The sequence below is a fragment of the Erythrolamprus reginae genome, chromosome 3, assembly GCF_031021105.1.
Source record: "Erythrolamprus reginae isolate rEryReg1 chromosome 3, rEryReg1.hap1, whole genome shotgun sequence".
NCBI classification, from domain to species: domain Eukaryota; kingdom Metazoa; phylum Chordata; class Lepidosauria; order Squamata; family Dipsadidae; genus Erythrolamprus; species Erythrolamprus reginae.
In genome coordinates this window covers 71,288,618-71,432,796 of record NC_091952.1, presented here as the reverse complement: position 1 = coordinate 71,432,796, position 144,179 = coordinate 71,288,618, and the positions used below count along the sequence as shown (strand labels likewise).

At 36.9% G+C, this 144,179-nt stretch overlaps 1 protein-coding gene and 1 long non-coding RNA gene across 5 annotated transcripts; one reads left to right on the top strand and one right to left on the bottom strand.

The window, feature by feature from the left end:
* Window positions 1-47,215: 47,215 nt before the first annotated feature.
* LOC139164113 (uncharacterized) lies at window positions 47,216-139,166 on the bottom strand. 4 transcript variants are annotated; one of them, XR_011558579.1, is made up of 5 exons: window positions 138,489-139,166; window positions 137,597-137,713; window positions 62,188-62,331; window positions 58,330-58,394; window positions 47,216-48,729 (listed from the first exon to the last, which is right to left on the bottom strand). It is a non-coding gene; the product is annotated as an uncharacterized lncRNA (long non-coding RNA). The 4 variants fall into 4 exon arrangements; XR_011558580.1 differs by having other exon boundaries at window positions 138,504-139,166; XR_011558581.1 differs by lacking the exons at window positions 137,597-137,713; window positions 138,489-139,166 and adding an exon at window positions 62,451-62,517.
* On the top strand, window positions 66,845-108,400 carry PIK3R3 (phosphoinositide-3-kinase regulatory subunit 3). Its single transcript, XM_070745799.1, has 10 exons — window positions 66,845-67,775; window positions 98,928-99,039; window positions 100,004-100,102; window positions 100,711-100,891; window positions 101,652-101,777; window positions 103,190-103,332; window positions 104,703-104,879; window positions 105,646-105,720; window positions 106,227-106,397; window positions 106,962-108,400. Exons 1-10 carry the CDS (start codon window positions 67,670-67,672, stop codon window positions 107,158-107,160), a joined length of 1,389 nt encoding a protein of 462 aa, XP_070601900.1. The 5' UTR covers window positions 66,845-67,669; the 3' UTR covers window positions 107,161-108,400.
* Window positions 139,167-144,179: the final 5,013 nt, after the last annotated feature.

Below are 144,179 nucleotides of genomic sequence, written 5' to 3'. Positions count from 1 at the left end.
AAATAATTGTTCAAACAATTTATGAACTTGGTGTTCTCTCAGTCAATCCCTTGCAACAGATTATAGTTACTGAAATTGAACCACAATTATTGTTTGCTTCACATAATTTAGAACTGTATTTTTGAAATCCTTCACAATCCTGATTGGTTTTCTCCATCTTAAACAGGTTAGTATCCTCCACAAAACTGAGGTTACTCCACTGCTTGCTTCAAATTCAGTTCATTGAACAATAACTTTAAACATAGATCCCTGAGTGACAACTTCTAATTTCTCTTTATTGAGAAAATTGCCTATTAACTCCTGTTTTCTGCTTTATTTAGCCAGTTAGTAGTCCATAAGAGAATTATTCTTCTTCCATAAAGGGGTGGGTTCGACTTATCTTCCCTACCGGTTTGCATCGTGTCGGAAGTGCGCATTTACAATGAAGAAACGAACCTCTGCGCATGGGCAAAGGGTTTTTTGCCAGCTGCTTTCAAGGAACAGTAACCGGAGGATTGGTTCAGGGGCCTGGCCAGATCAGCCATCCCTACCGGTTCGGCAAGCTGGTCTAGCAAATTTCCATCACCGGTACAGGTGAAGTAGTTCAAACCAGCATCAACCCTCCACTGCTTCCATAACCGCAAAGCTTATTTGAGAGTCTGTGATAAGAAGTATATTCAAGTACAAGTGGTCCTCAACTTATGACCATAATTAAGCCCATCATTTCAATTCAAGGCACTTTTAAGTGATGTTTTGCCCCATTTTATGACCTTTCCCCCACAATTGTTCAGCAAAATTCATTGTTAAATGAATTGTGTAGCCGTTAAGCGAATCTGGCTTCCCCCACTGATTTTGCTTGTTGGAGGCTGGCTGGGAAGGTCACAGATGGTGATCACGTGACCCCAGGATAGTGCAACTGTCATAATGGCAGTTGAAAAGTGCCTGGATTTTGATCACGAGAATATTGGGATACTGTAACATCCGATGTTAGTATGAAAACTGGTCATAAGTCCCTTTTTTCAGTACTATTGTAACTTTTAACAGCCACTAAAACTGTGCTGCTCAATTATTTTCTGTTACGCCCCCCCCTCCAGAAGAAGTAAATATTTTGTCCCCCCCCCCAACTCTCCGGTCTGGGCCCCAGTGGAATTTTAGTGATAATATTTATTTATTATTTTACTTATTATAAGCTGCAAGCAAACTATTGGCTGGATATGGTTGCACTATCCACTACCTGGGAGTAAGTCCCACAGAATTCAGTAGAGCCTGACTTCGGTTAAGGGAATCAATTGAGAGAGGCCGCACATATTCCCTGGGTCACACGCGCACCCCCCAGCATTGATCCACCACACACACCCAGGGGGGGGGTGCCCCACTGTTTCAGAAACACTGCACTAAAACGAAACTTGTAAATCAGAGGCGACTTGTGTACAATGTGAGGAGATTCAATCCTTTACACAGTGCTGCTGACATTCTCAAAAAAATCTAGCAATTTTGTGAGAGAAGACTTGTGTGTATTGTATCAATGCTAATTTTCCTTCAAAGCACTTGTACTTTTATATGTTTAGTTATTTTTTAATTTTATTACTTGTTTGACCAGTTTGTCCAAAGCAGATATTAATCTACTCTCCCTATACTTTTCCAAATCTATCCTGGGCTATTTTTTAAAACTCCACATTGCATTGTTAGTTCTCACTCTTCTGATATTAAGTCTGCCCTCAGGGAAAAGTTGCATATTTTTATGAGGATTTCAGTAATTTAATCCATTGAGTTCTAAAAGAAACCCAGATAGATTTGGTTTGTTCATTGTGTTGCCTCTCAAATTATTCTAGAATATCTTCTTTCCTCAGCTCAATTTACTTTAGTTGTTCCAATTCCTTTCTTAAAAAGGGACTTTTTAAGTACAAACTTAGGTATCTGTCCCTACAATTTCCACATCCTCTGTGTGTTCCCTTCATATCTTTATCATCTGGTGCCCCTGCTTCAATTATAATTCTGTTTGAAACATATTTGAAACATTCTTCCTCCTCCTCTTCATCTTCCTTTGTCGTACACTCCTCAAATTTCCCCTCTCATGCATGCATTATTGCATTCCTTATTATTTTCTTACACTTTTCCTATCAGCAGTTTTTCTGCCAGTAACTACTGGTATTGTTCAAAAATATTTAGACTTTAGACTTAGACTTATATTCTGCTTCACAGTGCTTTACAGCCCTCTCTAAGTGGTTTACAGAGAGTAAGCATATTGCCCCCACCAATCTGTTTACCGACCTTGGAAGGATGGAAGGCTGAGTCAACCCTGAGCCTACTGAGATTTGATCTGCCAAACTGCTGGCAGCCAGGGATCAGCAGAAGTAGCTTGCAGTCCTGCACTCTAACCATTGCACCACCAATGTTCCATATGTGCATGTAAGATCCAGATCACCTGAACTACCCCCCCCCCCCAAATGCTTTGCTTCCATGTTTGTTGTTCCTTATTTTAATCTTACCAAGTAATTCTCTAATGCCAATATAGCAGATCAATTTGCTATCTTGATTTATTTGAAAGTCTCAAGATTTCGCAGAGGCTCATTATATGTTTTTCAAATAAGTCAAATAAGCTTTAATCAAAGAAAGCTTTTTTTCAAATCAGCTTTAATAATCAGTGGTTATTGTCCCCCAACTGCTCTGATGACCTAGCCACTAATGCTACAGAGTCATGGACTACATCGCTGCTTTCAAATTAAAGACAATTCCTTTTATTATACCTTCTAAGATCCAGATGTAACCTTTGACTGGATTAAATGGTTGCTGAATGAAAGCCAAAGGCTTCCAATCAACCACAGAAATTCTGCTGCAATTTTATTCATTTGCTTTAGGCTTATCATGAAGATACCACATGTCTAGTTCATTGTTGTGGACATGCAGGCTGCCATTCTCTCACGCCCAGCCCATGTCTTCATAAGGGAGAGATGCTTGCATAGATTTCCTTCTATCTTCTTAAGATAGAAGGAAAAAGAAAAAGGACCTTACTAAAACAAGGGGAAAAGTATCTGGAAGAAGGCAAGAAGATTTGGACTTACTATCTCCTCGAACAGCCCTTGATAAAACTATGGACTCTCAAGGAATTCAGAATAATTTGAACCATAAAAAAAATCTCACAGACAAAATTGTTATGCTCATAGTAACAGTCTAGCCAGGAAATTGTGCTAGGTTTAATTTCTGTGCTACTGTGATTGTTTCTCCTGTCTTTTATTTCTTTGTACCCTTTAGGGATTTACATGTATTTATCTTCTCAGTCTTGATTTTTGTCAAGTTTGGTGTGTTTTAGAGTTCTTTTTACAGAGAAGCTAAGAAATTTAGGTGCCAAAAGGTACACCCCAAAAAATTGGGCTTAACATATCTGCAAATATTTACAGTATAACGTTTTTAAAATACATGTGTATTCCATATATAATAATGTATCTACCACCTGAAGATAAATCAATTGTGAAAATAAAAACATATAAAAATTTTGAGGATCAACTTGTCCACATATGGGCATAAGTATATATGTATGGTACATAAGTAAGTAAGTAAGTAAGTAAGTATGTATATATGTATGTACAGTAGTCCCTTGCTATACCGCGCTTCACCTACTGCGGCTTCACTTCATCGCGGGTTTTCAAGAAATATTAATGAGAAAAATCATTCGCGGATCTTCGCTGGTTCGCGGGTTTCTGAGGAAGTCGATCGGCAGGTTTTTCAAAAAAAAAATCTAAAATTGTAAATACTGTATTTAAATACTGTATCTAGAATAAATATTGTGTGGGAAGGGTTTATAAACACTTAAAACAATGAAAACTTACCAAACAATTACAATATAAATACTTAAATAAGTACTATCAGTCGATAAATTCCCCATCGCGGATTTCACCTATCGCGGCCAGGTCTGGAACGTAACACCAGCGATAGGTGAGGGACTTATGTATGTATGTATGTATGTATGTATGTATGTATGTATGTATGTATGTATGTATGTTAACCTATTTTCTGATCCATAATAACAAATTGGAAATCTTTCCTAAAATCTCTCTTTAGGTTCTGGTAAAATACTCACTTTATAGCAAACGAGCATCAACACATCGTTTACCAAGAGCATCACATTTTCTTTTGTAAATTTTCTTTTTTTAAAATCAAACTCCTGCTTTCCCATAACCAAAACAATTCCATAAAGAATCTTCTTTGCAACATTAAATGTTTGCAGTTTGGATATAAAAAGGTTTGCATGTTATTTTCATCATTTACTTTGTTCTTAAAAGTTTGATTTCCTTTATTTCTTGTCTGAGAAACAAGAACACATACTTTAATGCTGTATGTCCCAGGGCAAGTAACTATAGGAATTATTTCACTTTTTGGTTTTTATCTCTCCAGAATAAGTTGTGACAATCCTATCCTTTTCAGAAACCCTTCATCTGAAGCCAAATGGTAGCAACAAGAAATAACAAGCAGGAGGTGGGTCCAGATTTGAAGGCTCTGAAGACTTCTGAAAGAGGTATGGAAATTTATCCTTCCATGCTATAAGCTCACCAGAGCCTATGGCACCCTTACAACTGGATAGTAATATAAAAATGTTTAGCTGACAAGGATTTCAAATTGTATAAGATGCTTCCATAGCTATGACTGAAAACTACTGTCCTGTTCTTACTCTTTGCTACAACAAAAGTAGATAGACGATTCAAGGGCTTGTGATATCATGATCTTCTATTTAGAAATTTTACATTTCTCCCTTGGTGGTTTTTAAAAAAAAATGTGTTGAAAAAGTAAATATCCTTATCAGTTACTATTTTTCTTCTTTTCATCTAATCTGACATTGTTTGCCTTCTTTCTAAGTTATTAAGCAGATCAGAGGTTGCAGCAAGAGTGCCTTTGTCAGGCTGGATTTTGCTGGCCCAGAATTTGTTTTAATTTAACTTACCACAGTAAAAAAAAAAAAGAAAGGGGGCATTTCCCATTAAGGCAAACAGAATTCAGAATAACACAGCAAAAATTTATTTCCTGCCTTCCATCTCTATGACCTATCTCTAAAAATTTGCAAATCATTTTACAAATTGCAAATTATTTTACTGAAAGAGTAGTAGATCCTTGGAACAAACTTCCAGCAGACGTGGTTGGGAAATCCACAGTAACCGAATTTAAACATGCCTGGGATAAACATATATCCATTGTAAGATAAAATACAGGAAATAGTAAAAGGGCAGACTAGATGGACCATGGGGTCTTTTTCTGCCGTCAGTCTTCTATGTTTCTATGTTTCTATGTGCAACATTCCCATTCCCTAAACAGAACTCTGTTCTATTGCAAGATCCTATAAATCTTATTTAATTCCATCAAAAGAAAGGTCCTCCCCATTCCCAAGAGCCACCTTATTTTAAAAAAAATTAAAGTGTTCAGGGGCATGTTTCTGAAACTTCTGATGTGGCTTTAACATAAATAGTCCTTTGGCATATTTTTAATTAAAATGACAGTTACAGGATACTGGATAAACTATGTCAACTTGTTTAAAAAACGCTGTTCTTGTAGAGGTAAATCCAATACATTCATTTATTGAAACAGACATTAATTTCTTTAGACAAAATGAACATCAAACACACCAGTCATTTGGGGAGGGTGGTAGGGTTGGTGGGAAGAGAATTCATAGATATTTTGCAGTGTAAGAATTGAAGGATAAAGCTACACAGATATTTTAAGTAATAAATAGTCAGCTCTTAGCCATTAGTAATATCCTAATGAGTAGTGGGTTATAAATCCCATTGCCACTGGTTTGGGCACAGGCTCACACATGCGTGCGATGCTTCTGCACATGCTCAGAAGCATCCTGGGTGGATGGAGCCCCCTGCCACCGCCGTTCCTGGTTCTCTGAACCAAGCCAAACCAGGAGCAACCCACCGGTGATCCTAATGCATGCATATACTGACAACCATTGCAATTTATAAAAATTGTGGTCCCCCTTGTTTCTCTTGTAAAATGTGAATGCTAATCAACAAAGCAGTGTTGGTGATATGTGAGTATATATACAGCAGCAGGACTGGAAACTGATATTATTAATAATAACCTTTAGGATATTAAGTATAAACAACTTGGTACACTACACATGTTTTTGTTACAGTTCAGTATATTTGGAAAATACCAAGTGGGGCTCCAATAAATCATCTATGGAAAATTGGTAATTTGTCATGTAATGTTATGTTATGTAATCTAATACTGGATGTACTCCATATTTTATGTGATCTATCTCTGTTAGTCACAGTTAATGGTTGTTCCGAGTAACATAAAGACACATTGTTTAATGCTAACTGGACCAGCATGAGGACCCTGCGCTAGTTGTAAGCATGAGGACCATTCATAACTTCCACTCACAGAGTGTTGCTATAAATTCAGATGGTCTCTAAATGAGTAATGAGGACCACCTGTATCTCAGCCCAAAAGAATGGGAGATGGTTTCTTATTTGGACTACTTCAAAAGTTTGACACCATCACAATGAAAAAACAGGGACATTGTCAACTCTGAGCCCTGAGAGAGAGAGATGAGTCCCTTAAAACAGAGGTCCCCAACCGCCGGTCCGCGGACCGGGACCGGGCCGTTGGAGCTTTTCAGCCGGTCCGCGGCGCCAGGGCCCCCTCGGCCTTTCCGCATCACCAGCGGCGCTCCCCCCGCCAGCCAGCCAAGCCCCGCGCCCGCCGGAACCGGCTCCTCGCTCTCCCCCCCGCCGCCCGCCGCGTTTGCAGGAGGTGGGGAGGGTTGGGCGGCCCGCCAAGGCCAGGAGGGACGCCGCTGCCCCCCCCCCCCCTCCTTCCCTCTCTCCGCCCGCCGCTGCGCCTCCTTGACAACGAGAGGAAATGCCGGCAAAGGCTTTCCTCAGCGGAGGCCGGCGAAGGTGATATTGAATGTCGGGGGAGAACGGGTATTTGCACGCGCTCCCTATCTCCCTGCTAGCCCACTCGGAATATTCAAAATAAGAAAAACCTTTGCCGGCGAAGGCTTTTCTTATTTTGAATATTCCGAGTGGGCTAGCAGGGGGATAGGGAGCGCTTGCAGCCGCCCGTTCTCCCCCGACATTCAATATCACCTTCGCCGGCCCCGCCTCTCCTCCAAACCCCCTTGCTGAGAGCCCGGGGCGAAAGTGCTCTCGCAAAGGTGAGGCGGGCAGGGCGTGCGCGCGTCATCGCTGAGAAGAATGGAGAGAGAACGAGAGTGAGTGAGAGCAACAGACAGCAAGATAGAGAGAAAGTGAGAAAGAGAGAGTGAGAAAGGGGGGGGAGAGAAAGAGATAGCAAGAGAGAGAACAAGAGAGAGAAAGAGCGTGAGAAAGAAAACAAGAAAGAGTGAGAGAGAGAGAAAGCAAAAGAGACAGAAAGAAAACAAGAGAGAGAAAGTGAGAAGAAGAGAGAGAAAGAGGGGGAGAGAGAGAGAAAGAGAGAGGGGGGAGAGAGAGAAAGAGAGGGAGAGGGAGAAAGAGAGAGGGAGAGGGGGGAGAGATAGCAAGAGAGGGAGAGAGGGAAAAGGGGAGAGAGGGGGAGAGAAAGAGAGAGGGAGAGAGAGAGGAGATAAAGGAAGAGGAGAGAGAGAAAGGAAGAGAAAGAAAGAAAGAGGGATAGAAAGAGAGAGAGAGTGAGAGATGCTCAGTGAGCCTTTCTTTGAAGTTGCCTTTCTTTCTTTCTCTTTCTTTCTTTCTTTCTTGCTCTTTTTCTTTCTGTCTTTTACCTTCCCTTCCTCTATTTCTTCTTTTCTTTCTCCTTCCTACCTTCTTCCCTTACTCTCCCCTTTCATAAGTTTCCTTGCTTCCTTCCTCTGTTCCTGTCCCTTCCCTCTTTCTTTCTTTCTTTCTTTCTTTCCTTCCTTTCCTCCCTCCATTTCTTGCTTTCCTTTTCCTTCCTCCCTTCCTTCCTCCCTCATTCCCTTCTTTCACTCCTTCCTCTCTTACTCTCCCCTTTCACACCTTTCCTTGCTTCCTTTGCACCCTTCTTTTGTTCCTGTCCCTTCCCTCTTTCCTTCCTTCCTTCCCACCCTCCGTCCATTCATTCACCCATTCCTCTCTTGATCGCCCCTTTTACGGCGCCGCTGACAGCTAGCTCTCTCCCCCCCCCCCCCCCCCCCCCCCCCCCCCCCCCCCTCACCGGGCCATGGAAAACTGGTCTAGCTTAAAGCCGGTCCCTGGTGCAAAAAAGGTTGGGGACCTCTGCCTTAAAACATTTAAAGCTATAGCACCAGGAATTATATTTAGACAACAGAGGCTCCTCAAATTTTGTATCCTTGTTCACAAAGATCTGAACTTATTTCAAAATGGGATGCATATCTAACTCATATAACTTATTCATATCACTCCTTTCTTGGTTGTGTGATTTACTTTTTGATTGATTGGCTTACACAGATGTTAATGTGTTAAGATGAATGACTTCTAACTCAGACCATGTTCAAAGGGCCAATTAATTGTGCTTCCACTTTTACTGAAGCAGGAACAATGGAAGTATGGGGTTCTTGCTTAAACTGCATTTACACAGTGTGGGGCAGATATGAATTGCCCATCAGCATTTGTTTGCATTCCTGCCAATCCTGAATCAAAAATTATCTGTGGATCAGATTATCATAAGCTTTGTGTTAAGTTACAGAGTAAGGCATATCAATCAGAGCATACCAGTTGTTTACTTCTGTGAGTACCGTACAAGGTGGCAATTAATATGCTCCAGGGCAGAGGCGTCAAACTCAAGGCCTGGGGGCTGAATCCGATCCATGGGGTGCTTAGATATGGCCCGTGGGGCCACTCTGGAAATAGCAATGGACTGGCCCGCAGTTCCTCTGCCAGCAAAAACGGAGCTTGTGAGGGCCATGTGTGCCCCACCAAAGCTCCATTTTCCCTGGCAGAAGATTGCAAGAAGTTGTCCCAGCTGAAAATGGAGCTCGGGAGCCTGTTCTTCCTGGCAGAGCGCTCAGGCCGCCACTAGCACCCCTTGACACAAGTGATATCATGCTGGCCACACCCACCCTGGCCATGCCCACTCCACTGCCTCAATGAAATCAAGTTTGATACCCCTGCTCTAGGTAGTAGGGGACATTGTAGCCTTACAACTTACTTCTGTTGTAACAGCTTCTGTTACTGTTATTCTGTAGGCTGAATACTAATCCATTTTGGGATGAAGAAAATAATGGAATCGTATCAGAAAATGCTATGAAGAATAGTAAGTTGCTCCCATATGAAGAGTTATTGAAAAGCAAATTGCACTACTAACTTTTTGGCCTGGTTGGAATCCTTCTGGATTCCATGCTGGCCGCTAGGAGGAGTATAAGAAGGCCTTGGTTCAGGTTGAGCCGGTTTTGGCAATGAGGTCATCATGTATTGGGTTTTCAACACTCTTTAGTCTGGACTAGAGTATTTGTTTATTCCAGGTTCATCACTTCTCCTCCGCTGTTGTCCATGCCCCAGCTCTAGCACATGGAAATTTGGGGTGAATTGTAAATCAATGGAGTTGAGGTTAGAAATTTGAGCAATACAAGGAAGTATTTACTTTCTGAAAGTTATTATTAAAGGCACTACTGACACCTATGCTGAATTGGAATTTATTATATGTCATAATAAATGTTCATTTAGCTCATGTCCACACTGGATTGCAAACTAAAAAGGTCACATCTGTTTTGTTTACTGCTTAATAGCTTATGCAAATAGTGGTGCATTTCTAAAGACAGGGTGAAAGGGTTTGGTGGATTTTCTGTATGGATTTATTTATTGTTCTAGAAGGCTTGGTGCAGACATCAACTTTTTAAAAAGTAGAACACAGGAAGGTAAATGAAATGGCACAGGAGATAGCTTATGTCAGCTGCTGTAGAGCAGCACAGAAATGGGAGGAATGCCTTGTCCGCCTATAGGTAAAAGATATATGCCAGTGTTGGAAGTTAGATCAACACATCATAGCTGCATGATTGTTGAGAGACAATTGCTCCCCATCCTCTCGTGAGTTTTTGCTTCTGTGCAAATGCCCAAAGGACTGGCACTGGAGCGGTCACACGCAAATTGTGCAATCTGGCGGGCGCTACTGGTGTGCAGTCGCCTACCACACTGGTAGCAACCTCTCCCTGATCAGCCCCATCCCTGAAGTATTCCCAGAATAAACACAGAATGTTAAATAGTGCAAAACAAGAATGTGCTTGAGAGGACCTAAAGCAGTTAACTACTTAATCATGTGTAAGTTTATTCTCAAATGTGGGAGGTGATTGTAGGGACAGTAACTTCAGCCTGAATGCAAAGAGCAGATCTAATGGAGGTTTGGGAGACTCAATTCTGGGTCTGCATATTGGCTGTGTTAAACGCACAGCTTTAAGGTTTATTCTGAAATCAGTAATTGGTTGTTGGATATGATGAGAAAGAAAGTCCTAGGATTTGGTGCACTATGCAGAATCTGAAATTTTATATACAGGTAATCCTTGACTTATGACCACAATTGAGTCCAAAATTTCTGTAACTAGGTGTGAACCAGTAGTAAAAAATTGAATACCACAACTGGTAAGCATGAAGTGTTGGTAACAAGTCAGCACAGCAAATCAACACAGTACTGACTTCTCATCCTCTGCTTCCAGAACCCTTTGTAAAACTTAGTTGGTTATTTATATCAATTTGCTGCAGTATATCATTAGCCACCGCTGTGGGAAAAGGACTGGCACTAATATTATTAATGGTGGTGTATTATTTATTTATGACCAGGCTGGCTACTAGTGGTTCATTGATTTTACCGATCCTAGCCACGCACATCTGCAAAAAAATTACTATATGTGATGTATCGATATAATAGATATAAAAGAATTTGTTCCAAATCTTATTCTTGGTTTATCCACAAGAAGTGGTTAGTAAAATCTGCAGCTGAGTTCATACATTTTTGCTCCTTTAAAAATGAAATATAGAAACGTATATGGCTCTTGTTGACCAAATGGACTGTTCATATTCTTTAAAGTTCTATTATGCAGGAGTTGCAATGCAAAAACCTCTTTAATGTTTCTAAATATTCCCAAATGAAAAAAAGAATTTTGAGCAATCACGTGTGTTAATATTTATCAGTGTATGTACAACATGGCTCTCGGAGATCATTTTCTGAATTAGTTTATGGCTAACCAAATACATTGCTCCAGAGAAAATAATATAAAATGTGGTGAGAGATTTTTGATAAAATATCTACATGTTAATTATATCTATCTATAACAGATAATTTACAGTTAATTACCAGGGCTATGCAGTATTGCAGCTTTGATCTCCAAAAAGAACTTCAAAGGCTGCAGAAGTGCAAACATCGTATTTGTGTTTCTCAAACTTCGGAGCTTTAAGGATTTCGACTTCCAGGATTCCTCAGCCAGTCTCACATCCTGAGTATGGAATTCAAAGTACTTCACAGCCATAATAACTGCCACAATCGTAATAGGAATTGGGCAACTCCATCATGGTAGAGACTATGGATATTTTGTGCACAATTTTAGCCGGCTGTCTAATGGTTACTATCAAGGCCGTTCCTGTCTTTTCATATAGTTCTTTTCTTTAAACTTGGCTTGGACTGGACATTCTTTTCAAACAGAGCACTATCCTAGGCAGAAAACATGCTACTAGATATTTATCTCTTATTTGGAACATTATTTAGACTAGAAAATAACCCTTAATTCATCACACTTCTTTCATAGCATCCAAACATTGTTACAGCTGCCATTCAATCTCCATTCAGCCCCTCCATTGTTATTTAAATCCTATTATTCAAAAACTTAATCTTTGGTTTTTGTTCATTCTAGCCTTACCTAGAGGATTTCTTATCAAGAAGTATATGGCAACATCTGTAGGTGCATCAAGGTGGAGGTAGGATGATGTCTATGATTGACATCATGACTTCTTTTATTCTCTCCCCCCCATCCCATACGTGTGCTGGACTATGACTGATAAAACATGGATATTGTTCTGTCCCAGTGGTGAGCCCCCGAAGAAATAGGTCCACACACATGGATTTGACAAGATTTAAGTATGTAGTAATTCTCATAGTTTAGTAGCAAGGAGGTTTAAATGTTTTAAAAGGCATCAGCAAAGCAAGAAGTAAATCCGTTCATCTCAGCTGTTCATTAGCAATAAATCAAATAAATCAGCTGTCTCAAGCAGTAAATCAAACTCCCCAAATATTTATCTTTGATCACAAATCTCTCAATTAACATGACTCACTCAGACTTGGCAGGAAGCCCAGAAACAAAGATTCCACTTCTGAATTTGTAATTAAACATAAATAGTCCAAGAGCACAATCTGATCAACCATCATAATTGAAAGTTGACTTCTGCATAGACTTGTTCACCCTTAAATAGCTAAAAGATGTGGCCAAGTGTTCTAGAGATCTATTCACACAGAGACCTCCTCCTGCTCAGCTCCTCATGCCTTCTGGCACTTCTGCGTACTCTGGCGTCAAGAAGCTCCTTCTCTTCTCCTGAATCACTCGTGGGCAACTCTGGAGGTGCAATAGGCCCTGGTTGTCTTTCAGCCTCTGACCCCACATCCTCTCCAGGCTCCTCGCTATCAGATTTGGGTACCAGGTACACTGGCCTAGGATACCAACCCACATCCGTCTCTTGATCTTTGGAATCCATGATCAGCTGCACAGAATGCAGACAGGCCACAACAAATATAAGACACTTAGCAGAAGCTAAAGCCTAGCAGATTTTTATTGGTATTGTTTTGCAATTTGGTAAGCTAAGCAGAAGGATTCACTATTTTGAGGATTCTATGGCATTGTGGAATTAGCACATTCTTACAGATAACTTCTGATCATTTTATTTGGAAGTCATGCAAGTTTCTTTCAATCGAAAATTCCGCAAATACATTGTGAAGAAACATGCCAGTGTATCGTTAGAAGAGTACTGTCTTACCCTGGTTGCATATTCCTCATAGCTTCTTTCAATCCATTCAAGTCCTGTTTTAGAAACTTTTAACTGTTTCAGGGATGGAGATGAGTACATTAATACTCTGTGGTCAAGTGTGGTAAGCCACAAAAGAATTTGTTGAAAGAAAATGGTTTCTTTCTCCTAGGTAGTATGTTCAACTGAGATTTATCCTTTGCATGAAACTATCCATGTTCCATCAGCCATTTCTAGTAATAAACATTTTTCATTGCTGAAAACATTTTCCAGTTCCTGCTGTACTGAACCACTTCAGACAAAATAACTACTTGAACCTTAAGAAGAGCCATACGTGAGTTTTGATTGAATTTTGGAAAATGGTGCCATTTGTAAAGGCCTCATTCCAAGGAAGATATATATGCAGAAGGTAACTCCATTACAATTAGTGAAACTTAGATTTCTACATTATGTACAGTATTTTTATTTCATTTTGTCCAGAAGTGTCCTATCACAGATTTGACAGTAAGAGTCTCAGACCAGTGATTTATAGCAACTTACGGAACCACTCAAGCATTATTGTAGCAATAGAAAGCCTGTCTTTATTACGGTTATGTCAGAGGATGCAATAAGATGCTATAATTTACTACTGAGAAAATGGTTTCAGATCCAAATTCCTGCTTTTACACATAACTCTTACACTCACACCAATTCTGTGAGGCTAAAGTGAGAAGAGATGCTGCAATGAATCGGCCCCAAGACCTTTCTAGATGACAAATACTTGCATGCAATAGATGGTTCAAGTCCCAGGCAGCTACCATTTAAAAGCCACTGCTTCCTTTAATTGAGTTTAAATAACCATGTTAACAGTGAGTAATCATTGTTTTAATTTTTTTTTTACGGCAGGCTCCTCCAACAGGAGCTTAGTAGTCCACTCACAACCTTTTCTTACATGGATTTGTCTTCTTCTCTCTAAAGGTCAAAGTTGGTGACCTTGCCATATTTATGTGCTTGGTTTTATTTAGATGCTAGATTTATATCCTACCTTCAATTCAGGAGTTACCATCAATGGACATGACAGATTCTCCCCCAATTTCCTCCCATAATATTAACCGTGGGAGATTGATTGGAATAAAAGAGGGCAACCAATTGAGCTTCTGGACTGAGGATGGACCTGAATCCTGCTTCTAGCTCAGTACTTCTCAAATAGTGGGGCGCGCCCTGCGGAGCGATGCCAGGGGGGGTCACGTGACCCTGGGGAACATGCTTTTTTTGTGTGTGCTGTAGGGAGTAGGACACGCATCCTACCTGACACTTGTATCTGTTGCATTCCTTGGTGTTATGTCCAGGGCAACCCATTCTAAAATGTAGAATGTAGAAATAATGTAGAAATCTAAGTTTCACTAATTGTAATGGAATTACCTTCTGCATATACAGTATATTTTCCTTGGAATGAGGCCTTTACAAATGGCACAATTTTCCAAAATATAATTTACATTGTATTGTTATTGCTGTGAGCCGCCCCGAGTCTGCGGAGAGGGGCGGCATTCAAATCTGATTAAACTAAACTAAAAGAAAAGGAAATGTCTCACAAGTTCAATCAAACCAGTACAAGTGTTAGGTAGGACGCATGTCTCTCAGTGGGGCGCAATTTGGGGGTGGTAGGTTGGGCGCGGCAGGCCGCAATACTATTTACAGTCACGGCAGAGAGTTGTGGGGTGTGTGAAATGTTTACTTCTTCCTCGGGATGGGGGCGTAAGAGAAAATAATGGAGAAGCACTATTCTAGTCCAAACAACCCAACCGTAACACCACACTGGCTCTCTTGTGGTAGTGGATTGGTTTGGTAGCATTTTTTCATTCCACTTGTCCCGAATCCCCCATTATTTAGCTTAAGTGGGTGGTCTCAAGTTCTGCTATTAGAAGGGAGGGCTACTTCTCCCTATCCTCTTTCTCTGTGTCGAGTGTAATTTTATGTATTGCTTTCATTTCCCCTCCCTCTTGTATTTCATCTGTACCCAAACCCTATAATCTCTTCCCATTTAAGGATTAACACGAAAGAAGCAAACACGTTACAAACGTACACAAAAAAAACCACGGAATTTTTTAAAGTGGATTGAGCAATTCCGGATTCAATTTAGTCCTTTCATGTGTATCTTCCTTTAGCACCATCATCTGAACTGCTTTCTGTTCTAAAGGATCCATTGCAATCATTACTAATGGGGGGGGGATGTATTTTCATTTGTGTACTCTCCCCCCCCCCAAAAAAGAAAATGCACCTGAATTTGAACAGCTAAGACTTTATTCTCTGCTGTTTGGCAATGCTTTGTTGCAGTTAATTGTAAAGGCTGCATGGCGGAAAGGTGCTCGGCGTTGGGGAGGGAATTTTATCCACAAGGCTGAGCTAATGTTCAGAAATTCAGCCTCTCGAAATCTTTTCTCCTTGCCAGAAGGAGAATCTTGGAAGCAAACTTAAGAGCAGCTCCTGCACAGATTGGGGGAGGTGGGGGGAGAGAGGATGGCAGAAAGCAAGGAGGGGGAAAAAAAGAAACTGTGTTTAGTTAAGGACAAATTGTTCTCCTGGCATTCCCCCCCTCCTCTCCCATTGAATTTCAATCAGTTGTTGGGGGGGGAGAGAAGAAGAGGTTCTTTGGGTCAGTATGCAACCATCAAGATGAATGCCTGCAAAGATGGGTTTGTGCAGCACGTCCTTTTGTTTCCCTGAGTGCTAACAAGGAAGCAGCTAGGAGCACAGACGCCTCATTAAGGGAGTTTTGCACAAGGCCAGGAGGGGAGGTCGCATTGCAGTCGAAGATGACATCACCGAGTTGGCAAGCAGGCTAGGAGAGTGCTCTAATGCCAGCAATCGCAGCGAAGGAGGTGGGCAGGTTTTATTCCCCACGGTACGCCGGAGCTAATGGAGCGAGCGCAGAGCTGAAACCTATTCCTCCGATAAGAATGAACAGCGCAATCCCCATCAATAAAGATAAAACAGCCTTTTTGGAATGAAGTCAAGAGAAATCGTCATCCTCCACTCAGGCAATGGGGGTGGGGGACAGGGGGGGGGAGAGAGAGACAGAGAGAGAGAAGGATCGGTGCATTCTCAAGGTTGAAAATAAAGTGAAGAAGGAAAATAGCAATAACCTGCCTTGTCCCGGAACAAAAGGATTCCCAGCAAAATTGCATCCCTCCAGCAGCCACACGTTGGCAAAAGGAGATGCCACATTTGGCTAAGGAGTGAACAGAATTTGGATTACTATCTAGTGAGGGTCTATCCCAAACTGGTTGACACTGGTTTCTGCAAGATTCCTCCAAGCAGAAATAGGGTGAAATAACTAGTTTTCCACTGGAAAACCCTAGCAAGCTTTTGGGGTACATACCTATTTCTAAATATACATCCTGCAACTTGCTCTATGAAAAAAAAATACACAATATTTGTTTATTTATTTATTTATTTATTTATTTACTTATTTACTTACTTACTTACTTACTTACTTACTTACTTACTTACTTACTTACTTACTTACTTTACTTACTTACTTACTTACTTACTTACTTACTTACTTTGTCAAGTACGTATTGGTAGTATACAAGGGTATAACAATGTTTATATACATGGTAATAGTAAGAGAGAAACATTAGGACAGGGGACGGAAGGCACACTGGTGCACTTATGCACGCGCCTTACTGACCTCTTAGGAATCGGGTGAGTGGATACTCTAAAGGTAAAGTTTTGGGGATGATGTTAGGTGATGATGCTACAGCCAGGTAGTGAGTTCCATGCATTAACTACTTGGTTACTAAAGTCGCATTTCCTGCCGTCGAGTTTGGAGCGGTTTACTTTAAGTTTGTATCTGTTGTGTGTGCTTGTGTATTGTTGTGGTTGAAGATGAAGTTAACAGGAAAGATGTAGCAGATGATTTTATGCAGTTTGGTAACTGAATTACCAAACTGCAAGCACAAAGGTTTTTTTAGGCTTTTAAAACTGGAGAAATAGAGCAACGGTTTCCACACAGCTATTTGATGGACCACATGCTTTGCATGCAGAGGAAATCAGATTCATCTCCCTGTCTCCAATTTTGGGGGTGGGTGGGAATGCTCAGGATATGTTGTAGAATAGACCCAGATTATGACATATTATGACTTCCTTGTGCAATATGAATTTCACTGATTGGACGCCAGACAGACCATCCCCACTTGAACCCTTTTAGAACAATTAAAATTAAGCCAAGAAGCCCTGCCCTCATCATCCCACTTCCCATTCTGATTTATTTGAAAAAAAAAGAAAGAAGAAACTGCTCTATATAACCATTTCAGCTAACTGCAAACGTCATTCTATATGCAGTCTTACAGTGGCTGCTCATTCAGCAGGCTTAAACTGGTTACTGAATTACTAGATGCCTCAATAGATGTTCAGTAAAGACTGGTTGTAATCACACTGCTGCCAGAAATGTAATTCAGAAGTTGGAACATTAATTCATACGGTTTGATTTTGTCCAATTATTATGCCGTTTGAGTTGACCATGAAATGGATCGTTAATATAGCCTGCAGCAGTGGCTCACTGTTAAAAACACATATGCCCTTTGGAAGTTAACAAAAAATAAAATTAAAAAACTGATTTTTTGGTTATGGTTGCTGTTTAAAGGGAGTAATTCTGTAGCACCGGAAAGATAAATTTTCACTTGATTTGTAGTGATGGATTGTTGATGGGTCTTTAGCAATGGGGGTTTTTTTTGATAAAATGCGAGGAAGAAGACAAAATTTTATACAGGATTTTTGAGTTGTACCATTTATGGCATAGAGCGGTTCCAGGTTTCCTCCCTTCCCTTCTTATCAACTTTCTTGATTTTTGAATGTTTTTATACCGTATTTTTCAGAGTATAAGACACACCTTAGTTTTGGGGGAGGAAAATAGGGGAAATAATCTGTTTACCAGGTATTCATCTTGCTAGTGTCTTTAGTCTGGTCTGCTTCAGCACATTATTTTATTCCATGGTTGGGGCTTTTAAAAAACTTTATTCTGAGACAGTAATAATGAAAGAGCTTGCAAACCAGTAAGAGCTGGGAACATCATTAGCACCTGGAAAGAAACATTCGGAGCAAGTAGAGCAATGGAAAAACCCCTGCAAAGACTTAGGACTTGGAAAACATTCTTTGCAGAGAGTGACAATGAAAGAACTTGCAAGCCAGTAAGAGCTGGGAACATTGTTAGCACCTGGTTAGATCTGGAAGGAAACATTCGGAGCAAGTAAAGCAATGAGGAAAAAAGTTAGGTCCCACAGAGTTGGCCTTCTCCGGGTCCTGTCGACTAAACAATGCTGTCTGGCGGGACCTAATGGGAAGAGCCTTCTCTGTGGCGGCCCCAGCGCTCTGGAATCAACTCCCCCCAGAGATTCAAATTGTCCCCACCCTCCTTGCCTTTTGCAAGATGTTAAAGACCCATTTTTGCTGCCAGGCATGGGGGGACTAACTCTCCCCCCTCCATCTTTCTGACTCTAGCATTTGAGAATGGTGTAATTGTGTAGAATTGAATGCTTTTTTAGTAATTATGGGGTTTTAAATTAGTTTTAATCTTGGATTTGTATCATATTGTATTTTGTTGCTGTTGTGAGCCGCTCCGAGTCCTCGGAGAGGGGTGGCATACAAATCTAATTAATAATAATAATAATAATAATAATAATAATAATAATAATAATAGGAATCCAGATTCACTTAACAACTGTGTTATTGATTTAACAACTTCAGTTGTTCACTTAACAAACGTAGCAAGAAAAAAAAATTGTAAATGGGACAAAACTCTCTTAACAAATTTCTCACTTAACAATAAATTTTGAGCTAAATTGTGGTAGTAAGATGACAGTAGACTTCGACTTACAACAACCCCAAATGAGGCTAGAAACTGGGAGGCCATAAATAGTAGTCCCATCTTAGACACTAAGCCAAGATCCAAGATCTTGACAAGAAAACTGCAAGGGCCTGTCCTCTGATAATCGGACACAATTGGACAACAGCATTTTAAAAACCACATAGAGTGAAACAAATCACTTTGTTTCAAAATTTAAGATGGGACCAACAATCACAAAACAGTCCATGTGGGTTGATATTGGCAGAACTGCAACTGGGTAACTGGAAATGAAACAATAGCCATAGGAATACAGGCAAATATTTATTTCATGTGAAAAAAATCATGTGAACCAAATTGTATATTTAGTCTAAGGACAATGTAGCTTATAGTTTATGCTTATCTGGTAGCTGATTTTATTTCCTATTTAGAGCATGGTTTAAATCATAATCCCCCCCCCCCAAAAAAAACAAGGGTATTTCAAAACCACATATTTAAATTTGGTGCTAGGATTTATTTAAAAAAATAATTTAACCCAAGCATTAAGAACTGTAGTAAAGGTTTCGATATACAGTTATAATAAAACTTATAAAGATATAAATACACTTTTTAAAAAAAAAATTAATGTAAATGATTGTAATGAAGGGGGAGACAGCACTTAAAAACTTCCTAGTTCTCATACTACTTCACCAAATCATCCTTAAAATTAGAGCAGTGAGCAAAGGCTCTGAAGCAGATCTTAATGCCGGGTTCACATGAATGTGGATGGACCTCATAACAACTTTTCATTAGCGTTCAGATCTAGCGTACTGTGCAAGTAAATGTTTCCACTTTGAATCCCTAGCTAACAACTCCGGTCAAAGGAACTGGAGACCTTCGGAAGTTACTTTTGTCAAACAATTTGATTTGGTGTGAGGCAGTTTTATATCCTTTGCTACTGGGATAGGATATCTGTGTCGGTTACCTCCTCTTTTGCAAGTCTGTAATATGTTCCTGCTTTACAGCCTGTAATAATGTGAAAAACGAGGAGAAAAATATAAATACTAATTTAATACCAATAACAAAAAAAATAAAAAAATCCAGACAATTATAAATGATAACCAAGAGATAACGAAACTGGATTCCTTTACTGATGTTTCATGGCCATTGGATATTTGCAGCCCACATCTGGTGATTTCTTGCTTTCTTATGCGCCATCAAGTCAGCCGCAAATTTCCTCCATTGTGACCTGTCTAACTTGTTCCTGCAATGGTGCACCAATCACCATTGTAATAGTCACTTTGTTGCTGTCCTCCTTATCTTTTCTTCCATCTTTCCTATCATTAGAACCTTTTCCACAGACTTGGGTCTTTGGGTAATATGTGCAAAGTATAATAATTTGAGCCTAGTCATTTGTGCCTTGAGTGAGAACTCTGGGTTGATTTTGTTCAATGGTCTATTTGTTTGTTTTCCTAGCTGCCTCCTCTTTGGAGTCTTCTCCAACACAGACATTCAAAAGCATCAATATTCTTTCTTCAAAGTCCAACTTTTACTTCTATTCAGATCTAATGGATCTAATTAACTGATCACTCAGCAGGAGCAAGCATGGTACTGTTCTTTAATCAGTTAAGCAGCTTAGAAGTTGTAGCACTGGAAATATGTTTGTTTGTTTGTTTGTTTGTTTGTTTGTTTGTTTGTTTTGTTTGTACATTTAGAAATCTAAAAACCAGTGACCATAATCATAGCTTTCAATGATCATAAATTCATTGAATGTCTCTTTGTGGTAACGTTTGCCATGACATGCAAACTGTAGCTTATTCTTCTTACAAACCAGAGTCAGATGCAAGCTTTTGGCTTCTAATTTATTATTTATTAATTTTGCTTTGTTTGTGTGTCACAATAAACACATGTGGGAATCAGACACATGGTCTGTTTTTCCCGACAGGAAGAGTTAAGCAACTTATTAATGGGGAGCCAAACTTGTCTCTACTTACTATAAGATGAAAAAAAAAGACTTTGTGGCTTCTTTCAGGTAAAATAACACAGCTGCAGAATGCAGTACAAGCAATTGATGTGCTACACAACAAATTATTTTTATTAATCTACTCAATCTCTCTCTTCTTTTTTTAAAGCCATAATGTGGATAAAATAAATCTATCATTTGGATCAGAGTCTTTTCCTTTGTGAGATATTCATGAGTAATAGAAGACAATTATCCAGTCTGGTGTTCCAAGAATTCATTTCATTAGCCAGCACATCAGGGGGAAAAACTCACATGGTCTTTAAGCTAAACATCAACCAAGCATGCTGAATGCAGCTAATATGTAACTCAGCTGATTCCCTGCTGTCACACACCTCATTGTATCCCCTCCTGAAACAATGGACGGAAACTCAGTTCAGTGCAAATGATCTCGGCTGAACAATGTGTCTCTGGATTAGCTGCCAGCACCAGTGGGTTTGACCGGTTGCTGCTGCCAGTCAGTCTGAGATCTCCATCTCCGGGTTGCTCTGAGTTCAGCTTTGGAAACAGAGGAAGATTAACAGATTAAAAGATCTTTGCATTGTGTAGACAGCCAACTCAATAGGCAAAGTGTTACAGATTTTCTATCATCCTGCAAAGTCCAGGGTTCCTTCTCTGAGCATGTTTAAACATCAAATCCTTGACATGTTCCCTGAATTGCAAAAGGTCTACATAGGCAGTATTTTGCAGTCAGTGATTGTTGAATGTGTGTGTGTGTGTGTGTGTGTGTGTGGTGCGCAGCTATATGTACTATATGATGATATATTTGTTATGATTATATTCTCTGTAATAAGCTTAGAATAATCTAGATACTTCCCCATCCAAGTACTGATCATAAGAAGACCTTACTGAATTTCATTGCTTGCTTTTAGACAATTTTTAGCATACAAATACTATATGTGCTGTTTATGGGGCCAAAGAGTCACTGTTGTAACTTTATAGTACAACACTGACACAGGCAAGACGTAGTAACTTTCAAACACCATATCGAAAAATGTAGTATTGATTTTAATGGTAAATGGTTTTAGGAATGCAGCATGCTAGTCATTTAATAGTACTATTTTCTCCAACATCAGCAAAATGCTGACGCTGATCTTGAAATTCAAGAATAGGAAGACATTTTTCAAAGGAGAAAAATAAGTGACTCAAGTTAGTCCCACATACATCGGAAAATGCATTTTGATGTTATTACCAATGGCAACATTTCTAAAAAAATTCAGTAGCTCCATTATTTTATCTTCTGGTTGAAATCAGACTGCCTCCCTGCTTGATTTCATTTAGAAAAAAAATTACAAACTGAGTTCTCCTGCAGAATGTTTGCAGTTGAAAATGACACTACAAATGTGTGTTCGATGAGTTAATATGATTGAATATAATTAAGGTAACTACACTTTAATTCATTATTTCATGATTTTTTTTTCTTTTGTGGAAGTGATTACTCATCATGATTTTATTATTCTGAGGAAATTATGGATTTTTTTTCTATATAAGTTATTGGGGTAAAATTTTGCCTACATTTTATAAATTACCAAGAATCTTATGGATTGTGGCAGGGGGAAAATTGAATGAAATGAATGTATGAGCAAAAAAAAATGAATAAAGTGGTTAAGATAACATGTATGTGTTTTATTGGAGTAGTGGCAATAACATCTTATAAGTCATAACTGACTTTGAAAGAAAATGGTTTTAAGAGTAGTACGAGATTCATTTAAAAAAACAAATGGATAAATGAGGGTAATATTTAATATTACAATAAAAACTCAAATATTTATAATACACATTGGATTAGGAGAGAAAATGCCACCATGGAAAACAATCAACTTCAAGGAAGCCTTAAAAGTCTAAAAAATTTCCCTCAGAAATTTTCCAAATGAGAAAAAGAAAGTTGAACACACACTTTGCTAAATAAATATAAATTGATAATAAGGCAGGTGAAAAAATATATTGAGACATATTGCAAAAATGCAGTAACAGTAGCAGTAATATATTATAAAATATATTATAAGCAGGAAATTGGCTATGGAGGAAGTTGCACTAAGCTGAACCAACTCTGAAATAGATATAGCAAATAATGACTAATCCATAAAAACAAAATTTTAAAAAATAACTATTCATGAAATCTGGATGACATCCACCTAAACCTTCTTAAATTAATTTGAAACTGCTGAACTTCTAGCAGAAATATGCAGCTTAGCCATGAAATTGGCACCTTTGTGTGAGAATTGGAAAGTAGCCATTACAATACTGATTTAATTTTTTTTAAGAAAAGAAGCCAAGGGAGATATATATTTTAAAAAACCGTTCTGTATATTGTATATTCTGATATATTGATGAAAAGCATTATTGATAAAGTTCTAAAATAGGTTTGATGAAAAAAATGTTTTGTTATGAAAACTGAAAATTTATTTGTCTCACAGAACTTTTTTTTAAAGAAAGTATAAAAAATAATGTCTAGTTTGATAAACCTTGTCTGGGACCCAAAGTTTTGCTAATATGGCATGTTTTATATGGCTTTTAAAGTTAGATAACTTTAAAAGATAACACTGTGGTGTATAAACCACAGCATATCAGGCCAAGATGGGAATTCAGCTAATTATATTTTTCAGGAAATCATGTTCAAAGAATCATGTCCTGGTATGTACAAACTCATGACCTTTGAATTTTCAAAAAGCCTCTTAATGATGTTTTGTTCTAGTTCCTTTTATCTAGTTGTCTCTAGGTTTACACAGGAGTATTTGGTGAAAGAACATTATAAAAATGTTTTCAGAAAACCAAGCAGGTAGTGCCTGCCATATCATTGCTAGGCCATGGTTTGTTTATGTGTGGTTCACCAAATAAATAACTAATAATGGGAGTACACTGACACGTAAGAAAGAAATGGAATTCCCAAGGATATCTTCAATTTTGTAAATTAAATTCTAGAATTAAGAGTGAACAGTGAGGGAGCCAAGATTTCTGATGAGAACAAAGGCAGACTGCCAATGGCCTTGAAGATATCTCTTCAAACTGGATGACTGGCATTGCAATTCTTTGCAAATGTACGAAAAATTAAGCCTCACTGAATCCTCCCATGTAAAAGATTGTAGTTTGTTAAAATAACAAACCAGGTTTAATGTAATTAAATATAAGGGTATATCAACATAGTCCTTGATTTTTGTCCTGCTTAACTATTAGAATTGTTTATTACAATCACTTGGATTGAACTGGGTCAGTTGGAATCCACATTTGGAGAGATTCAGACAGCCATCTGCTTACTTGAACTTTGTCTATCTTAATTTGTTATACTGTGGAGGAATTGTCTGGTTCTGCTTCAACCTTTATAAATTCTTCCTTGAAGAGAAAGTCATTCTTGTACCTCAAAGAATGTTATTCTTTAAGGGGGGAATAAAACCTTCCAACCTAGAAGATAGGACCGTCTTTTGACTGCAAATACAAGTACTGGATCCCTATTTTATTTTATTTATTTATTTATTATTTATTTATTTTGTCCAATACACAATGAGGGTTTTAGTGGGTACTATATACACATAGTAAAATACATGATGAAGGTTATAGAGGAGATACTCATAGTAAAATATATCTAAGAAATGATAGAAAAGAAGGGATAGTAATAGAACATATCAATGAAAGAATAGAAGAAGAGATATAGGAATAGAAGAAAGATATAGGAGATATAGGAGAGCAATAGGACAGGGGACAGAAGGCATTCTAGTGCACTTGTACTCGCCCCTTACTGACCTCTTAGGAATCTGGATAGGTCAACCGTAGATAATCTAAGGGTAAAGTGTTGGGGGTTTGGGGACACTATGGAGTCCGGTAATGAGTTCCATGCTTCGACAACTCGGTTACTGAAGTCATATTTTTTACAGTCAAGTTTGGAGCGGTTAATATTAAGTTTAAATCTGTTGTGTGCTCTTGTGTTGTTGTGGTTGAAGCTGAAGTAGTCGCCGATACGCAGGACGTTGCAGCATATGATCTTGTGGGCAATACTTAGATCTTGTTTAAGGCGTCTTAGTTCTAAGCTTTCAAGACCCAGGATTGAAAGTCCAGTCTCGTAGGATATTCTATTTCGAGTGGAGGAGTGAAGGGCTCTTCTGGTGAAGTATCTCTGGACATTTTCAAGGGTGTTAATGTCTGAGACGTGATATGAGTTCCAAACAGATGAGCTGTATTCGAGGATGGGTCTGGCAAAAGTTTTGTAAGCTCTGGTAAGTAGTGTGAGATTGCCAGAGCAGAAGCTACGTAGGATTAGGTTTACAACTCTTGAAGCCTTCTTGGCTATGTTGTTGCAGTGGGCTTTGGCACTTAAATCTTTTGCTATTAGTATTCCGAGGTCCTTAACCGAGTGGGGATTATCTGTGATAATTTGATTATTCAGTTGCCAGAGAACAGCAATATGGATACTGTCCATCAATTAAGGTGATGAGTCTTTGCTGACACGTCATCTTCTCTGCTCTACCACAGCACAAGAGAAGATATTGGTCACTGCCATGCTCTTCACCAATCCTTTGCCATCTTCCCTGGTCCAAAAAACAGGGCAGAATAGGGCATTCCTTCCAGAAACATACATTTAAACAGATTGCTACTTACCAATTCAATAATTCTTGGATGAAAATTATTTTCTGGATCCATTTCACTTGAATTTTAAATTTAAGTTTGGAACAGAATCTGCCCTTTTCATCCTGAACTTTTGCTGTAAGAGTTATTTTGTGTGGGTTTTGCAATGCTGGGCTTTCTTCTTACTATTCACTCTTCCACAACCATTGCTCGTCTGTTTTTGAAAATCATGGTGCCTAAGTTAAAAAGGAAAAGAAAAATCTTAAATTCATATTCCTTGTGAGATATTGCATAATCTACACAAAGAAAATATTACCCAATTTTTTTACATTACATTTTCGCTCAGATAACTTTCAGAAATGGTGTTCTAAATGGTATACATGTTGTAAAGAACAAAATAACTGCTATGTTACTGTCTAGAATTATAATACTGTTATTGTTATATGGAATCTATTTCTTTACAAAGATGTTTTGGACCTACACTGGAAATATTTGAATAATTATAAAAACAATTATTAAAATAAAAATTAAAGAATAATAATCAGTAATAATTTGTAGAATTATTTCTTAATAGTGCCATGTTACAAACATCTAATTTTTATTGAAAAGCATTTTCATTATTTGAATACCAGATTGCTTTTTGGATTCCATGTAGTTTGTACACCTGAATTTGCAAAAAACTACGTTTCAGTTGGAAAGACAGCGGATTACCACTTTTCTTGAGCATATGATTCCCATCAACATTAGCTACTCTACAGTTGCTATGGTATCCAAAAATGAATTGAATTACAAAGACATCTCTGTGAAAAATAAAAAGGAACTGTTCTTTGTCAGAAAATGTTTTTGTCCCTTAGCACAGCATAAGAGTATCAGCTGTTTTAACTATTGCTCTTCGATAAGTTCTAGGTAGTAAAATTTTTAAAAATTAATTTCTTCTCAGTAATTTTCTGTTGCATGTACTATTATTAGACCCTTCCAAAAATCCCAGTTCATGTAAAATGTGAAGTTAGCTATTACATTTGTAATGCATTCATATTATAACTGATTATTTATCTAATCCAGAATTACTTCAAGAAAATCAAATTTTCTCCTTGCCTGAAACTAGAGGGAAACTATCTTATATGTGACAGTGACATTACCTTGCAAAAAATGGCAGAATGAAATGATACTGGTATAAGAGATAAAGTAGGTTTTAATCCCAGGAAAAAATCTTCCCTACAGCTATATACTGTATATTCATGTTGCATTTTTAACTTTTGGTTTAATACCAAATCCATGTTGTTGATATCCTAGGCTATATGCAATGAGTCCAAATATTATTGAAGTCCATCTCTACTTAAGATCCGAGGTGAAGGATCTCAAGAAGGCAGATGTTGCTGTCTGATGGTGTTAAAGATAAGATTGCATTGTACATTTGCAACAGATAAACATCTTTTTTTCTCAGAAGTACTACAGCTATTGGCCTGGTTGCTCAGTCAACAGTCTCAAGTCCTGTAGCTCATTTGTTGCCAGATGTCAAGGAACTCCAACACAAAGTATTGGCCTGGTTGACTAATGCAATGACTGATCCAGTATACATTTCTGTAAATTATGTCCTACCATATTTTTTATGGGAGAGATACTCTTCATCTGGCTCCTATGATGAGACCTATCAAGTATGGTTGAACCTCTGGCATAGCTCTCATCTTCTGGAGAATACTTAACCCCCACAACCATATTAAGTAATGTCTAACTAGTGGTTTATTAATATTTTGGTTCATCACACAGTCAGCCAGATGTTCTGAATGGATTTGGCATTTTTGTCCATCTATCGAGTCCTTCCCAATGACTTAAGAAAGACAGGTGTTGTTGCCTGATGCTGCTAAAGGTATTGTTGCAGGATGTAAGCTGTTTCAAATAAAGATACCTTTTGCAATTGATTAATGGTGAATTTATCAGTGCCAATGGAGTTCAAGTGATGTTTAGATGGTTGAGGATTACGCCTCCAAAGGTGTCCATTAATACTATATTTGCTTTCTTTTTGTAGTTTTTTTCCAATTCTTTCTCTTCTCTTCTGCTCTTTCCAGGTACTACATTCATTATCTAGACTTTTTGTGTCTTTTTTTATCAATACTGTAATTATTAAATTTGGGATGTTGCATGGCAAATGCTTGAATTTTAAAGTCCCAGAAAACTTTAGCTTCTTTACTTTCTAATACTTTATCTATTTTGTTTGTTTTGTTGGAGGGCTTTTATAGCTGCTTTTTGCAAAGCAGTTGGGCTGCCTGGGGAGGAGATCTTAAAGGGGTGGACACCATCAGCCCAAGGGCTAGCTACTCTCAAATAAACAAACCTTCCCTAAAACTAGCTTACTTCTCTGCCATCTGTTTTTTGTTCCTTCCAGGCCACAAATGTCTATTGTAGGTTGTAAAACTTTGTAGCACAGAGTTTACTGATTGTGTTAAGGAGGCTGTTAGGTCTATAGTTGGTAGGATCTTCCTTTTTCTTTTTTTAATGCATGCAGACAATGATTGCAAACCATTAATTCCAGGGGGGTTACCTATAGGTCTATGCAGGTATAGACTGCATTACTGCCAAAGTGGGGGCAGTAATATGAATGTATGCAAAATTAAATTCAGGAACCATTTATCATCTCATCAAGGGAATCAAAGGGAGATAGAGCTATTTAATCATATTTTGCTCATAAAAAGTGTGAATGATCGAAAATAAATAGGGGGGGGGGCAAAGAAAATATCATGGTCTAGATCAGGGGTGGGTTCCAACTTGCCTTGGTGTCAATTGGCTTCCTCCCATGCTGTGTAGGCCCACCAGGTGGGTGCACCATTTGGGGGCATGTGCTGCATCATATGCATAATGCAACCCCCCCCCCCCAAATTATTTAAAAACCCAGATGAAAACAAAATTGTAATGTATAAGCAGTGCTGGAAATTAGGCTTCTGCACATGCACAGAAGGAAAAAATAAATAATTAATTGTTCTGTCTGGGTTCCCCCAGACCTCAACACCAACTGGAAAAAACAGCCAGACACTCTGGTAAAAGCCAAAAGTATTTTATAACTGGAAAAAATAAGCACAGAGGAAAACCTGTTCTTCCCAACAGACAGGATATAATACGGTACAGCAGGGTCGTGATGTCCAGACAATACAGCAAGCTTCTTGCTGGCACCCCCCCCCCCCCAAGGTTTCAATAGTCAAAGGCACAAACCAGGATTCCAAGACCCCAAAGGTCCCACGACTCTCAAAGATAAAACTCCACAAGCCAGGAAGGGTGGGTCTGCCTTTTAGCCTTTCCCAAGAGCACCACACCCAAACCCAGCTGTTGCCACTTTAATGCTGAAAGTATTTAGCCAATTGATTCCGTCTCTGAGTAGCTCTTCGTTGTCGCAGATCAATTATGGCTTGTGCACTTTCCTCTAAGGAATCCAGGCTGCTTGCTGGGGAGAGCTCCCCCTGGTGGGACTCTGGCTGTCCTCCCTCTTCTTCAGCCTGGGATTCCTCCTCCTCGTCTGTCTGTACCTCCTGTTTCTCAGCCTCTCCCTCTGAGCTGGAAACCGACAGAAGGTCAGCCGTTCCCGGAGGGGCCTCAGACGGAACCACAACAATGAATAAAAATATTTTTTTTGAAAAAAAGATGGCAGCACCCATGAACCGGCACCAACTGATTCGGTTCAGTAACATCATTGTGACATCACCAGCAGATCACTACCTGTTCGAGTGAATCAGTCTGTTCCGGGAGGAACCCGCTTCTGGACTCTAAATTGATTTAGAAGTTATTTATACAAAGTTTTGGTCCCATATAACAGCAATTTGACTTGTGTGCAAGTAATGTTTCCCTTTTCTGTTTTATTACACTTAGATAACAGTAAAAACTGGCTAAGAACACATTATGGTCTGATATCTTTGTTAAATGTAGATACTGAAATTGTCATAGCAATTCTATCACAGTGTTTGTAGAATATAGTTCCTTCTATAGTATACACAATATTAAAAGGGAAGCACAAGGCAGGATTCTGATAATATCAGAGAATTATTAGATATTTTGGAAATTTAATCTGAACATCTTAGTTGTAGTGGCTTCTGTAAATGCAGAAAAAAATCTTTATTAAAGTGCACATCAAATGTTTGAACATAATTTTTAAAAAATGATGGTTCTCTGTTTATACTCAATTGGATCAGAAAGTAATATTGTTAAGGAATGTGCAGAACCCCTGAGTAATCAAGAATATGCACAGAGGAAAATGTGGGATTCCAGCAGATATCCAGGAGATATGAGTAATTATTCAGTTATATAAGACAGATACATTAATGTGTATAAAATAGTGTTTACTTTTAGAAATAGCACAGTCATGTTAAACAGTCCGGTCATGCATTTTCAAGTCAGTCAATATGTGTTAATACTACAAGCTAATCTTTGTCTTACATATCAGATATTTATTTATTTATTTGTTTGTTTGTTTGTTTGTTTATTAAATTTGTATGCCACCCCTCTCCGCAGACTCGGGGCGGCTCACAGCAACAGTAAAAAACAATGTAAAATAGAAATCTAATATTTAATAAACTAAAAACCCATAATTTAAAAAACATACACACAACATACCATACATAAACTATATAGGCCTGGGGAAGATGTCTCAATTCCCCCATGCCTGACAGAGATGGGTCTTAACAAGTTTACGAAAGGCAAGGAGGGTGGGGGCAATCCTAATCTCTGAGAGAGCTGGTCCCAGAGGTTTGGGGCCACCACAGAGAAGGCTCTTCCCCTAGGTCCCGCCAGATGACATTGTTTAGTCGATGGGACCCCGAGAAGGCCAACTCTGTGGGACCTAACTGGTTGCTGGGATTCGTGCATTACAGCTTACAAATATATCAAACTATCATCAAATTTTTAATCAAATTTTCATCTGGGCCCAATAAAATTTCATCCAGTTTTGTTTTTTCAAAATTAAGATCTTTCTCTTTAATTTCTTCTTTTTATCTTGCCTACAATTGCATGTACATATACCAATCAATCTTTATACCGTGATTTTCTAGTTCTATTATTGTTTTTAACTTTTTTGTTGCATTATTATATCTCTATACCTTGGAATATTATTTCAATCTAGTCTACTGGGTTGTGTCAAAGCTTATCTTGGTACGGTACTTTAATATGTTTGTTTTTAATTTCCCCCCAAATTTCAAATAGTGAATTTCTTATTCTATGTCTATGAAAGTATCTAGGTATTTTTTGTTTTCCATACCACATATATGAGAATGTTTTTTTAATGGAACAGGCATATATCCATGCCCCCCCCCCAATTTGCATTTCCTTAAGAAAATGGGAGATTACTTTCACACATTTCCATTCATAATACTGTACTGAGTTTTTTAACGTGGAATTTTAATAACACTGAATGTAAACCATTATGGGAACATCAGGAAGTTATTATTTGACTCCTTTGAAATCCTGGAAAGGGCTTCCTATTTTATTCAACACTCAATTATTTTTCCTCCTTTAAATGCAGCGTAAATATTTGGAAAGTTTGGGGACAAAGTCTTATGTTTTACCTGGCTTCTGTGAGAAAATTATTCTTTAGGTTAATTTTAATTAAAATTTTGTACGTTTTTTAAAATTCTATTTTGCTTTTTATGGAATTTGAGCAAAAAAAAGAAGAATCCGAGAGTATTAAAGTTTCTTAAAACTTTTGAGCTATCTAATACATGCTTAAATAAATAAATAAATAAATAAATAAATAAATAAATAAATAAATAAAAATACCTAAATACCTAAATAATTTGGTTTATCAAAAAAGCTAGTGCAGTAAATGAAAGCATAGTTTTGATCTAGCGTGGTAGCAACCAAAAAAATATTTAAAAATAGAAAGATTTTGGCAGAATCTACCTATATAACAAGAGAAGACTATTACTATACCCAAATCTAGTAAGAATTTACAAAATTTTTGAAATAATCTGTTATAGTGATTATAGTGATTGTAAGACACTTGTCTTACAACGTTAAAATGTCATTAGTTAATTAAAAATGCTATTTCATGTTTACTGGACATCCCAGAAGAAGTTTAAGAAAGGCAGGTGATCAAACTTTTTATGCTGGAGATACAATATATTGAGGGGTATTTAACACATTACCGGTATTTGAAACTACCCTTTGGTTTCCCATTCTGACTTAACATTTGTAGTCTTATAAATAAGATATGGAGAAGAAAATTAATATTTAAGAATATAAATATAAAGTTAAGTTGTGTGCCAAAATTTGGAATTTCTCAGTTTAAGAGGACTGGGGTAGAGTAAAAATATTAATGTTTGGCTAGATGGAAGCTACATCCCGGATACAGCTTTTTGAATTGAAGAAATGTATTTCCTTTCATATTTTGAAGCCTTTATAGACTCAGTTAAAAGACTGAGCTATATGATTCAGTACAATCAAATTTTAATCTGTTGTTTGCATAATGATTTGTTTTAAAATGTTATAGCATAGTATTTTAGGTATACATGGTGATATATTTTGTGTTACTTTGATTATTTTCCCCCAATATTTCTAGTAATAAATCAATACAAGTTAAATAAAAACAGAATTGACTAGATTGTCATTCTGATCCTTTCTTATGCCTCAATTCACTGAGTATACGGTTAGTTACGTTAAAAAAGCAAATAAAAAAACAGATCCTTCTTGTCACAATTTATTCCCGTTTATGCCCCTGGCTGTGGGGCAAGCGATATAGCAGAAAGTCAACCTTCTCAGTTGAAAAACAAAATTTGTGAGATATGCATGAGAATCTTCTTCTTGAAGCAACTTTTAGCAGCACTGCTAAATAAAACCTTATTTCTTGCATTTGCTGACTATCCAGATTGTTTTCCTCCTTCAAGTGCTCCACCATATTGCATTGCAGTGTAGAAGCAGTTTTCAGTGGGACTCAAGATCAAGATACATTTGTTCTTTTTAACAGTGAGTATCATAGTTTGGGATGTCAGGATAATTGCTAGTTGGGAACTGAATTGATTAAATTATTAGACTTATCAATCTTTCTCATTTCTGTGTTTAGCCATTGTAAACAGCAGTCAGGGTTTTTATTTGCTATATTTGTGTCATGGTGAATCAGTAGTGATAGCGATGAAGGTAGAGGAATAGCTTTTCTATGATGCAATGGCCATGGTTATAATTCCAGGATTCAGTTTGCTTGGAATGAGTTAATGGAATCTTAATAGGAAAGTGAACACAAGAACAAGGGGACACAATCTGAAGTTAGTTGGGGGAAAGATCAAAAGCAACATGAGAAAATATTATTTTACTGAAAGAGTAGTAGATCCTTGGAACAAACTTCCAACAGACATGGTAGATAAATCCACAGTAACTGAATTTAAACATGCCTGGGATAAACATATATCCATCCTAAGATAAAATACAGAAAATAGTATAAGGGCACACTAGATGGACCATGAGGTCTTTTTCTGCCATCAGTCTTCTATGTTTCTATGTTTAATGCAGGGATCTTAAATGGAGGTTTTTTGTGATATTTTTTTAAAATTTACACCAGGTGTCTTTTGCAAAGTAAAGATATTGTGTTATTTATTTGCATTGGGCTTTCTGAGGATCACAGAGGACATGGAGCAATTTGATGGTTTCTTTCAAGGAAAATGAGAAAAATCAAAACCCAGTGATTTTTTTCTGGTGTGCTCTAAGGAATCATATATTTATTATTTATTATTTATTTATTTTATTTATTGGATTTTTATACTGCCCCTGATGGGAAGCATATACATACTCATAATAGCAATATCTCTGTAACACGTTATCAGTTCCCCAATTTGTTTTCAGATGGGTCTTTGCTCCTAAAGATCATTTCAAAACGCAAACACACTTCTTTGTAATATGCTGCAGATGCATATAGCATATAGTTTATAGCAAGAAAAAACCCCAGCATATGTAGCAGATAGCAATGTATAAACTCATCAGTAATTCCATTACAGTAATATCCTAAGGTCCCTAAGCTGACTGCTAATTGCAATAGAAGGGAGGGAGAGACCTTTTATAGATACAAACCATTGTGCTTATAATACTCATAAAAGGTTGTATCTACTTTCAAAATAGAAGCATGATCAAGAGAGTCTGCATGTATTGTCTTCAATGGAGAACATTTGAAGTCCACAGAAGGTCTGAAACTCATACATGGCCATTACCTTAATGAAATGCTTCCTGGTTCATCTCTCTAACTGGTCCAATATGTGTCTTATCAGAACCTGTTTGGTCTAGTAGGGTCCAGGCTAGAAACTAGGAGACTGTGAGTTTTAATCCCATTTTAGGCATAAAAACTGGCTGGTGACTTCAGACCACTATCCCTCAGCTCAACTCACTGCAGGGGCTTTGTGGGGAAAATAGGAGAGGGAAGGAATATTAGATGTACTGAGTTATTTATAAAAATAATAAAGGTAGAATTTTTAAAATGCTACAGTAAATAATCCAAACTCCAGCATGGTAAAAGCTGTGTTTGGTTTCTCTCTAGGAGAATCCCCCCCCCCAATATTACAAGAGTATTTTGATATTTTATCAAATATATTTTTATCAATATGTTTCCTAGAACTGCTTAGAAACAAAATGCAATTGCTTAAAATTTCTTACAGAAAAATATTAAAAATACTGTGAATGCCTCATTTTGAATACCGGTAAGTAGGTTGTGTGCGCGAATTTCTCCAATCAATTTATCTCAAGATAGAAACAAATTTGATTTTTGCTTTACTATTTATAATAATAATATGATTTATATATATATTATACATAGTTTACATAAATAGCAAATATTTTATATTGAATTAATTCAACCTCTTCAACTTCATATGTAAACTGACATCATTATTCAAATCTATGTTCTGCAAAAGGAAATGTACATAAAGATACATATAAATGTCCATGCAGATTTAGATGGATGGATGGATGGAGAGGGAGAGAGAGAGGCAGGCAGAGGATACAGATATCTCACAATGTGAAAGCAAGAAAATGAGAATTGGATCGGACTGGATCGATCTATTCGTTCTTTTTTATAATTAGTTCCATAAATTTCTATATAAAGACAAAGCTTATATAGAGTAGACCCTCTATGTAGCTCAATTTTCTTCAAGAATGGTTGTTGCAAGAAGTATTCAGCTTCTTCGTCATTTCTAAAAATAGCGTGTTCAGTAACTCTTGCACATCTTTGACCTCTCCCTTGGAAACCGGCCTCTCAATACTGATTAAAAGAGGACATGAACAGAATAATGTTTCCTATAGCATTTAGTTGACCAATCTGTGTACAGAACATGAATGAGGTAACTCTTTGACAACATGTCTTTTCCTAGATCCAGTACAACATTCGGGATTATTATTATTATTATTATTATTATTATTATTATTATTATTATTATTATTATTTAGATTTGTATGCCCCCCCTCTCCGTAGACTCGGGGCGGCTCACAACAGAATAAAACAGTTCATAACAAATCTAATAATTTACAATTTAAAATATTTTAAAAACCCCATTATTAAGCAGACATACGTACAAACATACCATACATAAATTGTATAGGCCTGGGGGAGATATCTCAGTTCCCCCATGCCTGACGGCAAAGGTGGGTTTTGAGGAGTTTATGAAAGGCAAGGAGGGTGGGGGCAGTTCTAATCTCTGGGGGGAGTTGGTTCCAGAGAGTCGGGGCTGCCACAGAGAAGGCTCTTCCCCTGGGGCCCGCCAACCGACATTGTTTAGTTGACGGGACCTGGAGAAGGCCCACTCTGTGGGACCTAATCAGTCGCTGGGATTCGTGCAGCAGAAGGCGGTCTCGGAGATTAATTCTTGGTTTGTCTTCTTTCCTGTCAGTTCCATGGCTAACAGTAATTTATCTAAAGCGGTTGGCTTTGACAAGCTGCAGTATCATATATTCAATCTGAAGATGGCAAAAGTCACCAGTTGTTAGATTTTTCTCCTTTGGATGGTGACCTTGATCCCCCACCACATCCCATTTCAGGTTCATGCTTAGATTTCATTTTTGAGATGAAGGAGGCTAACAATACAGTGGAAATTTTTAAAACTCCAAAACTTGAGATTTTTCTACAATTTTCTCAGAGCCAGTTCACATTGTCTACTTTTTAAACTTGGATACAAAATATACTACTTTTAAAGGGCACACACAGGTACAACTTTTTGGTTGTGCATGGTGGTTTATGCATGTAATTATAATAAACATTCCACGAAAGATAAATTCAACCATCCAAGTACACATTATTCAGAAATGTGGTGTAGCAAATATGTTTTGATTGCTATTTCACCTTTTGTACAAATAGTTCTAAAAGAAATACAACATCTATACAGTGGTCTTGGTCGGCTTTTATCTTGAGTTCTATTTGCCATTCAGCTGCAGATATTTTCTTTTTATTTTCTTTTTCACAAACAAATGTAGAGTTGTGCAGTGTTTGGTTCTCTCTGATTGTCAGGATTCCAAATAGCATCCAAAATTAAATCAGAGTCTGAGCCAAAGTATTCCTCAAAGTCCCAATTGATCATGAGAGCCGTGTTGGTACATCTGGGTGAAACCCGAACCTGAAGCTCCCTGAGTTTTACCACCCAGTTGAAAGTTCAAGTCCTTGTCCCTACACCCCCAAATCCATCACATTCCCCAATCTCCAAGTGCCAATCTGGCAGACTCCACCTATCTCCTTCGGTGCAGGTGCAGTGACAAAAATGACCTTGGCTTTCCAGGAAAGAATTTGTTATGGCTACATTACTAACCAACTCGTACCATCCCCCCTCTCATTTTCCCATAATAGAAAAAGCATAACAAAATAGTATAAAGTGTAGCAGGCCCAGGTCTTCAAATAAAATGACTTCGGCCTGACATTGATTTTGATTGTTTTCTTCAGATGTTTAATTACCCAAACTAGTGTATCTATCTAGTTTGGATAAAGAAATGTCCGCACAAAAACAACAAAGCTCAGAGAACACCAAAGGATCCCTCATTTTACCCTGAGCTACAGATATGTTCCTTTAAAAATGCAAAGTTACTGTGTGGATGGCATAGGAAAGCCATGGGTTTTTTTTTCTTTTCTCATTTTCTTTCTTGGCAAAATAAGGTTTCATTCTCCCATTTTAATTAGTGATGTTAAAATATTATAAAAACATTTTTCCCTTATTGCCAATGCACAGATATCCCCGTGTATTCAAAAAAGCTGAAAAGAGGTAAGGAATGTTAGTGGTAGGTAATGCAGCATTTAAAAAACCCCTCTTCTATTAAGCATTTAAAATGAAAGAAAAGAAAGGGGAGAACGATAGATAGTCAAAGGAAAAAAGAAGGGGAGAATAAAGTAAAATAAAGCAAAGAATGAATAAATGGGGAATTTACATGCATCATGAATTAGATTATTTTTTTTACTATTTCATTGTTTTTAATGACTGAATTTATTTATTATTCATTTATTTATCAGTGATATTTACTCCAACAGGACTCTGGGCGGCTATGATATATGATATTATTTTTAAAACTGCAGGACTTCCTTAAATGCAAGCAATTTATTAATATCAACAACAGTAGTCAGAGCAATATAAATTGAAAAAGATTGACATTATAGTAAAGTATATTCAGGCTACTGAAGATGTATTCAAAATTATCAGTTCCAGGAGAGCTGGAATATTTAGGAGATTCAACCCAACTTTTGGATGTGGTACAAACCTATACAATTTTTTATTTGTATAATAAGCAGTTTACTTTAATTTAAGCTTGTAGCAAATTGGCAGCGAGTGTATCTTTCAGAACAGATGTGGTATCTTTGTAATATATTACTTCTTTAGCAACCTAATTCAGCATTATGTATCAGCTAAAGCTTCCAGGTTGCCATATTTGATATGAAACCATTTATGTTGCCTTTATATAAAGAGAACAACAGCTTATGTGTATATCACAAACAATATTTTTAAAGGTATTCTTTTGGAGATATGTCTCTACATAAAACATTCTTTCCAATTGGAGCTCCCCACATGTATGGAGGCAACATATGAATATGACCAAAAAGCCTTTTCTAACTAAGGGATTTGGAGAATTGGAATCCCAACATACTTACAGGACATGAGATTAGACAAGATCAGTGATAATACTAGATCCATTATACAAAACCAAACTGCAATCAGAAATGCCACAAGACTGGGAGGAAATACATAGATGTTCACAATCTCCTCCATACAAATGATTAATTTTGAAATGAATAAAGCTTCTTGAGAATATGTTCCAAGTTAAATTGTCAGGTTTCTCAGACATAGTCTAATTATGTTCTAATCTAATTCAATGCCTGATTATCTGAAATTATGCTCATATATTAAAATAAGAGTTGGAGGATGTTCTAGAGAACCAAGAAGTCCCAATTCACAGAGTTTTTAAAAATTCATGCACACATAAAGTTTAATTCTTACACTCTTGCTGAATATTTAGTTAATGATTTTGCAGCAATTCAGTAAACAGCATTACCATTAAGTAGGGAGACAATAAGCAAAGGTAGATAACATTAGATATCAATTATTTCAGAAAAGAGAGAGATGCTTGATTTGTCACTGACATCCCTTTTCTTGTATTTATTTATTTATTTATTTATTCATGGGCGCTGGCTGGGCACTAAAGACTACAGAATGCAAACCCAGAAAAGAGAGAGCGAGGAAGGAAGGAAGGAAGGAAGGAAGGAAGGAAGGAAGGAAGGAAGGAAGGAAGGAAGGAAGGAAGACACCTCTGTCTGACCAATCAGGAAACAATTTCTTTATGAAAGCAGACAATGATGTCACCTAATGGTATTCTGCTCTGGCTTCTGTTTTACAGACTCATACTTTGTTCAGAAAGTCCCACCGGGAATTGCTGATCATGACCAATACATTTTTGCTATGTGCCTATTTCTGCTGCTTCAATGGAAGCCAAGTCAAGAATTAGTTCTGAGGATTCAGCAATATTCAAAGCTCTTCTCTGACACAGCAAAACAAGTTCACTTTTCTCAACAGCCAGCAAGCCTATCTAATACATTTATAACCAGAACAGTATCTATGTAAATAACTGAACAGATGCAATTATTTTAACTATTTTTTCTGTAGCTGTCTGCATTGATGTATTAGATCTGACAAAATGTCCAATCTATTTGTACATAGATTAGATAAAGGGAAACCGGTGGGAGAGAAAATTTCTAATGATGCTAGTTACGCCAAAGAAAGTTTTCTATTCTGCTGAAAGCCACAGCCATTAATACAAAGATTACAAAAGTTCTATGATTAATTTGCATTTCAATACATTACAAGTGGAAGACTTGATTTCACTTATTATGAATGTTCTTAGATACCTGATCTTTCAATATAAGATGGAATGGTATCAGGGCACATTTGATTGAGACTGCTATTCATTTATAGGCAACACAGAGGCAGAGACATTTTCAGGCAAAGGGAAAAGGCTGGAAGAGGTCACAACTAAGCAAGAAAAAAACTGGAAATGTCACTGTAACATTGAAGGAAAGAGTCATACATTATTGCTCAGTGGTTACCACTGGTTTAGAGAGATGCCCCACACAGCAATAAAACACATTGAGTGATTGCCATTCCCTTTCGATGTAAGTTGTCCCAGGTTAACAGCTTGTGTTGTTGCAATGTTCATAAAATATTTGGGTTTAAAATTCAGTGGGTGAACCAAGGATAGCATTAACATGACTGGATAGGCAGTATGTGCAGTCTTTTTTGTTGCGGTTGAATAGACAAGAAAACAATTCCTCAGGCAGTACTGCATCTAAGTATTGATTTCTGTTTAAGGACACTTGGCATCCCTTAGACACCAGAGTTTATCCTCCATGAATGGCCCGATTCCTTTCTTTCATGTCACTAATGTCCAAACTACACATCCTTTAGAATAAATGATAGGGGTAAATGTGTTTTTAATTAGTTTGCCAATGAAAATTACAATTTGGTGAGAAGGGTGCCAATGATTAATTATGAGCCTAAAGCATCCTTTCCCAATCTACTGGCTATGAATTCTGGAAGTGGCTGACCTGTTATATTTGAATTAGCCTTGTATTTGGGGAAGACAGCTCCAGACTGCTGCACTGTCAGAGCCCATCCCCAGCTCAACATCATCACAATTCAGAAATTTATTGGAACACATCAAAAGTCATATCTTAAGTAAAGGTGTTAAATGGAATGGTTGACAATGTTGCTATAGGAGCTGATTTTTTTCCCCAAAATTATGCAGGCTTGCAACTTATGTTTACAAGTTTGTCATTGGCTGGTAGTTAAGAGCCTAATAGAAAAATAGTGTATGTTTAAAGTAGCAAAAAGAAATGCCACACAAGTCTGAAATAAATTGAAGATCATGCTGTTTTATAGAGCTACAAAAATAGCCAACAAAATAGCAGAGTTTCACTGGCAGCATTATATAAAATTGTTTCTAATTAACTCTCTCCCACATAATATTGGACTTTTAAATGCTGACTAAAATGTGACAAATGCTTCTATTTACATATATCTTTCTCTTGCACATTAGCTAAATTTCAAAAATTAAATTTAAGAATACTAAATTCTTTAAGCAGTTGAAATATTAAACATGGCACTTAGGTGAGTAAAATTTAAAATACATATATTCTTTAAAATGGTGCAAAATATAAAAATGCTTTAAAGGCTAAAAAAAAGCTATTTAAAACATTAAAAAAGATTGCAAATGCCGGTACTTAGAATGTTTTGAAAAAATATAAAATTTTGACATAACTGTGTGTTCACTTTTTCTATGCCTCTAAAACATTGAAATAAATTATAGAAAACATTAGACACTGTCCTCATTCAAGGGTTTCAGTTTTCCCACTCACATTGTAAGGGAAATCATAATTCACAGAAATAAAAAGTACCAGTATCTAGTCAGATGTATTAAGAAGAATTATTCAAGGGTTTGAGTTTTCCCATTCACAGACTATTTGAAGAATCAGTCCAGATATCAAGCTAGATCACAGACCAGCTTTTCCAAATTCAGTTTGTAAATATGGATATCATTTGGAAAAGCACAGTTGTAGAAACCCCATTGCCACTCTAAAGCATGAAAAATACAATCTCACTATTTCTAAAGCCATTTTCCTATAGGATACCCCTGTCTATAACTATATGGGTTCCCTTCTGCCATTTCCCCATAATTACTACTGATGTTTGGGAAAGAGTTTAGGAGGGAGGACTAATCATGAAGAAGCTTTCCTAAATCTGGTATAATTAAACTAGGTAGATTGTGTCTTAGACAAATCAATCAAAAATTAGTTTGTGATCTTTTTAATCAAATCGAAATCAATTTATTTAAAGGGATATTTTGCCTTTTCCAGAAAAAGAGCCATTCAAGGTCTTGATTTACAACAGATTTCCAAGCCTGTTATCCTCTGCATGTATTGGACTAACAGGTTGTCTTTTACATTGTCCACTCATCCTTTCTAACACATCCTTTCATTTGATTATTGAACCACTTCCAGTTTTGCCCTTCCTCCCAGCTATCCTCAATTGACTGGTTATTAATATTCTCTGGCAGTAATTTCCAGAGAGGTCTTTCCTCTCAAAGTGCAAGACATAGAAATCGGTACTCAGAAGGGAAAAAACCATTAGCTTGAACCCCTCAAGCTAACTTCATCTCCATCTCACTCTCACCCCGAGACTACTTGAGAACAGCTCCTTCTATGTTACAGAAAAATTATTCAACTACCTGGAAATAATTGGAAACAGAATCAGAGTGTATTATGGCCTCCCCAAAACTGGTATCCTCCAGATACGTTGGAGTTTAACATTCGTCACCTACTCTGCTTGGCCAATAGGTTGACAAGAATTACACTCTAACACATCTGGAAGGTATCAGGTTGCAGAAAGCAGAGATTGTGAAATCTCAGTGAAGCATTCACACAGGAGACTTTCCCAGCTGACTGACTGTAAATTGTAATAGTAATTTAGAATGTCTCTAATTACTTGTGACTCTTAGTGCAACCCTGATCCTGAAAGATAAAAATGTTAAGAGATACTCTTATTATTTGAGAAACTGTTAGAATCCACCTATGTTTAAAAGACTAAAAAGGGAGATGGAGAATGCAGGGTGTCACTCTTGCTACTTTCTCCCATATTTTATTATTTCTCATCGCAGTCTTAAATATTTTAATATAATTTTAAACCGGAATTCATCAATTCTCTGCCATTTCCAGGTAAAAGAGATAGAGGTTTCTTCCACCAGTATGGTAATAATTCTTCTAAAAGTGAGCAGAGAAGAAAAAACTCTAGCAGACAAGAAAATAAAATAAATTATACTGAACACGTGAACTAGAGAACATTTGCAAATAGTCTCAGCCTTATGCAGGCATTATCAGTGTGAAACATTAAATGAACATTAAATTCTATTCCCTTCCAACACTGTTCAGATGATAACTTCCTACACTTGTGCATTCACTCCAAACCTCTGGGAAAAGAATTTCAGTCTTCCACATGAGCAAAGACCCTGATAATTGAAGTTCCTAACTTATGCACAAGCCAAAAGGCATGTACAGCTGTATACATGAAGGTTTCTTTACTGCAGGCAGTTGTACTTAGACATGTGACAACATTCAAGCAATGTCAGCAGGGGTCAGGCTTATCTGGAACAAGTACATAAATGGACCTATTTAGATTTTGCTGTGGGAGAACAGCAGTGATGGAATGTCTCCAATTATTCTTTCTGTCAGCATCCCTGCAATGACTCCAGAATCCCGCCCGCCAGCTCTCCAAAAGGTTCCCAAGACTCAAAGAGCTCCAAGGATCACATTCTAAATCTCATCAGATCTCACAACAAGGCTTCATCTTTTTCAGTCCAAACCTCAGCAATGAAGTTATTTTTTTAAGCGTTGTTTTAACATTTCACACTGCTGAATTCTACTGATATCTAGTGAAATTATACTCAGCTTTCAGGATCCTATCATCGTTCGTCCCTGATTCCAACATCTGTCTTACCAGGAGGAATACTCCTAGGGCTAAGTGAAATTTGAACACCAGCCATCCATACTTTCCAATAATCAAATGATTAGGAAATGTCATTCCATAGATGGGGAAAAAATATTCCAGCAGCTAAGCAAATTTCAAAACTTCTTCAAGTTGAAGTAAGGACTTTGTCTTTTGGCAAAATGGAAGGTGATTATCTGTTTGCATTCTGAGGCAGATACTGTAAAAAAAAAGTTTAAGAAACAGTTTCTCATAGATTGATCTTATTGCAGATTCATCCCTTCCAAGGCTATATTTGGAATTGTTAAACAGATGAAGAGCCACATTAACTTATTTTCTAAAAAAATTCCAAAAATTCCCTTCTGTGGATGGTATGTGTTTTCCTCAATTTCAGGTCCCTTACCAGAGATCTGAGACCAGGACCTGCACATCACAATATCTCAACAGTTTCTAACACTGCACTCTTGCAGAGAGAGACCTCTGATTTCATTCCTAAAACCTGTTGTAGCTATTCTCCCAGTTTAGGAGTTACGGGATTACAGTGGCATAGTGTATACCAATTCATTGGTTTGAATTATGGTGGTAGTAGGGATTATCATGGGGACTTTATTAGCATCTTCTAGCATACTATCCGATGGTGTTTCTCCGTTGAGCCTTGGTACTGGTCTCCAGGGTTGATTATAACTAGTTTATCCATGATCTCATGCCTCATATGAGCAGCTGTGATTTTTAACAGAGAGGATAGCAGTGACATTTCTACTTCAGGTGTTGGCTGCACATCCAGTTGTTCTTCCTGGACATCCTGAATCTGAGCTGTAAGGTATAGTTGATCCATCTCAGGGGTGTCAAAGTTGCAGCCCACAAGCTGGATGTGTCACGTGCTGGCCATGCCCACCCCAGTTTAGTGAAGGGGAAGTCGCTATACATCATGTGGCAATCTAATGCTGCATGTTTGACACCCCTGATCTGTCTCCAAGTTGTGGATACAGTTTCGTCTTCACTAAGTTGAAGCTTTGGATAGCTAGCTGTTTCTGACTTAATATGGATGCAGGTCTTCTGTCCATCCATAGTTCCCTCATACACTTTATATATTTTCTCTCACCAGGTCTGTTATCAATTACAAGTTCTATTGTCTCGTTGCTATATGGTTTGTCCCAGTAGCCCAATTGTGAATCAGATTTTACTGTTCCTCAACATGTGATGCACACCTTGTTAATCAAAGTAGTCTCAGCCAGTATGACTCTCCTTGTTCATATCATTCTCATATTTGAAGTAGGCAAGTAAAGTGTTAGAAGGTCTTTGCCCAAGAGCATTGCCTGATAAATTAGGTACCAGCATGGTATCTCATGTCAAAGTTGGTGCTGTAATCACTATGCTATCCAGCCACCAATGTAGTGTATTTGTGTGTGAGAGAGAGACCTCTATGCAGGTGAAACTTTGGGAATATTAGATTACATAAACAAAACAATAATCATTTAGTTCAAATTTCAGGCTGTTTCTCCATGTAACTCAGTATTCTTTAGTCCCTAAAATGGTAGCAGACAAAGCAACTCTCTATACAGAAAATCATGAAGCAAAGGAGCAACTTCCAAGGATGAATATAGAAACAGGAAATATAGAAGACAATTTTTGGCTCATGCAAAAGAAATAAGACTAACTAAACTTTCTGGGGAAGGAAACGACACTGTCAGAGAAAAGATAGGATTTTGAATCTGTAGAAATCAAAGGGAATACAGCTGCAGCCGATGGGGAAGATAAGGAATCATGGCAATTGGTTATTCAGCTCATGAGCTATGCTGTTGGCCAAAAACAAGTTTTAGGGATGTACCAGAATCACTTACAAGAATTACCAAAAACGTAAAGTTATCCTTTTCTGTATGAACAAATAATACCATAAAAAGTAACTTTTTATTAATTGATGGCATTTCTACATTGCACATCTCACCTAAGTGACTATATAATTGTGTAACATAAACCTTAAAAGTCTGGGAATAAGTTCAAGAACCTAAGGGATAAAATAGTGTTCTCATCCATACTTCATAAAAGAAGACTGAAAAAGAAAAAAGAATACTGAAAATGAATGACTGGCTATTCAAATTACATTGACAGCAATTATTTGGTTTCTGAATTCATGGTCTGAGTTATGAATGATGGACTGCTAGCATGAGATGAGTTGTAGCTCACACAGACTAATAAAAATATGCTTGGACAAAGCTTGTTACGTTTGCTCAGGAGACTCTTAAATTGAAACCTGTGGGGTTTGAAAGACAAACATTCTGAACAAGAACTTTGGACAAAGACTTGTGTAGAAGAAATGGGAGTGTTGCTGTTACTATGGCTCACTAAATCTCCCAGTGAAAAATCAGAAAGAACATTGGCTCATAAAGTTCATGGCCTTCATTTTTTTATACAATAATGCTCATAGTATGGGAAATAAGATTTAATAGTTGTAATAGAGTCCTTGTGGGATGACTCCTGTGATTGGAATATGACAATTGAAGTATGAAGTTTGTTCAAGAGGAACAAAAGCAATAGAAAAGAAAATGCATTCTTTTTTCAAGGAAATATACTATTCTTTAACCTGACTATGGTAGAGATAGATCTTGGATTTCAAAAAAGTTGATAAACTCAGGTAAATAGGTAAATCTCTCATCAGAAGAGATTGGAGGAACTGAGTATGTACAATGTCATAAGATTCCATCCTGCAGTTGCATTTTTTAACATTTGTATTCATTAAATAGGTAAAGAGGCATTCACCAAATCTGCTGTTATTACAAAATTGATATTTGATAATTGATAACTTAGAAGCTTGAAATAAAATTCAAATTCTTATTCAAGAGACTTCCCAAAAGGACTTGCTCTAGCATGTTCATAAAAATATGCCAGTATTTTTCTACGCCTCCATGAATTCTCTTTCCAAGCAATCCCATAACTGTAGTTTGGGATGACAGTGATTTCCCCTGCCTTTGACATTTTTATCAATTTCTTCAAATATCTGCATTTCCTCATCAACACCTTACCTCAAGTTAAAGCTTAGTGTTGCCCAGCTAAGACTATTTTACTTTATAATGCTGCAGAAGAATGCAATTGCAATTTATGAAAATAATGAAGCAAATTCTATGCCCAAGGTAAGAGTGAAGTATTTTAATTGTCATCCAATTTTCAGATTAAATTCTTTTCCCATAACGTCCTAAGAATTGCCTAATATAAATAGAGATAGTGGAAAATACAGATGCTTTCATACTGGTCAAGCAATGCACACTTTAATGCATGAAATCAGTTTTTTCACAAATGATAATAAGTAATCACACATATATCCACACACAAAACACATTCAGCAAATTTTGACCAATTTTAGTTGGATAGAAGAACGATTCATATATTGTGGAAATACAACATTTTTATAAGAATTCAAAGGTTTAGGGAATACCTTATTGATCCTTATTTATTTCTTATTCATTCATTCAATTTGTACAACTGCCCATCTCACATTTGTGACTCCAGGTGGTTTTAAATACTTGTTCATGCACACCCCCAGTCTCACATCTCTACCATTGAAGGACTTTGAGTCCCCAAACCCAATTTCCCAAGATCCTTTGCCTTTATACTCCTGGAAGTGATATCACACCAAGTCAATACACTAATACCTTTTACTATGCAAGTACCCACACCTTCTGAGCAACTACCTCCCCTTCAAAAATACTTTTATAAAATGTTTTATGAATTTATAAACTATTTAAAAACCACATTAAAACCATAAAACATAATAGGGCAAAATACAAAGGACAATGTCTTCAGAGTATTTCAAAAAATAAGAGAGTTGTGGATGATTTAACTAATGATATTTCAGAATGGACACTGGCAATAAGGGCTCTCTTCCTTGATCCAATGGCACTGGACACCTAATGCATCTCTTCTTCTAACCTGGTGGAATAGGTAAAAATATAACTGTGAAAATAACCTGGCCCCACATCATGAAGGGTTTTATGGGTCATTACCAACACTTTGTATTGAACCCAGAAGCAAACTGACAATTGATGCAGCTCATAGAGTAGAGATGTAACTAATTAAGGAGTGCACATAATTGCCCGTCAGTACATGTGGCATCGGCTGAAACTTCTGGATACTTTTTAAGGCCAGCCCCATGTAGAAACATTACAATAATCCATTCAGGATGTGACCAGGGCATGAGTCTCTGAGTACAACCTCCTGGTGCAGGAGAAGGAATCGGTCTTCTCCTTAAGGATTATCTATGGCCTGGATGGGCTATTGATGAAGCAATGCAATCCAAATTAGGGTAGATCTATGTGGAACTATTCTTCATTAGTATTTGTGGTTTTCTCACTAATTAATTTCTAATTAGTGTTGTGAGTGCTCCTTGTCCACCTCAGGCCATGTCAAATTCTGAGGAGGATGAGCCAGGTCCTTCTGGATACCCTGGGCCAGGGGGTTTGCCAGCTGAGGCAGAGGGCAAGAGTGAGGGAGAAAGTGACCTGAGGAACCACTAGAGGGGCTGATATGACAGTGGAGTGGTCTCAGTCGGAGAATGAGGAAGACATTAGAGTAGAAAGTCAGTGGATAGACCCTCACTATAGAAGATTGCTCAGAAGGCGAGGGTACTTGCATAGTAAAAGGTATTAGTGTATTGACTTGGTGTGATATCACTTCCGGGAGTATAAAGGCAAAGGATCTTGGGAAATTGGGTGTGGGGACTCAAAGTCCTTCAATGGTAGAGATGTGAGACTGGGGGTGTGCATGAACAAGTCTTTAAAACCATGATTACTGCCACAATAAAACCCATTTCTCTGTTGGATGCTTGTTACCAGGACTCCGGTGAGCAAAATTCATATGCTTAAATGGTAAATGGACTGTGTTATCTAGGAATGCTGAATTAGGCCAAGTTTGGCACCTTTCCTGGACATTGTTGACATTTAGCTCTAAAGAGAAAATACTCCCTTCTTCTTGGCCATTTAAAACCTTATTTTCGTTATGTATGCTTATATCAATAAAGAGTTTGACTTATTCATAAAATAAAGGATTTTTGAATTGGGGGTTTTGATCCGAGGGTCATGCACAGAACAATTAGTAAGCTAATAATTTCTCCTGTTTTGGCTGTTTGCACATGCAATTCAATCTGATGCCATTTTCCTAGCTCTCTCTTAGAAATTTCACATGTAGACATAGCTAAGTGTACTTCAGTGTTCTCTTTCTGATAATGAACAATGTGATAGTCTGACACAATTCCCCAGAAATGGGGTGAGAGATGAAGAAGTATATCTCTTAAATATCAATATTACCTAATAGACTAAAGTAACCTGCTGTTTTCCATTTGTCCCATTCAGCAATATATAAAAGTTAATTCTACTGAAATCAATGTGATACACTTACTTTGAGTTCAGAGTTTGGATTTTAACAAGTTATTGTGCAGTTTCAGACTGTTGTTTTTCATCCGCATTAACCACATGGCACTGATGATTTAGTAGGCATATGGTGTTTATCACACATACTTTTCTTTAAATGCAATACTGTATCTAACACACTTTGGTAATACAATTTAATAAGAAGCATCACACTTACCAAAGCCTGCTACAGAATACTAAACCTGTGCAAAATTGTCCTAATTTTATCTACATGGTTAAAGTTCTACCATAATGTTTCTGACTTCTGTTTCAGGTACCCATTACTTCATTTTATTTCTCCCTTTATTGTTTTCTGATGTGTGATCAGAACCATTAACCATAGAATGCAGTACATTAACCATAGAATGCAGTACTATGGTACCTACATATAAACTCTTCCCAGTCCAAAACCTATATTGTTTAAATTTTGATTGACTAGAAAATGTGTTTCAGAGACCTAGATAATAATTATGAGGTTCTTTAAGAGCTATTAGGCTTTTCAAAAGTTTTTATATTCCAACTAGAAAAGGGTAAATATGTGTTAACCTACTTATTTTGATTAGCATAGGGCTAATTCAGAATAGCATAATTGATAATGTGCAATTCTTGGAATAGGAGCAGGGGTGAAATGCTATGTTGGTATATTAATCAGCACTGCATGGTTTACATTGTCTTTTCTCATAGAAAAACAAAACTCGCATGATTACTTGGTCCAATCTAAACTCAAGACTTGTTTGTGGTTTCATAATCTTTTGAACTAATTTTAAAAACATCAGTTCCCTAGGGGTTTGACAGTTTCTTAGTTGAACAAATGCATCTATTCTATAGTAATGACCTTTCTCTGCCCTTGGCCATGGTGAGAACCTGTAAATAAAATTGATGAACCTTCAGATGAACATCTATGATTGGAAAGAAGATTGGGGCTTGTCTCTATTGACGGGGACTGATTTGTATAGCTCAGTCTTCTCCAATCCAATGCTTTTCAGATTTTGTGGCATTTTAATTTTCGGAATTTGTAACCAGTGGGCTTTCGGCTGTCCTTGTAGAAATTCAAGGAAATTAATTCCAATGTCCAGGATTCTTAGCTGGTATAGCACTATAAACTATGATAGGAAGATGCAGCATTGCAAAATTCCAGAATCTGGAGAATGACATAAAAAAGAAAGTCATTATATAACACCATACTATACTTATAAGCACAGGGGCCTCAAATAGATTTTGAACTTGAGCTTACATCGAATAACAATTCTGGACAGTAACCAGCTTTTAAAATAAATTGTAGAAGAGCAAGTTTACACAGAATCAGCAATGTAGAATAATTCAAAATGTGTAGGGACAGGCTGTGATTTCTCATTGATAGACTATCAAAGCATTTGAAAGAGATGTTTTGCAACATGCACAAATAGAATACTGTAATTCTTTTGACATATTAACAGAGCCACGTGTTGGCAATCAGATGCTGCCCTGGTCAGTCTGATGTATATCTACAACTATTTTTGAAACAGCCAGATAGGCTTTCCGTGTGTGTGTGTGTGTGTGTACTCTTACAAAGGACATGAAAATTTATTTATTTATTCATTCATTCAATCAATCATTCAATATTTTTATGCCACCTTCCTCCTTAGACTCAGGATGGCTTACAACATGTTAGCAATATCACTTTTTAACAGAGCCAGCATATTGCTCCCACAATCCGGGTCCTCATTTTATCCACCTCGGAAGGATGGAAGGCTGAGTCAACCTTGAGCCGATTATGAGATTTGAACCGCTGACCTGCAAATCTAGCAGTCAGCTTTAGTGGCCTGCAGTACTGCACTCTACCCACTGCGCCACTTCACCTCAAACCAAAACAAGCTAATGACATAAAGTAGCAAAGAAACAGTGCAGACAGAAAGGGGGGAAAAGGAACAGTAAGAAGCTTGTGCTCCTTTGCAGCAAATATACATACAATTACAAAATTAACCCTTACTCTCTGATTACAAAAAAAACGTCTATTATCCAGACTTTTTTTTTCTAATCATCAAAACCAAAAATAATGTGCATTTTTTCATTTCATGAAAAAAGTTTATAAAAGATTTCCAGTCAAACATAAATGTAAATACTGGGGGTTTTCCCCCCACTAATCAAAGGGGTCCACAAGTTCCTTCATTTTTGCTAAGCTGCTTTAACAATTCAGAGAGCAGAAGCACTCCTTTTGTGAATGCGTTGTGATGTCACATGACATGAATGCATGCATAAGGGCATAATACTTATTTGTAACTTTATTAATTTACATCTCAGAATTTCTCTGTTGCCTAATCTTCAGGCTTTAGGCTCTAGGCAGTTTACATCATAGAAAATAAAATGTCAATACAATTACAAACTATCAGGTTCTGCAGGTCCTGAAACTGAGATTCTTCATTAGCAGTCCAGCATGTTGCAAATATTTGTTTCCTATGATTTGCACAGCCCTGTTAAATAAACCGTTCATGAAATCAGAGACAAAAATTCTAGGACCAAGATACTCGGCTTACACCTAATTCTGGGTTTCCTATCAAAATATAATTTATTGTACCTCATGATTCTTGACAAATATATATTTTCTTTTGTGTATACTGAGAGCATATACACCGAAGACAAATTCCTTGTGTGTCCAATCACACTTGGCCAACAAAGAATTCTATTCTATTCTTTATTCAGAAAAATATCTTTCAGCACATTCTTCAGACTTTGGATGTGCTTTACTCTTCTGAAGAGAAAAGAAAATGCATACTTTCATGAAATTTACAAAAGTGAATGGAAGCACTAAGTTTATTTAAAATTTTCCAACTGTTTGTTAAAATTTGATACATCCAACTGAATGTATCAAATATAGGTATCATATTTTTATATGATGACTAGATTTCAAAATGATAGTCCTATTTCTAATAAAAAAAGAAAAAAATAAGAAATAATATAGCCACTGAAATAGATTTAATTTTGCAAAAGGCTATATTTCTTTGCAGAATTTTAATCTGGATGATAACTGTTCTGTCTGGGTTTTCCCAGACCTCCACACCCACTGAAAAAACAGCCAGACACTCTGGTAAAATCCAAAAGTAGTTTATAGCAGGAAAAAAAATAAGCACAAAGGAAAACCTGTCTTCACAGCAGACAGGTTACAGATACGTACAACAGGGTCCTGATGTCCAGTCAATTTCACAAGCTGCTTGCTGGCACACCCCCCCAAGGTTTCAATAGTCCAAGGCACAAACCAGGATTGTAGCCACCAAAGTTCACAGACAGGTCTCACGAATCTCCAAGATAAAACTCCACAAGCCAGGAAGGGTGGGGCCACCTTTTATCCTTTCCCAAGAGCACCACACCCAAACCCAGCTGCAACCACTAATGCTGGAAATACCTAGCCAATTGCGTTCTTCTCTCGTTAGCTCTCCTCTGTCGCATATCTATGAAGTCACTAGCATCTTCCCCCAGGGAATCCAGGCTGCTTGCTGGGGAGAGCTCCCCCTGGTGGAACTCTGGCTGTCCTTCATCTTCAGCCTGGGATTCAGCTTCTTCGTCAGTCTGCCCCTCCTGGTCCTCAGCCTCTGAGCTGGACACCGACAGCAAATCAGCCATTCCCGGAGGGGTCCCAGGCTGAACCACAACAATAACCAAGCACAGATCTGCAAAAAGTATTATTTCAAATGCAATTTTCACGTTCATGTTAAGAGATCCTCTGCCTCATTTCCTGACTATGTTCCTTAGGAAAAGAGGGCCAAGAAAAATTCATTTTCCACAGATAGGAGAATTTTTTTAACATTTTAAAAATGTATTAAAAGAATGACAGAAACCAGACAACTGTGCATGGTGGAATAATGGGCCATTTTGAAAGATCAAACTGAAAGAATGCTACTGAAAGCAATATGCTACCTTCAATGTAAGGATTTTTGGGGTGTACATCTCTGAATATTTAGTTCAACATATTATGAAGTAATGTGACTTTGTTTAACTTTTTTACCTCCTGAAGGCCTTTTTTCTTAGATTTATTTACTACCCACCTAGGTCAGATATCTATCTTACTTGTTGGAAAAGATGTCAAAATAACGTATCTGTCAGTGGGGTCTGAATGGCACTCTTCTCTTCCAAGGTCTTCTGGGTAATACTTAAAATCAAACTCTGGTTTTCCCTATTACTATCATCTCAGTATTTTCAAATTATGGTACTCAAAATATAACTGAATCCTTATCACAGCATTTCAAAAGTAGGGGACTTACTTTCCATAAATTTGGGTCACACCAGAGGTGGGTTTCAGCAAGTTCTGACCAGTTCTGGAGAAGTGATAGCAGAAATTTTGAGTAGTTTGGAGAACCGGTAAATACCACCCCTTAATGGCCGGGCCCACATCTAATCTCTGCCTCCCAAGTCCCAGCTAATTGAGAGGAAATGGGGATTTTACAGTAACCTTCCCAAGCCATGCTCCCCAAGCCATGCCCACAGAACCAGTAGTAAAAAAAATTTGAATCTCACCACTAGGTCACACCTCTTAAAAGACTTAAATGAAGCATTATAAATGGCATATTCTACAAAGTGAGAAAAACATGATATAGTGGTGAAATGTTAGAAGGAAAATATTACATAAGTGGTATTATACTCCCGTTCAACTCGCACACTTTCAGCAGAAGGTTAGGGGTAATTGTTGGCATGGCTGTCAAGATAAAGGAGTGTTTATGCATATGATTTGGAAATGCCCCATAGTGCAGGAATTTTGGCAAAAAGTGCAAGAGGACATAAATAAAATGTTAAATATACAATGGACAATCATAAGGTAATGGCAGTATTAGTTAAAAGCAATGCGATGGGAGAATTTAGAGAAATAAAACAAGCAGCAATAGAAAGCGCTCAGGCGGTAATAATTTTGGGTTGGAAGGATGCGACAAAATGGACAATGCAAAATTGGTACAGGTATATGGTGGACCATATTCAATTTGAAATGATGGAAAAAAGGATAAATTTGGATAATGAAGCTGAATTGAAACAATTGATGGGACGGTGGGACAAAGTAAGAAGATATATGACGAGTAGAATCCGAGACCAAGCTACAAGAAATAAATTGGAATCACTCTATAATATGTAAATAGATAATTTGCTCTTGGCTTACAGTGGGTTATATAAGAAACACCCCCGATATGGTGGTGGGGGTATGTGTGTGTGTCGGGGTGGTGGGCATTTTCACCATGCACTGTTTTATGTTGTGTGTATATTAAACTTGTTAAAAATCAATAAAAATATATTTTTTAAAAAAGATGCTTTTTTTTCAAGAGGCAACTGGGCTTTCTTGGGATTGTTTAGTTTTTTCTGAAGATGTTTTGCTTCTCATCTAAGAAGCTTCTTCAACTCTGACTGGAGGGTGGGAAATGGAAGGATTTATATTCCTTGCAAACAGTTGGTCATTTGTATACTTTTCTCAAACTGAAGTGCAAATGGTTCCTGTAGTTTGCAATTTTTCCGTAAATTTGTTCATATTCCCATTCAAAGGGTGTTCATCCCAAAGAGCATAGCTAAATCGTGTCTATTGAGATTCTCAGTCATCCAGATCACCTTCGAGACAACTATGACCTGGATGACTGAGAATCTCCATAGACATCTTTTAGGCCAAAATGTGTCACAGAATTGATATACTTACACACTTTATACACACATACATATCCATATATAAGGGTTCTACTCATCCAAACCTTTTTGTTGGATTAAAATTGGTGGGGGGGAGCAGTTAAGATTCTATTGCTATTATATTTGTTTACCAAAAATTCATGCAAAACATCAGGGATTTTTCAAGTATAGTTAAGAATGAAAACGCAAAATAATGCAACCTGGTACATAAAAGAAAGGCATAAATAAAACCACAGAGTGAAATAAAATCTATTTAACACTTTCTGGAGGACTATGGGATCAAAGACTACAAATAAAACAATAATATTTCATGTACGTGAAAACATTATCCAAAACAGCAGGAATTTAGATTTACAAAGTTCCTAAAACAAGTGGTTTCTTTTTAAAATACATCTTGTCTTAGCATGCTATATTACTGAGAATGTGGAAAACTTTTCAAATAATTTATCTACCACTGATTATGCTCAATCATGGGACTAAAGGAAATTCCATATCAAAATGAAGAATTTATATAAGCAGATTATTCTCTCTATAATCTATAAAATCCAATATTTAAAAACACAATTAAAAAACCCTTATTAATAAAATAATTACACAACCCAGTTAAGCCATACATAAAGCAGTATTTAGGGGAGGTGTCAATTTCCCCATGCCTGGCAGCAAAGTTTCTGGGTGTTATCAAAAAAGAGGACCTGACCTGGGTCACTCACATTGCAGCACTGGTCAAAAGGGCCCAGCAGAGATTATATCACCTGAGAGTTCTCAGGAAACAACAATGAAAAACTGCTGATGGTCTTCTACAGCTGCACCATATTTTAACTTACTGCATCTGTGTATGGTTTGCCAATTGCACAGTGGCAGATAGGACAGCACTCCAGAGGGTTAACATCATTGCTCAGAGGATCATTACCTGCCCTCTCCCCTCTTTGGAAGAGCTTTATAGCTCATGCTACCTTAAGAAAGTTTAAAATATTCTTAAATATTCATCTCATCCTGGGCACTCTTTTTTTGAACTATTACCATCTGGCAGCTGGTACAGGATAATAAAATAAGGACAAATAGGTTGAAAAACAGCTTCTATCCAGGACAATAACTATACTATACTGAATTCTATGGTTTAGTGCAACATCAGGTTTTCAATTTCAATTATACAGAATGTAAAGGGTGTATGTTTGTGTTTTTTATTTTTCTAGTTATAATGGACACTGAAAACAGCATTTAATTTCATTGCACCATATGCAATGACAATAAACTAAACTAACTAAACTAAACCTAGAAAATTCAGCGAGTCCAGAATGCAGCAGCTCAAGCAGTTATGACCCAAATTGCTTTGTTTGTGTGACTTTGTATTATGAACATCAAAATGAGATATCACCTTCAAAAGCCTTTATACCTTAAGACCTGGTTCTTTTCAAGAGTTCTTACTCCCAATGGCTTCTGCCCATCTAGTGAGAGAAAAAGATCATTGCTGATTCCTATATCTGTAACGGATATCTCCAAGAATCACAGAATTTGGCCTTCTCAATCACAGCCATTTCTGGAATACTATTTTCCAGTGATTACAATAACTCCAATTCTTGGATTTTCCTGAACCAGTAATATATGATGTTTCAGCAAATCACTGGAGTCTGGTGTCTTTCATTTTTCTTCTTCTTGTAGGGGAATATTGTGTGTATTTCAACAATTTCTTATACATTTATTATGGGTTTTTAAAAATTAGTTTCATGTTTTTAATCCAATTACTGTATTCAGATCTATATATCTGTCAGAGTTGGCTTTATGACCAGAATGGCACACAAGTCAAGGAAGGAAGGAAAGAAGGAAGGAAGGAAATAAATAAGCCATTCATCCATTTCCCTTCCTTGCTACTGCATTAATGAAATAACCTGATTTTTGCTAATATAAGAGTAAGTCTGGGTGAATTTGGCAATACTTATGAATAGACCCATATTGTTAATATCTATTTTGAGCAACACTATTTATCATTTTAGGTTTTTATGAACTACATGGAACTTCACTTCATTGTACAATCTGTAGCCATGAGTACTTTACCAATTTGGAAGAGGATATAGAGTAGCAATACTGTATAATCTGTATTGGAATGAAGTCTGGTATAATGATACACTTGTTGGATTAGGTTGAGAATATTATTTTTAGCCTCAAAAACTCAAAGGATTACTTTGGGCTATTTCTCAGCTCAGCCTACCTCATAAGCATTCTATTGTGGGGATAAAATGAAGGACGATCCCCATAGAAAAACTCTCGATTTCTTGGAAAAGAGAATAGGATAGAAATCAAATTTGGAAAATTTGAAAATAGACCCTTTCAAAGTTCCAATGAAAACCTTTGATCAAAGTAGACTGTTAAAAAAATTAATTGACCATGTTACTCACAACTTCCAGTATAATTGATGGCAATGCTAGCGATCGCAATTAAATTGTAGTTGTTAATGAATATCCACACGAAGAGTGGGTTCTAACTTACCTCACTGTTGGTTCGCTTCCTCCCATAGCTCAGGGGGATGCCTTGTGCAATGCCAAAAAACCCCAAAAAACAATATGGCAACCACATACACAGTGCTGAAAACTCAGCTTCTGCGCATGCTCAGAAGAATTTTTAAATATGATAGTGTTCACGGAACGCACTGACTGAACTGATTTGGTGATGTCATTGTGATGTCACCAAAGGGTCACTACTGGTTTGAACGAACCAGTCCAAACTGGGAAGAACCCACCCCTGATCCATACCCACACCCTACTAGGCATGCAATAAAGAACTTGTTCTTACAAAGCTCACTTTTTCTTTCCTTCTTTCCCCCAACTCCCATCTCTTTTTGGTTACAGGTGGAGAAGAAAGAGAGATCCTGCCATGACATACTGTAAAAAATATTGAAGTAGGTTACGCTGCTTCAAATATTTTCATTTTGAATTAATCAATGGGTTTATTTTCACAATTAGAGTAACTGTATCTATAGATAGAAAAGAATTTATCATAGATTACATCAATTAATCTAATCCTGAGGACGTTTTGCTTCCCTCTCTATACTGTACTTACAATGGTTTCCCTGTTTAGGTCAAAGTAAAAAGATTTGAGTTTTTGTTATACACATTTTTTCTACTAAATATGTGAGGCAACCTGCATCAGAACCTTTCCAAGAACAAGGGAATTTTTGGCTATCTTTTTGAAAAACTGGCATATTAATAATTTAATAATAATTTATTGGATTTGTATGCCGCCCCTCTCCGTAGATATTAGAAAATTCCAAGCATTATGTATATAATGTGTGTAATCTACAATATTATTACACCTAAGCACACCTCAGCAAAGGTTATACAGTGTTCCCTCGATTTCCGCGGGTTCGAACTTCGCGAAAAGTCTATACCACGGTTTTTCAAAAATATTAATTAAAAAATACTTCACAGTTTTTTTTCCTATACCACGGTTTTTCCCACCCGATGACGTCATATGTCATCACCAAACTATCATCTGATTTTAATAAATATTTTTTAAATACTGTAAACCTTAATAAATAAACATGGTGAGTAATAATCTAAATGGTTGCTAAGAGAATGGGAAATTGCAATTTAGGGGTTTAAAGTGTTAAGGGAAGGTTTGTAATACTGTTCATAGCCAAAAATAGTGTATTTACTTCCGCATCTCTACTTCGCAGAAATTCGACTTTCGCGGGCAGCCTCGGAACGCATCCCCCGTGAAAAGCGAGGGAACACTGTATATGCTTTAGTTAACACTAATTAACTACTTAACATAAAGTGATTTAAATTGGTAATTTTACTTTCCCCATACTTTAAAGGACAATTAACTCTTTTTACACATGGGAAATGTCATTCCTTGGCTAAACAAGGGCACCAAACAAAGAACAACATTTAAAAGGCTTACTTTGGTTTTCCATTCTGATGTTTGGTGATCGACCTACTAACATGATTGATTATATGTCATCAAGTCAGTATTAATCTTGGTAACCACATAGATTTTCTCCATGACAATATGTTTCTAACCATGTCTTTAACTCATCACTTCTATAACTTAATCCATCTACACTATCGTGCTGCTAGTTATCCTCTTCTCTTTCCTTCCATTTTTCCCAGTATCAGAACTTTCTCTAGGGAACTGGGTCTTTCAATAATGTGCCCCACTGACATTAACTGTTGTGCCACTGTTAGTTTCAGGTTCTAAATGTGACCCACCTTGCTGTAATTTCAATAGATAGCATTTTACTATATGTGCAAATGCCATTATATTTTGGGCTTTATCAATTCCATACTGCTTTACTAGGTTACAGATCCTAGATTTCATCAAGAAGTTAGTGCGAAAATTAAAGAGCTTGAAGACTTGTGAATCTAAGCCCAAGGCATACAAAGCATGATTTATGACTTAAGGTATAAAAACTTAATTGTAATGCTTTACTTAACCAGCTTTGGTTGAAATTAACCTGTGATTAACATAATGTACAAATGTTGGCTTACTTCCCTATGTATTCACATGGAATTCACTGCACAGCTTGTTTTTCTTCTCTTGACTCTATGCTCTACGAGCTTGCCAGAGCTAAAATAGGTTACTGGTTATCATATTTTTATAATATTATCCAAAAGGAATCCAGAATACATATTCTGTTAAAAGTTCTTCTGTCTTTTTCTAAATTACAGTACATGAAAATGCTCAAGCCTTTAAAATTTAATGTCACCTTAAAGTAGAAATTGTTAGATGCAAGGAAATGAAAAAGAATTTGAGCTCTCTTGTTGTTGTATCAGAGAGCAGGCAGATTGTTGATTTTATTCATTTTATATTTTTAAGATCATCATCATACTATTATAGATCATGGAGTTCTGCAGTATTCCCCAGTACAGTAGAGGAAATCTGACAAATTTGGGCTGCATAAAATAGAAGATATTCTCTATTAACAAGATATTTGGATATTATTCAAAGTTTACTTGGATGCATTTATACTGATAAGAATTTAAATGTACATATTCCTAAATGTTACTGTTATTATAATTATAGTATCCCCATAAAGTATAGTAAAATATACTGTAAGGTTTGACCAGAAGTGAAACGATTCAGGATCAAGCCTACTGTAGCCACGAAAGCTCACCTGTCTTTAAGCCAACCAGTATCTGTGCAATCTCTTTCATGGAGCATGTATGTCACTTTGCATTCCTGTGAAAAGACACATACAAACATTCTATTATCTTTTCAGACATATAATCCTGTGGCCGTTGCCATGAAGTAAAGTTCTCTTGAACCTTGTGTACTGATCAGACATTTATGGGAGTCTAATACCCATTGTACATAAGAGATAAAAAATTATAAGCAATAGGAAATTAATTACAGTGAAAATGACCTGACCTAAATTCAGTGAACATTTCTAGGGCTAGCACAGGTCATATGATATGTTCATAATAGAAGGTCAACAGCAATTCAATGCTAATTACCGGTATGTCAGTTTTCCTATTATATTATATTTTAGTGAAAAGGACATTGTGATAAAAAAAATGAGAATAAAGGCACTTGATCTTGCATGGATGAATTGTATATGGAATTCAAATGCAGGCTCTGAAGTTTATTTTTATAAAATATCATCCTGCTCTTTCAGCAAAATAGCTTTTATTATAGTTACATATATAAATAAATAATAATATTAATAAATTAGAACTAGATATAAAAAATAATATATTGAATCCTTCTGTGGAAAAATGAGGCCAGACATTGAATGGTGAGGAAGAGATCCCTCTGCTTTACTTTCATCTCGTATGAAGTAATCTCCACTTTGCAAGCACATTTTCTGCCTAGTAACTAGTATCCAAATTAGTGTAAAGCAAAATATATTCAACTAATGATTAGCATTATTCTTTCTATCTAGGATGCATAAGGTACAAGAGCTGTGGGAGTTATAAAAACAGTCTTAGAAAATTATCAAACTTGCTTAAGAATTTATATGACTGTGTTGTACAAATATGTACTGAAGCATATATTAGAAAGAATACCTCATCAATGTTATCTAATCTCAGAAATATATTTGTATTAACTGCCATCTTCTTATTAACTGTAGTTTGCATTAAAGAATGTAAGTTGGGGAAAGACTAGAAGCAACGTGAGAAAATATTATTTTACTGAAAGAGTGGTAGATGCTTGGAACTAAAATAAAATACAGGAAATAGTATAAGGGCAGACTAGACGGGCCATGAGGTCTTTTTCTGTCGTCAATCTTCTGTTTCTAATGAAAAGTAGAAAAACATTTTTGAATGAAAAATTAGAAAATACTTTTCTAATGAAAAGTAGAAAAACACTTCAGAAATAATTTCTGAAAAATGTACAAAAAAGATGACTTGGTAGCCAATCACAGATTCACTAAACAGTAAATAATAATACATAATTTATTTAGTGGAATTATTTTGAATCAAACTCTGAATTTTAAGCAATTCTCCTGTAAAGAATAAGTTTAGTATAGCAACATAGTACTTTTAATAACTTTCTAAGTGAATTATTTAAGCAGTAGTTTTAAACTTCAAATTCTCTATTGCCATGATTTTGAAAAGTGAACGCAGGCTTCTAAATATTCAACAGAATATTTGCTCACTTTAATCATACATCAAAACATCAGCTTTGGATTAGCAAGAAGCTTATTCACTCACTATATCTTGCTGCTTTATGTTTGCAGAAAAATATGTTTGGAAAAAGTATGGGTTTCTTAATTTTTACAGCAATAAACTACAGTACATAAAAAAGCAACACTTTTAACATTTCAAGAAACATGCTAATTAAGTTTTCTGTCTTTATATGTGGACATTTCTTTGCAGGTAAGTTGAGTAGAGATATACAGAGATAAATTCTATGAATTTTGCACGTATTTCACTCAGGCATTTTCAGACAGTTATAAAATTATAAGCTGTGTCCAACCCTATTCAACGCCACTTTGATTCCACCTCTTGCTAAGTAGATGCATTCAATCTTACAATCTGCTCCACTATTATTCAGAAATGTCCAGGATTCCCACTTTTTTCTCAGAGTTAATTTATTTAGACCCATCTATACTGTGATAATAGAAACATTCCAGTATTAAATTGAGGTTGATTAGATGTTCAGCTTGCACCTTTATTTTCAGATTAGCTGCAACAAGATAACAAAGTGTATAAATGCTACATAAAGTTGCAATGTATTGCAAACATGCTTCCTTACAGTTCAGTGAAATTTACTTTGAAATAAATATACTTAGGGCATAGATTTGGGGTACTAACAAGAAAAAGTTAAGTATGTATACAAAGGTGGCTGCAGTTCTGCAATTAGAAGTACAGTGGTACCTCTACTTAAGAGCTTAATTTGTTCCGTGACCAGGTTCTTAAGTAGGAGCATCAATGTAAAAGCAAATAATGCATGCAAGCCCATTAGGAAATAAATAAAAGCTCAGAATTTGGGTGGGAGAAGGAGGAAGAAGAAGAGGAGGAGGAGAGTCGCTGCTGAAGGAAGAAGGTGAGGTGAGGGGAATCAAAAAAATCCAAAACTTTAAGGCTTAAAAAAAAAAGAGGGACTCTGAGACGGCGAGGAGGAGCAAGTGCCTCCAATACACCCGGCACGAGGCTGCCTCATACACTGCCTCCCACACACTGGCTGCTGCTGCTGCTACCTGCTGCCTCTTCCTTCCCATGCTGAAGGGTTCCCCTCTCCTCTCGCTCTCTCGCTTGGTAGCCTGTGCCTTTCCTTTGCTGTGGTGATTCCTCGGCTGCCCAGAGCAAAGGGAGCGTTTCTTTTCTCTGGGCGCTGGCAGAGGTTTATTCCCTGTTCAAGTGCCAAGAGAAAGGAAAATGCTTTGTTCGCTCTGGACTGCCAAAGCCTCCTTAAATGCCACCAAAAGGCTCCTCTGGCAGCCCAGATGGCCAGGATTAAAGGGGGACTGGCAGGAAACTGGCCGGGCCTTTGTTCCGCTCTCAAATTTCCTGGGAATTTTCCGGGCTCGGGTTCTTAAGTAGAAAATGGTTCTTAAGTAGAGACAAAAAAATCTTGAACACACAGTTCTTATCTAGAAAAGTTCTTAAGTAGGGGCGTTCTTAAGTAGAGCTACCACTGTATCTCTCTGTGAACGCAAATGACTTGGTTTGTTGTGTAGATCAGTGTTTCCCAACCGTGGCAACTTGAAGATATTTGGATTTCAACTTCCAGAATTCTCCAGCCAGCATTCGCTGGCTGGGGAATTTCGGCAATTGAAGTCCAAATATCTTCAAGTTGCCAAGGTTGGGAAACACTGGTGTAGATGTTTGGGTGGTTCAAGGTGGGAAATTTGTGGTGGGCGGGGCATGATTTTGGGGATTGTTATGTGTGCTGGGACTGGTATTTAGGTGTCATGTGAATTTTGCTGTATGGGTATACTGTGTATATACATACAATGGCAATAATGTATGTATGTATGTACGTACTTACTTGTATGTATGTATGTACGTACGTACGTACTTACTTACTTACTTACTTACTTACTTACTTCTAAGGAAACGTGGCCAGAGCTATCTTAGTTGTCTCCTAACTATCAATCTATGTCAGACTTTTAATGGCAAATGCAGAATATTGTTTGTTTGTTTGTTTGTTTGTTTGTTTGTTTATGCAAAATATATTCTTTCCTCTCTTTAGTTATCTTAATTCAGAATATTGGTCCCTCCAATAACAGCCTATTTAAGACTCCATTATCTAAGATTCATCTCTCTATTTTCGAAATCTCAAAATACATGAAAGAAATCTCTCTCTATCCTAGGACCTGTGTTCAATTGAAACCCTGAGCGGGATTTAAGATTATCGCGCCAGAACCGAACTTGGCCCTTTCTGTAAAGCTATATAGTTCTCTCGTCATCATCTCTGTTGTCAAGGGCACCAGGGCTTGCAAGCTAGGATGAGTGTGAAAGGGTGGGAAGCGAGGCTATCGTGAGCTTGAAACCGTGCTCCCCGCCAACACTGCCCTCCAACTCACCATTCAGGTACTTTCGTATCTCTTATGTATATGGGACGGTCCGATCGGGAAGGCTACCAATGTCCTGAGGAGTATTCAAATGTCATGGCTGCCATTCGACGCGTATCATTTGGTTTATTTGCTCGCGTTGCTGCTGAAAGACCTCTGGGTAAAAACGGGGCAGAAAAGAACGGATTGAGGACGAGGGGAGACGGGCTCCGTAAGCATTTTCGTTCCTAACTTCTACGCACCGCACCACCACCACCCCCGCTCCCCGCGCGCACCTTCCAGCCTCCTTTTCGGTCCCGCTTAGTAACCGAGACTGCCAACCAATCCTCAAACTGCCAGCCGGCTTCACGGCCTTGCCATTGGCTGCTTTCTTGTTGGAGGCCTTTTAAGCCAATCCGCGAGCTCGTTGCTTCTTCCCAGACAAAAGACAAGCGAGGGGGCTCCGGCAAATGGGGCTGACCAATGCGCGCTCCCCCTCCCCCTCCCGATATTCACTTTCCACCGCCGCCACCCCGCCGACCTGGCGTCCATCCTGGAAGCGAGCCAGGAACGGAATATGCAACTTTTGCCTTTTCTTGAAATGAGAGCAGAGAGGAAAAGTGAAAATGCACACGTATATTCCACAACAACAACAAAAACCCTCCTCCTTACCAAATAATGCTGTTGCTCCATATATACTATAATAAAGCAAGCAGGCCCTTTTTTGTCACAAAAAACTTGAATGTTTTGACGATGTAATTTAAATTTTACAAATAAATAAATAAAGCTATTTGAATATCTGCTTAAATTAATCTTCACCTTTAGCATAATAAGACACTTGGACTTTAAAATACCTAAATTCTTTGTTTACTAATCCTAAACTAGTAGAAATTTTAAAGGGTAGCAACAAGCTGGTCCTGGAATTGAATTTCTGACAACTCTGTCATTGTTAAACTAAAAGCAGATTCTCATCAAGAGACTTTGGTATAACCTTGTGAGGATATTAGCTATATGATATGTTAAATCTCAGTTCCTAATTAGAAACCTAATTAGAATGAGTGCAGGTGTCATTGACTTTACTCCAGTTGTAAATAATGGCACATAGGCCAGCACTTCCATCATATATAATCTGTATAAACATGAAGCAAAATAAATATACATGTACCAGATGTGATAGAGCAGATAATTCTTCCATATGATAATCTTATTACCACAAATAATGCAAGGCTATGGATCACAAATATTACATTGAATAACCATGTCAATAAGTAATGATGTGCTGCAAAAGAATTGTGGTTATGGATGATGGGGTACATTCTAATTCTACATATCCAGAATACATCACAAACATAATGGATAAAAGCAAGTATTGTTAGTACACTATTCTTCAGTACTGTATAGCCATTCTTCCAAATACAATGCTTGGGCAATGTCTTATGATCAAATCATGAACATGATTAGATTTTGAATTTTAAGGGACACAGCACTGAAACTTAACAAACCTCAGTATAGAAACACAGAAGTCTGACGGCAGAAAAAGACCTCATGGTCCATCTAGTCTGCCCTTATACTATTTTCTGTATTTTATCTTAGGATGGATATATGTTTATCCCAGGCATGTTTAAATTCAGTTACTGTGGATTTATCTACCACGTCTGCTGGAAGTTTGTTCCAAGGATCTACTACTCTTTCAGTAAAATAATATTTTCTCATGTTGCTTTTGATCTTTCCCCCAACTAACTTCAGATTGTGTCCCCTTGTTCTTGTGTTCACTTTCCTATTAAAAACACTTCCCTCCTGGACCTTATTTAACCCTTTAATATATTTAAATGTTTCGATCATGTCCCCCCTTTTCCTTCTGTCCTCCAGACTATACAGATTGAGTTCATTAAGTCTTTCCTGATATGTTTTATGCTTAAGACCTTCCACCATTCTTGTAGCCCGTCTTTGGACCCGTTCAATTTTGTCAATATCTTTTTGTAGGTGAGGTCTCCAGAACTGAACACAGTATTCTAAATGGGGTCTCACCAGCGCTCTATACAGCGGGATCACAATCTCCCTCTTCCTGCTTGTTATACCTCTAGCTATGCAGCCAAGCATCCTACTTGCTTTCCCTACCGCCTGACTGCACTGCTCACCCATTTTGAGACTGTCAGAAATCACTACCCCTAAATCCTTTTCTTCTGAAGTATTTGCTAACACAGAACTGCCAATACAATACTCAGATTGAGGATTCCTTTTCCCCAAGTGCATTATTTTACATTTGGAAACATTAAACTGCAGTTTCCATTGCTTTGACCATTTATCTAGTAAAGCTAAATCATTTACCATATTACAGACGCCTCCAGGAATATCAACCCTATTGCACACTTTAGAGTCATCGGCAAATAGGCAAACCTTTCCTACCAAACCTTCCCCTATGTCACTCACAAACATATTAAAAAGAATAGGACCCAGAACAGACCCTTGTGGCACACCGCTTGTAACCTGACTCTGCTCAGAATACTCGCCGTTAACAATAACTCTCTGATGTCTACGCTTCAGCCAGCTGCAAATCCATTGAACTATCCAGGGATTAAGTCCAATCTTCACTAATTTATCCATCAGCTCTTTATGTGGAACCATATCAAAGGCTTTGCTGAAGTCCAGGTAGGCAATATCCACGGCACCACCTTCATCCAACACCTTTGTGACATAGTCAAAGAAATCAATGAGATTAGTCTGACATGATTTGCCTTCAGTAAAGCCATGCTGATTTGGGTCCAATAAGTTATTGTTTTTTAGGTGCTGATTTATCCTCTTTTTGAGTAGAGTCTCCATCATTTTAACTACAACTGATGTCAAGCTAACTGGCCTGTAGTTACCAGCTTCTTCTCTACTGCCCTTCTTGTGGATAGGCACAACACTGGCCATTCTCCAATCCTCAGGAACTTCTCCTGTTAACAGGGATTGGTTAAACAAATCAGTCAGGGGGGTAGAAAGGACAGATCTGAGTTCTTTAAGAACTCTGGGGTGGATGCCATCTGGACCCATTGCCTGGACCCAGTATCTGAATGGGGAGATCAAACACACACACACACACACACACACACACACACAGAGTCAGATTCTTTTCTGGAAAGTACTTTAACTAGTATAAGGTTAACAATTACTTTTTATAGTTTGGAAAATTATTAACATATTCTGCCAATTAATCACACTAGTTAAATTTGACAACCATCCAAGCAGACAGCACTATCATGAGAACACCAATCCTACATCTTCAGAGTAACCCAACTGATGAGAATAAGATTTACTTAAAATAAGAATACTTCACTGAGCAATTGCATAGTCCCAAAATTTCTGTAAGTCATCCAACTTTAACTTTAATCATAATTCTAAAATGCAACTTAGACATTGGTGAGGGTCTATGTGCTTGTAAGCATGTATCACAAAGGTATATAATAATTAAAGACTGACAATGTCTTCACTTGACCAACCCTTGCTGTACACAAGATAGTAAATTTGAACTTGCAGTTTGTTAGAGATAAAAGAAATGCCAACTGTTCAAAGCCTTTTCAACTATTACCATCATTTAATCATGAAAACCCCATTGATAGTGTACTTTTCCCTTTGAAAAACCAGCTTTCCCTCTATTTATGCATGGAGATTTACTGTGAATTGTTACACAAGACTAGAATAAATTACACTGAGTCCCAGCTTCAGTTTTGATAGTCAGTCTTCAACTTAGTACTTAAAAATATTAAAGTGTGTAATTATTGGCTTAATACCCAGTAGACACTTTTCACATTGTACACTGCCATATGTGCATCCTTCAAAGCTATTCATAAAGCACACACGTCTAGAGTTTCCATATTTTACATCTGTCATTTAAATGATGGACAGTTGAGGGTGACCTGTCATATAGTATCAATAATATACACATAATTCCATACTGAAATGTAAAGCCTATTCCAAGTTTCTCCCGGCTCTTTGTGTATATTAAAGAGCTATAGAGTCACGGGTGCAACAGAATAACATCATCATCTGCAAACAGTCCTAGCCCCCAGCGGCAGACACACAACCCCCACCCCCTAAATATTGTCAATATAACCAACCGAAAATGCAGGAAATACATTCACCAAATAGTAAAAGATAAACCTACCATTTACTTTGCTACCCGTTGTCAAATCATGACAGGAATCAAATGGACCCTTTGGGGAGGTTGGGGTTGGGGTTTTTTTGGGGGGGGGGGCATCTTTTGTGTGCCGTTTGAGAAAAAAATGAGGGGGAAACGGGAAGAAGGGTCTCCTATCACTGAATATTCTGGCGGCTTTACCGCTGGGCAAGGGTGGCGGTGGTGATGGTATACATTCATGGTGCAGACGGGCTGATGGAGGAGCTGTTCCAGCTGGAGCAGCATCGCTGCCACTTGCACTATATATATACATATACATATGTATATAGTATATGAAATCTCAAAAGCAATTAGAGGTAAAACTGGAAGCCGATTCCCCCCCGCTTTCTAGCAGCTTTTGTTTCTTGGCACGGCTCAAGGTACTTCGCCTGAAGCAGCAAAAAGGTGGGGGGAGGGAGAAGAAGCCCTTCGGCTCACCCTCCCGCCCGAGCACTAGCGGGTTAACCCGAAGAGGGGGCGTGGCTTCGCTCGCGCTTGGCTCTCTTTGCCCACCTCGGAGGCGGGGCTTATCCCGGCACAGAGGCGGTTAAGCGACGGTTGGGGGGCCCTGGGTGCCTCTTTAAAAATGAAACTGGCCGGGGTTGGGAACAGCCGAGCACCAAAGCGCGCGCGCGCGAGTTGAGGCTGGAGCTAGAAGCCGGTCGGAAGCCGCTGCTTGCAGCAGTGAGCGCCGCCGAGCGCTGGGGCTTCGAGAAGCGGGACGGAAGCGTCGCTTGAACCGGCGGCGGAGAGCTTTGCCCCCCCTGAAAGGGGTAGAGAGAAGCGAGGCGTGCCTTGCCTTGCTGGCTTTTTAAAGGGAGCGTTCCGGGAGGCTTTTCGTTATTAAATCAGCCGCCTTCAAAACTTTGCTTTTTAAAAAGAACGAGCTCCCTCCCCCCCCTCCCGTCTTCGAACTGCCTCAGAGCAGCTCCGTTTTCCTAAATTTTGACCTCCCTCGTCTTAAAACATTCTCGCTCTTTTTAAAATATCTACCCTCGCCCCTTCCCCCCAATCTTTTATTTCGGTTCTGCTTGAAATAAGCAGCTCGAAGCTGAGGGGGAAATTGAAGGGGGGTTACATTTCTTTTGCTTCCCTCACGAGAGAGGGGAGTGGTTTTCCTGAAGAGGAAAAGCCATTGAGCTATTCTTAAAGAAAGTTTCTTCTCTACTCCCCTCACAGCCGCCCTTCCCGGTTTCTCTCTCTCTCTCTCTTTTAATATATACGTGCTTCGGGGAGGCCAAGCTTTTTACTTCGTGCCGGGACAGACTTTTATATTTTTGAAAGAAAAAAAGAAGTGAAAAGAGAGCCCTGGCAAGAAAAGCTCCCGAGCGATCGTCGCCCACCTGCCTGTTTGTCACCATGTACAATACGGTGTGGGATATGGATCGCGACGATACGGACTGGAGGGAAGTGATGATGCCCTATTCCACGGAGCTGATATTTTATATCGAAATGGACCCTCCAGGTAAATAAAGCGGGGGTGGTTGGTGGTGGGTTTTTTTCCCAACTTTGTGTTCAGGTTTAGAGCCGTGGTGCTGCTTTTTTTTCCTCCCCCCCCTTCAGTGTCAGCCATCTGCAGAAGTTCATTGTTCTCTCCCCCCGTCCAATGGTGCAGAGTTTAGCTTTCCTTTCTGAATGTGTGTGTGGGGGGGGGCGACCTATATGCTTGAATGGGAAGCCTGTAAACTTTTCCTCTTCTATTTTAGTCGCCGTTTCCCCCCCCCCAAAAAACTATATTTTGTAACGATGGGAGGGGGGGAGCCTCTGAATTCCAAAATCGAGGGCACTCGGGTTTTTTCAAAGTTTTATTTAGTGGATTTTTAAAAAAAATTAGATTACATGGCAATCTAGCCTGCAACCCTTTTTTTTTTAAGAGTTGGTTGATGTGCCAGCTATAACTAAATTTAGTCGTAAACATTTAATATTGCTCTTTTCTAGCGCTTTCTGTTTTCAGTTTTTGATTCTATACTGGGTGTTCTGGGCAAAAAAAAAACACCTGGTCTTTAATCCTGTGCTTATTTGAAAATATGTCCCACTAAGTTCATTGGGCTTTTAAGACCAAGTAAGCATGCATATCATCACCGTTTAAGCATCTTAGAACAGAGTATTTTCATTGTTTGTATCATTTTTACTTTGTGCTTCATAGTGCTTCTTTTGTGCCTAGGAAGGAATAAGATAGATACAAGAGGAGCCAAGAGGTTGATAGACTCTCTGGTGATGTGTTTAGAATTATTATTGTGAGAGTTTCATAGTTCTTGAAGCTTCTGCTTTGGTAAAATCCTCAATATGAAAAATGTATTTGTATACATTTTCTTAAATATCATTTTTGTTTAGGAAATACAATAATGAAATAAAAATTTAAATAGAGAAAACATACTTGGCATTACTTGGTATTGCATAGGGGTGCAGATGGTGAGTGTCATTATATTGTAAAGCAAAAGTAATAAATCATCCTTGTGAAACAGATGTAATAGCATTATACCATGGACTTTAACCATGGTGATGATGCTTGTTTCGCCTTCATTCATTTCTCTGGAGAAAATCATTCAGTAGGTTACCAAGAAAACTTAATTGGCTGAATGCATGTTAATAAGAGAATTTTCAGGTATCTAAAGTTTATAAAACTAGTGCTTTAATATTTCAGTGAGATTTAAGCCTCTGAGTCTTATAATAAATTTTTTGGGTTGGTTTTTTTTTTTTAGAATAGCTTCTAGATACTGAAATGCTATCACTTTGGTTCTTTCATTAATATAGTATTATAGTCTCAGTGTCTGAGTCCATTGAATTAAGAATAATTTCTTAAAAGTAATTGTATGTAAGAATTCTGCTGATAACTAAATCAAATGTACTTGATTTTTCACTGTTTTCTTACATGCCATGAACTTTACAGGCTGTTATCTTTGTTTTATTAATATTTGGAATTTGATAGTTGTGGTACAGTATGGCAACAAAATTAGGTACTGTAGAAGTTTAGGATAACTCAGCCTGTCAAAAACTCTAGCAATTTTTATTTTAAGACATAATTTTTACATTTGAGTTAAATCTCACTTTTTAAACAAAAATACATCACAATGCATAACTAAGATCTGCAAATACATCCAAGTAATCCAACAAAGCTAAAATTCATTGTAAACACGGACTGTTACATTTATAGTCTTTCTGGGATACAAGCCTTTATAACCTAGAGAAAAAAAGTTGTATTTCTTTGAAATAAAATGCAAATGAAGCAGATTCTGCATGGGATAATTTTGCAGTGTGCACTTTAACTTTAAGATATCTTAATACAAGTTTAGATAGCAGAATGTAACAGCTGGTAATGGAGAGTGGCATTAAAGTACTAGTTATAAGTTCATATTTTTAGCTGTGAGCAGGTAATACTGCTTCTAATAATAAAACAAGCAAAAGATTAGAATCTTCCTTATTCTCACTCAAATTTTGATGCTTCGTCAGACATTTATCTTGTTTCTTTAAATCACAAGGACAAGTAACTTGTTCCATAGATTTTAAAGAAATTATGATCTCAGCAGGGTCCATCCTATGCAGCAATCCTATGGCTGTGTGAAACAATATGGTTCTTCAAGATACTTGTTATGCTAGGTAACCAGATAGATTGTTGCAGTTTTGATAGGCAACATGGTATATCTGTATCTATAGGTGTATTCTTAAAGCCCCATAACTCCTTATATTCTCTGAATTTTTTAGATTGTTTGAATTAAAAATGGAAAGCTGGCACAATGTAATGTGAAGCTCCAGCCTGTGGCATCATATTTGTTTAGAATAATTTATCTGAGCTGAGTAGGTATTCAGAGGACTAATAAAATGATAGTGCAGCTCAGTGTTTTGTTTGGAAGTTTGCTCACCTGTTCAGGAAAAAAAAGACAAAGATAGGTTGGAGGGGTAGAGAACATTCTGGGGGATAGAGGAATAGTGTGGAGAGCAACTTCATTTCTTTCTGCTTTTGTCAAATATATGTTGTGTTGCTGATTATGAACAGTTACAGCTAGCTATTTAATGAATAGGCAAATTCCCCACCCATATTAATCATTTTATGAACATGTCTATAATATGCTTTCAGAAATGTATTTTCCCCCAAAAAAAGTTCATTATGATCCAGTAATTTAGATTTAAGCATTTGTCTATTGAATGCAAGTCTTAATTTAAGTTTTAATTTAATAATATTTCTGTTTGTGAATGTAGAGCTGTAATATTTTTTTCAGATATGAGATGCTTTGGTGGGAGGGGAACTTTGTCAAGAAAGTGTTTCATTATAAGGTATACAGTATAACAGACCCTAGAATCATGTACTCAGTTTTACTAAGTTTAGAAAAAAAAGTTAGTAGTTTTAATAAAGCTTGACATTAGACTTCTTCAGGAAACCCCCCCACTATATTCTGTATTTCAGAGGACTTTGTTGAGTGCTTAATGTTTGAATAGTTAATACAAATAAGTTCATGAAAAATGAGATGCAGATCCTAAAAGATTTTTTTTAAGATAAGTCTGATAAAGAGAAATGAAAACTAAATGCACAGAATAGAGAAAATAGTTTTGGAAATAATCATAATGACTATTTGTGAGAACAGGATAATTTGTCTGTAAATATATGTTCTTTAAACATACATACTGAATATTTTAAAATTAAGACTTTTTAAAACACAATTTAAACTGATTAATGCAGCACATGTGGAGAACAATGATACATTGAGTAATTCCATCCCTGATGTCTTGGTTGATTAATTGTTTCTCTGATACCTGTATGTATGATGCAATCATGAAAACCAGAAAAGGCCATATTAGGGGTAGACGACTTGAAAAAGCCCCATTTCTCTGCTTAATCATTGCCATCCACTTCACATAATGCCAGACTAAAGCTTTATTGGATTTAAATTCATATAGTTAAGACAACTTCATCTTTTTTTAAAAAAACAAAAAAGTTTATTATAATGTTCTTTATTATACCAGCTCCCCCCAGAGATTAGGATTGCTCCCACCCTCCTTGTCTTTCGCAAACTCCTTAAAACCCACCTCTGCCATCAGGCATGGGGGAATTGAGACATCTCCCCCAGGCCTATATAGTTTTATGCATGGTATGCTTGTGTTGTATGTTCTTTTAAATAATGGGGTTTAGATATTTTTAAATATTAGATTTGTTCTCTGTACATTGTTTTATTATTGTTGTGAGCTGCCCCGAGTCTGTGGAGAGGGGTGGCATACAAATCTAATAAATAATAATAATAATAATAATAATAATAATAATAATAATAATAATAATAATAATTGTTAGTTTGTTCTGCCACACGGTACAAAATTGTTTATGAAATGCAAGACTGAAAAGATGTAGGCCCAACAGTAGTTATTTCCAGGATTTTTCTAATAGATTAAAATTATTGTGTATTTTAATTGAAGATTTTGAGGATGGACAAGAAATCCAATGGCTCTAGTCCTGATAGAGAAGCTCCACTAATTTCAGCGGACTAAAAATGCATAACTTCAGAGCAGCAGTCTGCATTGCTGATAACATAATTTACTTATTTAGAAAGGCGGTATGCCATTTCAAGTACTGACACTAAACAGCTTCCTATAGTACAATGAAATAAATACAGTAGAATGCAAACTAATAATTACTGAATGAGAAGATGAATCCATATAAAAAAAGTAACAAAATCTGTTATAAAAACTTACCAGGTAACACACCTATAATCTAAACTTAGCATAAAGCTTATTCCTTAAAAACTACATGAAACGGCAGTATTTTATCTTCATGAATTTTAACAAGAAGGGAGCCTTTACAATTTAAAGGCAAAAAGTTCCAGATTTATTTTTATTTATTTAGTTTGTCCAATACACAATAATATACAATGAAGCTTATAGAGATACAGTATAGTAGAGAAGATATATGAGATAGAGGAGAGACTATAGGACGGGACGGAAGGCATGTTGAATGTTAGATGTTGAATGCCATCTCAAAGTAGCATTTTGGGGAACCTATCCCACCTCTTTCTCAAATGCCAGGGAATTATAATTTCAAATCTGCTTGTTGAAATCAAATGAGCAGATTTTACATGATGTTAAAAAAGCCTAGGACCAAAGCCATATAAGTCACTAGACAATCCATGACCCATTGGATTATATTTTCAGAGAGATTTCCTTACCTAATTTTTTTTAAAAAACAGAAGGACAAGAAGGGGAAAAAAACAATGGAAATGGGAGCCACTTTTGACTGCTTGCTAGCTTGTCTACAGCTGACTGCCCGAAAGCACTCCTTCCCAGTCTCCAGAGAGCTGGGAAGGAGAGGCACTCCTTCCCAGTCTCCAGAGAGCTGGGAAGGAGAGAGTGTGGGACTGACCTAGATGATCTCCAGAGGCCGAAGGAGGAGCCAGCCCAGCTGGCCTCCAGAGAATTAGGGTGGGGCTGATTTACTGAATGTCTGGGTAGTGGCAGTGCAGCAGCACTGAAGCAATTTCAGCTTTGTTAAATTTCAATTCTGCAGAAATCATGGTCCCGGATTTCAGACGCATTCTATACGTTAGCCCATTTGAGGTCACTTAAGTCTAAAATTGTAGCTGTATGATAGACTGTACCACCTTTTTAAAGATTCCAGACATGAGAATTTGAGTAGTGCCTAGATTAGATTGTACTTGGAAGCAAAACTGAAGCCAGTGTAGCTCCCATATTAAAGATGCAACTTGGCTGTAATAGCTCTTCCCTACTAATTATGAGCAGTTGCATCTTTTACCAGCTAGAGTCCCTGATCCTCAAAGCTAGTCCCATATAGAGTGCTGTAGTAGCCAAATTACAAGGTGATAGGAATGTAAAATATTTTTTCTTGTGCTCCCCATTCCAAGAACAGCCTTAATTGGCATACCAACTGAAACTAGCAAAGCCTTTCTTGCTCATGATTTTAGCAGAAGCTCACTGCAAATTCAGGAGGACTTGTATTGCAGATCATCTCTTGGGGAGCTTCAAACCTTCCCAGAATCAAAGATGGAATGGAATACATACATATAGGGTGTGTTCCAAAAGTAATGCAATTATTTTTTAAAAGTTATTTATTGAACAGATTTGCACAAACACTTAAAATTCTTCAAAGTACTGTCCTTGGGCCTCTACACATTTTTTCCAGAAACTCTGCCATGACTGGTACACACCCTGGAAGGCGTCTTTGGGGACCTCTCACAAGGTCTTCGTCACAACTGATTGGATCTCTTCTATGGATGAAAAATGGGTTCCTTTCAGGGCTGGGAACAAAAAGAAGTCTGTTGGAGTGACGTCAGGACTATGGGGGGGGGCAGCGTTGACACGTGGTGTTTGGCCAGGAACTTGCAGACTCGTAGTGCATTGTGGCAACGTGCATTTTTCGTCCATAGAAGAGATCCAATCAGCTGTGACGAAGACCTTGCGAGAGGTCCTCGAAGACATCTTCTAGGGCACGTACCGATCATGGCAGAGTTGCTGGAAAAAATGTGTAGAGGCCCAAGGACAGTACTTTGAAGAATTTTAAGTGTTTGTGCAAATCTGTTCAATAAATTACTTTAAAAAATAATTGCATTACTTTTGGTACGCACCCTGTACATATGTACATACATGCGTATCATATATCACCCAGACGCCAGCGGATAACCTCTTTAGCAACTTCATGTATATTAAACAATATGAGAGGATTGAACCCTAGAGCACTCCGTACTGTAATAGCCAAGAGCTCTACTACCATGTTCCTGACTGAAGCCCCTCACTTAAGAAGAAACAGAACAATACTTCTGACCAGTGGTATTGAAGGCTGTTCAGAAATCCAGGGGGACCAAAGAGACTAGGCTTTTTCTCTCCAGATCCAATCATAAATCACACACAGGAGCAACCAGTGCAATTTCCAACCCATGTCCAGATGTGACTGAAAGGGACCTTGCATTTCCTATGATCTCTTCTGATGCCAACATTTCCCTTAAAAGAGAAGATAGGGAATGTAACAGAAGTTGTCCATATTTGCTGTTTGAGGACAGCTTCTTGAGTTTTTTGAGGAAATGATGCAGTCTCCAAGTGATGGTGATTGCTTTTAGGTCAGACGTATTCAAACCTTGGTTTTAATTAATATTTCTTTAGGCATACAATATTTTATCTTCTGGGGGTCTTCAATATAAAATTGAATTTTGTCAACAAATACAATTTGCTCAGAGGCAGTTATTGCAAGAATCAAGTATCAATAGCTTTACCATAATTACCTAACTGCCCTTTCACCACTCTTTTCAGAACCCTCTTGGCAGTCCAGCACATAACACCACCATCCCATTTTTAGTGTATATATAACATTTATATCCCACTAGCATTCACTTACCTGATTAGTATTTGGATGGGAGACCACAGGATATATTTGAGCTGCAGACTTACATGCAGAGCAAAAACAAAAAACAAAATCCAAGAAGAAAGCAATGGCAAACAACTTCTATACTGTTTGCCAGGAAAACTGTATGAGCATGTCTGTGAAGTCACCAGGAACTGAATTTAAGAAAAAGCTTTGTTTAGACTAGAGGGATCTGTAAACTAGCTCTCTAATCCCACAGAAAGCCATGTCTGTAGCAAGCCTAACATAAACAAACTAGCCTTTTCCCAGTTGTGTTCCTCTACAATTAGTATATAAAAGTAAAGACAATATGAATATGACTTCCAGTAACTTCTGATAATCTTACCCTTAATTTTATTATATATTTAAATAGAGGTACAAGCTATCTTTTCTGAAAGGCTCCCATACTTACAAAATGTTCATCTAAGTTCAGTATTGCCTTTTATTATAATTGAACTTTTTGCCAATATTGTATCCATAAACTACTTTCAGTTTCTTTAAACAGTAAGTGAAATGACAGACAAATATTTTAAATACTATAAAATAAATGCATGGACCTGATGATATAAATTTCCTAACTATCTTCCTTCGTTAATATTTAATAAAGGGAGTATCAAATAATCTTGATTCTGGTTATTAGAATCATAAATGAGAGAAGCAACCCAATCTTTTTAAAGCTTTTATAATTTTTTTACACATTTTATTTACTTATAACACTTACAAAATAGGGATTAGTAGTAAGTTTAAAGGCCTTTATATATATTAATAGCTGCAGTTTTCAATTTTTAAGTCAAATAATGAGATATAGATAATTTTTAACTTTGACATTTTATTTGAAATAGCTATTTTTCAGGTCTTGGAGAAAAATCTTCAGAGGTACCAAAATAGTTGTTGACTTAAAACACTACATATAGCTTAAATATAAAATTTAGGTGCTCCTTATTTTATCTTACATGATTATATTTTTCAATTAAACTTTTTAAGGACTGAAAATACTATACGTGCACATAGTGTTAGGTAGAATTAGGAGTTTCCCCAAATAGTCTGCAAGTTCTGTAAACAATGGCGCCAGTTAAGCTTTAAGAAGGAAGTTGGGTTTATCTTTTCTCTTTCTTTCTCCCTAGAGGGCATAACCAAATTCCGGAAGCTTCAGTGATAATCTAAAACCATTGCACTTAACAAAAGAAAATGTCCATATTAAAAACAGAAGTCAGTTTCCTCACTTTTAGAAATCCAAATTAGCTCCATTTGAAGTTAAAGTGTCTGGGGTTTTCAGCAAGTCAATCTGTTTGATGCTCAGTTGTCCATGGTTTGCAGTGATGCTAGCTCCTCCAAGGGAGATATACTTTCTGAGGGAGGCTCACAGATGTGCAACTCTGCTTGTTTGGCTGTTAGCCATAAATTTGCAAAGTTGTTAATTATTCTCTCACAACATGGAGCTTCTCAGTATCTTCCAGCTCTCCTCCGCTTTCCTGTGTTTCTAGCAGTTAATTTGGCCCTTGAAACAAAAACCGTATCTCTTCTAAGCCAAGGACAGAGATTCTTGCAAGTCTTTCTACAATATTTCCCTTTCCTCATTAATCCTTTTTATAAAGCACAGCTAGAAGATTAGCTGATTCATTTTGTCAAAACTTATTTTCAAATCCAGATGATATTCTCTACCACATCATGCTTATTCTCTACCACATCATCTTTTCCTTGGTTTCCAAATAGCCTAGTGGCATGAGCTACTGAAGATTAGTACAGTATATAGGAGAAGAATGTATCAGCTGAATTTGTCTTTGGAACTTGGAGCATTTTTTCATTAGATTTGTTACAAGGTTTTTGGAGATGTGTTTCCTTTTTTTAAAAAAAATGAATCGCAGGTCTATTTGGAAGTTTAGTACTTTCAATAAAGTTTAGCATAAATGGCAGCACTTTTCTCTTTTAATTCAGAACAAATAAACTGTCATCATATTTCATTACTTGGGCCATGCATAGTGTAGAACTGATGGGGTTAAATTCCTAAAGACCAACATGTGAACTGTGGATTTGTTGACTGTGTGGCTTGCAGCCATCTCTCAGTGTCATGGCTGATGGGCTTTCATGCCCAATAGTTATTATACCACCTACTTAAATACAGTAGCTATCCATTCATGCTTCATAATTTAGTTTGTAATTTCTCATGTAGTAACTTCTGACTGATTGCCATGAGGCTGTGCCTCTGGGTGGCACCTACTCAAGTCTTCCTGCTTCCAACGTGTGCATCTTTGTTAAAATATAAAGAGTTGTGAAGAATTGGGCTGCAAAGATGGGTTTCAAATTTTGAACATTTTTCCACATATTCTAGCCCACTGCACTTGTGTTGGTTTTGATTTATGAGTTGGGAGGATTTCTGGTAGGGCCGCTTTTCGCCATCACCACCATTCCTAGAAATTTCCAGATATTTAATATGCCAGATTTAATTTGATGGCCATCTTCCATGTATGAATGTTTCATAATTTAGACGTGCTACACTATATTACACTGAAAAAACCTTGTCAGTTTTGCTAGAAAGAAGCAAAAGAAATACTTATATGTCCAAGATGGAAATCTCATAACTTTGTATTTTACTCATGCAGCATTTTCTGTTGCCCCTTCTTTCTTATTCTCATTTGGTCCAAAACCTCCTGCATTTTCAAAACATTTGGTAACATTTGTAATAGGTTTGGGATTTTTCTCTCAGCTGTCTTTGACTATTGGGAGAGATTCTTTGACTTGTGGTGCATATAATAATTCAAAAGGGAAAAACATTTAGGAATGTTTTTGGTCCTTCTCTATAAGCAATTGAAAATAAATCCCACCTGTGTCAGTTGGAGCTGATTTCAATAGTATACTTTATAATGGTACTGATTCCTTGTACTCTACTTACATTTTTCTGTAAGTTGCCCAAAGTCACCATGAGGTGACCATATAAATTTTCCCAAATAAATAAATAAATAACATAAAAGAGTTTTATAACTTGATTAGTAAAATTATTGTTATTAGTAATAAGTGTCTTCCACGTTCTAATGTACAAGAACAATTCCACGTTCTAATGTACAAGAACAATTCAAACAAGGCCAACCAGACCGTCTGCATGGACCAGTTCCTAACAACATAATTGCACAGACTAAGAATAAACTTGAACCCTCTGACTTTTTATATACTTATTTGTATTTTATTTTTCAAATTTATAAGCCGCCCCTTTCCTGACAGACTCAGGGCAGCATACAACAGTAAAATTAATACCAAAATTTAAAAAAATATCTCAAGTGTATACAGTAAAAACAGATACAAAATTTAAAACCCAGTATAAAGCAAGCACACAACCATCACTTATACATCCTACTGGCTGGAGCAGAATGCTGTCGCTCAACAGCCCCAGGCCTGCACCACAAGTTTGTTTTCAAAGCCTTTCGGAAGCCCAGGAGGGTGGGAGCCGTGCGAATCTCTTGTGCGAGTTGGTTCCCCGCAGTCCTGTCAGCTGGCATTGCTTGGCAGACAAGACTTGGAGAAGGCCAACTCTGTGTGTAATTGGTCGCTGGGACATATAAGACAAAAGACTGTCCCATAAATAAGCCATGTAAGGCTTTATAGGTGATAATCAACACCTTAAATTGCCTTCGGAGACCCACATTATGTCCATAGTTTTTAACTGAAAGGCAACAACCATCACTGGAGATTTTTATGTAGTACTCAAGATTGCACTACTTCTGCATTGTTTGTAGAAATTGTCTATCATAATTGTAAATCATATTTGTCTATCACAATTATCAGCTGACATGCACAAATCTGCCCAGGCAACAAAATATGTAGAATATATAGGGAGTTGCAGTTGTGAGTTGAGCAGCTATATAAACAAGAATGAACAAACAAACAAACAGATAAGATAGGCAGTCATAGGTATAGACATAGACATTACAATCCCAGAGAGACTCACTCCATCTCTTTCACTCCAAGGGTCAGACTGAAACTTTTCCTATGCTGGTCCAATTTCCCTCTTCTGTTCTTTGTACCTTCTGCATTTCCAAGGTTTCTCACTTATGCTTTTCTGTGGATCTTCAAGTGCATCAAACAAGTGACACATTTAGTAATAACTAAGACATTTATTATTTATTTATTATTTATTTATTGGATTTGTATGTCGCCCCTGGGGAGGGGGGGGATTAAAATTCTTTAATAAGATACTGTGTTCATAGGGCAATTTGGAATTCACTCTCACTCTCAAAGAAAACCTTTTGTCCAACCTCTACTAGTACACTCACTATCAAATAAAGTCAGGACTCTTTGCACTCAAATTACAGTATTTACATTTTCTCTTGGGAGAAACAGTTTTAACAGAAAGCTATCCCTGATAAAAATGGAAACAGCCTACATCTAAAAATGCTTCTAATGATACTTGGCTGTGGTGACCACCATTTGAGATTTAGTTTCTAAAAGATTAGGTGCATCGTTTCATTTCACATAGAGAACATTCTTTTTTTTAAAGGTTAAGGTCCTATCTCATAGTTTAATGAGGCATTATTCATTGTTTCAGCTATTTAACCTCTTGCTCTCTTATCAGATAGTATTTAATATGTTCAGGAATATTCTTAGTCAATCAGATCTTACAGATTTGAGTCATTTAGCCATCTTTTGCATTCCAAGACCACCCGTGAAAAACGAATTTCTGTGAAGTAGAGGAAAGATATTTTTGTATGTATTTAACTAGTATTTGGACTTTTAAAACCCACCCTTTGCATTAAACACTCATTCTATAATGTTTCTCAGCTGGAACTATATGTGATATCCTACCAGTTTCTTTAATAGAGTACAGTAGTACTGTAGAAAAATTTTATGAATTTTTAATGGATTTAAAATTTTCAATGGATTTAAGCCCCCTTTGAAAACCCGTGAAATAGCGAATCTACGAAAGATGAACCATGAAGTAGTGAGGGATTACTGTATATATACCATCATAGTATTTGGTGTTGAAAACTCATCAGTTGAAAATTAGTCAATAAAGATTGAACTTGAATGAAAATCAAAATTGTACATAGATGCTTAACCCCCTCTATCATAAGTCAAAGATAGGAACATTTTTTTTAAAGGAAGTAACAATTTTGATGAAGGAAAAATCAAATCTTTGAATACAGCACACATTTAGATCAACTGAAATGTTATGATTTCATCAATTTAAGTCTTATAACTTCATATTGCACATCTGCCTGCCAAACATATCGAAAGCATGCAGGGACATATTTCCCCTATCCCCAGATATTGCCAAGTAGCATGATTAAATAATTTCATTCAACAGAGGGCTTTTTTTATTTATTTATTTTTTATTTTTTATTTTTTTTTGCCTGTTACATTGACAGTTTATTAAACAGCATCGTAGCAAAGACAAACAAGGATGCTTGTTATGCATTTCCAAAATCAGACCTATTTGTCTGCTTCTGCTACATATAACCCAACTTCCCTTATAACATGAAATGCTAAATTCAGCATTTACGATCTTGGAATTGTTTTCTTATTTTAAAATAAGTTCAGCAATACAGACATTAGAAGGTACCACCAGGCTTCCTTTAATGATTATTTTACTGAGGAATGAAGATGCCCAACTGAGGGCTTTTTTTAATTCCTCAAAGCTTACACATAACATTCAAAGTAAAAGGTAAGGGTAAAATTTCCTTTAATTCTTTACCTATGTATTAATGAAATGTTCTGTGTTGCATTAGATGTTGGTGCTCTCTGAGTGCTTGCGGGAAAGGCACTGTTAATGTTACCTAATTTGATGATGAAAACACAATATAAAGTATATATGTGTCTTTAATAAGATTCATAAGGCTGTTGGACAAAACACTCCTAAAATTCTGTGGTATGAATCATGACTGTATTCACTGAATTTGAACACTATAGATTTCTTTAGTCAGATAATGAAATTTAGCTTGTCAAACATATTTTTCTGTTATTTAACTTTCAATTCAACAAGACAAAATACTCTGACTTCACTGTTTTGTTGTAAATTTCTCCAACATTAATAGAGAACATATCATGACATATTATATAAACACACTACAGTTGTAGCATAATGCTGTTGTAGAACATTTCGACCATTGTTATTGTTAATATTCCATTTACACATACCATAAGAATAAATAGTTGTAGATGTCAGGTTGTTGGTCTTACATATTTCACATTATTTAAGAATTGTTCTTTTTCCAAGCTGTTATACTATAGTTTTCTATACCTACTATTGATAACATGATTACAACATTCAGAATGTCATTATGTTCTTAGCAACTGTAGTTCAATTATTAGCTTCCTATGATTTGTAGAATTAATGTATCTTATTAAATCTAGATCCTAAAATTGAAGAAAGAATTTTAAAATGTAGAGTTTTAGTTTTAGTTGTACTAGTGAATATTACAGTACTGATGGGCAGTAGCATGGTGAGCAAAAGGCATTTTAGATATCTTAAAGGCAGTGGAATTTGAAGCAAATGTTGATAGAGTCTTTGCAGAGGGGCGGCATGCAAATCTAATAGATAATAAGTAAGATTGTTATATTTTGTATAACTCTATATTATATTTTGATTTGTGTTGGATTTCATAATTCTTGTCTATGGGATTATTAAAAGATACTAGGGATCTTTCAAACTTCTTTCTTATACCACAAAAATAGAAGGGAGGATTAAAAGTACTAGGAAGAAATCAGAGATGTAGTATGGGATGGTTCATGCCTGACCCTTTCTAAAACCATGAACACACCAGAAAAGCAGTTGCAATATCAGTCTTGGTTCTGCATTAGGGTCTTTTGAATCAGTGGCACATCAGCATGTAGTAAATTAAAATGGCATCAACTGCATGCCAGTGTGGGGTTTAACTTAAATAAAAGGGCATGTTTGCACTGAGATTATTTATTTATTTATTTATTCTTTCTTTCTTTCTTTTTTTTAATGCCGCCCTTCTCCTTAGACTCAGGGTGGCTTACAACATGTTATCAACAGCACTTTTTAACAGAGCCAGCATATTGCCCCCACAATCCAGGTCCTCATTTTACCCACCTCGGAAGGATGGAAGGCTGAGTCAACTTTGAGACGGTGATGAGATTTGAACCGCTGACTTACAGATCTATAGCATAGATATATATTCAGTTCTTTACTGAGTAAGTCCTTTAAAAGTTAGCAGTAGTGTTTTCCAGTTGGGATATTACAGTTGATATTACAGCGTAAAAGCAAAAAACCACATTTTTAAAAAAATTCCATTGGCAAAATTGAAGCTGGAAAATTGTTCTTTTGTTCTTATCTTACCAAAGGTTTATCTTATAGTAATGAAACAGCCATATGATGACATTTGTTAATCAGAAGTGGATAACTTTTTGGAAAAATAGCCAATCTGGAACAATTTCTCTGTTTTTTTGTAAAATTAACTACTTCTAGCTATACTCAATTTACTATACTCGGCTTTTAATCTGAGTGAAATTAAACAGCATTTATGGTATTATGTCTCCTTCAACAAATAACCGGTGTGTCCTAATAAAACAACCAGACTTTTGTTTGTGATAAGGTAATCAAATGAACACAAGAACAGCAGGTTTTGGCAAAACTCACACCCCTGTGGCTGGACATGACAGCCTATTGATTTGGCATGTGCAGGACTCGATGGTGAGATACACTGCCCTATGCTGCAAATGCCTGCTAACCTTCCAAGTATTTAACTGAGTAACCTGTAATTGATAATGACTTTTATTTGTGGGTATGGCTAGATTGAGATCTAAAGGAAGATTAATCTAGATAATAAGATATTTTTTTAATATTAAAAAACCATAATTCATTTGTTCACCTATATCTCCTGAACTATAAAAATGTATATTTCATTAATCATTGCTGCTTTCAGAATGTTAAATTAATTAAATGATAAAATTATTTCCAGAAAATAGTAGTCTTTTTCCAAATCAAAATTACTACTGTATTAAGTTCTCCTTAGAAAACCCGTAAGGATTTTTTTGTATTCATGTTTGTTTTAATTAGCATAAAGCATTCACATTCTATTATTGACTAGATCATTTATTTTATTTTGTCACAGCAAAGCATGGCTGCTACTTGGAAACTAGCAAAAATTATGTATATATTGATTTAAGACCTATAGCTGTACCTCAGCCCAGTCTATCAAATAAAGTAATTGCTGTATTGTATAGAATATATACATTGTGTTAAGTTTCTACAAGATAGGAATTAATTAACTGTATTAGAGGAATGGCAAGAGTTTCTTTTTCCAGGAAAAAGTTGTTTAAAAATCAGAATAAAAAGAACTTTTAAAATGTTGATTTTATTTATCTCAGGGACTGCAATACACATAGAGAAAACTGACAAATCCTACCATAATTCTTTGCAAATTTCGTTTAGGCAACTTCTGTGCCAGTCTTACGCAACTGATCACCTGCTTCATGATAAAGTCATTCTCAGCAGCTCAAGGTTAACTCAGCCTTCCATCCTTCCGAGGTCGGTAAAATGAGAATCCAGATTGTTGGGGCAATATGTTGACTCTGTAAACTGCTTAGAAAGGGATGTAAAGCACTGTGAAGCAGTATATAAGTCTAAATGCTATTGCTGTTCTTTAAATGTAGTCCACTATATATAGCACTGTCTTTCTCCTGAAGTCAAGTAAGGAGCCCTTATCTTCTTAGATTTAGATGTATGCAAAATCACAACTTAACATCCTTCTTATATCTGGGACTCATATGAGGAGAATTTTAGTTAGTTGTGATTTTACATTCATCTAAATTTAAGGAGGTAACAGCTGCAACTTGACCTCAGGAGAAAAAAGGTATAAAAACATTAAAACATGTGGTAAAACTACATTTTATGGCATCATAAGGCAGCAAATGTGCTATTATCTTCTTATTCTTGATTGAAAAAAATAAAGATTGCATTCCAATTCCTTTTTCTCTACATATTGAGGGAAATCATGATTTTAGGACTATTTGTTTTCTGCTTTTCTAAACCCCTCATCTGGTAGAGGTAGAGTACACAATAGCATTAATTCTAGACACTTTTGTGATCTATCATTCTTACTTTTGATGATCAGACTGTGGAGAAATAGAGGAGACCTAGCTGAAAAAATTGCTTCAGTGCTATCAAGAATCGCTTTTGTCAGTTTTAAAAGTCTGAAAAATGAAGTGGCATAAGTGTTGTCCTACTGTTTCATTGCCCCCACCCCCCAAAGTTGCAGATGAATGTGTGTCTCATTCTTTTGATACTACTATAGTAATAGTGCAGGAAAGACAAATAAGCAAAAAAACAGAATTTGAAAACAGAGACTATAATGGTTCATTAATGATTTTCAGAATTAGCTGAAGCAATTAGAAAATTTCTTCATAAGTGCAAATTAATGCGAACAGTAAAAATGTTCTCTAGAGGTACCTTTTAGTGCAAAAAGTACAATCTTTCATTGGTTTCCTTATTATAAACAATAACAGCTTGGAGAATATTTTGAAAAAGACAACCAGAATGTTTTATGATTATTGGATTTTAGCTTATATCTCAGCCACATTTATTTTACAAATGTTCATTTGGAATGAAATAATAATATTCCAAATAGTAAATGCTTCAATACATGCATGTAATATATATCTTATCTTCTACCAAGTTTGTTTTGTTTTGTGCAATAATGTGGCTATTTGGCTCTGAGTGCATAGTAATACTGCTTCAGTCCTTCCCCTCAATCTAGGGATGAATATATTTTAGATTGTAGCCTGAGGGAAAAGATTCTTCTTTTTATGGCTCTGAATGCTGCAATGAGAGACTCTCCAGCTAAAGTGCAAGATATTAAATAAATAGTACTTTCTCTCAATTGAGGCATATTCAGGCATTTATTTTCATCTTATTTAATATTTTATTTTACAGCTTGCATTTTACTATATTGACCTGCAAGATGTTTGGAAATCCTCTTGGGGAAGGGGCACGTCTTAAAAGGCAGGAACAAAATCATAAATAAATTGGCTCCTAAGAAAGACTGACTTTTAAAAAACCTTGCAATATTGCATTGAATTGAATGGTTTTGTAATTGTCAGAAGACTACTAATCAGCATTGTACACTTGGCCTTTACCTGGAACAAGAAAAACTGATTGGTCCAAAGGTTGCTTAATGTATCTGGAAAAGGTATTAGCTCTGAAGAAAATGACTTGAGATAGGGTCACAGCAAATTTGTATTTAAGATACAGAGAGGGAGAGAGAGAGTTTAAAAAAAACAAATAACACATTATAATTATTGTAGAATCTTGAAAAAAATTCATAAAATGATTTTAAAAATGTATTTAAAGCCTATTTTTCATACCATTTTTGCAAGTTAAATTGCCCTTCTTCCTCTTGGTTGCTATGTGGTAAGGATACAGATATCCTCCATGAAGCATAGAAGAAACTTAATAGCTATAGTTTAAGCTAAAGATACAAGTCTCTATTGAATATCCAGATTACTTTTACCTTAGGGATAAACAGGCAGAAGAGACTAATTAATATTATTCTAGGTATTGTTATAACTCTTCTTTCTTAATCCCCAAGGACTTTTCCCCTTATATGAAAACAAATTACAATAGTTATAAAAATGAGAAAAGTAAATTCTATGTTTTTGTATGTTCTAATTCTTGATTAGCCTACTGTTGACATGTTTCTACCATTACATTGCTTAAATTGACATGTTTCTACCATTAAAATGTTTCTACCATGATTGCTCATTGTATCCTATGACAATCATTAAATGTTGTACCTCATGATTCTTGACAAATGTAATCTTTTCTTTTATGCACCAAAAACAAATTCCTTGTATGTCCAATCACACCTGCCCAATAAAGAATTCTATTCTATTCTAAATACAAGTATTCTTTTTCACTCTTTTCCATTGCTGTTCTGATCAGATTTGTTTTGTTGCAAGATAACAAATACACAATAAGCATTGTGTAAAGCCATCTCCTTCAAATATTCAGTTGCAAAAAAAAAAGCAAAGAAAGATTATCTTGTTTCAGAAGAACATGAAAGCAGAATAGCTGAACTAAATGTTTTGCTTAGCGAGTTTTGAAATGAAAGGATGGCATCCTAAGCCAGTGTGGTGTATCGGTTAGATTATGCTTAGAAAGCTACACTTCCAATCCACTCTTTAAATTGTTCGTGTAGATCCTGTTATTCAGCTGGTTTGACCTTTTGATGGGAAATGCTCATGTCTAGAACTGGACTGAGACTGTTGGCTTCCTAACTTCTGAATGTAATTCATACTATGTATGAAACAAGAAATATGTAATTTATTCAATAATCTTCTGGTACCTAAAGAATTACAAATATGATATTAATGTTTTGTTTGGATACAGTAAAATACGTGTGTCTTAATAATTCTTTCATTTTGCATTTGTAAGTAGGCTTGATTATTTTGCTATAATAGAATAATACTCATTAAACCCCAAAGAAATAATTAGGTGGCTAATTTGGTGAATATATTGCTTCCTATTTTTATAATCAAACATGATTCTAGAGGATTTGGAAGATTGTAGATGTTATTGCTTGTTTAATATTAATTGGATTTAGTTATACAAAAATTGAAATATTAAGGGGATTTTTAAAGTTTCTTTAATGAAAATATTAGTAAAATTCTCGTGTGCAAGTAACTCATCATTATTTAACACACAGCTATACTAATAGTTATTTTTGCTGATTGATATAATAATTGTTTAAAGTTTGTTGCATTGTACAGCAACTATAAAATGTATATTGTGCCTAGCGCTTACTTTGTTCATTAGTTTTATAAAAATGATAGTGATAGAATACTTAGTAATAACTGTAAATTCTGATTCAATATACAGATTATTAAAATGTATTCTATTGATGAATTTTAGGATTCAAATTCTTGAAACAGAATAAATTCTACATAAAAGCTAGAATAAATTCTAAATGAAAGTACAGCAAAAGTAGTCAGCACTCTTATGTTTTATCACATAGTGTAACACATCTGCATTACTCTTTATCCTAATCATTACTCAAATGTTACAAAACAGTTAAACTCAATCACAATCTGTGGATTAATCTACAGAATAAAATAAACAAGTGTCTTTTATTATAAGTGTAGGATTAATTTAACATTTTCATGTAAGTTAAAACAACTTAGTTTTAAATAGCATTTTATCGTGTCCAGCTATTTAAAACTTTTTAACATGTATAATAATCACATCTACAGTTAATACTGAACTAAATGGTAGAAGTATTAAAAGTCATGGGTTTTCTTTCATATGTAGAACACACCATTAAAAGAAACAGATGTCCATGCATAACATACTGTACATCATCTGTACAACCTTGTAGAGCCCGAAGAAGTCAAATGCCCAGGCTTTCCTGTGACTGCTCTTTCGTAATGTCCTGGCACTTTGAGGCAACCAACTATATGCAGCTTAATACTACTTGACAAAGCGTCTGAGTAATTTTAGTCATTTTAATTACTTGTTTAACTCTTTGCACTTAATATTATGATTAAAATTATTAACCATGATAATACTTTTCATAATAAGATATCATTTAATTTTGTCTTTATCAGTGTTACAATGTAAAGTTGCAGAAATATTTCTTCTCTAATGCCTAATTGTATGATTTAGAATATTTTCCATACTGCCCCTGTTGAACTCTAATTCCTCCAAAATAATTTAATGCCATACTGTATTTATCTTGTTTTCTGCTAATCAAAAAAACACTGAATATGCATTTTTTCATCTTGGAAGGAACCAGGAGTCAGGATGGGTTGTCCTCGTCTGTCAGCTCTAAGGACCGAGTCTCTTGTTTTGTGACTGGATCTGCCCACTAAACTCCCAGTTGTGACTTGGTCCTCAACATGTTAGGATGTGATGAACACACCTCATCCAATTGCTGGTTCCATCGATCAGGACTCTCTTTTCTGTGTTTGTGAGTGACTCAGAAGATTGTAATTTGTTCTTCCTTGCATGTTGTTTGGCAGCGGTGACATAGACTCAGCAGCGTCTGCCCAGTCTGTCATGTGGAGGTAAGGCCCTCGGCCTCCTCAGAGCTCTTTCTCTTGCTCATTACATCTATGGGAGCAGCTCTACTCAGCTGCAAGTGGACTTTTTGATTGCTGAAACCACACACTGCTCAGACTTCCAGCTGCCAGGTTTGGATTCTCCTGCCGCACCACCACAGCTGTCAAAGGAGGGTCAGAGTGCTGCCTGCAAATCTTCCAACAGTCTCCGGCTTAAAATCAGACTGTTCACAGTTCCAATAGCTTGTGATCTGCTGTTCGTCGGAGTGACTGCTAACCTGCAATCTCTGGCAACGTCCCTGCCATCTCAGAAGCCAGGGGGTTCTGGGGCCCACCTACTATCCAGTCATGCACCAGCACCAGGGCAGAAGATGACAATCAGCTATCTGACATCTTCCTTATTCCTTTGACGAAGATTCTGCTCCAGTCCCACCAACTTCGCCTGCTCTTTTCCCTCTGGAGTGCTTTAAACCCCTTCTGCAAAAAGCTCAGGCTGCGGCCAGTCCAGCAGTGCTTACCACTATTCACTTCTTTAAGGCCCAATTTTCTCAGGTTGTTTTCTGTTTTCTGAATATTTAAGGATAACAATGTGCTTTAAACAAACTGAGAAAAATCAGAGCTTAAAGAGGTGACAAATAATAGTTTAAACAATTAATCAATTTCCCATTTTCTGAGCTATAACCGAATAGCAACAACAGCGCTTACTCATCCCTACTTGACATAAGAGGGAAATTTAAATTGTTAATATCCCACACTTGATATTAATCCATATTGAATGTATTTTGTCATTTGTAAGGAAAAGAAATCAGATCACTATGAAATAACCTTTCTGGTTATAAAGTTGTGTTTTCTCCTATGTTTAAAATCATTTTACAAGAGATGATGATTTATCTATTTTTATTTATTTATTTATTTTGTCCAATACACAATGAGAGTTTTAGTGGGTATATATATACACACATAGTAAAATACATGATGAAGGTTATAGAGGAGATACTCATAGTAAAATATATCTATGAAAGAATAGAAAAGAAGATATAGTAATAGAACATATCAATGAAAGAATAGAAGAAGAGATATAGGAATAGAAGAAAGGTATATGAGATATAGGGGAGCAATAGGACGGGGAACGGAAGGCACTCTAGTGCACTTGTACTTGTACTGAAAGAATAACATCAACATTTTGGCAACAATGTATTTTACCTGCAACCTCTAATCATGGACTCCATACTGCTGTGGTAAACCAGAGAGGGAAAGATCTTTATCAATAGGCATTTACAGGCTATCAGAAACAGGATGCTGAAGCTAAAAATCAAGTGACAGGAAGAGGCAAGAATTCCTGCCAATGGGAAAACAAACAACTCTCAATTCCTGCAGGACATTAACATTGTAGAAAATAATACTAGCTTCAGTGTGATATAAGTCACACAGAACTTGGAAAAATGTCTTGATAATGACAATACAGTGCATATTATGGGAACTCTGGAGTTTGAAGCAGACTCTAATAGAAATGTTTTGATATGCTAGAAGTTCCAACCTTTATAATCTAAACGAATGCAATAACATATTTTTGGAACTTAAATTTGTACTGTATACATAATATTAAGGAATACCATTGGAAAAACCTGCCTGATCTTCTGTTACATTCATATGCCATCTTTCCTCTATGAACTCAAGGGATACATATCAAAATTTCATATTTTTCTGACAAGAACAATCTTTGGAGTCTTCGGAGAGGGGAGGCATACAAATTTAATAAATTATAGTAGTAGTAGTAGTAGTAGTAGTAGTAGTAGTAGTAGTAGTAGTAGTAGGCTTAATTGAGACAGTGACTGGCCCAAACTAATATAGTTGAGGATAGTTTTGAATCTGAGTCCCAATTCAATCCCTTAGCCACTTTACCACTATCTCTTTTTAAAAAAAGCTATATCCAATTTTATTTTATCACATTTTATACCACTTCATGTGATATATGGAGTGAGGTCCTATATGAGGGATTTTTATTGCATGGATGTGGTGAAGTGGCCTGAAATCTATAAATGTTAGTATTAAAAATATTTTTAAAAATATTTAGCCAAGTAAAATCTTCAGGGATTCCTTTACAGTTACCTTTTAAAAAAATTATCACAAGATTCATGGTAGTGCAGATAAGCCTTGTTTCCTGACTGCCTCATTTAGTAGCTGTTTGAAGTTACAGCTATATTTAAAATTGTTTGTGAGCAGTCCTTGCATTTATGACTATCCTGTAGACCTGTGCTCACCATTTGCATGATTGAAAAACTGGCCAGTGACAATCATAGTTAGTAGAGAAGGCAGAAGTAAAAAAATTAAATCGTCATCACATGATGTTTCACTTAATAACTACAGTGAGTTGCTTAACAACTGAAGGTAAAGTTTATAAGCCCGTCATGATCATGTGGTGTTTCACTTTGTGATCAGAGTGCTTAGCAATGGAATTGCCAGTTCCAATTGTGGTTGCTAAGTGAGGACTATCTGTAGTGTAAAATACTACTATGGCTATCTTTTAGTAACTATTTCTTGTTGCTGTCTAAAGCTTCAGTTTGTTTCATCTTTTGAGGTAATAAGACTACAGTCTTGTGCAAACTTTACTTATACTGTACATGAAAGTCTATTACCTCTATGAAGATAAACACATTCACACAAAAATTGAATTATTGAGCTAAATTATGTGTACAGAAAAGGAAAATAATTTGCAAAGCATGAGCAGCTGTGCTAAAGCTCCTTGATAGAAACTCATAAATAGTCACTAACATCACTAACATATGATTTTAAGCACATTTCATATTTGACTGAAATATTCAGTAAGTTGTGTTTCTTATTGTGGGAAATCATCTAATTTGGCTTGTATATGCCTAGATAGGTCCCAAAATCTGAAAGTGATTGTAGTGATTCCCAGGTTTAGAAAAATAAATATTTGTCAAATCGTAAACATGGTATGCAATACTAGAGATGGCCATTGTTGTTCAAACTTGAATTTGAATACAAGTACAATTTTGTTGTACTGATTCCCCCCTCCAAGAATAGTTCAACTGTAATATCAAGGCATCTTGGGGATAGACAACATTCCTGTCAATGAAAAGCATTGCTACAATTTTTAACATTGTGTTTTCAACTAGATCCATGCATTAAAGAAAATACAGTACAGTATTTAAAATTCCATCAGGAGACCACAGTATAAGTTATCCCCAAGGGAAAATAATTATTTGTACATTTATTCAGTATATTCATATTTTTATATAATTTATATTTATTGCATTAAAGATGCATTAAATAAGAAAATTTATTTTGGAAGTAAAATATTTTCCCCTGTACATTCTTTATCCTCCCACTCTCCACCCACTACATTAAACTGTTCTATATTTGTCAACTATAAATTACATTTTAAGGTTTATTTTAAAGTGCACACAGTATGTGGCAATATTGTTTTTCATCAGGGTAGTTTTTGACAGTTACTTAAAGTTGTTGTGTGATACTTCTAGAGCATTGATACCAAGTGCCCTACTATTGCTGTATGCCAAAGACTAGAGATTTGTTAAATCAGCAGATCAGATACTTTTTCATAATGCTTTATGGGAGAAAGAATCTAAATTACTTTATACATCCATTGCTTGGTTCAAACAGATGCTAATTTAACCTAGAACTGTCAGATTTTATTAGCTGGCCAAATAATAACTAAAGTTGCATGTGTCTTGCAAATTTTAGAACTTACTCTTGAGGGCCCTTCATGTGATTCTTCCCGCTTTCTATGAATAGTAAGTACGGTGTTAACTTCCAGAAATCTATCTAAAGTAATAACTAAGATAGCTTGCTTTCAAAAATATGCTTCATTTATAGCCAATGCATAATGCTTTATTCCCAATGATTTTCAACAATTTAGATTTTTAAAATGCGCATTTTCAAACTCAATTTATGCTTTTTTTACTTTTAAGAGTGGGAGAAAGGCTGCTGATTTATTAATTTTGGAATAGTAGATTACTATTGTTGGGTTTGAGTACTGTTGGGTTTGAGGTTATACAAAGTTTCCCAAAGATGTAATAATGTTTTCTTTAATATCTCATTTAATAAAAGAATATTCCATGTTGAATTAGATCCACCAGCCAGATGTAAGTTTTTTTTTTCTGGGGGTGGGGATAGGTGGGGGAAGAGCTACATGTTCACCTTCCATCCAATATTGCCTTTAGAGGAAGTTGTGTCCAGTGGTGGGCTACGAGCCAGAACAATAAATTGCACTCACCGCAGCGGCTCGTAAGTTCTTGCGGGGCCAACACGATTTTGCTGCTGCACCTGTGGAGGCAGCAAAATCGCACATGGAGCCACAGGTGCGCCTGTGTTTCAGCATGCGTGGAAGCAAAAAACCCTTGCCGAAACATGGGCGCACCTGTGGCTCTGTGTGCGATTTTGCTACTTCCACAGATGCAGCAGCAAAATCACACCGCAAGAACTTACGAGCCGCGGCAGTGAGCGCAATTTAGCATTCCAGCTCGTAGCCCACCGCTGGTTGTGTCCCTCCAAATCTTGTTTGAACTAAAGTATAGCATTTTTCATATTGGCCATGCTGACTGTAAATTGAATTTGGAAATGTTCAAAAGCTCCATATCTTTGCCAGAAACAAGTTTTCCTGGTATACCTGGGACCAAAGGACCAAAAGTACCTGTATTTCTTAGCAGATTGGGAAGAAGAATATTTCTGTTTATTCCTTATGAATCTTCTGCTGTGCCTGTTTGGTCCATTTATTTGAGTTTTTAAAAACTACACAGAGTTCTATAATGTAGAAGAAAAACAGTGTTATTTCCATTTTTGCCTTTATTTTTTTTACCTTTTTATTATATTATATAGTTTTCCATTAAAGGGATTAAAATTAAATGTAGAAGTTTTGTTCTCAATTATTATTTATATTGTTTTAAAATTAAGTTAAATAATGTGTACCAGTAATTTGAAAAATTGGTACTCTATTAAATAAAGCAATGGAATGTTTCGGGTGAGTTTTGGTTCTGTTGGACAAGCTTTATTTGCTTTTGGGTTCTTGGCATCACTCGATAATCGTATAACAGCTAGCATTTGATTGGTTTTTCCCTGTTAGTAAAATATTGGAAGTTGGTTATTAAAAATGTTAAGTTCACACCTGGCCTGGGAGACCAGAGAGAAAATCCACAGCAGTTAATAAAAGCCTCAGCTACTTGTATGAAGTAGCCACTGAATGTAACTGCCTAGATTCTAGAACTTTCAAGTGCAAGTTCTTTCACAATGAAATCTATTTTGCATAGAATTTTAGAACTGAAAAGAAACTTAGTTACTTTAACAAAGGAACCATTCTGAATCTGTGTTTGGAAACTTTGTTCAGGGAGATGTGGGTTATAAAAGATACAATAAAACTATGAGTAAGTTGTTAATGTATGTAAACTGTTTACCATAGTAATTTAGTTATGTGTTATCAACCTGGGCCAAAATTTCTGGCAACTTTATATATAAATGCCAGGACCTGTGCCAGCAATAATTTATAGCTCTTTCAAGCGCATTCCAGTAATCATTTTTGATCCTCTACATCAGTCTTTTGTGTTGCCTTCTCATTCTCACACTTTCCTAAAATTTCCAAGTTAAGGGAACACCAGTCTTTGATTAATTTTTGCCATTCATAATGCTCTCAGTAAATATCTCTAAATCTGTTAGTTGAAGGTGACCATCTTTTCCATCTCACTTTTTCTCAAAGTTTTTATTTAATGCAGTATTTCTATATTTATTATTTGAATAACCATTGCTTTCACTTGTTAGGATCTTTTGTGGAGTGGGGATCATAGAAATGATCATATCTTAATTGGTTGTTGCTTCCTCTTTAGTAAATTTCTTCACTTTGCCTAGAACAATGGCACACTGTGTTTCTTGGATTCCAATAAAACTAAAACATAGTTTTGCCATCAACTACCAGTTCATATTTAACATCAACCCAGATTTTTCAGTTTTCATTTTGAACTGTTTTAAAGCTTCACTTCTTTACTTTCAGTTAACGAAGTGGTGTCATCTCAGATCCTAAATTGTTAGCATTTTTATATCCAATTTTGGCCCAAGCCATCATCTTCTATTCTTCAAATATATTTGCTGTACATGTTAAATAGATAGGGGGACAATGTGCATTCTTTCTCAATCTATTTCTTATTCTCAACTAGTACTCTGATTCTCCAATTCAGTTCTTATAGTAGCTTTCTTGATCATTATAAAGCTTCCTCAGAAGAATAATTTGGGTCTTAGGACACTTTGATTAGTTGGGACACATTCTGGTGTGATCTACAAAAAAGCCATGCTGTAGTCAATAAAGAAAAGTTTTTTTTAACTTACTTCCTCTGTTATCCATTTTATGTTTGTTACCTGATCTTGTGTTCCTCTATCTTTTCTGAAAACTGCCTGTCCATTTATTTTGCTGTTTCCCTGTATATCTTTGTTCTTTGTAAAATTTTAAGCAAAACTTTTGTTGTGTGAGAAATTACTATAACAGGTTAGTAATTTCAAGGGGTTTTTTTTGCATCCTTTCGTTAGGATGACTATATAACCTGATAGTTTTTCATCTCTAGGCCTGACAATATTATTTCACATTTGTTGAAATTTATTGGACTTATCAGCAATTTAGCTGCCTCTTTGCCTAAACTTGCTTGCTAAACAGTTAAATGTGCAGCTACATTTTTTTCAGCATCTATTGCTTTCCTATAGGTCAGCTAGCTTATTGCCTATGATACCAAAGATTTCTATGGAATAGTTGAATGCATATATTCTCTTTATCAATCTTTCTGTATTTCCTTTAAAAGGGGGTTGCTATTTTAATTTAATATATTTGGCCTCTATTAGATAACTTTTATGATTACAGTACTCTTATAGTAGCTCTGTCTTGGCTATACTGTAAATATCACTATACAGTAAGACCTCACCTATCGCTGGTGTTACGTTCCAGACCTGGCCGCGATAGGTGAAATCCGCGATGGGGAATTTATCGACTGATAGTACTTATTTAAGTATTTATATTGTAATTGTTTGGTAAGTTTTCATTGTTTTAAGTGTTTATAAACCCTTCCCACACAGTATTTATTTTAGATACAGTATTTAAATACAATATTTACAATTTTAGATTTTTTTTTTGAAAAACCTGCCGATCGAGTTCGGCGGGCTGTTTAAATCTGCCGATCGACTTCCTCAGAAACCCGCGAACCAGCGAAGATCCGCGAATGATTTTTCTCATTAATATTTCTTGAAAACCTGCGATGAAGTGAAGCTGCAGTAGGTGAAGCGCGGTATAGCAAGGGACTACTGTAATTATTTTGAAACATTTTTCATTTTTATTATTTTCCTTGTTTTACATTCTTGATTCATATAGAGTGGTACCTCGGTACTCGAACGCTTCCTTTCTCGTACATTTCGGATAACGAACAAAGTTTTCGGCAAAAATTTGCTTCGGTATCTGAACAAAAATTCAGATACCGAACGGCCAGAGAAAATTTTGTTCATTATACGAAATGAAGCTGCTGGAGCGGCAGTAACTGCTGAGATGGCTCCGGCGGCTTCCCTTCATCACGTGACGTTCCTGGCACTGTTGCTACTGGAAGGGAAATCGCCACTGTTGCAGCCACAGGGAAGGAGAAAGTTTTTGAAGCTGCTTACAGGTAATAAAAGGAAGCAATGAGGAAAAGAGCCCCCAGAAGCTGCCAAGATTGCAGCAGCCCCCACCCTTCCTTCAGCTTGGAGCTCTTAGAGAGCTCCTCAGCCCCCTGAAGCTGCCGGGATGGCAGCTTCTGGGGGCTCCTTTCCTCATTGCTTCCAGCAGCCCCCACCTTTCCTGCAGCTTGGAGTAGCGAATTTATTTATCCCATTGGAAATAAAGAAAATAGATTTAATTGGTTCCCAGCGAGTTAACAGGGGCTGGGAACCAATTAAATCCATTTCCATTATTTCCTATGGGATAAATAAATTTGGTACTCGACCAAATCGGTTCTCGACCACACTTCTGGAACGAATTGTGGTCGAGTACCGAGGTACCACTGTATATTCTTATTCCTATCTTGCTTGAATCTGAAAGTCATCATTTCATTACTATGCATCTTTGTTCAGTTCTTTCCTGTTTAAAATTTTGGGATTTTTTTTTTCATTTCGTTGTTTTTAATATCTCTACCCATAGCTCCTAGTCTCTTTCACTTGTTAAGAATATTTAACCCATTTATATTGAACATGAGTTCTAACTGTGTATTGTATCTTCCTAATCAAATATTTCTGGTACCTGTTTTATCTTTCATTTTCTAAAAGTAATCCACATAGTTGGCACCGAAAAAAATTGATGCCGTTCCACAATCTGTACCTTTTATATTATATAGCTACGTAATTTAGTTCCCGTGTTGTCTATCCATGTGGTCAGGATTTAGTAATGTTTAATTTGTTCTCTCATAAATACATTTGTTTTCACTTAAATACATTTGTTTTCTTAGGAGCCTCCCCCCCCCCTTGCATGAGGTTTATCTTTTTACTTTCTATTTTTCATTCTCTGGGGGTTTTTTGTTTTTGTTTGTAAGGATGATTATAATTCAAATGAGATTGTCCGCTGCTTTTAGCTCACCAGAGTAACCAGAGCAGCTCACAGATTATTAAAAATAGCCTGCTAACAATAAAGGTGCCTGTAGCAGCATACAAATCCTCTTGTCTCTTTATGAACTGCAAAGAACTTGGGAAGTATTCTTATCCTTCTAAAGAGACAAATCCAGTACATTGCATTGGGATTTGTAATAGATGCTGTAAAAGATTATGAGAGAGGTTTCTGCTCTGGTCTTGTTAGTTCTTTGGCATCTACATTGACCATTGGGCCAAGGTCAGTTTTCAAACTCTGTGTGGCTGCTTAGATTATGACTTTGTAAACTTGCAAATTATTCTTTGTATAGCAAATAGTAAATTGCAACTGGCATACTTTGTTCTTAATTCTCTCAATCCCTTTCCAGTTATAGCAGGACATAGTTCAGAGTAACTGTATCCTAGCATGCTATTGTTTATTTCATGGAATCATAAAACTGAAAGGGACCATTTAAGCCAATCAGTCTAGCCTTTGTTCAGTGCATAAATTCAATTAAAAGTGCCCATAACTGTCCAGCCTGTTTCGATACATCCAGGGAAATGGAGCTCACATTCTTATTGGTTATTGATTTTTACTGTTAAAGTGCTCTTACTGTTGAATTTTTCCTAATATTCAACAGAAATCTGCCTCCTTGATACTTAAGACCCCTATTCCTGGTTTTATATTCTTAATTTATGGTATGTTCTCTCCATTGATAGTATGTGAAGCAATTTTGTATATTTATATTTACAGTTTGTTCTTTGAAACAGTAATGGTTTCATATAGAGCTAATGTGAACATCATCCCCTATTTATATAATATAAAAATATACTCTATCACAGTTCCTGTTGTACCTTTGTTCTATAGGAATTCATTCTAAACCTACATGCCCATACATCTTCTTATGTTATGCCCATCTTCTAACTATCATCACCATGGCTAATCAAGATACTTGTTTTCACTCTTCAAGTCAAATTTAGAAACACATTTTGGGATAGGAAACATTTAGAAACATGAAGCTGGAAGGAGCCTTAGAGGTCTAGTCCACTGAAACAAAGTTAATCTGTAAACAAAGGATACAAAATCTTAACAAGGCAAGTCCACCAGCTTTAAGATAACCAATTCCATTTTTGAATAGCTGTTGTTAAAACGTATTTCTTGAAGTTTAGTTGAAAACCCATGTCTTAGGAGTTTATTGATTGTTTTCTGCCCTCTGGAATAAATACAGAATATATTTGCTGTATTTACATTAAAATATTAGCATGCAGTTTGACCTCAGCATTGTTATTTGTTTTCCCTTTAGCTATATTAGTGTGGCTACATTAGGATTTTTCCTGCTTATGAACATGTATATCTGTATTAAAAGCATCAAGAAACATTGTTTCTCATAAGCCATCCATTTTATCTTAAAAGAAAATTCCCTGACCTAGTTAGGATAGGGTAATTTTAAATTGAAATGTCAGAAGCTTTTACTATCCAGTTCCTTAGGATGCAGATCTCATGTGTTTTCTACAAAATGTACACCTGAAACTAAACACAGCTTTTATTTTGTACAATATATTATATATTAGTAAACATTTGCGGGAAAGGGTTTAGGAAATATTTTACATGAGATCCTCAATGGCTTGCCTAAGTTTTTCTTTTTGCCGGTGCTGTATTGAAAAGATGTAGTTCATCACTCATCTTTGAGTCAAATGTAGTTCCCAATGATTTCATGGATATGTCCAATTAGTTTTCTTGGCAATGATATAAATGTGATTTGCAATTGCCTTTTCACACGTGGTATTTTTTGTTGTAATTCTATCTGGGTATTAATCAAATATAATTGTGTATGTTTTTGAGGTTAGGGAGACCAGGCCTGAACCCAGGGGAAATTTCGCTCTTTCTTTCTCTCTGTGCGTGTATATATGTGTGTGTACGCGTGCGTGTGTGTGCAAGTGTGCATTCATATTAAATAACCTTCCATGGCTCTTTTTAAATTAGCTTTCCATTAATCCCAACCAGAAAAGTTCTGGTTTCAGTTGAATGTTGATCTTTAAAAATTCTTTATACTATTATATGTATTTGAATCCAAAAAGTTCTAGTATTTTTTACAAGACCCTTCTTACTGTCCAATTTCCAAAATAAATTTGAAGCACCTTTATATATGCAAGGCAATTTTTCTGGAATCAACCAACAGGATATAACGTTATAAAAGTTCTTTCTTAAGTCATAGCAATGTAAATGTCAGTCCTTCAAAGTATATATATCCCCTACTGTTCCATCACTATGTCATATCTAGAGTCTTAGTCCCATTTTATCATACAGTGCTGCTTTCATTTCAACATACAATTCATATTACTTAGAGCAACCGAGCCTTTTGACTGGCTGTTACAGCTAATTTAACTCAAAATTCAAGATTACTGTATGTTGTGTTATGGCAAACATATTAATGTAATTTATTTAATTGGAGAATTATCTAATTCCATAACAAAATTTGCAGATGAAATAGTTTCATGTGTAATAAAATAACAGCTAAACAAAATGTATCTTAAATATCAGGAAGGGCACTTTTGTCTTTAATTCTTTCATGTCATTAATAATTGTGTTCTTAAGTTGTCTTATTCTCATTTGAATCTTCTCTTCAAAATTTTTAGATTGTGCTATGCGGTCACAAATAATAGATCAAATTTCTCTTTCAGCTCTTCCTCCAAAGCCCTCCAAACCAATAACTCCTATCAATACAAATGAGATAAAAGAGAACTGCAGCTCGCCATTGCAGGAAGCGGAATGGTACTGGGGAGACATCTCAAGGTAAAGAATATTAAATAATATGCAGTTACATAGGTAGTATTGTGAAGATAGTAAGTTTGGTGAAAAGTTTTTTTTAACTCAATGTTAAAATTTTGCTACTTGTTAAACCATATATAGCCTAATTTCAAATAAACTTGATCTTAAACCTTTTTGCATTTAATACTGTCTAATTTAAAAAAGAATCAGGAGAAAAGGTATTTGATTAGATAATGCAGAGTATATGATTCAGTAGGTCATGTATGGTGCACTCTTAAGAGAGGTGGTAGAGGAGTAAAAATGCTTCTTTTCCTGTGGCAGAGCTATAGTTCCTATTATAACCACATTTACAACCATTATTGTGCAAATTAGAAATATTGTGATTATCAATAAAGAGTTTGCATATCTCCTTTCATTTCATAAAAAAACACTTTTCCCCAGTAACCGCCGTACATCAGTGTCATTCTTCAAATAATTGATTTGATACTTTTCTTAAAATGGTTCATAAAATCAACAAAAAAAGTAGACTACTATTTAGGTAAATTCCATACATCTTAATCATTTCTTACAACCAAGTGTATGTTCAGGAACAAAAGTTGATACAAAACAAAAGTTGATACCCTGTATACATTTAAATAATGTAAAATTGTCTTTGGATTCAGGTAATTTAAATAACCTGATGTGAAGCAATTCTTAGTTACTACACTTATCAATAACTATAACTAATCAGAAGTAACTAGTTCAAATATTAGCTTAGGTTTTTTTAAAAAAAGTTTAATTAAAGCTTCAAACCATATAAGTAAATTCTAAAAATTGATTGCCAACTATTTTAGGCAATAGTGTTTTGAAAGTTTTAAGTAGGAAATGTTAAATCGTTTTAGAAGGAAACAAGAGTACCTTAGATGTTTTTGCAATTAACATTGCTATTACGATGGAATCTCATTAAAAGTAAAAATTAATGTATTTTATTTACTTCTTGTACTTCCAGAGAAGAGGTAAATGATAAACTCCGAGATATGCCAGATGGAACATTCTTGGTGCGAGATGCCTCAACAAAGAAACAGGGAGACTATACACTCACACTCCGGTAAGTAACTGGGATATTATCATAGAAGTTATCCTGTCTGTTCTAAAATTCTCTTTAGCACTTGCTAGTAAATGGATGTGTTGCAATCAATGAATATGAATAGTAAATATGATTTATTGTCCTAGAATGTTCTTTTATGTACTGTATGTGCTGTGCTAAAAAAGTGCCACATAATACGAAAGAGTTACATCATCTGTGCCAGAGCATTTGCAAATTGTATGGAAATTGGCAGCTTAGGAGCTTTTTTCTTTTTCTATAAAACCAGATTTTGGAGGTGATGGTTTCAAAGTAGTTTTAAATGATGTCAGAAGTCTGAATTAAAAATAGGGTTGTCAGGATCTAAGCTACTGTTCATTTTCTGGGTTGTTACAATTATCCTTAGCCGTTTCCCTATAGCTGCTGTCCACACCTTTTCTTTTGTCCCAGAAAGTTATCTGAAGGCAAACTAAAGATCTCAATATAAGCAATAATAATAATGTTACAGATGAAAATTTATGATATAAATTAATTATGCAGAGGAATTGTTCTAGCATAAAGTATGTTATGATTTGTCTGCATCATCATGCAATTTGCTATGTACCTGATGATTTTTTTAATCTACCTTCTAGGAAGGGTGGCAACAATAAATTAATAAAAATCTATCATCTGGATGGAAAATATGGCTTTTCTGATCCACTCACATTTAATTCTGTTGTGGAATTGATTAACCACTATCATCATGAATCTCTTGCCCAGTATAATCCTAAACTTGATGTGAAGCTGATGTATCCTGTATCTAAATATCAGCAGGTAAGTTTTCAAAGAGCATATAGATAGATTTCATTGAATGTGGAAAAATAGGCTGTGGGTAATCTTTTATACTCCTATTTAAATACTTTAATTTACAACAGCCCAAAATATGATTGTTTTAAAACCTTTTATTTTAGAATACCGATTTCATTAATTATCTAATGTAAAAATAAAAGTTTACTATGTAAATGTAAATAAATGCAATCGCTTTTTAAATTTGTTAACAAGAATTTATCTATGCAGATGTATGTCAATTATTTGGCATAATTTTTAAACTATAATGATTGAGATCTGTTCTTCTAATATAATTTCACACCAGGTTTTTTTTTAAGTGTATCTAAATGAATCTTGATACAAAACTAAGATGAACAGATTATAATTTTATCTACTTACCATAAAATCTGCATTTGATATCTTTTTTTAAAGAAAAAAAAGAGCCAAGCAGTTTCATTGATGAAAACCTACCATGCTTTACAATGAGATTAAACAATTAATTAAGAAGTTAGTGTTGGGCATTTATCCTAAAAAGTTGACCTTCAAAGAAGTCCAAAAACTATATCATCTTTAGCTGTATAGATTTTCTTAGTAATTGAAAGGGTCAGCATTTAAAATTTGGATGGAGAAACGTTGGTAATTGAGAAGACTTTGTTCTATAGGATTAAGAAAATGGATGTTTTCCCCGAGGTAGTTATACACCAAATGCAGCATCTGAATTTCTTTCATAGAAAATTGTATCTATTTTCTGCTCTGATGTATGTAGGATCAGCTGGTAAAAGAAGATAATATTGACGCTGTGGGCAAAAAGCTTCAGGAATACCACACTCAATATCAAGAGAAAAGTAAAGAATATGACAGATTATATGAAGAATACACCAGAACATCACAGGTATATTGCAAGTTGATTTACATTCTCATGGTGACCTATGCAAAAAATAGAATTTGACAATAAATGCCTATGCAAATCAAAGAGGTGCTTGATTTTCAGTATATAGTTTTCCTTGCTCTATTCTGAAACACACATGTGACAATTTGACCACTAAAACAGCTATGGGAAGGGTTGTAGTTGTTTCAAAGCATTTGTTTGGCTCTTTTCTACCCCGCAAATACCATTTTACTATATATTAGAGGCCAATATGAAATTAGAATTCAATCAAGCTGCTGTATTAGTAGTTGTTCCATTGCAAAATTTTACATTTCCTCTAAACTGAGATTATATCACCATGTATATATATGCAAAGTCTATGTTCCAGGTGTAACTATTCTTGCAGATTGGTGGTTCCTAGTTTTGGCCATAAACCTTCTGATACAGAAAACATTTTCATACGTGCTAGACATTTTGAGATGATTTATTATTATTATTATTATTATTATTATTATTATTATTATTATTATTATTAGATTTGTATACCACCCTTCTCCGTAGATTCAACCACATACAACCACATACAAACACATATGGAATGCTGCTTCCTATTCTTTATTTCTAAAATAAATCCTCCCAGATTGGCACATTCAGGAGAAAAACAGAATACTGTATGCATTGTTGTGTAAAATATATTAGAAAAATTATCACATCATCTATGAAACTCCGTCTCATATCTTATCACTATTTCATACAAATATACCTGTGTACCCATTATTTTTTATTTTCAAGTTACTTCCCTCCTTAAACTCTCTTGTGTTTCTACATTAAGATCTACAGCTGGAAGGTTCATATTTGGTTTGGGAGGCTAGGTTCACTTAGTTCTTCATGGTTGAGGCCACTTTAATTTCTTTCCTAACCTAATTGCTTTTTTCATCATGTAAGTTAAAAATTCTGGATTTGATCAATTTTAACCAAATTTAAAGTGTTAAAAAAAATCTTGAATATTATAGGTTTTGCCCCCTAAATTAATAGTGTGCTATATTTGGTAATACATAATCATTATCCCCCCCTCCCCCCCGAGATTCGCACTGCCACCACCCTCCTTGCCTTCTGAAAGAGTTTAAAAACTCATCTTTGTCGCCAGGCCTGGGGTCATTAGATCTTTCCCCCCGACCGAGTGTTTTTAGTGTGATTTATTTAGTGAATATTAATGAATGTTTAAAAGTTAAAATTTTTAAAGGTTTTTAATTATACTAATTGGATCGATTGTATTATTATGGCTTTTATATATGCTGTGAGCCGCCCGAGTCTTCAAAGAGGGGCGGCATACAAATCCAGTTAAACTAAACTAAAACTAAACATAAGAAGTTATTTAAATAGTTTTATGCTTCTGGTTGTAAACTATTGTTTTTTAAATGGACTGCTTTGTGCAGGAAATTCAGATGAAGAGGACAGCAATAGAAGCTTTTAATGAAACAATTAAAATATTTGAAGAGCAGTGCCACACCCAAGAACGGTACAGCAAAGAATACATTGAACGATTTCGAAGAGAAGGGAATGAGAAAGAAATTGAACGGTAAGTCTACCAAATACTATACCTACTAATAATATTTAGTTCAGTATGGTAATTATTATTATTATTATTATTATTATTATTATTTATTAGATTTGTATGCCGCCCCTCTCCGTAGACTCGGGGCGGCTCACAACAGTGATAAAAAACAATACATGGTAACAAATTTAATAATTAAAATTAATTACATTGTCAGCGCCATATTGTTTGATTGTTCTCATTCAGCTCCAAAGTAGCTGCATTAAATATTAAGGAGTACCTAAATAACTAATCTGGAGTCATTACATAAGTATGCAGTTTCGAGCTATGAATTACAGGAATGTTCTTTTGAATTCAGAAAGCTTAACATACAGTCTTTTAAAAATACTTTGAATTTCTGTTTTCTGAATCAAGTGACAAATAGTTCAAGTATACATATTAATTGTAATTTTTAAAAAAAACTTAATTATACTGTTTGAAGTCAGCAGAATCTTTACAGGACAGGGAGAGAACCATGCAAGAAAATTTAATAACACAATCAGGTTGAATGATATTTTTACATATTCTAGAGGTATAATTAGAGCAGCAGAACAATACTCAATTATATAACTGAATTTCCTTTTAATTCAAATTCTGATACCATATGCCAAAATCATTTTTACACAGCATGTTGTTTGTCTTCCTCACAATATCATTTAAATATTATCTGAAAGAAGTAAATGGTCAAACTGAGGAGAAAACAAACCCCTTCTTGCTAACAGGAATGTTGGAAAGCTGGTGGAAGTGTCAGTGGCAAAAGTCTCTGCGTTCATCTGAGCATTAGTTTGGTCATGGATCCTTCCACTGTCCTTCAATACATTTTCTACACTCTCTACATCAGGCTTAGCATCATGTTTTCAGCCCTCTTTCATATATGTGCTAGGACTTTCCTGGATCAAGATATTTCATCATGTCAAAGACCCAGCCTTGGCGGCTGGCAAAAACACAAAACACCTCAGTATTTCCCTCTGAGATCCGAGTTCTTTCTTCAGTCTCATCACTTTCTGTCACCTAAGACACATCAAAGCAGTTTGTAGGGATCTAGGTACATTCTGGATACCATAAGGTATCTAGAATGTACCTAGATACATTCTAGGGTTTTTCCTGATATAATGAAGAGAATTTATCTGATTGAGGTTGACATGAGTATATACTATTAATAAAAATTTAAGCCTTTTTTTTTTAAGGAGGAACTGGAAATGGAATGTTTTCAAATCAGACAAGAATCATTCTGTGGAATGCATGCTATTGATTTGGGTGCTCTATAATTATGGATAAAATATGTGCATACTTGTAAAATCAGAACTTATTATTTTAGTTTGTAACTTTTAAAAACACTAGATTTTGTTTTATAGGATTATGATAAATTATGAAAAATTGAAATTACGCCTGGGTGAGATTCATGATAGTAAGATGCGGCTGGAACAAGATTTGAAGAAGCAAGCCCTGGACAACCGAGAAACAGACAAGAAAATGAACAGTATCAAACCTGATCTTATCCAGCTACGCAAAATCAGAGATCAGTACCTGGTGTAAGTAAGCACAAGCTAAACACCTAACCATTATTCACTATCTACTACAACATCCAGTCTCTACTTTAATTCCAAGATAATGATAAAAAACTAAACAAGATATTACAAAAGGATTTTTAAAAAGTTTGAATAGTTTTTAATTAATATAAAAGGTTCCTGATTCAGAGTAGGATTCTAATTAGAAGCAAAAAACCCATAGCTAATCGGGTCAATTTCCCCACTACTGCTTGCCTCTATTAATAACATAGTATAAGATAAGTGAGTTTCTTGACACAAAAGAATTATAAATTTAGCTAGCCTTTTCAGCGCTTGTTTAATACTATTCTTGTTCCATATTCCCTGACAATTTGAAATGAAAGGCAATGCAATGTTCATAGACTAATTAGTTCAATTTTGTCATTCTGCATTATGGTGACTTCATACATTAGTGTTATGATGATTGGGGGAATCATTGAATAAATCAGCCTTTCTCTCATTACTGAGGGAGGAAAAAGGAAGGTTATATTCTTACATGCCACAAATATTTTCAATACTATAATCAGCTGTTTTTGCCAAGAAAGAAAATGCCACATAATGTACAAACACACAAAAGAAGCACAATTGTCGTCTTCTCTCTCAAAACATTATTGCTGGGCATAGTTCTCTGATAAAACCATTTATATTGATAAAATAATGTCTAGTATTCTTTGGATCTTGGAGAGGCATTTGATGGAATGATCCAAATCATTATAGAAAATTAATAACTAATATTGTCTCTTTTTGGCAGCTGGCTTAATCATAAAGGAGTAAGGCAGAAACGAATTAATGAGTGGCTGGGAATAAAAAATGAAACTGTTGATGAGTAAGTGCAATTGTTTAATGTTATATTGCTATGAAATTGTATTTAAAAATCCTAGTAGAACTGTGTACAGATCTGTGCTGTATTTTCTTAGTTAAAAACCATGTCTAAAATCCATAAGAACAGCCAAATAACACTGATATTTTCTACTTTATATATAAAAAAAAAGTTTATTATTGTAATGGATTTTGCCTGACATGTAGAATATAACACAAAAATGTAACCAATTAATTAGTATTCTTTCAATATTGTAATTATATGCCAATATTGTAATTATATGCATGTACTTACATGCATATACTTGTACTTGTAATTATATGCATGTATTTACATATGAGATGACCGATACCTACTCCAGTTTGTGTTATGCTTTAACAAAGGTTGATGGTAGTAGTCTTTTTAAGGCAATGCTTTACTGATGTTTGTATACATTGTTTTATTCAAGAATAAGTGATCCTATTATAAAAAGTAAACCCGCATTAAGGAAAAATGATTTGTTGTTTTCCTAGTACATATTTTATAAATGAGGAAGATGAAAATCTGCCACATTATGATGAAAAGACTTGGTTTGTGGGAGACATCAATCGCATCCAGGCAGAAGATTTGCTTTGCGGGAAACCTGATGGAGCATTTTTAATTCGAGAAAGTAGCAAGAAAGGCTGCTATGCTTGTTCTGTGGTGTACGTATTGGCTTTATGAATTACTTGAAAGCTCTCAGCACACTTGCAAAGCGTAACTATATTAGAGGAGTTTTAGAGTGGGAGTGGTTCAGTCTATCCGCTTTTTGCTTTAAGGATTTCTTTTTAGTTCTTAAAAACATTTTAAAGATGATACCAGCATGTTTTAACTTGACTTTTTATAATGGACTTCCCCAGCCACAATTCCCCTAATTTTTCTCTTTTTTAGTGCATTTTTTGTTTTATACAATGAGAAAATCACTAGACCAAACAGTGAAATACAAATCTTTTAATCAAATAAGTGATAGAATTAATTGGCATTTGAGGTTGTTTTTAAAAACTGGGTTTTTCTTCATTCTCACTCAAATTCTTTTGACAAAATATTTTATTCTTCAGTTCCTCCATTTGTATGTAATCTCTTAGATACAGCTCCACATTTGTTAAAAGTATAGATGTCTTAATGGTCTAAAAATCATCTTTAAAAATAGCTTGGATTACAGAGCTTAAAAATATTTTTAAACTGTATGGTCCACTAATTTCTGAATCTTTTTTTCTTTTCTTTAACAGAATTGAAGGCGAAGTTAAACACTGTGTGATCTACAGCACTCCAAGAGGTTATGGGTTTGCAGAGCCATATAACCTATATAGCACCCTTAAAGAATTAGTCCTGCATTACCAGCATACCTCTCTTGTCCAACACAACGACTCTCTAAATGTCCGTCTTGCTTATCCTGTCTACGCACAGATGCCCTCCCTTTGTAGATAAATTTTAGGAAGATGAAGTATAGGTGAAGTGTTGGTTATCTCGAATTTCTTTTCTACAATTTTTATTAGAACCCAGAGGGCATTCTTTCTCCTTAGACTGCTTGTTTTGCACAAGAAGTTATATGATGAATGTGAATCGGAAACTTAGCAGCAACAGCTTCGGGATAGGTACCATAGTGCTACCTGAAGATCAGCTGTGTTCATAAGGAGACTGCCTCTTGATTTCCCAAAAAGAACAAGAAAACACTCTCAAACTCTGTGTTTAAAAATCCATTGAAGCAAAATTGTAGGAACATTTTTGCCTGGCACCATTAATGGAATTTCTACATGGATTTTTCTTTTCCGAGGTATTGGTAACATCTTTCAGTCTTAAACTCCAGGAAAATAGGAGAAAGGCTCACCTAAAGAAGCTTTTCCGTGTTAATTTTAGCAACTTTGCTACATGTTAGAATAACTTACAAATGAGGGCTCATCTTGATGTAGCATGATATTTGGTGAGAGGAGACCAAAGGAATTTTGGGGGACGTTTCAGGTTCATTCTTAAAAGAATATCCTCAAAGAAATGTTGCTTTATATATTACCAACAATAACAAAGTTTCAGTTTCAACAGCACTGCAGATCTTCAAATTAAAAAAGCAAACTTTATCCAACAAAACTTCTCTCATTGCTGGACTGAGCACTTATGGGGATAATTGCATTTGCAATCGCACACTTGCCAAAACTTGAAGAGAAAATTATGAAAGCTAAAACTTTCTCATGTCATTTTTATAACTGATCTGATGTAACTGCACCACTTTTCCCCATTAGTTTTTAACATTTTTCTTTTCTTATTACTATTTCAGATGTTCCTTTTAAAAGATACTAAGCTTTGGAATGTATACCAGAATGAAGCGGGCTCTTGGCATGTTTTTTTAAATGCTTCATAATTTTTGCCGTTTTAAAAACATTGTTTGATTTTGTTTTTATAAAAATAATTCTTGAAAAGTGCAATGGATTGCTTCTCAGTGGCTTGCTAAACCAAAAAAAAAATCCCTATGATGAGTGCAGTCTATATATTGTTGAAACTGGCTACAATAATTTTATTTGTAATATGTTTGACTTGCACCCTAAATCATTAATTCCATTGCACAGATTGTATGCGTATCCTTATGATTCATTGTTGTTTTACCATCAAGGAAATATTTGGGTAACTGAATTTTGTCAGACTGTTCAAGCTATAAAAGTGGTAGAATTTATCAGAATATAAACAGCTGTGCGTAGTTTTCTGCTGTTATCAGATCCATCCAGATTCTGTGTAACATCAAATAATAATAGCAAATAATGAGAACTGGATCCACTAGACCAGTGGTTCCCAATGTGGGGCCCATACCCCACAGGGGGCAATTTGATTTTTAATAGGGGCAGTTGGAACCTTGTTTAAATCAAGTTAATGGCCTTTTAGGCTTCCTCCGCATGAATAATTCACTTTTTGAATAAGAATAATTATATGTCACTGGGGTGGGAGAAGGCCTCAGGATTTTAGAAATGCTTAGGTGGGGCCTGGCCAAAAAAAAGGTTGGGAACCACTGCACTAGACTGAGAATTTGTGTTCCTAAAAATTTTGTCACTCCACATATGGTTTTCTTGAATTTTCTCTGTATACTTGAGCTAGAACAATTGCTTACACAAAGGAAGGGGGAAACAAGCAAATTCAGCATGAAGTGCATGCCAGGGGATTGGGACATGGACCTCTTCTGTCTTTACCTTGCTTTCATGACATCTTGAGCCCCCAGACTGTTACAAATGTTTACATATAGCAGAATGCACTACAGAAGGCATACGTATTATGCAGAATATGAAATTGCTGAACAGGAATTGAAAAATCTTGAGTTCTAATCATCAGCTGATGGGGCCAAAGTAGATGCTTAATATGTCCCAACAGTACTTCTGATTTGCACTATTCTATTGCCATTTAATCCAAGAACTGCAGTAGTGTCTTCAGAAAAAAACCCTGGATTGACTGTAGTTCTTTGTGAAATGTGTAACTGTAGCTGTGTAATCCCTAGGCTTCTGCAAAGATAATGAATGACCCTTTCCCGTCCTCTTAAAGCCTAGACACCACACTTTCCTTTTACTCACCAGCAAAGCTTCTACTGCTAAATGTGTCTTTGAATTTGCTAGTTTTCAGAAATGGCAAGGAGATCCTCTGGGTGCCAGGCTGGTTGTACCGTCTGATCTGGCACTTGCACATTTTTCAAGTACTGGTTAGGCTACAAAAGTCATGCCAACATCAGTGGAACTTTTCTGGGCCAGTCTTCAATAATCAATAATCACTCTTGCTATTTAAAATATAAACATAAAATGGATTGCCAGTATAAAAATCTACCAACCCCCACTACTATGAATAAATTTCACCTTGTTTACCCATTTGAACTCACTGGAATTTGTTGATTTCAGTAAATTCTGAAATGTACATTTCATTTAAACATTCTCTATTTCATGTACACCTCAGGAGCCACCTTGATTCAATTTATAAATATGGCTCTATTGTTTTCCACTCTTTAAAACCTAATTGAAATATATAGAGAATGTTTTACCATCTGCATTCAACTTCAGCAGGCGTTCTTGATTTAATGTCCTTGACTGCAATTTTTTTACATTAGTGAGACTTAGCTGACCTCAAGTGGCAGCGTTCTTAATTCTCCTGGCTGATTGTTAGGATTAGCTGCCTTACAAGCATCACTGGCTAACAGCAAAGCTGAAATGAACAGAAAACAACAAAATTCCAGAAATCAAATCAATAAATGAATGCGTACATCCAAAAAGCAAAACAAAGATATTTGCTTCTGAAAACAAAAATATTTGGGTTGTTAAAAAGTATGATTTTTTTTTTAAAGCAGATCTTGATGATCCCTTATTTGTTTTTGCAGTGTTAAATGGTAAATGGGGTGGACGAAATAGTGTTGTCTGATATTCAGAGTTATGATTGAGAATTTTTACAGTATTTTGTTTTCTTACCTTCATCTTTTATGCAATTGTTAAATTTCCTGTGATGCTTAGTGGGTCAGGTTAAAAACAATTGAAATGCCAGTACTTCTGGTACTTAATTTCTTTGCCAGTGGTACTTAATAAGAACTAATGCATACATTTAATTGGAGATTTCAAGATGCAGTAATATCTAGAGTATAATGTCTCTTTTGCACTCTTAGCTGTAATCAGAACCCTGAACCATTCATTTAATCATATGAATAGTTTATGACCTAGAGACCCATTTTAAACATATACAAGAGCTCACATGAGCAAACTGAAGCTGTTTGTTTCTCCATTCCCTCTTACACTGCCTCAGAAAGTACTTTTGTATATTTTTGTTTTTCAAAAAGGTCATATAAACTACCACTGTTACAATTTCTTGCACATCCATAGGATTCATTGGGATCATGGTTTAAGTGTGACATTCTTATGCTGGAATACAATTTCCAGCTACATCTATCAAATCCATCAACACTGAACTCACTTATATGCAATTTCTCCAGTCATGTTATATTTCTTTTATATTAATGTAGCACTTGGATTAAAATAAAAGAAACCACATTAATTCTACAAGACACCAACCTGCATAATCTCAGGAACAGGAGACAGGTCAATCTGTCTTGGAACAGGTAGATGGTGGTTTGTTTAAAGAAATAGGGACATGTTTAGTGCTATGTTACAGATTTGGGGGATAAACATTGGCACTCACTATGGAAAGTCTTGACAAGATGTACATTGACTTAATACAGTGTTTGTTCATGTAGCAATTTTGCTTTTTTGCTCTTTTTCAAATTTGGAAAAGCCCTTTTTGGTACTTGACTTTTTTTCCCTGATGAAATGTATGGTTGTTGGGTTTTTTGTTTGTTTTTGTTTAAAATTTTATGTACCTTAAATTTACAGTTAATGGGGAATAAAAAACTAAAGTGGTAGTGTGCATTGTGGCAAACCTTTTTTTTAAGATAATGGTTTATATGTGATTATATCCAAGCATTTGAATATATGGTCAAACTATTGGTTTCATATTTTTATTTGTGCACATTGATTCTTAAATCAGTGATTTACGATTTGAGATATTTGAATGTTTCTGAGGTACATTTACATACAGTCTTCTTTTGCCCTAAAAGAGAATTGCAGTTGGAAGCATAATTCTTTTCATTTCTTGAAACTCCCTATTTGCTTATATAGTATAGGCAAAGTTAACTAGATTTGATTGTCAGTAACTTTAATAGTAAAAGTTATTCTTGTTCCAAAAACAAAACTGAAAATCTTACTCCAAGGATTGGATTGTTTTGAAACACTACAGTGGAAATATGTTAGAGCATAAATCAATATTCTTTTTTAAAAAAGAATAATGGTTTGTTCTTTCTGGATTGATTAGGCAGGTGCTAAATTCAACATTAAGAATGAGGAGCCACTATTAGTTTCTGTGTTGCTATGTTTGCCTTTTCTTTATATCTGAGTCATCAGTCCTTCTCTTCAAAACTCAGGCTTTTATCCACTTTCCTAGAAGCTTTAGGAATGTCACTATTTCCTGCAACTCACCTCTTGCTTAACATCAAGAAAAATATTCTGTGTCATCAAAAAGTTGGGCTCTGCAGACCTTGTTGCTGTTGTACTTAGGCCAACACTCTATCTTAGCATACTTTTAGTGGCTATATTTCTTTGCCAATGGTAGATGTCTTCATTACCAACAGTGCCTCCTTTCCATTCTTCTATTGGTCTAGCAATCTTCCATTATCAGGGGTGAGAGGGGAGGACAGTGAAATCAAAGTGGCAATTAACTAATGCTCTGGAAATGCTGGGTGGGGGGATTTCTCTTCCTTTGGAATAGTAACACCCTCCCAACAAGTAAAACAATAGAAATAAATTTTAGTGAAAATTAGGGAAAACAGTATTTTGGAGATGACACTTAATGTCAAGTAACTTAACATGATAAATTCTACTATAAACCCCATATGCTGGAGAAAATGTAAAGAAATCTATAAAGGTTTGTGAAGTTATTCAATCTTTTTGGATTGAATTTGTTCCAGTGGGATAAATCACAATCCACAGCACTTGATTTTACATTAGTTGGCCTTACAAAGTTTTTTAATGCAAAAGCCACATTGAAATACAAAGAATCAGTTGTTTTCTTAATGGTCATAGATGGTTCCATAGCAGTAAGATTCTGGAAAAGAGGAAAGGATTTGAGTATTTCTACATATAGCAAATATGCAGAATTTCTTTAATAACACAAATGATTTTTACTTAGCCTCATATAAACTGACTTTTCTATTAAAAAATTTCCAAGCACTGCTATTTTGTCTGGCACCATAGTTTTTAAGCCAATTTTTTCTATTTAATATGTTTTCAGCACAAGTCTTGATACAAATAACTCCTGCTAACTTAGAATATACAGTAATTTAAACAGCTCTCCAGAGCAAATAGCACAGAAGCAACTGAGCTCAACAGAAGAGAACTGAAACACTAAAAATAAAACAATGGGTCATTTAAAGTCTAGTTTGATTTTCCACATGATTTGATAATCTGCCTACAAAGGTGGAAGGATTGCAGTTAAGACCTTGCAGCATTTTTTAAGGCAAGTAACAGATTTGTATGAAAACATAACTATTTGCAGGCATTTTTAGGAAACAATATTCTCCATATCCCTCCCCAGCTGTTTGCCCAGCTATTTGCGCCTCTATTCCAGGCTAGCAACCTGTATAGAGTTTGAGTTTGGGGCGACTGATTATAAAGAAACATGTCTATTAATTGTGTTTCTACCTCATGTCATCTATTGCTCTGCAACTTTTTCTGTTTGTGTTTTGAGGTTCTGAGTGTGAGCAAGTGTACTACATGCATATAGATGGCATTAGCCATGATATTGCCCCACTGAGTCCAAATTGCCCACCTGCTCCTTGCTGGAATCATTTAGCCTGAAACTGGGATCAGATTTTGACTGTCCTCACTATAAAAAGTAAAGTGAATCTTATCTCACTTCAAATAAAGCAAAGTTGTAAAGCTTTCTACAAACCCTCAACTCTCGAGATGAACATTTGCATTTTTTAAAGTGAAAGCCACATCGTCCTAGAAATAGTATGCACAGAGCCGCACTGTAACATTAATTGCAACATATGGAAACAGTTATATCTATAGATATAAATAGAATATCATTTTCTCTAAGAATATAGTTATTAATTTTAATGAAATATGTGAAGAATGTGCACTCTTGTGCACATTCACACAAAAGCATGGCATTCTTGAAATACATGTTGGTTTTCCTCTTAAGGGATACTCTTTATCAAAAGATTTGCTTCTCACGAAGCCACAACTATTGTTTTTATTTTTATTCTTTTTAATATGAATTCCAGCATGTAACTTTGGTATTCGTGTTGGTATGTAAAACCTGTTATGTCATTTTATGATGTAGCCCAATTCATGTTGTTTAACTTTTGAAAAGAAACTGCTTCATGAAGAAAACAGCTGTATGTTAATCATATTGTAGTTTCTAGGCGAATAGTGCAACATCATATGTGTCACCAAGTGTACTATGATTCTTTTGTTTTTTATTTTTAAAAAATAGATGGTTGAGCTTTGGAATTCCAGACACTAAGCATTCTCTGGCCTATTTTGCTTTAAAATAAAAAATGCAATAAAATTGCAATAAAGCACATTTAAATGTAATGTTTTAGAAGGATGTACTGACTGCTGTTTTAAATAAATTCAGAAATACAGCCTAGTTGGTATGATCTAATGGTAAAAGTATGTTGGCTTTCTTTTTAAAATGAATTCTTATAAGATAAATTCTTATAAATCATACTTCAGTGGTTATATTATTGTGGAATCTCCAAAAGTCTTACCAATTTAAAATCCTGATTACTAAACTAGTTATTTGGTTAGAACACCAACATCAAACTTTTTGTTGCTTCAAAATTTCAAATCCATCTGTAGCATCCTGTCTTCAAGCATTTTGCAGTGGGGGGCGAGGGACATTATGATAACCTAACACAATAAAACTGTAATATTTCTTAAAAAGGGATATTTGGATCCATCTTACAATACGAGGGCTGCCCAGAGTTGCTTGGTAGTGAGATGGCAGCATATAAATTAAATCAATTCAAATCAATGTGGTTTATTAAACTTTTTCTACAGTACAGTACTTCTGACCAAAAACTACTAGCTTTCATAATAAAAACTAATATTTATATAACTCCATCAAGCAACTAAATGAGTTACATACCCCTATCCTGACCGCATTAATGCATACTTCAATACTAATTACAGAAACACTCTCTTCAGTTAAGAGAGTCTTTTTTGGATACAGTCTACTGCAATTTTGCTGTTAACTAATAAAATTCTAAAAATGTCCTGTTCCAGCAGTTCTATTCCATTTGCAATGTGCTTCCTAGGTAATTCTATATGTATGTATGTCTATCATCTATAAATCACAAAACAGACTTATTTTCTCAGTTTTGACAAGCTTCAAGTTTTGTTATAAATTGCACCCATCAGATGATTATTTAAGTAGTCTCTGATTTGGGTTCAACGCAATGCTAAGATTAAATGCCAAATGTTATGAATGTTGATTTTAATGAGTGTGAATTGCATCCTAAATTGTTTTGATACATAATAAGATTTCTCTCAAAGAGTAAAGTGCACACACATTTGAACTAAAATCCTTGTTTTTTATTCAATATATATAGAGGGGTCTGCAGTTCCTAACGTCATGCTTTGCACGCAACGTTTGCATTATATTAGACTGAAATTGGAAGCCACTACACACAGTAAGGAAAGTTAAGATACTCAGAATGTGGTTTCAGAAGAAAAATGTTTAAAAATCATCAAAAAGATTTAAATCAAAATAAGGAATAATCTCAAAAGTTTTAAAAATGTTATAAAAATATTTAAATAAGACATAGCAGTCAGGAGAAAAAAAGAGAACAAAAGATGATTGAATACTTTTTTCCTTTCTTTAGTCACAATATCTCCTAAAAATGGGCTACAATAACCCTTTTTTGTGGGGGTTTTAATTTTTAAATTTTGATATAGTTATAATTTGATTTGATAATTCCATATTTTGAATTATCATTTCAGTTTTCACTACTGTGAAATTTATACAAATTAAATTACCGGTAGATGCATTGTTCTATATATTTACATGCATGTACTATATTCTTTTGTTTTTTAATCAATGAAAATAAACATTAGGTATAAAAAAATTGAAACAAACTATCAGTAAAATTATAGGTGAGCATGAGGAAATGCTTGACTGATGAAAGGAAGTATTTATTCTGATTGAAGCATACTTCCAAATATTGAATTTTCTAATCTGCAAAACAGAAAAATAGATCAAGCCAAGATCCATAATAATCCAGCATTTTGTTTCTTAAAACAGTCAGAAGGCTCTAGGCAGGGTGCTCATAAATAAGTGGTAAAAATATGCCTCAGTCCTACCACTATTTTCTTAGAACTGGTATCTGTCAAACGCTGACCTCAAATGTAAGGTAAAACTGCATCAAGGCCAACAACCTTTGATAAGTTTGTTCTCCATGAATTTATCCAGTTCTGTTTTAAGACCACCTCTTATGGCAATGAAAACCACAGGTAGTAAGGTCAACGTGACAAATAATTTCTTTTATCTGTTCTAAATCTTACAATTTCATTACATGACTCCTGGTCCCAATGTTTTGAGAGACAGAAAATACTTCTTCCTCTCTACTTTTTCCATATCAGGTATGACTGTACATCTTGAATGTGACTATCTTCACTCACCTTTTTTGCAAACAAAATGGTCTCAAATTCTACAAACTTTTCACAGACTTTCCTCCCTGATTGTTTTGGTAACCCGTTTAATTTTTTTCTAGCTCTGATATGTCCTTTTCAAATTCAACAAACAGAACTGCATAATACTCCAGATAATTTATAACTATAGTGTTGATATTTTTATTTAGATTCCTTTTCCTAATAAACCTATTTATTAGGTTTTATTAGGAATTTGAGGGTTCTTTTTCATAGCAGCCACATACCTGCTTCACATTTTAACTGATCGATCTATTTTGACATTAAAATATATTTTTTATTTATTTACATCCTGTCATTAATAGTAACTCAAGTAACTCGAGACAGTTAACACATCCTACATACAGTACCTTCCTCTTATTTTCCTCCTCAAATATTTTCCTATTTTCCATCACTCTGTGAAGTGCATTGGACTGAGAGAATCATTGGCCCAAGTTTTTTCCTGGGTAGATATGAACAGCTTAAATCCTATTAGTTCATATAAGAAGTTAAGAGATTCCCCCCCCCCCCCCAATCTATGCTGCTGTACACTGAAATTTAATCATATACTGTTTTCCTGACCATGAGATTTTTCTTCATTTGTATTTCTGGGTGATTTTCTTTGATGATCATATCATGCAGTTTGCCTGTTTTCTTTGATGATCATATCATGCAGTTTGCCTGTTACAAAATTAAGCCAAATGGCTTATAATTTGCTTGACTCTACTACTAGGTTTTCTAAAACTGGTACTACATTCACTTTCCAGTCCTTTAGTATAATCAGTGAGGGGCTACCAAAATTTTACTACCACTGTGGGTGTGGCTTATGCAGGACGCCCTGCATTTTCTTTCAACATCTTTCAGTGCAAATTGGGTGCTCTGGGATGGAGCTCCTTTTTCGCTACCCCAATGCATTCACCCCCATCCGGGCAGTAGCCCACCCCTGAGTATAATGCACAATAATCTGGGGGAGATATTAGTTTTGCAAGGTCAGCAATTTCACATTTGAGCCCTTTTCAGAACCTCAGGTAGACGTTCTCTGGCTATGTACAGCCACATGCACGTCATGGGTCATCTACAATCCACAAACCAGCACTGTCAAAGTGCAAATATTCAAATCCCCAAGTCTCCAGGAAACAAGTTGCCCTCTTTTTCTCCTGTGTTATGGGGAGAGTATCTTGTTTGTGGCAATTGTTTTTTCATTGGAGAGACCAGCCATATCATCTGCTTCTGAGCTAGTGTTTTCTTCAGTCCATTGGAGTTAAAGCCCTCAAGTGCCATTTAGCTTGTATATTACACAGAATGTTTATTGTCATCCAACTCTCCCAAGTTATCTTGGGGCAACATATTTCATACGCCTATTAGAATGCTTCCCCTTAGGACTTACAGAAATCCCACCATAATGATTAGAAAACGTTTGAGACTTCTCAATGAATTTACTAATAGTTTCAAAAGTGAATCTTCCCTTGCAAATCTCCAAAGCATCTTGAAGAAATGTTTGCAAGGGGCCAAACTATATTACATCTGGATAAATGCACCTATTGCATGGAGGGACCATTTCAAAATTAATTTCTTATTGTTCTGTGAAAGAAAGGGGGGAAAGTTGCATGGTCATTCACAAAACAGACATCAACCTGATAGAAGAAGAAGGAACGCAGGTTGACTTATGTTCTGTTTGTCAGTTAAGATCTGAAAGAACTGCTTACGAGATCCAGACTCACAAGCAAGTCGACTTGCTTGTGAAGGCACTTTAAATCGGCAGATAGTGAGGCCAAATTACAGATTGGTTTTAAACTGCGCGGTGAAAAATATCTCAGCCTGAAAAGCCAGTGTGGTGTGGCAATTTGCTAATAATTCCACCAATCCAGTTTTCCTGAACTGAAATAAGCATGTATTCACAACGCCTATGACACAAAGTGGCTCTAAGCTTAGTTTACTTGTCCAATTTCTAGTACACTTGTTCACACTAAACTGGGTCAAGATAGGGCTTAGTAAGTAAACTTGAAAAAGTCAGTGGAAGAAATAAAAGGAGTTTGGGCCTAAACCACATTCTCTTTTCAAGTCTCTCCTCTCAACAGGTTAAGCATGAATAGTTTCTCCCAGCTTTTGAAACCCTGTCAAAATACTTGAGCACTTCTGCAAAACTGGGGACCCACAAGTGGGAGATAAGGGTAAGAAGGAATAAATAAGGATGGAATAACATAGTTGTAAATTCCCCCCACCCCCCGCAATTCTGACTTTGAAGATGGCAGTTCACACCAGGCTGTCTTAAATATTTTCCTGAATAATCAGAAAGCGGGTCGCTTAGCGCTTCCTTTTTTAAGGCTGGGACTCCTCTTTCTTGACTGCATGGGTGTGAACCAATTGCCTTTTGGTATGGCTGACTTGGATTAGCCATTCTGTGAGCACAGACATTGAGAACCACGTGTACAGATTTCAATATTCCCCACCCCACCCCAGGTTGGCATTTTGCTTAATCTGGTTTGCCGTCCCTCAAAGTCAGCAAAGACTATAAATCCAACAATGCAGGCATTGTCACCTACTTGGAGATCTATACCACAAATGCAATTTGGAACTTTTTCATAAAACACACGGTCAGATTTAGGGTTATTGTAGACTTAGTATGTTTATTGGTCTTTGCCTCTTGTATTCCGCTCTAAAGTATTTGGCTACATCCCAGCACAAGTCCTGCAAAAAAGAGAGAAGTACTGTATCTTACTGTTCTACAGCAATAGGTCAAGATAAGCAGAAAGACCGATCACTTGCCCCCCCCCCTTCAAAAGAGTCCCCCCCTTGCTTCCCTTCAAACTCTGCACATTAAATTTACAGGGAACAATGTCCTTGAATAGCTTCAAGAAGGACTTTAATTTATACCGAAGCTTTAGTCATGCTTTTAAATAAAGTAAAGATGTAGTCTAGGTTACCAGCCTATAGCACATAAAGAAGTCTCAGTGAGTAATGATATTATTGGTCAGTTTGGGCACATTTCGGCCGGTATGCCATAAACACAAACAAAGCCCAGTGACAGTTTTATTCCAATTGTTCTTACCCTATTCTATGCAAGCTAGGACCTCTCATCTAAATACCCCTTTGCAAATAAACATGTTGTTGCTCCCATCCCATCAATTGCTCGCAAGCAAAGACTGACATTTAATTTGATTTGGGGAGTGGGGATGAATAGACGATCTCTAGGTTGTTGCTATGATTTTGAGATTCCATGATTTTAAAAATGCAGAGAAAATGAAGAATGGCTTTGATGCAAATAAATGTTTTGGAAATAAAGAAGGTTTAGCAAGGAGCCCCTGGAAGAATGAATGGGAACAAATAATATAGATGGATTTAGAATGAAAGTGGGATGAAGTGAGAGAGCACTGGAAGGAATATTTTGGAAAACACAAAGTGATACATTGAACAGTGGAGCAGAAGCAAATTCATTTATTCAATCCGCATGGCCTTCCATCTGAAGCATACCACTGTAGACAGATAAGATTTTTTTTTAAAAAAGAAGTAAAAATTACCATAACAAAAACAATAAATGAAGACAACAATACATAAAGAGAAAATCAGCACAATCAGCACAATATAGACTCAATCACATTGTTATTAATGTTAGCATTCCAATAGGAACAAATGATGAAAAGGAAGTGATAAATTTGTTGGTATGTTACAAAATTGTAGCCCTAGATGGTGTTACTGGAAAAATGCAAAAATGTATTGATGGTTTGTTATGGAATGGCCAGGCAACTTATTTAACATATGTGTGAAGACTATATCTGTGGCTGACAATTGAAAGAATGCGATTGTTATTCTCGTATGTAAATGAAAAAACCTGGCAAGAATCCATGCTAAAACTACAGAGGGATTAGTTTGATGCTTGGAAAGATATCTGACAGCATTCTGATTGAAAAGGTACAAGAAGCAATCAAAAGCAAAATTTAGGAAGCACAATACAGCTTTATGCTAAGCAGGCAATGAGCACATTAGAGTAGCTTTTTCAGTAGCTCCCTAAGTATAATGCAGGAATATGAGAAAGCTTATTGAACATTTGCTGATTTAAAAAAAATCATATGAGAAAGTGAATAGGCTCTTTGAATTGATGTTTTGCTTGGAGATGAAATTGAGGCTTGGTTGCTGAATGAGGTAAGAGTGATATGTGACAGAAATAAAACAGGCATGAAAATAAGCAGAATGCTTGGTAAATAGCACAGCACTGCTGGAAGAAAGGGAATAATATGTATTGGTTGTTTAATGTATTTATGAATAAATGCATAATTAATGCTTGTAGTATTGTTAAAGGTGTATTGGTTGGAGACATTATTGTACACGAACCTTTATATAAAGAGCCTGCTGTGTTATTTGGCTGAGAAACCAATGCCTTTCAGCAAGTGCTAGACAGATTGTGTGATGCCTCAAGGAAAATGTAGTTGAAGATTAATGTAATAAAAGATAGTTGCTTTTGACAAGAAAATTATTTGCAGCTATACCAAATTGTAAAAAACATAAAGCAAGTAGATAAAGCCATATATTGTGATAGAAATTTTAGTAAGGATAAAAAAATGGAAAAATGTGTAATAGGCATGGATACTGGTAGGAAGGCAGGGGATAGTATGTGATCTAATTAAAAGTGGGTTGCACAATTTTTTGTTGAAATACGTAAAAATGGTTATGTGTAGAGCATACTCTCTCAGGACATAGAATTGGGTACTGCATATCAGAAGAAATACAGCTAGTCCTTGACTTACGACCACAATTGAGCCCAAAATTTCTGTTGCTAAGGGAAGCATGTGTTAACTGGATTTCCACCCATTTAACTATCTTTCTTGCTACAATTGTTAAGTGAATCATTACAGCAGTTAAGTTAATAACACGGTTTTAAGTGAATTTGGCTTCCCCATTGATTTTGCTTGTCAGAAGGTTGCAAAAGATGATTTACATGGCTGCAACCATCATAAATATGAGTCAGTTGCCAAGTGTCTGAATTTTGATCAGGTGACCCATGGGGGTGCTGCAATGGTCATAAATGTGAAAAATGGTCATAAGCCACTTTTTCCAGTGACATTGTAACTTTGAATGGTCACTAAATGAAGTGTTATAAATCGAGGACTACCACAGAGTTGGCCTTCTCTGGGTCCCGTCGACTAAACAATGTCGTTTGGCGGGACCCAGGGGAAGAGCCTTCTCTGTGGTGTCCCCGGCCCTCTGGAACCAGCTCCCCCCGGAGATTAGAATTGCCCCCACCCTCCTTGCCTTTCGTAAACTCCTTAAAACTCACCTCTGCCGTCAGGCATGGGGGAATTGAGACATCTCCCCCGGGCCTATACAGTTTATGCATGGTTATGTTTGTGTGTATGTTTTTGCTTTTTAATAAGGGTTTTTAAAGTGACTTTTAAATTATTAGATTTGTTGTATATTGTTTTATTGTTTCCCCCCCTATTTTCCTCCCCCAAAACTAAGGTGTGTCTTATACTCCCAAAAATACTCCCGAGTCTACGGAGAGGGACAACATTCAAATCAAATCAAATCAAATCAAATCAAATCAAATCAAATCAAATCAAATCAAATCAAATCAAATCAAATCAAATCAAATCAAATCAAATCAAATCAAATCAAATCAAATCAATATATGTACCGTATTTTTGGGAGTATAAGACACACCTTAGTTTTGGGGAAGGAAAATAGGGGGGGAAATTTGTCTACCAGACATTCATCTGGCTAGCGTCCTTAGTCTGGTCATCTTGAGCATATTATTTTATCCTCTATTTAGGTCTTTAAAAAAACCTTAACAGAGAGTAACAATGAAAGAGCTTATACGATGGTAAGAGCTGGGAACATCATTTGCACCTCATTAGGGCTGGAAAGAAACATATTTGGAGCAAATAGTGCAATGAAAAAAAACCTGCAAAGACTTTAGACTGGAAAAACATTCTTCGTAGAGAGTAACAATGAAAGAGCTTGAAAGCTGGTAAGAGCTGGGAACATCATTAGCACCTGGTTAGGACTGAAAAGAAACATTTGGAGCAAGTAGAACAATGAAAAAAAACCTGCAAAGACTTAAGGCTTGGAGAACATTCTTCTCAGAGAGTAACAATGAAAGAGCCTGCAAGGTAAGAACTGGGAAGAGTCTTCGGAGAGGGGCGGCATACAAATCTGATAAATTATTATTATTATTATTATTATTATTATTATTATTATTATTATTAGCAGCTAGTTAGGGCTGAAAAAAAAGCTCTGAAAACAGCTACATTCACAGTATAAGATGCACCCTAATTTTCAGCCTCTTTTAGGGAGGAAAAAGATGCTTTTTATAACTCAAAAAAATATAGTATATGGCATGTTATTAAAAAAAAATTAAAAATGCCCTATGAGCTAGATAGAGCTCGCTCATACAGAAAGAATTGCCCCCATTTCTTTATTAAAACTGGGCAGCTACCTCAACAAACTCTGAGTTAACACTTCCACGACATGATGGACAGACACAATACAGCTTTCCTGCACTTTAATCAATATATGCAAATCAAGTTCCCTCTTTGCACCTCTACTTCATCAGTAGACACAGATGAAAGTGCAAGTAATTAAGAACTTGCTTCAATGATACTGAATTGAAATCAGTTTAATAAGAAATTGTCAGACTTGAAGTCTTTTGGGTAAGCAGGACTGAGCTAGCATATATATATACAGTATGTATGTATATGTATATACATGGAGGGGCTGAGAGGCAAAAGGGAAAGCAGTATCCTCCCATATTTGAATCACCAGGGTGATTCAACAGAAAAACAAGCATATGGCTCTTCTCTGGTACAAGCTGATTCGGAGGCAAGCCCGTGGTATAGAGGTTAAAAACCTGCCTTGCAGGCAAAAGCCTACAGGTTCAAATCCCAGTAAGGGTATGGCTAGCTGATGAAAGCATAATAAGCTCAAAATAGATCTATAGTAGTCTCCCTTCCTTTTCACTTATCAGCAAGAATCTCTCTCTGAGTCACTCACTCACTCACACACACACACATATTCTCACACATATTTTAAATCCCAATCTTCTTTCTATTTGGATGTTGTTCCCTTGGGCTTCCATAGAAGACAAGCTAGAAACTTTTAAGGTCACCATTCATGACTTCTAAAGATGACTCTGTGTCCTCTTCAGAATTACTGAATTACTGAGTTATTGCTATATCAATCTAGCACCCAATCAAAATTGATCATAGGGTCAATGAGTGCCTAAGAGCAAAAACCTATAAGCAGGAGGCAATAAAAAGCCCATGTATCAGAATGAATTGCTGTTGAAATTTGCCATGCTAGTGATAGCAATAACAAGACTTAATATAATAAATAGGGTCTGTCCATGCTTTGAAATGATTCATTAAGAAGGGTTTCAGATCTTGTATAATCATAGCACTTCTTCACTTAGTTCAGATTTGTACAGGCCTCTAGATGAGCCTGAAAAATAAAACCTGCAGCTTTTAAAAAAGACTTTCATTAACAAGAAGTGGATTATTTAAAACAGTGACATTTAGATAATTTATAAAATGTATAGTGTTCTGTCTGGGTGCCCCCAGACTTCAACACCAACTGAAAAAAGCAGCCAGACACGCTGGTAAAAGCAAAGGCACTTTATAGTTGGAAAAACAAACACAGAGAAAAACCTGTTCTTCCCAACAGACAGGCTATGAGGCTTCACAGCAGAGTCATGACGGCCAGACAATACAGCAGACTTCTTGCTGGCACACACACCACTGTAGAGAATAAGACCCACGTCTTTCCCCCCAAGGTTTCAGCCTTCAGGGCCACAAGCCAGAGTCAGAAACGCCAAAGATCACAGCCAGGTCCCAGGACTCCCAAAGATAATACTCCACAATACGGGAGGGGTGAGTCTGCCTTTTCAGCCTTTCTGAACCACACCCAAACCCAGCTGTTGCCTATTTAGGGCTGGAAATACCTGGCTAATTGTCCCCTTCGTTGTGCTGCTCTTCTCTGCCTGAGATCGATGATGGCTTGTGCATTTTCATCCAAGGACTCCAGGCTGCTTGCTGGGGAGAGCTCCACCCCGGGGGGACTCAGGCTGTTCTCCCTCTCCCTCGGCCTGATATTCCTCCTCCCCGTCTGCCTGGGCCTCCTCCTCCTGTTCCTCATCCTCCCCCTTTGAGCATGGAGCCGGCAGAGGTTCAGCCGTTCCCTGAGGAGCCTCAGACGGAATCACAACATATAGCAAGAATGTTTCATCTTTCACCAAGTTTCCTTATTTTCCATTATTTTGTGGAACTGATATTTTGCAATCTAACACATGTCTGCAATTCTTTTTTCCTTATCAAACACCCATGACATCAAATAGAGCATTTTTAGGAGCTGAAAATTTCCATGTGGACAACTGAAAAAAGTTGCTTTAATAAACAGCAGGGAAAGACTGCTCTTCTTGGATGTCATACAAAGCTCTTCTTCTAAATAATTTTTGAAATATGCACCACCATACTGAAATACATAATTAACCCCTTTTAATGATAGTCTAAGCCTATCCTATCTACCTGCAGTAGGACATCAATAAAAAAAGGATTACATGCTGCAGTTGAGGTAGAAAACCTATCTAGATCCTTCCACTTCATTCAAGAGAAGGCTCAGGTGATAACTTGCCCACCACCAACCTCAGAAAACTATCATATCAAATGTTCTCACAGTAGAATATTTTCTATATATGCATTGAGTGATTTTTAGAATGGAAGGGAAGGGGCCTTGGTCTTACCTGATAACGGCCTTTTTCTGAGGATCGGAGGAAGAGTCCAGGATGGATTATTATAGCTCCATAGCTCTATGGACTGGGTTGAATTTTCTGAGGATCTGCTTCCCTGTTGATGTCATTTTTGGTTGACAAGAAGTCCAAAGTCCAAAGAGAATGGTGCAGAAACCACAAACCGTGGCAGACAGTTCAGAAGCCTGCAGAAACACAAACACCAAAGCCCACCAGCAGCTGGCCAAAACCAGACCTAAGGGTGGGTCTGGAAATTTCCTTCGATCCTTGGAAAACGGGCGTATTAGGTAAGACCAATGTCCCTTTTTCCTCACATCGAAGGAAGAGGCCAGGATGGGACATACCAAAGGAAAGGAGTCCAGTAGGCTGGACAAATACTTAATCCCAGACCCGCTGCAGCACATGCAAGCCAAACGCTGCATCAGCAGATGCAAACAAGTCTATGTGGTAGTGATGGATGAAGGGAGAACCCAACAGCCATGTTGCCACTCTCCTCAATTGTAGCCTGTGTAGTCCAGGCAGCATGGTAGATGCACTCCTGGTCTAATGCGCCATCACACCTTGAGGCATGCAAAGAGACTATGACTGATATGCTTGAGCGATGTAGAACCAAAGTTACCTATCAACCATGGAAGGCGAAATCTTGAGGCCAAGAGACGATGGGTGAAAAGACACAAACAAGGCCTCCGTCTTCCTGAGAGAGGCAGTTCTGCGGATATAGATGCGACGCGCCCTCCGCACATCTTGCATACATCCAAGATATGCCACTGGACCTCCAATTCATTGCGCGCATCTGGACAGAAGTTTGGTAAAATCAGCTCCTGAGCATGATGGAACATGGAGTTGACCTTGGGCAGGAACACAGGATCCAGCCGAAGAACCACCCTATCTGCATGTAAGACACAAAGGTCCTTGTGCATCGAGAATGCCAGTTCCAAGATGAGCTTCACAGAAGTGATAGCCACCAAGAATGCCACCTTCCATGATAAAAATTGAACACAAGCCTCCTGCAAGGGTTCAAATGGAAGCTATCCCAGGTAGGATAGCGATAAATGGGCAGAAGTCTAAGATTAGAAGCTCCCCATAAAAAAAGGCGGAACTTGGGATGAGGAGCCAGGGCGGGCTGATCCTCAGAGCGCCAAACTGAGGCCAAGGCAGCAACCTGCTGCCTCAGCATGCTGGGGGAAAGGCCCTTTGCAAGACCACCCTGCAGGAAGTCTAAGACATGTTCAACTGCCACCATCACCACCCTCGAGGGTCCAATCTGCACTCACCGCACTAGACACAAAAGATCCTCCAGGTCACCTTATAAACGCACATGGTGAAAGTTTGCCTGACCACCTGCATCACCCAGATAACATTGGTGGAAAACCTCTCCTGGATTAGGAGACTCTGCTCAACTTCCAGACGGCTAGCTGGAACCATGGAGGGTCCAGATGGTGAACAGGACCTTGGCTGAGGGAGACTCGATCCAGAGGGATCCTCCAGGATGGGGCAACGGACAGGCTGACCAAGTCAGCAAACCACAGATACCTGGGCCAGTGGGGAACCACCAACCGGAACTCTGCTTGTTCCTGAAGCAATTTCCGGACCATGGCTGGAATCAGGGCAAGGGAGACCGAAGGGCATCTGCTCCCAGGGATAAAAACTAGCAAAAATAACAGGGAAGGTTGGCATTGTCTAGGGCAGTGATGGCGAACCTATGACACGCGTGTCAGCACTGACACGCGTAGCCACTTTCAGTGACACGCGGCTGAAGGAAGAAAAGCCACGCCGGCACCTCAGCTCTCCTCGCAGCCCTGGCATTTTACTTGCACGGGCACCAACTGGCTGAAGAGGCTCTCCGCGCCATCTTGCGCTTTGAGTTTGGCACCCTGCTCCCGCAGGGGGCAGAGAGCAGGGGGGCGGTGGAGAGCTAGGAAAGAGCAAGAGCCGGAAAGGCGGGGAAGGAGCAAGCAAAGCGCCGTCCAGTGGGAGGCGGGGCGGGGTAGGGGTGAATGGGAGAGGAGGAGGAGAAAGGGAGAGGAGCCATGACAGTGACACCTATAGATAAGATGGCGGTGCATGCCGTTGAGGTGGCGTCTCTTCCTCAGCTGGGGCGATGCACCTATTTCGTGGAGAGGAAGAAGCGCTTTTGCAAGATGATCCCGGCCATAGGCAGGCGCTTCTGTGGTGAGCACAGTGCTGAAGAGGTAGCAGTAGGGGGGAGAGCTAGGCAAACTCACTGGGCTGGACGGAACGAGCCGTTTTGTTTGTAAAATAAGGCTCCGCTGGGTTTGGTTTCAAGGAGCTTCCAGTATATTTTTTTCCGACACAGGCAGAGGGAGGGAGGAAACGCACCCTGATCAGATCGCCAACATTTCATATATGAAGAATGCACACACGCAGAGAGAGAGAGAGAAACAAGCATGCACACAAGTGTGCACACACGCTTTGTGAAAAAATACACTGGTAAAAAAAAATAAAGGGAACACTCAAAAAATATATCCTAAATCTGAATGAATGACATATTCTCATTGAATACTTTGTTCTGTACAAAGTTGAATGTGCTGACAACATGTGAAATTGATTGTCAATCAGTGTTGCTTCCTATGTGGGCAGTTTGATTTCACAGAAGTTTAATTTACTTGGAGTTATATTGTGTTGTTTAAGTGTTCCCTTTATTTTTTTGAGCAGTATATTTGAGTTTCTGGTTCATCCCGTTTCACCTTGTATTTCCCATCCTAGTGTAATCCAGTGTCAGAAACTATCGTGATTATGAATGTCATTAGGTAGTCCTTGAATTGCAATTACAATTGAGCCCCAAATTTAGGTCGCTTTGAAATTTAGGTCGCAGTTGAAACCAACTGACAGATTAACAAAGAAATCACTAAGCAGGTAAGTTAAATAATTATACATATTTGTTATTTAAACTATAAATATCACAAAATTATGTTTTTTTTCTCAAGGTGACACACCACCCGAGTTATGCTCAGTTTTTTGGCGAATTTTGACACACCAAGCTCAAAAGGTTGCCCATCACTGGTCTAGGGAGAGAATGGTCAAAACTCTGGGACAGATCCTTGAACAGACAGGGCACCAGCCTCCACTCAGACTGGTCCACTTGGGATCAGCTGAGCCAGTCCACAGTGGCATTTGGAGGAGTACCCTGCGATGTGCTCCGCTCTCAGCAACAAGTGGCCCTCCACCCACCAACAAAAGGTGTTTAGCTCCTGCATGAGCGGTCAGGAATGAGTCTCCTGATGACAATTGTGATACAGTTGGCAGAATAAAATGATATTAACACAAAATTTCAGATCAGCAGGTTAACGATGGCAGCCAGGAATGATCAGTCAGACTACAGCAGATCACACAGTAGGTCTATTTTATATGAGGGGAGAAATCTGTTTGGATTCTGAAATTCAGGAAAGTAGAAATAGTGACAGGGCTGCAGTTGAAATGAGATTATCCACAGTGGAAAGATGATTAAGGTAAAGTACTTGCTGTTCAGAAAAACATCAGTGCCCCCAAAATAATGGAAAATAAATCTTATAGGTGTTGCCCATCCTGGTATCTTATTCACTAGTCCAAGAGTGGATTTTTATTGTGAGAAAAGAAGAAAGGTAACAGGCAAGTCAGAAGATATGAAAAATTTGGAGGCACTGGGAACGTAGGCTGTACATGTAAATAAAAATTAATTTGTGTATGAGTTGTACCTCCCTGATCTGCTGTAGACTGACTTTGATCCTTCCTGGTTGCCATCATTAACTTGCTGGTCTGAAATTTCATGTTAATATCATTCTATTCTAACTGTATCATAATTTTGTTGTCCTCTTTTTATGATTGAACACGTGTTGTAATTTTTCATCAGGGATATTGCAGATATTGAGTGGCAAATATATTTTATGGTTTTGCTTCTTTATTACAGCCTCTCCTAACAACTATTTTATACCCTCCTATCTAAACGTTCATTGGTGTCATTCATTACTGACTGGCAGGAGAGAAATGTTTTCTTTGGAATGTTCATTTCTGTATCTCACAGCCATTTATGGTAAAGAAGTCTAAATGCTGTTACTATTAAGCACGAGTCGTCTCAGCTCATATGACCGGGGTGGTGGTGGTGAAAATGGCATTGAGATGTTTCCTAGCATCCCTAAATGCCTCCCATACACTCAACAGTAGTTGCATAAGCCCAATGGTATCCACAGGTTCTTAAGCAGGCAGTAGCACCAACCACAGATTAGACTGCTGGATGCTGACAGAAATTATCCTTGGAGACCCACAAGATAATTTTAGCAGTTATAATAAAAGTCACATTAAATTCAGCTGTGCATACTCCCAAGTAACTATATTCTGGAAGAACATTTCAATTAAAAAAACACATTCAGTTGCATATTCCAACTGCCCCTACCACACAGAAAACATCCACATTGAACAAAAACTATCAGAAATTTCAGAATTTTACTTCTGAACAGCATCATCAAGCCTGTGACTGAAATCTAGCAATCAAAGAGAAAATACAAATATTTCCTCACCCCCAATTAAAACTGTTCATCTCTTTTTTCCCCAACAACATAAACTATGTATTGATTTCTCTGTCATGCTTTACAGAAAAAAGATTAATCATAATAAAATGAGAAGCATTAGCAGGAGTGGGTACCCTTGAGTAGGTGTTCAAAGGTGCTGCAGAAGCACTACAGGGTATTTCTGATGCAAACCAACTAGGACTGCTGAAAACAGAAGCAGCTTAATCAGGCATTTGCAGATGAACCAAAAAGTGTCAGGAATTGGAAGGTCAATAAAACAGAAGGAGGAACCTAGAATATTAGCTTTACTTATGTTGGCATCAAATAATAAATCAACCAATTTCTAATGGTGGTAAAGTGATATACACTTACTTACTTACTTATTTACTTATTAGAGTTGAAAGGGACCTTGCAGGTCATCAAGTCCAACCTCCTGCTCAAGCAGGAAGCTCTACACCTCCCCAGCCAGATGGCAGTCCAATCTCCTCTTGAATATGTCAAGAGTTGGGCCGTTCACAAGTTCAAAACCTCTGCTGGCAGGCCGTTCCATTGTTTGATTGCTCTGACCGTCAGGAAGTTCTTCCTGTAACCTCTGTTCGTATGTCTTGAAACCATGCCGAGAGCTCCAAGCCCGCTCTCAAGCATCAACGCCAGGCTTCGGGTGAGCAGAGCTGCGCGCCCATGGCGGGAGCCAGCGGGGAGGCAGACACGGCGCCTCTGCTGGGAAGGGCTGTCAAAGAGGCCCTGAAGGGGGACAGGACGGTCTCCACCACCTGTGTCAGCGACGAGGGCTGGAGTTGCGCGGAAAGTGGCACCCGCTGGTGGGGCCTGGTCCGAGAGGAGCCACCGCTGTTGCTGCACCAATGGCAGCTGCTGTGGGGGCAGAGCCAAGGGGAGATTGATATGAGATTGGTTTAGCATGATTTGTTTCAACAAACCCATGTTGGCTGTTAGTTATTATCTTGTTTGTTTCTAGGTAGTGGCAAAGCTGTTTTTTCATTATTTTTTCCAGTATTTTTCCACGTATAGAAGTCAGACTGATTGGTCCGTAATTGCATGGGTCTGGCTTGTTTCCTTTTTTGTGGATGGGGACCACATCGGCTCATTCCCAATCTTCCGGTAGCTCTTCTGTGTTTCAGGATTTTTGATAGATAAGGAGTAGTGGTTCCACGATGGTGTCTGCCAGTTCTTTTAGAACTGGGGTGTAGTTCATCTGGTCCTGGCGATTTGTACTCGTTGAGCTTCCACAGGTGGTCCCTTATTGTGTTTTTATTTATGCTGAGTTCCGTTCCGGGGCTGTTTTTTGCAGCTGTGTTGCAGGTTAGTTGGTTGGTGATTTCTTTTTGTGTGAAAACTGAGGCAAAATAAGTGTTGAGTAGCTGTGCTTTGTCTCTGTTATCTGTGATTTCTTTACCATCTTCATTTTTTAGTGTAGCACTTGTTTCCTTGATTTTCTTCTTGTTTATGTGCTGGAAGAAGCCTTTTTTGTTGTCATTGACTTTCATTGCAAGATATTGTTTGTGTTGTGCCTTTGCTGTTCTTATTTGTTTGCTGATTCTGGCTGTTTGTTGGAATTCTGCCTTGGTTATGTGTCCTTTCCATTTTTTGTATCTGACTTTTCTCTTAGGTTGTCTGTGAGGTCTTTGTTTAGCCATACTTGTGCAAAGGGATCGTGTCAAACACAATTTTGTTGGTTGGAGACAAATGTGGGGGTATAAAACAAGATTAGTTTAGAGGTTATTCTTGTGTGAAGTGCAAACATTTATCTCAGGTAGCTACCAGGATACAGTACTCTTAGAAGGATTACGGATGATTGGGAAATTTAAAAGATGGCAAACCAACTTGCTATGGCTTAGATTACTCTACCAAGATAACTAGCAAGGTCTATATGAAATCCATGCTTTTATCCTCTGTTGAGTTCTGATACTGAAGAAACAGGAGACTGGTGGAGAGATTTCAGCTCTTTATTAGGTTACAGGGAGTAACTTCCAGCAACAGTATACAAAAGGCAGCGGGTTTAAATAGGGAGCCAATCCGGCAGGAAACCAATCAGAATTTTCCTAATTTCCTTCCCTGTCAGACTGGAGTGAGAACTTCCCAGCTTCTTCAGGACGTAACATCCTCCGTGCAGCTTAAGGTTATTGGTAGCAATTAACACTGAAGGCTATATATAGAAGACCTTCAGTATCAGTGATAACATCTCAGTTGCTGAAACAAAATGCCAGAATGCCTGTGTTTTACTTATCAGCTTCTCAGGCTCATTTTGCTGATTTACCAGCAATGGAAGCAGCAAGATGGAAACAGGTAGAAGCAGAACCAAAGGGAGCCAGGAGGTTCCTAAGAGATCTCTTCCCTCAGGAGATCTCAGGCCTAGAAATGCCACTGCAGATATCTGATTTGGTCTAACAAACATTTTTTAAGAATGAATGATGTGGAAAAGAATCAGTGTAATAAAGAAATAAAAAGCTAATAAGGAAAAAAATCAGAATGTATACGCTGATGAAACAAACAAAAAAATATAGAATCTTTATAGGCTTTAAGAATTTTTTATAGGATTTAAGGTAACATCCTTGGACAGCAAAGCAGTAAGTGGGGAGACTGAAATGTACATATTGATTTGAACTAAGCAGAATATTTGGCTCAAAATCCCCAGTTTGATATTCAGGTGAATTATGGCAGATTTCAAGTGTTCCCAGCTGGCCACTTCCAAGGGCAAAGGAGTATATTATGTTTGTACAGCAACCACAGAATACAACTCTGCAAATGCAATTAAAGTTTCTAATTTACATGTACTTGAACATTTCATCCTGCTATTTCTAAACTCCTGAAAGTTGTTTCTGTTGTAACCAATAAAACAATTGATTATGGAGCAATGAAAAACAGCAGGTATGTTTCAATAAATATGATTAGAATCAAGGAAAAAATTGAGCATACAGTAAGTGAATATAGAAATGTAGAAAAAGTAACTATAAATTAATCCCTTAAAAGGAAACAATTGAATGGAATAAGAATTATATTCAATCCTTCTAGAAGCTGAAAACTGAACTTTTCACATGAAATTTTATTTCATACTTTTTTATTATTGTATTTTATTTTACATATTACTAAGTAAGTGTTTGATTGCTTTGAACATTAGGATACATCATCTCAGCAAATAGCAATAAACCCATACTTAGGAGTATATTACACTGAATTTACTGGATTTATATTCCAACACAGTGACCTCAATGCCATTTCTACAATACAGTTCGTATTCAAAGCTATGATTTAAAGAATACATGGCAACTTTAATTTTACCCTTTCTTATTTATTTATTTATTTATTTATTATTTTATTCATTTGTCCAATACATAAATACATAGGAAGAAAAATAGACATGTGATAATATAAAAGAGGGTGAAAGTGAACTTAGAGGAGAGGATATATGAAAGGAAGAGAATATATAAGATAGGTGAAAGAAAGGAAAGACAATTGGACAGGGGACGAAAGGCACACCAGTGCACTTATGTAGGCCCCTTACTGGCCTCTTAGGAACCTGGAGAGGTCAATCGTGGAGAGTATAAGGGAGAAGTGTTGGGGGTTAGGGGTTGACACAATTGAGTCCGGTAATGAGTTCCATGCTTCGATAACTCGATCGTTGAAATCATATTTTTTACAGTCAAGTCTTCTCTACAGTAAAGTGCTCAGTGTTGCCAACTCCATTAAAGACAAACAAATTAGTCTTTTTTTAAAAAGAAACACTAATTCCAAGAACAGCAACAAAAATTCTAGCAAAGATAGGCCAAAGGGCTATTGGAGGATATAAATAAAGAAAACTGCTATTAAATAAATTTTTCGACGATATATTGTTCAAACTAGCTGAGAACTGTAATCCAAGAGATCTTGAGAATATGGTTCAGAGTCAGTTGGAGTCTATATTCTGCACACTAAGAAAATACAATCCCTTCCTTATTTCTCAACAGCAAAATGCATGTGGAGCTGTCACTGGCGAATGTCCTAATTCCAATGTGAAGACTGAAACCCTATCACAATTAATCCCTCTTTCGCTTCATTACATTAGCCCTCAACTTGCAACAGTTCATTTAATGACCGTTCAAAGTTATAACGGCACTGAAAAAAGTGAGATGATTGTTTTACATACTTATGATTGTTGCAGCATACTCCTAGTCACAGGATCAAAATCCAATTGGCAATTGATTCATATTTATGCGGCCATGTCCTGAGATCACGTGAAGAATTATTGTGTCCTTCTGACAAGCAAAGTCAATGGGGAAGCTAGATTTCATTTAACCACCACGTTAGTAATTTAATAAGTGCAGTGATTGTGGCAAGAAAGGATGTAAAATGGGGCAAAACTCACTTAATGTCTCACTTAGAAACAGAATTTTTGGGCTCAATTGTGATTGTAAGTCAAGGACTACTTGTACTCCTGGAGAAAACAAATGTCTCTCTGCACTCTAAAGGCAATAAAGACAAATATTTTTCAAAAATTTACAAGAAACTATATTAAGCAGCTTCTCTTTCCTTCCTTCAATTCCAGAGACCAGACTAAATTACTTCTGATCAGTCATTTCTTTAAAAAACAAGATTCAAAATTCCATTATCAATACAAATATTTACTGTAGAATTGCAGTTGCTATTTTATTTGTAAAGGAGTTTAAAAACAGACTTGCACATTTCATTTTCTATTGCTTACTAGCCTTTTTGTAAGATTTTAGACAGTATTTTTTTTTTTTTAAAGTAGTTCTTCATCCAAAATCACTGGTCTCCCCATCAAGTTACAATTACTGTATTAATTCTATGGTAAATTATGATCAGTTGGAGCTACATACTTCTAACAGTATGATTCTATTCATGCTTTCTCATAACTGAGATCCCACAAGTCAATGTGACTTGCTCTCTAATAATTGGGTTTAATGTTGAGGTATTATGGAGTTAAAACATCAACATGAAAAGCTTCAAAAGGAGGCTTTCTCAAACAACCCACTGACTATACTTTTCAACTTATGTACACAACCACACAGGGATGAATTTTTCAAAACAAGGAAATGAAAATTGGCCATGCTGTGTCAAATTCTTTGAAGTATGAGAGAAATTACATACTTGATAATATTATAAACACCCAAGATAGGAAAAACAAATCTTTCACGCTTAATAAATATTTTTGTCATGTTTGTCAAATGAAATATACAGGCTGATTGATTCAAATATTTGATTTAGAAACAGTTCTTTTCTAAGTGATACAGTGAGTGTTAAAATGCGCTTGTGGACAGAGAAGGAAGCAATTTATTTGATTGGCCAATCTTTAGAGAAAATGAAATACATAAATAAAGCCAAAACTGACAATTTGACTTTCATTAATCTTTTCTTCTGCTAAAATAAGCAGAGAACAAACCAAAAAAGGGAAAGGGGGCTAACCTGGACTGGATGACACATCAAAGCACAGCATACTGGTTTGAGAAAATCAGATACCATAATTAAGGGGAAGAAAATAGGACATTGTTTATTAAACAGATATTTATTTTGCTCTTGTGTGGAACTGACTGCCATAAATTTCTAAACGCAATTGTTCTGCTAGGAAATTTCTCTTTAGTTCTAGGCTTCTCCTCTGCGTGATTAGTTTCCATCCATTGTTTCTTGTCTTGCCTTCTGGTGGTTTAGAACAGTGTTTCCCAACCTTGGCAACTTGAAGATATTTGGACTTCAACTCCCAGAATTCCCCAGCCAGCATTTGCTGGAATTCTGGGAGTTGAAGTCCAGATATCTTCAAGTTGCCAGGGTTGGAAAACACTGGTTTAGAATATAGGTTGGACCCCCTCCCCCTTTTCTTTGTTGTATCCTCTCAAATATTGGAACTGCTAATCATATCATTCTGGCTTTTGTTTCTCTAGACAAGACATATCCAGAGTTGCTATACTTAGATGGGAAATGACCTGGGATGGACTCCTTATTTGGATAGGAGAAATCCCAGGGATACAGATCACACAATGGCAAGGCATTTGTATATTGCTGCTACAAACCAACATAATCATTTCTGCATAATCACCAGAATTTACATTAGATTCAAAAGGAACTTTATTAGATTAAGAAGAGTCGATAAAGAGGGAACCATGCTTATATGCATACATTATCAATTACAATTCAGATAATAGTGTTTCATAGTTAAGATATTCTAGGTCAGGGCTGTCAAACTCGTGTCATCATGGCAGCATCACATGACATATCAGGACTTTTCCCCCCTTGCTAAACTGGGGGTGGGCTTGGTCAGCGCATGACACATCTGGGCCGCAGGTTCACAGGTTTGACAGCCCTATTCTAGGTTATAGTAACAAGGCATAATGATCAGATAGGATAGGGCATTGCAATTTAACCCAAAACATTCAAATTCAACATTGCCTATACTCATTGTTTCTATTTTTCAGTAGATAAAGGTGGAGTTAATTCTTTCTCGGCTCAACCTACCAACAAGGCTTTCCTTAGTACTGACATCTAACTGCAGCTACAGATAACCACAGCTGTCTATGTTCTTGTGACATTGCCGACACTTGATTCCTTGTCTGCGGTTGAGACATTTTCAAGTCATTCTTCACTGCACTGTAATTATTTCCCCCTTATCCTGCCAGAGTTTTGCCATAGATATAATCTGATACACTTCACCCGTATTCTGTCAGTAGTGCAATTAGGGAGTAATAATCCTCTCGGCTATTGGCTGATTAGGCTAGCATGGGTATATCATCTATTACTATAGTTCTTGGGCAGTCTTTGACAGTTGTTTTATTTCAGGCATTAGGCAAGCCCAGTTCTTTTATACAGGATTTTGGATGAAGAGGCACACACAAAACTAGGAGAATTCAGCAATTCCATATACCCTGTGCATCAGTATTTCTCAGCCTCTGTAGCTTTAGAACATATGGACTTTTAAGTCCCAGAAGTTGACTAGGGAATTCTGGGAGTAGAAATACACTACACACATTGGTTGAGGAATTCTGGGAGTTGAAGACCACACATCTTAAGATTGCTTAGCTTCAGTAATGGGCAGCAAAAGTTTTTACTGCCACGCTGTGGGTGTAGCTTATTTTGTGGGTGTGCCTTAATGGTCATGTGATTGGGTAGGGATGGCTTGCCAGCCATATGATCGGGCAGGAGTGGCTTGAATGATTATCATTGTTTAAGTCAGTGTTTCCCAACCTTGGCAACTTGAAGAAATTTGGACTTCAACTCCCAGAATTCCCCAGCCAGCAAACACTGGCTGGGGAATTCTGGGAGTTGAAGTCCAAATTTCTTCAAGTTGTCAAGGTTGGGAAACACTGGTTTAAGTGAACTGTTAAGTCGACTTATAACCTTACCAGTGTTGCTCGCTAGGGTGACAATTTGCTTTGTGTTTTTTGCGCTGTCCTTCCTGGGTCACCCCCCTGCCTCAGGCTGGGTAGCTAGGCGAAGGGATGCTGTCAGAAGCATAAATGCTGCCAGCGCTGCTTCCACCCACGCCTTCTGCTTGCATCTCAGACAGGAGGTGGCCACGTGGGGCTGGAGGGGGCCGAGCAGGAGAGAGGGAAGCTTGTCTGAGGCCAGGAAGGAGGAAAGAGGAAAAAAGCAAGGCGCGCAGACGCAGCAGCGAGGGGGAAAAGAGAGCCGAGCCAAGACCAGTAATCCAGGAAGTGACAGCCGCCGATCAGTTGGAGCTGCACATGCATCTTCATTTATGCTGGTGGAACTGTGTTACACCCCATCCTGCCTGCTGTGCACCCCTGCTCAGGTTGAGAAACACTACTGTACATCACAAATATGGGCAATGTCATTTGTCAGCCTTATGCCTGAGGATCACTAAATGGGGCAGCAATGTTAAGTCATTATGTCCCAAATGTGCTTTTTCAAGAGGAAAGTGGACTTTCGGGGGTGGGGTGGGGGGGGTTTGAAGCTGTTTCACTTCTCATCCAAGAAGCTTTTTCAGCTAAAGCTGAAGAAGCTTTTGGGATGAGAAACAAAACGGCTTCAAAGAAAAAACAGACAGCTCAGTTGCCACTTGAAAAAGCATCTATAGGACAACCATGACATGAATGACTGAAAATCTCCATAGCCATTAAGTCAATATATACTGCTCAAAAAAATAAAGGGAACACTCAAATAACACATCCTAGATATGAATGAAATTATTCTCATTGAATACTTTGTTCTGTACAAAATTAAACGTGCACAAAAGCATGTGAAATTGATTGTGAATCAGTGTTGTTTCCTAAGTGGACAGTTCGATTTCACAGAAGTTTGATTTATTTGGACTTACATTGTGTTGTTTAAGTGTTCCCTTTATTTTTTTGAGCAGTGTAGTTTTCTGCAGCTTCAAGGATGGGTGGAATTCTTTTTAAGCTGGCATTGTGGAGCAGCCCCACATTTCTTTCTATGAAATTGATCCTTATTTATCCATCAAGCCTTACCTGTCCTGTTGATGGGTTTCACCAATTTGACGGAATGAGGAGAGGGTGCCCAATTCAAGGGGAAAATAGTTTATTCCTTAAATAGCAGGGACCACGGTGTGTAAAAGCAACTTAAATCTGCGAAGAATAAAAAGCATTAGGGTGGCCTCATTCCCCATATTTGCAAAAGTCATTCAAACACCCCATTTTGAAAGTACAGTAGCCCGAATGGAACCGAGAGTGAGGGCATGTATGTTTGGCTGGGGTTATTATTAATGCTTTTATGCTGTTTTATGCATTGTTCTTATTACACAGGACTACAAAAAATATTTTTGTAATCATCGCAGTTGTTTGTTCCGATTTTAAATATACTGTTTTGGGGTTTTTTTCTGTAGCAGGTATAGTTTCCACAGAGCAGCATCATTATAAGGTATAGGAAATATACTGGTGAAATTAAGAAAACAGTAACACCAATACAATAACATAACAAAAATCCTTCTATTTCAGAAACTTTATGCAACAGAGCAAAAACTAAGCATACTTTTGGAATCAGGAGATCAAACTCTATAAAACAGACATATTCCTTTGCTGATGGTTTTTTTCTCAGGCATGGGGGAACTGAGACATCTCCCCCTGGCCTATATAATTTATGTATGGTATGTTTGTGTGTATGTTTGTTTTTAAATAAGGGGATTTTTAGAGACTTTTTAATATTAGATTTGTGATATATTGTTCATATTATTGTTGTGAGCCGCCCGGAGTCTGCGGAGAGGGGCGGCATACAAATCTAATAAATAAATAAGTACATATTGGTGGCATACAGAGACATTTATATACATGATACTAGTAAGAGAGAAACATTAGGGCAGGGGACGGAAGACGAGGTCAACAGTGGGAGAGTCTAAAGTCATACCATATCATATCATACCATATATGATATCATATCAGGTCCTGGTCCTACCAAAGTCCATAAAGCACAATGGGGAAAACTCCTTATTCAGACTCCCAAAGTTCTGCGGGCCAAGTCAAGCACACCTGTGGGTTGTTTGTTTTTTTTCTGTTTGTGGGTTGTTTTTTTAACTAGTTAATCCTCCAAGCCCAAACAACAGGTAGCATTTTATCATTCCCAGTATGTAGTTAGGCCTTGGCGGTCTGCCCAAGAATGTAGAATCCGGATTGAAAGGAGAATGGAGCCTTCTTTCCCCGTCCCCCATCCCTACAAGATACCAATGGGAGGGAAGAAAAAGCGCTGACACAGCACCCAAAGCGGCTTTTTTTCTTCTCCCCTCAGCTCCGGTGAAAACTGCTTAGCAACTTGGCCTGCCTCTCGGCGGCGGCGGCAGCAGGCCCGTAGCTGAGCGCAATCCCTGATGCCCGTTGCCTGCAGCCCCTAGCAACCAAGCCCAGCCAGTGACGGTTTAGCACGTCGCAGCCCCCTTCGCCCCCACGAAGCCCCCTCCTCAGTTCAGCCGACGCGCCAGACACGCCTGCCTCACGCCACATTAATCCCTCCTCAGAAAGCGGGCGGGCTTTTGAATTGGCAGGCCTGGAACAGTTTCCGTGTGAACAAGGCAGGCTTGCCTCCCACCCCCGCCCCTCGCTCGCTCGCCATACGCTGGAAGAAAACGAAAGCTATAGGGGACCCGGGGAGGTGGGGAACAAATCCGGGAGCGCGGCGTGGCTTGTTCTCGTGACCAGCCGGAAAGCCATGGCAACAAAGCAGAGCTGGCACCCGAGACGCGGGGAGGGGAAGACGGAGCCTGGAAGGGCCGCGCCGCTCGGCTTGTGACAGCTTTGAAATTTACTAGCTCAGGACATCGGGCAGCAACACGGGGGGGAAAAGACACACGCACGCGCGCACACACACGGCTGCAGCGATAAAAATTAAATAGCTGCGCAAAGTGCCTTCGGAAAGAGAAAAAGTTTATAGACGGAGCGCCAAACTTTCAAGGAAAAGGGGAGGAGAGAGGTTGTGGGGAATTCAGAGCATAGAGACATAGAAGATTGACGGCAGAAAAAAACCTTGTGGTCCATCTAGTCTGCCCTTGTACTATCCCCTGTATTTTATCTTAGGATGGATATATGTTTATCCCAGGCATGTTTAAATTCAGTTACTGTGGATTTACCAACCATGTCTGCTGGAAGTTGGTTCCAAGCATCTACTATTCTTTCAGTAGAATAATATTTTCTCACCTTGCTTCTGATCTTTCCCCCAACTAACCTAGAATTATGCCCCCTTGTTCTTGTGCCCTTTTCCTATTAAAAACACTTCCCTCCTGAACTCTATTTAACCCTTTAACATATTTAAATGTTTCGATCATGTCCCCCCCTTTCCCTTCTGTCCTCCAGACCAGTGTTTCCCAACCTTGGCAACTTGAAGATATTTGGTCTTCAACTCCCACAATTCCCCAGGCAGCGAATGCTGCCTGGGGAATTCTGGGAGTTGAAGTCCAGATATCTTCAAGTTGCCAAGGTTGGGAAACACTGCTCCAGACTATACAGATTGAGTTCATGAAGTCTTTCCTGATAAGTTTTATGCTTAAGACCTTCCACCATTTTTGTAGCCCGTCTTTGGACCCGTTCAATTTTATCGATATCTTTTTGTAGATGAGGTCTCCAGAACTGAACACAGTATTCTGAAACTTGACCCAAGCCATCTCAAAGGCTTCCCTTAAAAAGGGATTGAAGATCACAACAAACTTTCACCAATCTTGTTGCAGGGCAGAAGAGAATATAATTTTATTTATTTATTTATTGTATTTATATGCTGCTCATTCCGAAATGGACTCATACAATAATAGAAAAAAGACAACAATAGAAAAATAGAGAAATAGTTTAAAAAATCAGAATAAAATCAATAATATAATAAAACAATACCTTTAAAAACCATACATACCTAACAGGCAATCTAATTCCAGGCCTTCCAGAAATGCCAGGTCTTAACGGCTTTCTGGAAGACTGGTAGGCAGTAGATAGTGTGAATCTTTGGGGGCAGTTGATTCCATAGGATCGGAGCAGCCACAGAGAAGGCTCTTCCCCAACGTCCGCCAACTGACATTGTTTGGCAGACAGGACCTGGAGAAGGCTGAATTCTTTATTGGCCAAGTGTGATTGGACACAAGGAATTTGTCTTTGGTGCATGTGCTCTCAATTCAAGAAAGTTGATTAAAGATTAAAGAAAGAAAGAAAGAAAGAAAGAAAGAAAGAAAGAAAGAAAGAAAGAAAATGGCAGAAGCTTTGCAATTATTTTTTTTTAAGCAATCAACAGTGCTTCTACCCTGTTTGTTGTTTTTTAAAAAGGGACAATCTTGGAAAGATAGTGCTTGGGTTTCCCCCAACCATTTCCCCATGCAATAAGAAACTTCTGGCATAATGCTTCTAAGTGTTACCAAATATTATTTGACACAAGGTCTTTGCAATTCTCTTTACATATGTGTAAAACACAGCAGAGATACAGGTGAAAATAAAAAAAATTAGAATATCGGACAAACGTTCATTTATTTCAGTAATGTAACTTAAAAGGTGAAACTTAATATATGAGAGAGACTCAAGGCAAGATAGTTCAAACCATGATTTGTCATAATTGTAATGATTATGGGGTACAGCTCATGAAAACCCCAAATCCACCATCTCAGGAAATTAGAATATTACATGTGATCAATAAAACAAGGATTGTACATAGAACAATATTGGACCTCTGAAAAGTATAAGCATGCATATGTACTCAGTACTTCGTTTGGACCCCTTTTACAGCAATTACTGCCTTAATATGGCGTGGCATGGACACTATCAGCTTGTGGCACTGCTAAGGTGTTATGGAAGATCAGGATGCTTCAATAGCGGCCTTTAGCTCTTCTGCATTGTTCAGTTCCATGTCACTCATCTTTCTCTTGGCAATGCTCCATACATTTTCTATGGGGTTCAGGTCAGGTGAATTTGCTGGCCAGTCAAGGACAGTAATCCCACGATTATTGAAGCAGGTTTTGGTGCTTTTGCCAGTGAGGGCAGGTGACAAGTCCAGCTGGAAAATTGAAGTCACCATCCCCATAAAGCCCATATGCAGATGGAAACATGCTCCAAAATCTTTTGGTACATGGCTGCGCTGACCCTGGATTTAATGAAGCCCAATGGACCAATACCAGCAGATGACATGGCTCCCCAAATCAACACAGACTGTGGAAACTTTTGCATCTCATTTGGAAAACCAAGGACCCAGAATATGGAGGAAGAATGGAGAGTCACACACAGCAAGATGCTTGAGGTCTGTATCTCTCATATACAGTGATATCTCATCGTACGAACTTAATTGGTTCCAGGACGAGGTTTGTAAGATGAAAAATTTGTAAAACAAAACAATGTTTCCCAAAGGAATCAATGGAAAAGCAATTAATGCATACAAGCCCAAAATTCACCCCTTTTGCCAGCCGAAGCACCCGTTTTTGCGCTGCTGGGATTCCCCTGAGGGTCCCCTCCTCCGGACTTCCTGCAGGGGAATCCCAGCAGTGCAAAAACAGGCACTTTGCTGGCAACGGAAGTCTGGAGGTGGGGTTTCCCAGCGAGGGGAGCCTCAGCGAAATCGCAGCATCACAAAAACACAGAAGTCCGGAGGTGGGGTTTTGAGGACTTCCATGTTTTTGTGATGCTGCAATTTCACTGAGGCTCCCCGAAACCCTAAAATGCAAGCTAGCAGTAAAGCAGTTTGCCTAATGACAAATCCCATACTCTGGTAGAGAGCACATTACACATGCTGTCCTCTGTGTTCATATTGCTATTTTTCTTGGGCAACTATAGCCAGGTCAGCCCTCCTACAGCTGAAGTGATTGATACAATTTCTCCAAAATGTGAATCAAGCCACAGGAATGTAAAGATCTTTTTGGTTTGGGTGGCGACTTTTCCTCTATGAAAGTTTACAGTTCGTGAGAAGTTGCTCAGGGGCTGGGCTCATTAAACCATAATGTGGTGTGGTTGGTTTCTGTCCAAAATATATTCATGTACAGTATTTCTTTGTTTATATTAACTTATGTTAAAGAAAACCAAATCCTTCTACAATTTTTGTTGCACAGCAGAATATTTTAATACTGTTGCTTTAAAGAATCATACATAACACCCCTGTAGCTAAAAATAAAATTTGTTTTTAATGTAACTAAAATAATATAATTTCATTTGAATGAAAAAAGAAAATTTCACATGTTGTGAGATAACCAATTTGAAATGGGGAAAATGTTGCTATTTGATTAAATTTTCGGTGCTATTGTGCTTTGCAACATAAGGCAGGAAAAATTACATCAATTTCAATACAAATGAGCAAACAACTGTAGCAAGCAATTTTCTAGCATTTGTGAATGCTGACAGATAGAGCTTATAAAACAGAAGAGCTTTTTCTCTGCGCCTACATCATTGCTTCCAGACTAAACAGCTGTCCTTTTTGACCAAAATGCTTCTTGGGTTGTCTCTGCTTATGTATATCATTTTTTTGACTATTGAGTAGTTATTTGATATTTTAATGTTGTACAATATTGTAGTTTTACTGTAATTTAAAGATGTAATTTGCTCTTATAGCTGGAATTATGGTGATCTGATGCCCATTTTCTGAAGACTGAATAGCAGCAGCATTTCAACTGATATATCTATGGTGAATTACAGCTATAAGGCTTTGTGGCTTTTTCCAGAATTATAGCAAAGAGTTTTCAGCCAAAGATTTCAAACTTTAATTTTAAATGTAAAAGACCTTTATGCAAACTTTAGTAGTGAAATGAAACTGGGTTCTGGAAAATGCCCACCGTGCAGTTATGGTTGGATTGGACATTAGTATCAGAAAAACAAAATATTAAGAAAGTATCGGGTGGTATAAAACAACTTTCGGGAGAGGACAATAGATTATATGACCTCATTAAGAACAGTTGGTGGGCCTTGGTAACTTTAAGGCCACATATGGTATTTGTTCAAGAATATTTTGTCTTGAAGAATAATTATATACTACTTCCTTGAAATGATTCCAGATAAGACATTTATTCTGCCATTAGCCAGCTTTGTCTGTAGAATCTGGGGGTAGATTCAGATGTCTTTTGGCCTGTGGATGGCTCATTCTATGAAAAATATTTGAACAGAAATTTTTTCATCCCTTGAACTTTTAAATTATATTAATAATTATATTTTTCTTGGGAAAACGTAGCAGTTTGTAGTTTATTTTATTACATCGCCTAGCTCTGTCAACCATCAGATTTGTGTTTGAGCTTCATACAAAAATAAGTGCAGCTAAACTCAAGGACCCGGTTCACTCTCAGATGAATTCTTAGCAAGAGTTTTTTGGTTTGGGGCTGGCACACATTGTACAAACCCTGACCCTGTGATTTTTATTTTATTTATTTTATTTATGTTAGAGTTGAAAGGGACCATGCAGGTCATCAAGTCCAACCCCCTGCCTGAGCAGGAATCCTAAAGCACCCCAGCCAAGTGGCAGTCCAATCTCCTCTTGAAAGTGTCCAGAGTTGGGGAGTTCACAACCTCCGCAGGCAGGTTGTTCCAATGGTTGATCGCTCTGACCGTCAGGAAGTTCTTCCTTACTTCTAGGTTGAATCTTTCCTTGGTCAGCCGTTGTTCCTCG

What these genes read in the sequence shown, in the direction of transcription:
- PIK3R3 (XM_070745799.1), top strand. Translation starts at nt 67,670, where the DNA reads ATGTACAATACGGTGTGGGATATGGATCGCGACGATACGGACTGGAGG. An exon ending in TACTGGGGAGACATCTCAAG is followed by an intron (nt 99,040 to 100,003) that starts GTAAAGAATATT and finishes TTGTACTTCCAG; the next exon opens with AGAAGAGGTAAATGATAAAC. An exon ending in AAAAATGAAACTGTTGATGA is followed by an intron (nt 105,721 to 106,226) that starts GTAAGTGCAATT and finishes TTGTTTTCCTAG; the next exon opens with TACATATTTTATAAATGAGG.